A 104,300-nucleotide genomic window follows, 5' to 3' on the forward strand; every position below is an offset into this window, starting at 1 on the left:
ATTCTGATGGAACAAGTAAAAGAGTACTAAATAGTGACATGTAACATGGGTACCATGTCCTGTGTTGTTATTCTTCCAAGGTTTTATTTACTTACAAGATAGATAGAAGTTTATGAGTAGCAAATAAATGCACACACATTTAATGGCTACGGTATCTACAGATACTGAAAGGGCAGGATGTGATTATTGGAAAGAATGAGTTTTTCCATCTATGTAACATAATGAAAAGGAAATATTCATATTAGGGGAAAACAAACCATTGAAAAGCTGCTCATTAAACCTCATAAATAAATGCAAATCATCTTAATTAGTTCGAGGACCTTGGGTGCTTCTGAGCTTCTTCTGCGCCTCTCTCTTTTCTCTCACTTGTTTTTTTCCCCCTGTTGTTTGTTTTCTTGCCGTTGTTGTTTTTGAAGTCCATTCCCCCCCCTCCGTCTCCTCCTCTTCTCCATCGCTGCCATTCGTCTCCCTCCGTTCTCCTCCCCCTCTGGTTTCATCGCTGTACCGGAGTCTCATGGCTCTTTCATTGATGAGCACCCGACCTGGACTTACCCTCTCTAGATGGCCAATCCATCAGAGGGTGAGAGGGAGGTTTGGACAGAGTAACTGGGTGCGGGTAGGAGATTCAGGATACTGGTGCCACTTTTGGCATCCACTTTTTGGCGCAGATATGCTTGAGCATAAATAAAAATCACTCACAGCTGGCTTTGGGAATGTGATTAAATTCATGGGATGCATCTAAAACTTCTAAAAAAAAACATCAGGAGAAAATAATTTCACAGCATTTTTTTTGATATAAAAATCTAAGAAATGTTAGTGATTAATGACGATAAAATGTCCGTTAATCACAGGGAAATGCACAGAAACACTATTGATCTGTCAGTCAAACTATCTATGCCTTTCTACAGGTGTAGCAGTGTAGCAGTGAAGAAAGGGCCGTGGGAATTTGTTTGTCACAATTTCTTACTCTCTCACAAGCTGTTATGAGAGAAAGATGTAGACTGGATGTCCATATTGTCACTTGGTGTACCTGTTATTAGTTCAGGGACTCATAATTGGTCTCTAGTCTGTCTGTGATATCTTTATGGACCTCTAATGGGGCCTTTTGCTTAGATGGGAAGATGAGAGGAAGAGATAATTGGTCCTGAGGTGCCTACACAGGCTCATAGGTGCTGCCATGTACAATTCACAAATTACCCAAGAAGCTCACACCTATTCACTTTAACAAGGTGCTGTAAATCATGGTACTGCATACTCATCTGGGAAAACACCGGTCTTAAAAAAATGCAAAATAGAGAGGCTCTGCTGTTTTTATTCATTGTTAAAGGGCAATGTGTTGTGGTAACAAATAATGACGCTATGTGCCGTTTATTTCGTGAGAACTAGAAACAGATTCTAGATTCTATACACCTGCGAATGATCAACAATGTAAGCAGAACACTGGACGTGAAAATAAGCAGTGCCCTGGGAACAACATTCAAAGATTTATACCACATGACTTAAGCCTTCATTGCCAATGCAAAAAGTAAAAATTGGGGCTTTAGCACCCCAATTCAAATATACCTTGAGCATACAATTTGCAATGTGCAAAAGCAAGAGCAGGTCACCATCCATGTCATTGTTTATTTATTTTCTTTGAGTTTTTGGCCAGTCTGTTAGTGCTTCAAACTCCTAAAACAGGTTCTATGGGCAAAAAAGCTGATCTGCAACTGTCTTTTTTTGCTGTCTTTTTAAATCCTTGCAAGTTTTTTAGAAGCCTGTACTTTTTTTCTTCTTCTTACAAGCACTGCACATTACAAAATACTAATGCAAAGTGGCTATTCAGCATAGCCACACTGGCACTTTTTAGTCTTAATGATTCATTTTTGGGTTTAATAACTGGTTAGTGACCAAGACCAGGCGCTTTAACTGTATGCCATATGCTAATCCTAGCTACGCCTTAAGCACAAGCTTGTCTGAACGTCTCAATTTACCATTATATACCAAACACCCTCTATGATTTTGGTGATGCAAAAATCACCATCCAAGCTACCAAACTACTAAACTGCAGTTTCCCTGCAATCCATTCATGTTCTTAAATGGTTATTGACATCGACATGTTTAAAGAAACTAAGAGAATGTGACTGTTTCTGTTTTTTGTTTTCTTTTACTCCCCTCGACTTTAACATGGCGGTTTCAAATCAGCATCTTTTATTAGCCGAAGTTGTTCAATAACCTTAACTATGTTTTTCTAATCCGGAAAATTTTCAGTAGCGTTAAACTTGATTAAACCTTAAAACAGAGTGCTGCAGTGTGTGAGGCGGTCATCAGAAAACAATCCGTTTGGTTATAAACTTGGAAACAGTGAAGTAATAAGTAATAGTAGTAAAAACTGGTAATTGAAAGCATAATTTTTGCTGAATAATTTCAATAATTAAGTCCTTGTTAGCCACGAGGGTTGAAACCACAACAGCAGGAGTTTTGCAGGGATCCCAGCAGCTGGACCGGCAGGCAACACAGAGACGAGTGCTATGGGATCTTTGGAAGTCAATGTATTATGCAACAAAATAGTCGGGTGTGACCCTGGTTTCACTTACCCTGACCTACATACTGTGTACCGACCACTGACACACATCCGCACACTGACGCAAATGAGACCGAATCACGCACCAGAAAGTAGACACAGGTGTTAGAAACACATGCCCCTTGCCACACATAATGGGCTGCAGTCTGTCAACGTTACAGTAAATATGCCATCAGTGATACGGAAGGTAATAGTCTGTAATGACTGATCAAAGCACAGTAGTTCATAATTTCCAATAAGTTTAACTAAATAGTAAATCGATGCTGTTGTTGGTCACGGATCAGCTGCATCAGCTGCATCTTCAAGCAGTTATGATTATTTCAATGTTACAAAACACCCAGCGGAGGTCTAATTAGATTAAATGACCAATAAGTTGCACTTATTAAGCGCGCTCATCAGCCACACTCCTCATAGACAGACCTCTTTCCCTACATTGGCACTGAGTGCTTGTGATTTCTCATGTTGTTATTCCCTCCACGATAAATTATTCAATATTTGTTTGAATAAATGAACATGAAAAATAATCTCCAATGGCTGCAGAAGGCAATAGCTAATTGGAATTAAAGAAAAAAGTTTGAGCCTTCTTTTTTGTTGTTGTTGTGCTTCTTTCTTTTGCACTCTTGCCTTTTATACTTTCTTGCATTGTACCAACGGACTTTTTTCTTCTTTCATGTAAGTTCATTACGTTTAATTTATTAATGTCCAATATTTAATGTGCCAAAAATGTCAGATTCAAACAGACGAAAATGGGGCATTTTCTCCTGGTACGAGGGATGCACAAGCTGTTTGCTGCTTCTTGTTGTGACTCTGGGGGCCGAACGAGGGATGGGAGGGGAAGAAACAGAGAGGGAGAGAGACAGAGGGGAGGGGAAGAGAGCGAGAAAGAGTGAACTCTTCAGTCAGACCTGAAGTTTATCTTTAACCAAGCTTCGAGCTCCCAAACCACAATGCTGCTTGGTGCCAAAAGGCACAACTTTACAGAAACTAACCTCAAAACGGGGCTGGAGTCGTCGGGAGGAAGACAAGTTTACAAAAACAAACAAACAAACCTTGCAACCTTACTGTAACTCTGAAGAAGAGCAACTTTCTATGGATTAAATTTAGTGCAGCTCTGAAGAACAAATCCTTAACTTCCAACTTTTGTACAGCCGTGAAATTTATATTTGATAGATACAGCGATTTCTTATGCAGCTTCAGTGTGAATATGAAATGTTATCTTCTGTGGTAGGAAAGCTTTCAGCACGCACTTACACAAACGCACAGAGCAGCCGTGCATCCATTGATCAGTGGACAGTTTGTCCTTGATGTCTGCCCCACTGTCATTGTGATCAATGTTTTATTGACGAACTGGGGAAGAGTCAGCTGACTGACACACAGACACGCACGCACACACCTGTGATGAAGATGTGTGAGAGCGTGAGTGACGCTGCCGCCTTTTCCGTCATCATTCTAATGACAGGGATGAAGCAGGCAGACAGAAAAACAGACACGCTTTCAGCACATCTGTTTGTTTAATACTTTTATATATTCTTTATCGGGTAATCTTTAAAAATCTTTACAGGGGAAGTCTTTAAAAAACATACTAGATTTTTGTCAGAAAAATGATTTTGCAGCATTAAACCGAAGCATTTTTGGATGATTACTATGCGTGTGTGGTCTTGGAAGACGTGATTGATAATCATTTGTGACTTTTAATGTGGACATTGAACAAACTCCCACGCGTGCGCGCGCACACACACACACACACAAACGTAGACGCAAATTTAGAGTTGCTATAGCAACAGAAGGCTAGCACACAATGTTCAAGAGACAGTTTCTCGAACCATTTGCCAATTTGGTTAATTATGTCTTTGTGCCCGTGAATAGGCCTTGACTCCCCCCCTCTCTCGCTCTTCCCCACTGCCCCCTGTGCCTGTCCTGGTTCAAGCCTGAGCACAGCCTGCTGACACACACACACGCACACACACACACACACACACACACACACACACACACACACACACACACACACACACACACACACACACACACCTATTGTTTTTTTTGCGGGCTGGGTCCAGGAAACTGGGAGCAGGCGGATGGAGGTAGGACCACAGAACAGCAGCTCTAATGAGCCACTGGCTGTCAGGAACGGTTAGGCTGCTGCGCAGGGCCAGTGGAGTGGTGAGGCCTCCACACGCATACGCACATACATAAATACAAAAAGCTAGTTGGTCCAGAGACTTCTTTGGTGACTTCTCAGTTTGTTTCCTTTCCTCGTGGTTTTAAAGATTTCCTCAGCTGTGTCACTTTTTGATGCATAATAGTGGTGTATCAGTCTTTTCCCTGATATTCTCTTCATCTCGCTTTCATTTACAAAACAAAACCTACAAAAAATACAGATTATCTGCTACTCATGTTACACACAAGCCACACAACCTGCATTGCACATGCAGCTGAAATATTGCAGAGCGTGGATATAATTGATGCAATCAAAGTGTGTGTGCCGTGTGTTTTGAACGTGCATCCTTTAGTTCCAGTCAGTGAACCCTGCTGTCCACTACATATGTTTACTATGTTTCTCTGCCTCTATTATATGAATGTGCACACCGGGTCTCACACAATGACAGCCATCTGTCAATATACACACACACATACACAAACACACGCACTCATGAGTGCACACTCACAAATGCTGTGAGCTCCACCTTGAAACAAGAATAAAAGCTGAACATAAAGTTAGCAGAAAAAAAATCCACAGATTTGTGCTGACAGAGACAAAAGATCTTGCAGCAGAAGCAGCTGAACTTCTCCGTTTGTTTTCACAGTTTCCTCACTGGCAGATGTCACAGGAAAAGTTGATGAGCTTCTCGTCCCAAACGCCTGTCGAGATGAGATAGCCGGGGAACCGGCTGAGGTTAAAGCGATGTGAAACCACACCTGAGTCTTACGGACTCTGCTGTCGATTTCATTCAGTGGCTGCTTCGCATTGTGCTGTGTGAGATTATGCTTTGATTTGGGAGTCTTGACAGTTCAAAAGCTCAGGCAGGAAACAACCGGGGGAGTGATTTCCACGAGTCTTCACAGAAAACACTTCACTGGTGTAACCTCGGCATTGTCCTGTAGTAAGCATGTCTGACTGGAAATAAGTAGACTGTGGAGAATGTTTGCCCACAGCAGGACAGACCGCAGAGGAGACTTGCCCCGCAATGAAATTAAAGTACAGATGTTATCAATTATCAAGAGCCTTGGAGTCATTTACTGCACTGTGTATCCTCATCACCACTTTCTTTTGCTTAATTATGAATCTGTCTAGTCTGCAGTCACTAATTCTGTTAAAGAATTTAACAATATTTTAGGTGTTATAAAGATACTTCAATCACCTCAATTTTGTGAGGGAATACATGGGAAACAGCTGCTTCAGTTTTCCTTGTATGTAACAAGACTCATAGTGTTTTTTAATGCATTTAACTATATTTTAAAGATACACTGCTGTTAAGGGGTTTTTACTCGCTCTTGGCTAGCTACAGTAATTTCTTAGTTGCTACACAGCAGATGTCTGCCTTTAAAGAGAGACAGTCACACAAGTTAACTAGCAAATGATGGTTGTTTTGCATTTATCATGAGAGATTGATCTGGGAGCCCATTACTGATGAGTTAGCCTCTGGGGAAATGTTCAATACTTTGAAGCTTCCAGGGTAGTCAACCACTATCTGGCCAAAAACTTCTTTTTACATATATATATATATATATATATATATATATATATATATATATATATATATATATTCTGACGGCCTGATGTGGTCAGCCAAACATTACAAAAATAAATAAAATATGCGAATTGCCTAGATTTCAACACCATTCAATGTCATTTTCAATGTCATTGACATTTTTTGTATATGTCTTGCAGCATCTTCCTCTGTTTCTCTTTTTCTGCCTGTCTGTACTTGTTCCGGTGACATGAGCAACACCATTCGATGATGGACGTGTCAAAATTTTCTCTTTTTTTGCAGCTGAGGAGCCAGTCGGTTATGTAAAAAGATCACCTTTTCCTGGAGATTAAAGCCATCAGTAAATTGTCTCTGAGAAAAACCCCTGTCCACTTCCAAACAGCGCTGACCTTGACCTTTGACCTTTATCATGAATCAAAGCTTTGCTTGGACTTGTTTCACCAGTGATGTGTGTAGGAAGGAGAGTAAGAGTAGGAGCATCAGATGCAACAGTTTCCAGTGACTTAACAGAGATGTGTTTTAATAATAGTAATAATAATAATCATCATCATCATCATCATCATGGGCTGATAATGAGGCTGGCTGATGATGACACCCCTGCGAGATCGAGAAACAGTCTCACATCAGTGTGGCTTTTAAATCCTCTCTGTCACTGGGTTTGATTTGTGAACGTGACACACACATAGACTGACACACTGAATAATGAGGGAGTGGAAGAGGAGAACGAGTGACAGTGGTACAGGATGAGATGGACAAACAGGAACGCAGAGTGAGATGAAGGGATGGATGAGAGAGATGGAGGAAGGTAGTAGTAGAGGAGAGAGCTGTCACTGAGACTCTGTTAATGATGTACAGATGGCCTGTGAGTCTCCACTCCCCACACCAGTAATCTAATGAGGAGACATGGATTACCGTTAACTCAGATTAATTTTTAACATGGTGGAGGAGACGGTGATGACAGCCATGATTATTATCATTACCATAATCATTCCCACTTTGTCTGCTACTGTGTGTATGTGTGTGTGCGTGTGGTTTATTAGATATCCGTGTGTGTGTGTGTGTGTGTGTGTGTGTGTGTGTGTGTGTGTGTGTGTGTGTGTGTGTGTGTGATCACATGGGTTTGAAAATACTGTACGCAAGCTTGCAAGATTTTTTTTTAAGAACCTTGTTCATTTGCATTGAGTCTAGACATGACATCACGTCATCATCCTTTTGTTTTTCATAAACAATATGTGTTGACCCTCAGTCAGGATGGGGCAACATCTCTAAGACCACCGAAAACACAGCATAAAATAAAAGCCCTTTTGTGTTGGGTTGAGGGAGTTAGGACAGGAAATGGGATTCAGAAAACTGGATTCCCACCTCGCTAAAGAGTTTTAATGTGGAGTTTCATGAAGTTATGAATGCATGGATAATGGGAGAAGAGCGGGGAGGGAGGAAAAACAAAGAAACATTTAATGTGGAGAGAGAAATGAAAAACTAAAAGGAAGGTTTGTCCCTAATGAGGAGACTGAAATAATGCTAAATGTGATTACTGTATCGACACTTTTCAACATGGAGGCTGATTCGTTCATATTGGAGAGGAAAAAGACCGCACGTGGGGTGTTGGGAAAGGATTGCGTGAGTTGCATGAGTTTGTAGGTGAGTGTGTGTTGGGGGCAGAGTCAGACAGTGTCTAATCCTCACAGCCCTTTCTCTTATGACTACGTTAATGCGGATGAGACGAGATAAAACAATCTCAGTTATTGTTACCTTAAACAATGAATTAAACTGTTGTCTGTCGATTCAGTTGGGCTTCAGTCAAACTGAGCATGCTCAGTGAGATTTTTTTTTTTTAGTAAAACAAAACCAAAGCATATTCAGTCTATGGGAATTAAGATTTTATGATTTTATACTGAAGGTACTTATTTACACTGACATGTTTCAAAAGTTAATTAGTAGGTTGTGATTTTAAACAAATCTTTTTTTTTTAGCCTCTGAGTTGATTTTTGATATTAACTATTGCATCATGGCAAAAAACCCAAATACAATGTTCAGAAAAATGTAATTTATTTTTGGTTGGGACGTTTCATGGAGGTCTGTATTTACTGTGACCGCCACACCTTTTATGCCCTCTCATCTCCAGGCATAGGCACTGTATCACTGACACATTTAAGTACTGTTAAACATTGTTAGTGTTACAGAGATGTCACATACACACATCAGCACACACATCAGCGATCATACACTGCATCCCTGCCCGCTGATTTGGGGTCTTTGATGCAGGAATGTGGGCAAAGACACTGGATGGTGAAGCCGAGCTGTCACTTTGCTTGCCTGTCTGCCTTTGCTGAGGTGCCCGTCTGTGTGAGGGGTTTCCCTTAATAAGCAGGTCCCTAAAAGCGCGCCGATTACCCCAATTAAATTGTGTTCCCATCACAATCTCTGCGTCCTGGAACCCAAGAGCCTGTTAGCCTGTCTGAAAGAGTTGACAGTAGAGCAGGCTGACACACCCAGTCGACTATGTGCCACACATACTCGTGTACCCACATTAAACCTCAGCTATATATTCGCTGGCAGAAATCTCTAATAAACTCTTTACTGATATTTGTATTCTTTTTCTACAAAATTAGCAAGTATATGTGTTTCTGTTTTCTTTCTCAATCCCCTCTTCTCCCAAGGTTTTTTCTTTTTATGATTTCTCTCTGTTTTGTTGTTGTTGTATTTTTTTGCTGGGCTGCAAAAAGCCCTGCACAGGACTAATAAGCCACTTTTGGACAAAACAGCAGCTGGTAATGCAATGTCAACTTGTATTTTGTTTTTGTGGTTGTATACAATGACGATTAAGAGTAGCTTATAGTGTTGTAATAATGTGTTTCACCAAGCAGCATAGACTTGCAGTACAAATCTCCAAAGTCCCATTTTTTTTCCCTTCTTTTTGAAGTGGTCCTTTAGCAATAGCAGTAGTGCCACATTATGTAAACAACTCAATCCATAGAAATGTACTACTGGCAACATAATTCCTGTACTGGCCTCACGTGTGTATACAAACAGCCAGAAACAGCAGCTGGCCTCTCAGTTTGACAAGCTTCAGCCTCTGGTAATAGGACAGGGACACGCCCATGAAAATAACAGAAACTGTAGATTCCAGTGGCAAACCTGCTTCTACAGACAACTGGAGCTTTAAGATGGCACTAATTTCAAGGATTTATGCAAACAAGCAAGAAGCTTTATGACAGAACGCTGGCATGTTTTACTCGATGCCTATTTTTTGATCTCACTGGACAAGCACTGCTGCCTTGCTTCCCCTGACAGAACACTACTACTGTTTATGAACAATGGGTCAAGCTTCCAAAAAGCCGTTAGTTTTCTCACTCTGTGACTGCATTAAGCACTTTTCTGATGGAGTTTATATCTCAGCAACTTGTTTCAAGTCTAATAAAATGAAAACTGAATGTATTTTTATAAATTATACTCTCCACTGTAGTCATAAAAAAAGGATAAAGCAGGGTATGCTTGACTGACAAGTGACCCACCAGTGAAGTGCTGTGCTCCTGTTATCAAACCAGAATTTAATTCTTAGCTTGAGGTTTCACAACAGAACTAACCAGAGGATGAAGTCATGGTGGCCACAGTTATCTCTTCCAGTTTCTGTCCACCCTAAAAAGGATTCTGAGTACAGATATCTACGAAGTATGATGATATTCATTTTCTGCAGTCTGTTTTTCACCTATGAAAAACTTGGAGGTTTGGAAGCAGAGTTTTCTTTGGGATAATAATAGCATGGCTATTGACCTTTGCAACTTCAGACACCTATTACATCGTGTCATTATCGCATCTTCTTGCACTCTCTTATTCCTTAGTATTGTCACCTGGCTCGAGTATTATTTCATTAATTCTAGGGAGTTAGACAAATTATATGCATAATGACAGTAGATAGAATCACATATTAATGCACAATTTCTTTTGCAGACTTTCTGGAAACTCAACTGATATTTGCTTTGCTTTTAGTTGGAATCTTCACTGTTGTATCTACGTTACATCACAGACATCAACTGAAATTAGCTCCATGAATCTGCATCACCAAATGTTTGGCATCAGGTAGAAACTCGAAATGAAAATTACAAAGTTTATGTGACACTTTTGTCAGCAAGACTTGCAGGCATTTTGACTGCCTGTCTTACCGTTTGCTTCTCTCCCTCATCTTCTTCACATAAATATATTTTGTTTACTTTCACACTCTCACAGTCGCACACATACATACACGCAGAACAGTGGTGTCATTTCTGAGAGTTGTTGTCTGGCTGTCGCAAACCCAGTGCTGGGCCTGCTGTTTGGGAGAAAAACCTGCATTGGGCAGATCCTATTTAGACAGATTAAAAACCCCATGTCCAGCTGTCTACATCAATCCATGCACTGTCTCTCTGACGGTCCCACCAGATACACCCCTGCTCTGTTGTATACTTGCCCCTGTTTCTCTCTATCCCACATCCATCTTAATTTATCCGCGTGCATTATCTTCTCTGTTGCTCTGTCTCCACTCTTGCTTATTCTCCATATCATCTTTATTTTTGCTGCCGTTTCCCTGCAAGACTATAATTTAGTGCTTGAAGCAAGAAGCTGCTGTCACAGTGGTTCTAGCTGTTGAATTAGATTAAGGGGAGCACAACAAATGCTGGTGGGGATGAGTTGGCTTTTCTCAGCAGCGTGGCACTGTAAGCCCTTTTTCCCTGAAAGACTGCAGAGATGCACAAGTGGTGTGGCTTTCAAGGTACATGGAGATATAGGTGACTAAACTGTTTTTCTTTTGTCTTGCAGATGACACATCGAGACTTACATGAATGATAATACAAGATTAGTTTCTCCATGAAGCAACAGGAAAATGGGATGAACAGGCCTGTGCTGTGTTACTGAAGAGATTTCGATGCAAGAAAATAACATGTACGCAACAAATGGCTTTGCACCAGAATTAAGATGGAAACAGTTTGAGACCCCAGAAGGAAGCATAAATTCAGCTATTTGTTTTTTTTAACACTGTGTGAAAACCTTATTGGATTGGACATGGCGGCTCAGCTGTGAGTGTGTCTGTGTACGTAGTTGTGCACTTGGGTTTTCACATGTGTCTGCTTGTATGGCTCAAAGCACTCAAGCGTGCATGAATGCGTAACTGTACATGTAGTGTGCATTTTGAATATGATTGTTGTGTATGTGAGATTGGGGAAGATTGAGAGCATGGCAGAGAGACATTCATTAGTAGCTCTGACCCAAGGCTGAATCCCTGATGATGCCAGAGAGCCCAGTAATGGTCCTGTACCTCCCCCTCTATCCTTTAGCCTTTATTTTCTTCCTTTTTCTAATCCATGGTTCTCCACCAATCCTTCACTCTATCACTTTATTACATCCAAGTCATGTGCAGGAAATAGCAGATGCTGAAAATTGAAAAAAGATGAAGATGCAGATATTAATGTCTGCAATGAAAAAATGTTAAATGGCCTATCCTAGTTGATTAAAAATAGGCTTGGTGTTCTGTGTTATCCATCCATCCATCCATCCTCCAGCTTGTCTGGGGGAACACACTGGAGAGATTACATCTCTCGCCTGGCCAGGGGATGCTTTGGCGTTCCCCCGGACAAGCTGGAGGTGGTTTTATGGTTAATTGTGCTTAATTAAAACTTACACATATCTGACTCATGCTCTTAATTTGTCTTAATTTGTCAATGCTTCAGATTCTTAGTGGTTATATCATAAAGCAAATAGATAGAAGCATAAAATCCATTAAAAGAAAACAAGAGTTAACTGTATTTTGTGTGTCTGATTTTGCCTTGTTGCTGTTGTTCACACAATAGTGTTAATGTTGTGTCATTGCAGATAACAGGTGGAGGAAAAATAGTCAAGTGCAGCTTGTCCTGCAGTGTAAAAAGTGTAGAGTGACAAATAAAGGCGATGTTGTTGTGGATGAACAGATCAAACACAGGTTGTTCATCAAAAAGACTTGGAATTCTGTCCAATACGAGACCAAAAGGAAATGTGGAATATTATTTTAAGAATGAATGGACATTTTATCCATGCATTGTCTTCCATTTATTCAAAGTGAAGCCACAGTGGCAGCAGGCTAAGCAGGGTGTTCCACATGTCCTTCTTGCTGGTTGCACTTCCAGTTCCTCCAGAGGAGGATCCCATTGCATTCCCAGGCCAGATAAGATATCTCTCTCTCTCCCGTTCTGGGTCTACTGCAGGCTTTCATACCAGTTAGGGGTGCGTGGAAAATCTCCAAAGGGAGGTGCCCAGGAGGCATCTTAACCAGATGCCCTAACCAGCTTCTTTCATCGAGTCACGTTTTCAGGATGGGGACAAAAATTTTCAAATTTTAGCTGCTCGTTAACGTAAATAATCGAATCAGCCAATCGCATAATAATAATAACTTTCATTGTATAGGATTACTCAAAAAACACATGCTCATACATATAGACACATAATCAACCATACAGTCAGACATTCATTACAACATACACGCACACATACAGGCAAATAGTTGCAAACTATAGCCAAAAATAAAGGGCTAAAGCTAACCTGTAAAATAAGTTTTCAGCAGCAATTTAAAACAAATAACAGAATCAGCTGATATAGCTGCATCTAAATGCATTTAGGTGTGTAGACATGACAAAGATCACTTGCTGAATTTCAAACTGAGCCAAATCAGCAAAAAAGGAAGAAAGGTGAGTCAAGTGAATTTGAACATGGCATGGTTATCTCACGTATTCATTAGCTGAGTATTTTGGAAACTGCTGATCTGCTGAGATTTTCCCACACAACCATCTCTAAGGTGAAAATGCCTTGTTGATGTCACTAGTAACTCAAATTCATTACAACCAAGGTATGCAGAAGAGAATCTCTGAACACACAACACGTGAAACCTTGAAGCAGATGTGCTGCGGCAGTAGAAGACCACACCGAGTGACTCTCCTGTCAGTTAAGAATGGGAAACTGAGACTATGATTTTAACAGGCTCACCAAAGCTAGATAATAGAAGCCTGAAAAGTTTTGCCTTCAATTTTGGCTCAGTTCAACTTTACGTTTCCATCAACATAAACCCTTCTTTTAATCATATATTTAAAAAGCACTACTAGTTTGCCTTTCTGCTGAATTTATAACACTATGACATCACAAATAACTGGGCAGTTACAGTGATGCTCCTAAGCCATCACTCACCACGACATTGTAGAGACAACATTTGGATGGATGGACAGACAGACGACCTAGAAAGGCTCCATCATCAGGTCAGGAGTTAGTCTCCATGGGTTGTCCACATGTGAGGGTAGTGAGATGGTGGAGTGTACCAAAGGCGTCAGAAAATAGATGACAGAAAATGAAAGAGAAAAAGTGGGGTGTGTGCACAAGAATGAGGCTTCTCCTGTCCTGGCTCTAATGGTTCAAATGAGGCTGGGGAAGAGGATGCTGTGTATGTGTGTGTGTGTGTGGTGGGAGAGAGAGAGATAGTGAAGACGTGGAAGAGTATAGGATGAAGGGGTCTAGGCAGACCAGAGCTAAGTGACTCAGGCTAGGCACCATATGAGCTGGCAGCTTGTCACATCCCAGCCCGTCACCGAGCGACTGGATAGCAGAGGCTGTTTCGCCACAGAGCAGCTCCAATCACTTCAAACTCTCACACATGTGGTTTAGATTATTTCATTTTTAAATGTTATTTTTTCATTTATTTATTTAATTTCATTAAAAAAGAATCACGGTAAAATCAGAATAGTGTGGAGGAAATGCTACGATCACTGGATTCAACTGAGGAGAAATTATTCTGAGTCTGAGCAAATCTTTCATTTGTTAAACGTCAAAAGCTGCATTGCAGGAAATACAGCTGTGATAAAACACATGCGCATCAAACTTTGAGAAAAAAAGTTCAGATCATTCAGTGAGCTCATGCCTTTTTATACCACCCCTTTGCTGTAACATCAGTTTCCTCTGGTTGGCTGCTGCTCACCTGGCTTCCACAAACAGGACCAGATGCTTAAAACCAAGCAGGCTCCAATGGTAAATTGTCAGCCAAACTTACCAAAAGATATAATTTTTTTTATTCTTGACTGAAAATATAAACTTTTCAAATCCATCAATACATGTTTGAGTGCCAGTCTTATCAGGATCGGGAGAATGGACAGGAGGAACAAGAAGCAGGATGTGTCTGATGTCTCGATGAATACACTACGATCAGTACCTTCTTACCATAGGACATTTAGCCTTTCAGTTACCTGAAGTGTAAGACAGTGTCTCAGTTGGTTTGTATTAATAGGTGTACACGGCTATGGAAACTGTTTTTGCAGTTAATTAGCAACACTGGTCTTCTGTTGGTATGCAAACTATTAACTAGTCTAGCTATGATACTGATAATAACATGCTATGATGCTACTCACAGCTTGCTTTTCTGAATCCTCAAATATTTTTGCTTTTTAATAATGATACCTGTTCTTCTGTTCATTTGAGCTAATGAATAATAATAATCACATTGCAGCATCAACATAGATTTTGACATGCAGCTCTGATCAAGACGATTACATGAAGTTTAAACTTGGAACTAGAAAGAAAGGTGATTTAAGGGACTTTGAATGGGGCATGGTTGTTAGTATCAGACAAGATGCTCTGAGTAAACTGCTGATATACCCATACATCCATGTCTAGGGTTTACAAAGAATCTATGAATAAATGTATATATATATATATATATACACACACACATGTATATATATATATATATATATATATATATATATATATATATATATATATATATATATATATATATATATATATATATATATATGTATGTATGTATATATATATATATATATATATATATATATATATATATATATAATGTTTTTCCTCTACAGCCCCCCCCCCAATTTTTGCACATGTCGAGGAGCGTATCAGTCTACATTTCACTGTGTGTTATACTTGTATAACTATGCATGTGACAAATAAAGAACCTTGAACCTTGAACCTTGAATGATCCAGAAATACAAAATATCCAGTGAGCGGCAGTTCTCTGGGGGAAAATCCTTTATTAATGCCAGAGGTCAGAGGCTGATAGGAAACTTATAGCTAATAGGAAGGCAGGAATAACTCCAATACCCACACGTTACAACCACATATGCAGGAGAGCATCTCTGAATGCAGAACATGTCAGAGCTTGGGCTACAACAGCAGAAGACCACACCAAGTACCAGTCATGTCAGCTAAGAACAGGAAATTCAGGCTACAACTCAAACCGGCTGACCATACTTGGATAATAGAAGTTTAAATAAAAACTGCCTGATCTGATGAGTCTGAAATTCTGCCATCACATTCAGGTAGTGGGGTCAGAATTTATTGTAAACAACCCAAAGGCACGGGTCCATCCTGCCTTCTATCAAGGGTTCAAAGGCCGGTGGTGTAATGGTGTTGGGGATATTTTCTTGGGTTAACCAACCCAACTGAGTATGGGTGCGACAGACTCAAAACCCGATCAGGCTGTACTTCACCTCTCACCCTATGAGTAAGACACACTTGGTGTGTGGCTTGCTAATGTTGTCTGTGAAATTCGGTGTCTTGTGCTTTCAATGCCTGTTTACACTGCCGCCTTCAGCACGCGCTTCATTGTCTCTCATTGGAATATTCATGCCAATTAAAACCCCGCTCCTAAAAATAGACTACTATGATTATGTTGGCAGGGAGCAGAGATCCTGAATGAAAATTAGCTGTGTATTAATAATAAGATGGGAGCACAACATACAGTTTATCCCTACATTAAGTTATTCATTTAGGTTGGGCTTGTTGTTACTGCTCAGACGGCTGCTCAGAAGGTGAACTCGTAGCACTTCAGTAGCAACTAATTGAAAACTCTACTCAGGCTTTCATCAAAATGGAAAATGGCTGTTTCTCAATTAAGTTAAGGGGATTATGTGTGTGTCTATGTGCATGTGCGTGTGTGTTTTGATGAATTGCATTGAATTTCTGTTAATTCCCCCAAAAGAAAATTCTCCAAAACACGATTATGAGAAACCCTGAAATGACAGAATAAGATAGATGGTCATGTGCTGGCTGTGTTTTGCAAATTTGGTATGTGTATGAGACAAATTGTTTCAATTTTGAAAACATAAAATAATAGTTTTCAATAGAACTGAAGGAGAATTTCTGAACACAGCAAACTCAAGTTAAAGCAAAAAGGAACCCACAGTAGCACCATCTGAACGAAGATCACTGGATTCCTTTTTACCTAAATTACTAAACTCCCATTGAATATGTCTATGTGCTAAAAAAAAAAAAAAAAACCCTACCAAAATATACAATACCTATTTATTAGACAGAGTAAAGAGTAAAGATGGATCATTTGCCATTTCATAGGAAAAAGTTTTTGTTGAATGTGTGTTTTCGGCTAAGGTGATAAGGTAATATTATGCCAGCATTATCAGACTAATTTGTTGCACATTCTTAGCACTTCAGTCACTGGATATCTCATTTCAGATAATCTCTTTCTGCTCCACTTCTGCTTTTTTTTCCTATTGCCTTTCACCTGGAAGTTTGAATATTAATACTGCAACATATCTAATGTGCTTAAACCTGTAAAACCTATGAGTGTGTTAGGGTTTCTCTTTGAATTGTTGGAACGGCAGTGTTTTAGGCAAACAGAGGACATTGCATACGAGGTTGTTTTTATTATATAGTACTGAAGGTTTATTTTAAGACTACCAGTCTGTCTGGGTTTCTTACAGAAAATTTTATTGTTGTATTGTTTTTGACCAGGGAACAATAAAAATTATTGTGAACTTGTGCAATGAATTTGCAAATTTGCTTTTGAATTGGATGCGTCAAAGATGGGAAACATGGTCTTAGGTCACTAACAGTCAGTTAATGTCTTCAGGGCAGCTTTGGTGCATCAACACAGATTCTGCAATCAGTCTGCTATCAGGCAATTACATGCAATGTGGTCAACTGTCATAAATTGATAAAAATACATTGAAAATCTTTTTCCATCTTCACAGAACCTGACATTAAATAGAAATGACTACTTACATTTAGTCCAGCCAAACCTCACCGATTTAAAACTTTCCTCCCAAAATAATAGTGTAGTTGCTGTAGTTGCCTCCCATAAATTGACCTGTGCAATTGAAACTGTTGGTCTTAGTAACTTTTTGCGATCTGTCGCTGAAATGCAGAAACATTCAAAAATGACATTGAGTGAAATATTTTCATGTCATTTATCTCATAGTCTTTATAATACAACAGTGTTCAGTCTACTTCAAGTCTATACAAAATGAACTGTGGAACAGACTAAGTAAAGATATGAAGCAATGTCCGAGCATGGCGCAGTTTAAAAAGCGGTTTAAGGACATGGTTTTTACAGGGTACAGGGAAGAGGTAGAGATTTGATAGGGTGTTCTTGTCTAATATTTTTATGTGTGTGCGGGTGCACGGGTATGTTGGTATGGGTATATATATATTTGTAGATTGTGAATCCTTTGAGGTGTTAATGGGGTTATTGAAAATGTGTATATGTGCGTATGTGTATATACGTATGTATGGATAGATAGAAACATATATGTATATATATATAAAAAAGAATAAAAAAAAATACACATGACATAATGAAATTGCAAGGAAGTATTTCCGTAGTCTATTGATTACTAGATAGTGGAAAAGGGGTGGGATTAAATAAGCTTATGCTTCTTCCTGCTCCTTTTTGAACATGAAAGTTATTTGGAGTTGTGGTTGCTCGTTTTCCTTTTGTTTTGCTTTGTTTATTTGTCTCTTTTAATTCTATGTTGTTGTACTTTTTCAACATGTTCAAAATAAAGATTCAATCAATCAATCAAACTCTGTGCAATACTGAAGAACTGAAGAAAACTTGAAACCAGCAACAAAGACCATAAACTGGGAAATGTATTGTTGGTGTTAAGGTTCAAAATTGAGGAGGGAGAGTACAAACCACCCTTGGTCCAGAAGCTCTTGGTCAAACAATGATTTTTAATGAATACACACGTGTGGGAAGAAAACTCTGTACGCCGAAAGCAAGTAGTCTTCAACTTAATCAAAGCATGAACAGATATTTTATAGCATCAGGGTTTGATTTACTGACGCCCCTTCATGCGTCACAGATACATTTTATACATAGATCAGATCAACACCACAAAGACTTTTAACACAGAAGATCATCTTCTATTTTCATGGCTGGTACTTTCCGTTCTTGTCTTAAAGTGAATTGTTCCTCTTTCTTACCGAGACATGACTAATCTCTCCTCTAAATAAATCTAACTCATGTGTGTGTGTATGTTGACCTCACATGCTCTTTGTGTCACCTCTTCACCTACTAACTGTCTGTGTCTCGTCCTCAAATGCTCTTTCTCAATTCACCTGTTGCACTTCTGACCTTTCACCAGACCAGAGGCTCACTGAGACTATATGTATGTCTTCTACTAAATAAATGTTTTAACCAAGAACTTCTACTAAAACCTTAATATGAAATGACCTGATATATAAGTGTTTTGTAAGCATGTACTGCAATTCCTTCTATGGCTCCAAGTCACTTGCACAATAGATTGTCCGGACATCGCGCCGAACAAAGCTTCCAACCCCCAATTAATTGACCGAGCTCCAACTCTTTAATAAGCACAGATATGCATTGTGTATAAAATAGTCATAACTGCACCTGAAATACAAGGTCAACATAATAACTGTATGCATAACATCTTAAGGCCTTCTTAAAGCTATCTGTTACATTGTCAAAGCAATGATCATACTGCAGATTATATTATCAATGCAATGGTAATAATGATGATTATTTAACAATAGCAGTAAAATAATTTCCCTGCTCCACATTGGTGACACAAATCAAGAAGTAGGGTTGCTCTCCTGTATTCCAGTATATGGTCAGACTTCTTACTGATTGTGCATTTACTCCCTTCACATTTAGACACTTCAGACTCTTTTTAATCAGAGTGCAGCATCGAGTCAGTTAAACCTCTGGGATATTGATCTGGTCTGTTAAGTAGCAGAGTAAGCTGTTGATCAGTTTCAGATGATTTGGACATTTTTACCCACTTCACCTATTCTTACTGTTTTTCACTATTTTTGCATTTGGCTAGGGCCAGTGTCACTACTGGTAAAATGAGGCGATACTTGGACCCTACAGGGGTTGCACATGTAGTCCAACTCCTCCAGGATGGGACATCAATACAAATGATTGCCACATTTGCTGTATCTCCCAGCACAGTCTCACAAACATGGAGGACATTCCAGCAGACAGGTAGTTACTCTAGAAGAGCTGGATTTGGCCATCTGCTCCTTTATACAAGGAGAAACAGCTGCCAGAGCCTGCTAAGCACCTCAGATTGGCAAGAAGGCCTGACATATTTTAGTGGTCCCTGTGCTCGCTGCCTGACAATGTGGAGCCCGACTGGTATTTGCCATAGAATACCACAATTGGCAGGTCCACTACTGGCACCTTATGCATTTAACCGATGTAAGCAAGTCAAACCTAGCGTGTGACAGATGCCAAAGTGTCTGACGAAGCTGTCGAGAACGTTATGCTGCCTGTATCATTGTTCAGCCCTGGGTGTTGGGTCAGTGAGGATCTGGAGAGGTATGTCCATGGAGGGCCACACAGACCTCTATAGGTTAGGTAACAGCACCATGACTGCCATCAGGTATCAGGATGAAATCCTTGGACCCACTGTCAGACCCTACACTGGTGCAGTGAGCCCTGGGTTCCTCTTGGTGCACAACAATGTATGGCCTCATGTGGCGAGAATACACAGGCAGTTCCTGGGGGATGAAGGATTTGATATCACAGAATGGTCCCCTCGCTCACCTGACCTAAATCCAACAAAACACCTCCGGGACATTATGTTTTGATCCACCCAGTGCCTCCAGGTTGCACATCAGACTGTCCAGGAGTGATGATCTGGTCCGGACCTGAGAGGAGATCACCCAGGACACCATCCGTCGTCTCATTAGGGTCATGCTCAGACTTTGTTAGGCATGCATTCAAGCATGAGGGGGCATACAAACTGAGTATCATTTTGAACTGCTGCATGAAATTTCCCACATAATTTTTCACACTGATTGTTTGGGTTGATAAGTTTAATTTCCATTAGTACAGATATCCATATGATAATATGATATGTTTTTAAAGTGCTCCAACAGGACAGTAACTGGCCTTCGCATTCATAACCATTAGAATAAAAGCTTGCCTATAAATGCTTGGGGACAGAAGGCAAACATAGTATTCTGTAACACATATAATACCTTGAAGACTAATATGCTGGCATTTTGGTTATACCATCAACATTAGATGCATTTTAAATGGTCAGATGGTATTTATTTCCCTAATCTTTCTTTGGTTATTTCAGGTAACAGGAAGTGTCTGAAATCTTTGTGTATCCCATCAAAAAATGTCCTAGAGTGAAGTTAGTCGAGATGGCAGAAGAGGAATACAAAGACTAAAGACAAAGCGGTGGGAAGGAGAGATGAGCTTGGAAGTGAGAGGAGAAGGAGACAGAGAGGGAGAGAGAGGTGTCCGTGACTCTCTTTCTCCAAATAAACAAAAAGTAAACACCGGTGGAGGAAACACTGTGACACTTGATGCTGCTGATCGCTCCTCCACCTGCCCACTCAGGTTTCCCAGAAGACCATTCTGCCAACCGCAGGACAAAAGCAGCACCAAAAGCCAACACCTCTCTCCCCCCGAAGCACTCGGACACAAAAGCGAGGGAGAAAAAAGCGATACAACACCTTTGTTTGCCGAGATTAAAACATGTTGCATTCTCTGCCTCCCTCCCTCTCTCCCCAGAGGTAACTCTACCAGGCAGGAGATGTGACTGTCAGCGAACTCTCTCCGTTCTAGGCAGCGCATAAAATCCGCCTTATTATTTCCGTGTTTCCTATTGTCTCGGTGTCATTGTGGCGAGTCTTGTGACACTGTGATTAGCTGATCAGGCTTGGCACAGCGTGAATGGGGCATCTCCTTTTGCTGTGCCTCCTGTGTGATACAGGTATAAAGTTGGTGATGTGACCAGACTTGTGCCCCAACCCAATTGTTAATGAACGAAACACAATCGCAGCTGATAAAAAGCAAAGGGAAAAAAACAAAACAAAACACCCTTACCTTCCCATATAGGGAATGCATCTCTGGTGATAACAGCTCAACAAAATCCACACATGGACTAACACAAAGCACTGCTGATTCAAAGAATAGGTACAGCTCTGTGTGTGCAGCAAATGCCTGATGAATTGAGCCATCTTGTCGTCGAGTTGGCAACAGCTCTTATGCAATTCCCAGGATTTTTATTCCACAAAGTTAGGAGTTAACATGTGCACCAACACGCACATCAAAACCACCAGTCTGTCACTACAATGGGCAACTGTGGCAGGGAGGTCAGCCCTCAGATGCTCACTCTCACCACAGGGAGGTTTGTGGCAATCTGGCAACTGCAGTAGGAGGTCTCACTCTCATCAGCACTGCTGGATCAAGACCACTTCCTTACCTTTCTTTACTCTCATCTGCACAGGCTTTAAAATAGAGCTCACAAATTATTTGCCTGCAGTTGTTTCAAACCTCTTTCTTCATACGAAATCATTTACAGTGATCTCTGAGGAAAAATTAAAGGAAAGAAGGGATTGTTTTATGGAGAGAAGTGCAAACTTTGGAAAGGCTTATGGAGACCTAACTAAACAGATACATATAAGGCTCACTTGAAACTCTCCCCTTTATCCCGCAAGACAACAAAATGCCCAGATAACAACAGTGGGTGAAGAAGTGTAAAGTGGAGGTGTATTCAGGTGCCATGTAAGCTGGTTTAATCCTCCTTCATAGCATTTGTTGTGTCATTAAAGCTGTATGGGGTTGGGGATCATGTGACATGGGGCCTATTGACTTCTGTAGCCCTTAGCTAGGACACAACAGAGAGCCAGTGTGGTTTTCAGGGTTGCCACAAGTCAAAAGTGGATTTTCAAAGGCAGGTGTACCCTCAAAGACCACATAGGACCTTTTTTTTCTAGAATAAAAACGTGATAAAATTCAATAACAGGAAGACAAAAATAGACTCAACGTTTTACTCAGCAGCTTTATTTTTGTGCAAATCTCAGGCAACACAGTAGCTGAGAGACAAGAGATATGCTTTGCTTATACGTACCACAAGTCATCGGACCTGGCTACATGGATAAAAGAGTACAGATGTGCTATGGCATCCCTTTATGTGCCATGTGAGTGAAAGCAGTCTTTTTTTATTTAGATAAACGTGCTGAGGTTACTGCCTTTATTTAAAACCAGTCCATCGTTGTCCAACAATGAATTTTAAGACTTAATTTCTATTATTACATTCAGCTATGTGAAGGATTTTACTTTTATTCTCACCGAGCCTTGTAAGAAAAACATTCTACATTGCTGTTTCATTCGTATATTATAACTGGAGAAAATTATTTTCTATAGGATACAGTACCATAAAGAGTTACAGCATATAGAGCGTGTAATATTGTGCATTTGATATTTTTTTAACATGAAAAAACACAAAAAAAGTATAATGTTGTCAAGAACTGCAGTTTCCCAGTGATGTTGGTCATTCAAGTTTTCTTTAATAACAAGTTCGATTCAAAGGTGAGACGAGATGGCACCATGCAGTGTGTAAGGCTGAGGTTTCCTACAAGAAGCCAAGTGAAGGATGAATGTATTTGGTAACAAAAGAAAAGAAGTATTAAGGAGTATTGTACTCTGCAAAGAAATGAAACAGAATACAGTCAGGTCCAGTCCAGTCGGCTTGTGTTTGGACAGAGACGCCCTTTGTTGTTTGTTTGCAGTTTTACTCTAAAAGTCCACAAATGGATTTTTTTTTTTAACGAAGCAGTACAGATTTGATTTGAATTTAGACTTTCAGCTTTAATTTAACATTTTACCTTACTGTGCTATTCACAGAGCTATTCTACTTTATTTAAGCTATGTTGTGCTTAATGTTTTGGCTGCTGTGACACAGTATTTTCCCAAGTTTTAGGATAAATAAACGATAAAATATTAAGTGTTTGGGTATTACAGCCATGTAACAAACAGTTTATCCACGTTCCTGGGCTACATGAGCTGTATGGTCCTCATTATTTCCCCATAATATACGACCCTGACTGTAAATACTAAATCTGTAACTCTTAATTCTTTTTTTTTTTTAATGAGAAAGTCCCAGTAAATATGACTCTACATTGGTTAATTGTTAGATAGCATGTTGTATGTGTTGCCGCTCTACTCAGTCTGACTACTCTGTATTTGCCTCCTGTGCATCGTACCATACAGCGTTGATACGAGGTAGCAATTTTTTTTTCCATTTACAGCTGTAAACCATACAACCCAGGAGAATGATTAACAAATTTACATACAGTTCATTATGACCGAACAAGCATAACAAAGAAGCAATATTGCTTTTGGCTACAGCTCTTATTGCTGTCTTATGACAATATTAAAATAGCTCAGATGATTTTATAAAAGGCTTTGATTTTTTTTCCCTTTGATTCCAAGTGATTCTTTTAGACTCCAAACTGCCCAACATTATCCACACCTCATCATCCTCCCTTCAGAAAACTCTACACACTAATCCTTACCTACCCAGTATCTGCAAGCCTCACCGTACTCCAGTATTTTTAAGACTTTATATATGCAAAAATAAAATATCGCAAATCTGCCAGGGACATGATGTGCAATTAAGAAAACACTCAACAAGAAAAAAACTCTGTGACAGAGTACTTAAATAGCATGGCTGATTTTCCATTAAAAATGGCTGAGATAAACTTATTCAAGATCTCGTAAACTGAAATGAGTTTCTGAAGTCATGTGAGTTACATTTAACAGGATTCAAGAGCTTTTTAATGAGTCCAAATACTCAAATTATTTCACCACTGTTTCAGAACCTAAGCCAGGATGTTTCACCCTGATCTCATTTGGGCTGCTGGTGTTCCCTAAGAGCACCGGTGAAGGTAGCTGTCCACACGTGCAGGGCCGTTCCGGCAGAGAGGGTGAGGAAGAAGAGGAAGGCAACTTGGAAACCAAACCAATCCACCAAGCCTCCGGCCAGAGCGCTGAACATCAGCTTCCCCAGCACCTCGAGAGTAGCCAAGAAACTGTAGTGGGTCGCCTACAGGGAGAATTGGCAGCCGAGAGGTAGGATGAGGGGAAAAGAGATTAAAAGGGGAAGGTAAAGTAGAAGGAAAAATGGAGAGTTTGGGAAAGAAAGACACATTGTCAGTAAAAAGAGATAGCAGTATTGGGAGTAGAGTGCAACACAGTTACAAAAAAAAAACAACAACAACGTGAGACTTCATCCTATCCACCAGCACAGCTTATCACCTTCTGTCTCTTAGGCATTAACATGGTTAACACAATTAACCACTACAGGGAGAAACAGGGCGAGAGATTTGATCTGAAAACTTCTGGGAAAAACAAACTGCAAAAGAAGAGAAAAATCCGAAATGCTGGAATACTGGAAGAGAAAGCGTGAGATCATGGCCTGAGATGATGGAAAGAGGCCAAGTGAAGCAGGCTATCTGATCTCAGCCTTAGGCTTTCAAGAGCGGAGTGAGAGAGGGAGAACAAGAAGGAAAGAGATTACCTAATCTCCCCAAGCCTCCTCCCTCTGCCCAAGAGCAGCAGGTAGCTCTGACAAACATGGAACTCTAGTGACACCTAGACCATTACCTGAGCACATTAATTAAAATTAAGAAAAGCAGAATTCATTAGAACAAATGCTTCGAGTCCTATAATCAGAATACATTTACAAGAAGCCTGCACTGTTAATTGTGAATTTCCCAACTCTGGGGCTAATAAAGAAATCTTATCTTATCTGACAAAGAAATATTTTATCTACAAATTAGTTTTTGTGTTACAAGAGGAAAAAGATACCACACTTAACTTTATAGGACGTTTTTACAACTTTGTCGGGTTCAGAATTGTGCTTTTGTTTGCACACTGTCAACGAGATAAACAAGGGTAACATTACAATCCCTTAAATGTCCCGTGCTGCAAGAAATACTCGTAAGTGTTTCTTACTAAGTGACTAAGTGTTTCCTGCAAATTATTTGTATTACTGTAGGAACAGAGCCATGACAGTTAGTCCAATAATTTATCAGCAGATTAACCCTTAACTGGGATCACTTTGATTTCTGTTTTTTGTTAAAGCAAAAACATTTAATATTCTCTGCAGTAGGGCTGGGCCATATTATACCGTTCACGGTAATACCGGTATAATGTTAGGCAATGATAGGAAAATGAAATATCGCGACAGAATATGAGTAAAATGCGCATGCGCAGTGCCTTTGTTTTCATACACACATGGCAGATTGTTGAGTGAAACAGATGAACCAGAATTGGTTTGTAAAAATGGTGCAACTTCAGTGATGTGGAACTGGTTTGGTGTTTGTCCGTCAGATACACGACAAAGCACATTTTTTTGCAGAACATGCAAGCGGCCGTCGTTATTGTCGTATATGTCGGACTAAGATGCTCTTAAATCTGGGAGTAATCTGGGTCCTAAACTCCGTATGTTTCAGGTCAAACGAACACTGCAGCATCACTGAGAGTTAAAAACTGTCTAAATTCTTTCATCTTTAATAAAACGATCAGCATTGCTGCTTTACCAGGTGTAACTATGAAGTTTAACTTCCAGGCATCCATGAAAACAAAATTTATTACATTTAATGGAGTTAGAAGTTAGCAGAAGCTAGCGGAAGTTAGCTCGCTAGTTTCGCTAGTTACCTAAGCATGATATTGCATGTTCTGACTGATTTCTGAAAAAATTCAAACGTACAGCTCTGCTTTCACTTCCAACATAAATGAAGACAGGAAACTAAACAGCAGTGACGTTTGTAGGGTTACTGAAGTTGGGCTAGCTGGTATATAATGATGTGCTACGTGATCGCTAGCGACACAGCTATGTTAGCATAACATAAACAGTGAAGCTGGAGGACGAACACTAACACTTTTCCACTTATAAAAGTTAACGTTAAGGTTCCTGATAGTTAGAGACAAATGCAATCGCATGGCAGGATGCTGTAAACGGACCAAACTTCAGTCAGGAGAACAACTGAGATAATCCATCCACAATACGAGGTTAGTTATACTGCAACAACATGGGAATAGAGCGGTTGCCAAAGAATTCAACATTAATGAATCAATGGTACAGAAGTGGAGGAAGCAAGAAGAATGAGTTTAATAAAGTTTGATTTATCTGACTGCTTTGTTTCACTTAATGTGCGTTATAATCCCGTGCACCTTATGGTCCGAAAAATGCGTACTGCACACTGCAGTTTAATGTTGCAAAGCACCTCTTTTTAACTTCAGTGGATATTATACATGGTTATGCTCAGGATATGTCAGCCCATTTCTACTGGAAATGCCTTTTGGTTAAACTTTCAGCAAGGAATTTGCATTTGCACTGTTACATTTTTATAAAGCTTTAATGTACATAAAAACCAGCTTCTTGTTTAAGTGAAAATAAATGGAAGGTTGTCTTTTTGCGCTAGTAATGTTGTGGAGTTGTATTTTGTCTCGCATCAATTATATCGTCAGTTATATCGTTATCGCAAATTTTCAAATATATATCGTGATAAATATTTTTGGCCATATCGCCCTACTCTACTCTGCAGTTCACTACCGTCTTTTCTTTTCTTATTTATGACTTTTTTTTTAGATTTTGGAGAATGGACCATGCTCACTAAATCAGCTGAGGGCATTTCTCACTGGAAAAAAACAAAGACTGAAAATCATATCAGAATCTGATGAGTGGTGAGTGGGGTCTGTGGTCTGCAGGCTGAGGTAGAGCGCTCTGAGAGCCTGTGTAACCACAGTTAAGTGAAGTGCCTTTATTCTGAGCAACTTGTTTAACGGATTCGGTTTCTTTCTCCTGGGGATCGTTAACAAGCACTCACAGTATCAGTTTTCTGTTACTGGATAGCACTACCTTCAGTAACGCACACATTTACACACCAAGCGCAGGTGAGCTAATGCTCTCCTCTCATGTATGTACACACAGACCAAAATCCCACACCGACACTACAAAGAAAAACAGCCAGTCTGTGTCATGAGAATCTCTCAGATTAACCTCTGCTCTCCTTGTGAAATGCTGTACTTGTTCTCTCTCCTTTCATTAAGTTAAATTTCATAACTGGATCCTGGTGTCTGTGCTTCAGCTTGTGATTTTTTTCCCCTTCATCTTTCTTTTTCACTTTAGGACTGACAGCAATTTAAATGATAATTTGTCACCTTCAGAGATTGACTGAGTGACGTCTGAATGGCTGTGTGAAAAACGATCACCTCCAGGCAACGCTGGCCCAGATACGACGGGGACAAAAGGAGTTATGTCAAAGAGGAGAAAATGAGCAAGGAGAGGAAAAAATTCAGAGTTGGAAAAGAGAGCGTTTAAAAGACTAGAGAATGACAAAGAGACAGGCAGTAGGAGGGACAATGTCAGCAAGGGGGCCAGCAATGCAAGGAAACTGGGGCTGCTGAAACTTGACATTTTCCAGGTGGAAACAGCTGATGAAAACTGACAGGTACAGGTGACAAAAGGTATGGCACTTAATGCTGAAAGATTTCCCTCTCCAGCATCACTTTGACAACCAAAGGAAATGAGCTAACATTACATAATTTAACCTAAACAGAGGTGGTTGGGGGGGGGGGGGAGAAAGACAGAGGGTGAAAACAATGAAAAGACTGTATTGTTGGCTTGTTGAGCCACAGGAGACCTAACAGTAAAGCACAACGCAATAAACATTAAAAAAGATGATGACAACAGAGCAAAACTTGTACATGAAAGCAGCCCTGAGCTAGTTAATGAGCTTGTTGGCGGGAATGGACAGAACTCCTTTTTACCTGAATGCTTTCCTCGGCCCTCTGAGTGCAATGCATCATGGTAGTGAAGGTGAGCGTGGTGATGAGACCACCCAGGAAGTGTTGAACACTCATGCTCAAGACTGCCATACCTGAGAAAGCACACACACGCAAGTAAAATGGATCAAAACCAGCCTTGACGCATCTGAGTCTAACTACAATAAGACAACAGAAAACCCAGCAGTTCCTTTTCTGAAAGCAGGCAGAAAGCTTGCAGCTTTACACGTCGTTTTCTCTGCTACACTACTCACTTTACAATTCTATGTTAAAGTGAAAGCAGAGAGACAAAGCAGCGAGAAACAGTAATCTGCTGAAGTGCAGCTCCCCCCCCTCAGTCCCAGTCCCCAAAACACATGTAGTGTATCCTCTGAGGGGAAGTGGCAGAGCAGTGTTAGTGGGGAAACAGAGGAACCACAGAGCCTATCTGTCTCTGCTCCCACTAACACTGAATTATTCACTCAAGCCGCCAGAGTTTTTGCCGAGCAAGACTCTTCAGTCAGCGACATAAGACTGGTGGAGTCAAAAAGATACACCGACTGATCAGACTGGAAGAACGGGAAGCGGAGGGTTATCATGTAATATTGAAAAATCTGAAACTGAATGTTTTTTTTCTGTTTTGAGGGTTTTTAGTCAAGTTTTCCTGAAATCTTTGTTCTGGGTTTAAAATGGAGGCGGGAGATGCCTCTACTTTGAGTTGGAGAAGCTTGATAGGGTAAGAGACGGGCTCAGGAGGAGATGAATGGTGTGAATGTGAATCCCGACCGGCTGTTCAGCGCAATCAGATGTGTCATTCAGACATTAATAAATGAATAACTGTCTGGAGGGAGACCTCTCCTACAGACGTCCTCCACGTCATGCATTAAGACTGAACGCTTGAACTATAGGCCACTGGTTAACACAAGGTCTAACAGCATTTGAAACTGCCAGTGACATTAGTACCAGGCTTTACATCCAAAGTTTGACCTTTCAAACTTGACCCACTTTTCCTTCTAAGGGTTCTTCACTTGTCATACAGCTGACACAAAAAGTGTTCAAAATCTCAAACATTTTATATTGTAGTCATTCATGATTTCAACAACTCTCTTTTCCCCAATCTTCCTATTTTAGTTGCTCCCATTAAGGGATCCCAATAGGATTGTTCACCTCCATCTAACCCCTTGCATTCTTTTCCGTACCTCCAACACTCTGCATGTCCTCCTTGACTACATCACGAATCTTCCTCTTTTCTTCCCGCCTGGCAGCTTCATGTTCAGCATCCTTTGTCCAATAATCCCACTATCCCTCCTCTGCACATGCCAAAACCATCTCACCCTTGTCTCTCTGATATCCTCATTTCTAATCTTGTCCATCCTGGTCACTAAGCACCTGGCACCTGTCTTTCTGTCAGGGCCGCCATCTCCAAACTACACATCATAAAAGGACTCACTACCAAGTTGCAAGCCTTTCCTTTCCCTCTTGCTGCCCTCACCTGTCACAAATCACCCCTGACACTTTCCCCCATCCACTCCAACCTGCCTGCACCCTCTTGTTCACCTTTCTTCTGTACCATCTGTTGCTTTGGAGGGTTGACTTGAGATATTTAAAATCATTATACCTGTCTCTCTCTCTCATTCATACACATGTATTCTGTCTTACTTTTGCTGACTTTCACTTCTGTTCTCTTCAGAACACACTTCCACCTAACCAGGCTCTCATCCATCAGCTCTCTACTTTCACTACAGAGCACAATGTTATTTGGAGACATCACAGTCTCTCCATAGGCTCCAGCTAACTTCATCTGTTAGCCTGTCCATCACCACTGGAAACAAGAAGGGGTTCAGGGCCCATCCCTGATGTAATCGCACCCCTCACTTCAGACCCACCTGTCACTCCTACCACACACTATACAAATTGCCAGTTTAAAGAAGAAGGTTTTGGAAGCCCTACTTCTAAACGTCTCTTGTTATATATCCGACTGGAGCGATGACGTGTTAGGCCAATGACTACAGGTCAGCTTCAAGTGCACATGGAAATGCATTAAATCTGAATGAATCTACTGAAAGATTTACATCTTATCCTGTCACAACAAATGTCTAATGTAAAACCCTGCTACCGAAGTCTTACTTAACCTCAATATCAAGTTACTTTCCTGTCACTGTCACTATAAACAAACAAAGAAACAAATAAATAAATAAATATCAGCTGCTTAACCACAGAACTAACACTCATTTTACACATATCCAGAACCTAAACGCACTAGCAGAAATACCATAAAACAATAGTATTGCAGTAAACCTGGGGACTATCATTGCTTGTGTCTTGCTGAGCCTGCCATAAGCACTGAACAGCATTATTTTTGCTGACTTCATTCCCTGCTGATAAAACTGTAACTGTGGCCACTGTTAGGCTTTGTAGCTTCACTGTGTTTGGTGTGTGTGTGATATTATTCACTGCCATTCACAATTTTTAAAACAAAGAATATAAAGATTCTAGGTTAATACGGGTCAGTGAGTATTAACACTTGTTTATTTGATTACTGCATATATGCTCATTGACATGATGACCAAACATGTAGCTCTTTGTTTTCATTGCCCGCTTCTGTCATATTTACATCAGAGCACCAAACATAAACCGGACTAAATAATCCAGAATTGTAGCATTTGTTAAAATATTTTGAAATCATTTACTTTGTGACCATTGTCTTATTGTGGGTTTGCTTCTCACCTTTCATGAGCGGTGATGGTTCGAGGACAGTGAGCAGAGAACTCTGGAAGACCATGCTGATTGTTCGCAACACAAACACGCGCCGCATCAGGGCCCCGATGCTGAGGAAAACCAGCAAACAAGAAGATCATCAAAGAGCTGTTAACTAACTTTTAAGTGTATTGATGAGCAGTGTGATACCTGATGAAAGCCACTCCAAGCTAATATCATTAAATTTAGAGACACTTTGTTTGTTTCTTCGCATTTCACAGACGCGCACACAGTTACATACGTGCACGTGCATAAGTAAACAAGTCCCCAGACACTAATTGATTCCCTGTTAGTGCAAGAAAATCATCCCCCTGTGGGTCTGGTTCATGACGTAATCAATAACCTAAGGAGATCCCCAGCATGAGAAAGATAATTAATCACTGTTAACATACATAAAAACACACACACGCACTCACACTGTTGTGTGACATCAGGGATTAACAATGCCAATCACTCAGAGGATACCTGCCACTCAAGGGACTGTGTGTGTTTGTTTATGGGGTTTTTTTGCATGTAATTATTTATGTGTTTTAAAAAAAGGTTGTGAGAAAGAAAGGGACACACAAAACAGGTTATCTGATTTAGTTAGGTAAGAAAATCTGAATTTATCTTTCATATTCAGACAGACTCTTTAAACATGTCTGCCAGTATAAATGTGACCGGAAACGAGGAGAAATAATGGTTCCCAAATAGATCTGTACCAGGGCTGTCGTGATTATATTTTCCAGCGGAGCTATCGACTATATTGATAAGTTATTTGATTACATGATTAATGGATTAAAACCTGTGCGTTTCAAAACATCTCAAAACCTAAAACCCAAGTTGATGCCATAAACTCTTTTAATTTAAATGTATTTTTATTTCTGTTCAAGACCCCCCCTCTTTCTTCTTTCACTCTTCCCTGTATCTTTATCTGGCTCTCTCTTCCCCCTGCACCCAGCGTTTCCTTACCTCTCTACTGGAAAACCAATCCTGCATCATTCACATGCTAAAGACATTCTTCTCTCTGTTGCTCCTTTGCCTCCCTTCTCAATGACAGCCTTTCATATCACGCGCTCTCAAGAGATGCTGAGGGATGTGTGTGTGTGTGAGAAAAAGAAACCTCCCTGGCTGCCACCTCACACGGGCCAGGCCCAGATAAGAATAACTACGTTCTCAGGTTGCCAGGGGCAGTTGTAAAGGGGGTCACTCACTGACCACTCAGCCGTTTCTGATGGTAGTGAGGATATACCTTCCAACGGAGCTTTTAGAGGAGGAACAACAGCCCAGCCTAACTAACAGCCCTTTCTGTGTGTGCGTATGTGTGTGTACGTGCAGGTGATGAGAAGTAGTAACCAAGTGGAGGAGCTGAGTGTACGTACAATCAGAAACTAGTTTTAACACTGAATCTACTACACATTTGTCATAACAGACCCACAGGCACAAACCACTGCTGTGCAATGATGTGATTTCACTTTTTAATTCTCACAGCTTGTAAAATCAAGTTAAAACTAAGGGGTTATCTTCAGCGGTCACATGAGAAAGCATCATACCAAAAATAAAAGAAAAACAGTTCATACTTGAGAAAAGGAATTCTTGATTCTCACAAAACAGGAGATGATTATACGAAATATTCACTCCACCTGTACAGGAATGGACTGTGAGAATCCAGTAAAAACATCACTTTTGCAGAAGACACACTTTCAAGCCAGAGTGAAGCATGTCAAGGACAACCCGGAAAAAGATTATGCAGACTGGAGGCCATCCTTTGGTCGGATGAGACAAAACTAGAACCACAGTACCTGCAAAGAACCCACACAGGCACAGGGAGAATGTGCAACCCCCACGCTCAAACCCAGAGCTTTACACACAGTTCAAATAAATTACTACTATACATTTCAGGGGAAGACAGTTTGAGACTGGATGAAGCCAGTGATTTATTTCCCAATGTACAGTCTTTGAATTTTATTGTACAATGGTTTTAAACCTAAAACATCACCAAGAATACTTACTAAGTATATTTTGGGTCAGTGCAAAACCTTGCAAAATGAAAAAAAGATTGGTAATGAAATTGATGGCTTGTACAAATTTAAAGGTATAATTTCCAGGCTAAATCTGTCTATCTTGTGCAAAATAACACATTTAGAGAGTATTCTCTGTGTTGTGAGGGTGTGAAGATTTTACCGCCTTTACAAGTTACATAGGTGTGAAATGGAGAGGGAGAGTGAAAGATCAAAAGCCAAAGTATGACAATGACATCTTTTGAAAGCACTTTCCCTAAAAAAAAAAAAAAAAAAGAAATTTTTGCCTTTGGAGGCTTTCTTTGTGTTTGCTAGTGTCACCTGACAAGTGGAGAAAGCCTGGAATCCAAGTGGAAGAAAAAGGACAAACAGACTGACATAAGAGAGAGCACATGGCAACTGATACATGTCAACAAACAGGCAAGCAAACACACTCATACAGCACTGACGCAGATAACAAAACAGGGCAACAGAGACTTTGCTTATCCATTAGCTCGTCATTATACCATGTACATCTAACATATGCTAATTACTTTATGCACATAGGTGCAGAATGTTCTAATCAGCAAAGATGTGAATTAATAGCAAGAATAAGGATTTATATTAAGACTACATCACTGCATGGAGTGGGAACTAACATAATATCCTCTGTCCAGGTATTGTTGTTAGTCACAGTTCCCATCGCATCAATATGGCCATAGGCAGGGCCGTCCTACAAAGTGATTCTATAGGCAGATCGAATAATCTTACATAACTGTGGTCAGGTGCAAATGGCACAATTTTATGTCATCTGTATTTAACATGGAAAATGTTTAAAAATCATATTATTAACACAAAAGATGTTTATTCAAATACACCAGAGTCTATGGAAATTTGTCTTTTTTTATTATTGTAAGATTGACAGGTTTTGTTTTTTTTCCTGAAAAGGTTTTTGGTATAAACAGTAATTAACAAATCTCATAACTTTACGAATCTTTAAAAAGTTTTATAGATTACTTTTTTGGCTCCTCCCTTCAAGAGTCACCAGAGTGGATCATCTTCCTCCATCTCACCTGATCTCACCCCATTCCTAGCATCCTCTTCTGTCACACCAACCCTCCACATGTCCTCCTTCACCACAGCCACAAATCTTCTCTGTGGTCTTCCTCTTTTCCTCCTGCCAGGCAACTTAATCTTATCCAGTATCTGTACTCTATACATGCCTAAACCATCTTGCCCCTTTTTGTCTCCAAACTGCATCTAAGCTGTCCCTCTGATGTACTTGTTTCTAATCCTATCCATTCTGGTCACTCCCGGTGAAAAGCTGAGTATCTTCAACTCTACCACCTTTCTTTTTGTTAGTGTCACCATCTCCAATCCATACATCATAGATGGTCTTGCTAACATCTTGCAAACCTTCACTTGCCACTTTCCTTCTGTCATACATCACCACTAACACTCGTCTCCACCCACCCCACCTTTCCTGCACTCTCTTCTTTACCTCTCTTGTGAACTACTGTCCATTGCTTTGGACGGTTGATTCCAGGTATTCAAACTCCTTTACTACCCTTCTCCATTCCATAAGCATTCTGTCTTGCTTCTGACTTTCATTCTTCTTTTCTCCAGAGCATACTTTTACCTCTGAAGTCTATCTTCCACCTCTTCCCTACTCTAACTACAGATCACCATTACCATCTATAAAGACCATAGCGCACAGTCTTCCTTCCTGACTCCTCTGTTAACCTATTCATCACTATTGGAAACAAGTAAGGGCTAAGAGCAGATCCCTGATGTAATCCCACCCCTGACAATGTTTATTCATCTCAAACTGTTGTAATTTACAATTGAATGTTCTAACAGGTACCTGTCTGTCACCTGTAGCAGAAAGTCTAGCATCTTATACCTGTCTGTAAAGGTGACAATTAAAAAAACTAGGTGGATATTGTGTCAAACTTGAGGGGTCCTTGTGTGTGTGTTTGCATTGTGTCTTTGCACACATCAGTGTTTGTCTGATGGATTTGCTGCTCATGTCCACGCTCCAGAGAGAGGGTTCCCATGCTCTCAAACAAGGCAGTGTTTACTTAAATTACTGCAAACCATATAAAGAGTGATACGAGGCTTAAAACATGAGATAGAGAAGTAAAGGAGACAGTCAGTGCACACAAAATCACAGACGAAAATAATGGTGGGTAAGTAATTTCTTGACAGCCACTCTTCCACTTAGACCCTTTCTGATAAAGCTTCAGTGAACAGTAGGTGAAACAAGTGAAGTGAACTTTTTCACCAGTTTCCTCAAATTTTTAAGGACTCACTACATACACACAAAGCACAATTTTTAAGGCTAATAGCTCTTTGAGAATTGTTTGATATTTCACGTTATGAAACCACTCTGGCCTATGCAACACTGCATACTGTGAAAAGTATTACTACTGTTTATTTCACCATCCTTAGTTAATCAGTGTGTTTACTGGACTATTATTTTGTCTCAGTTTTACTGAAGTAAACACTAAAAAGTAATTAACACTGGAAATACTCAAAGTCATTATAAATTTACAATAAATACTGGAGTATTATAAAAGATTAGCACTATAGGACACTTTACTTTAGTTTCCATATAATGGCCCAGTACTGTACTCTCACAACATGCATAGTGTTCAGAGCACAAGTTAGCGACATGTTGTGCTCAAGTATCTGCACTAAAGAGGTGATTGTTTTGTGTGTGCGTTATGCTTGGACACCAGATGTGAAACCCATCCAACAAGACTAACACCTGGGCTCATCGGATGGTGATCATGAGAACACATGGCTACATCAAAAGGGAATGGGTTCTTCAAAGGGGAATGTTTTGACAAATAGTATGACGTTGAAGTCTGACCTAGCTAAAAGTAATAAACTACAAACGAGAGAGTACCATTTTATTAGAGCTGAATACCTGCTAGAATGGAGGTAGGAGGGGGAGGGCACAGTAGGCCATTCTCTATAAATTAAGACCCCCCCTCCTACCGCCCGGTGTGTCTGTCTTTAATAGGGTTTGATTTTGTTTGTCTACTGTTTGCATCCCCCAGGGCATTTTTGTCTCTTTTTTGTCTGAGCTTTGGGTTTATTGGAACTGCTTTTCAATAAACTCTTTTATGCAATTTAAACTTGAATCTACAGTGGTTTTTGTGTATTTTCTGACTACATTAGTAATAGTTTAAGATTTTTGTTTAGAGAGTAAATCAAATCTTCACCTCCAATTTTTGAAACAACAGAATAGCCTTGTTGGTGCCTATCAAACTATTATCTCTGCAGTTTATTCTTGGATTCAAAGAAAGAAATGGGTAAAAATTATGTGTTTTTGGTACAGCCTGCTTGTAACAAAGTACCTAAAGCTACAATTTAAAATTGGTTCTTTGCTACAGTTGTCTGTTATGTATAGAAAAATTACAGGTTCATCTCTTGAGTAAGGAGTCTTTTTATGTATGAATGATTCAGGGGACAGTGTTATGTGGCTTAACAAAAAACAACTAAACAAAAATAAGAAACCCCAACAACATACTCTGAAAATGGTCAGGTTCAAGGACGAGACCGAAAATGAATGACAAAGCAGTCAATGTCCCAAGAAACATTTTATAGACCTTCAGAAAACCCAAAGAACTATTGTTCAAGACCACTTTAAAAAGTGCACAGTACTATATAACAGAAATGGATAGACCTATAAGAAAGTGATTTTGCAATGTCTTCTTGGATTGATGGTGATGGACTTTTTTCAGTACTCTTTAGCACTTGATATTAAATAATCGATTAACTGAAGAAACCTACCTGCCAGGTTAGTTCATGATTAAATATCTTAGTTTCAAGCCCAGGTGACTATTACACAGTTTCATGAAGAATGTGGAGTTAGTAACATGCAATTTAAAGTTTTTCACAGGCATTTTACACATTTTTCAAGGGCAAACACCCCCCAAAGACGCCGCTTAAATTGAAGGGTTTTGCAAAGTGAGACCACTTAAAAGAGTCACAAAATATTTCTGCCACAGAAAGGCCATGGTGAAACCAGTGATAAATGATGGTGCTGATGAAGGCTACCTAAACTGAGCGAGCAGCAGGCCTCCCAGGGACGATCCGCAGATGGAGAAACCCATGGCGATGACGCCGTTCCAGAAGCCGAGCTCCCTGGCAGTCATGTGGTGATCCAACAGGAACAGAGGAAACATGGTTACTGCACCCTGCTCACCTGCATACACAGTGATAGTAGACAGAGGTGGACAAGAAGAAGACGTCCAAATGAATGATGAATTAAAATGGGTGAAGGGTCAGGGTGGTGGTTTAGGGGTTGTAGGATACAATGAGTAAAAGACGCATTATCTACCGTATACATCTGACTAAGCATTGCTATTTTCACCAACGGTAAATATAAGAGACACTTTCTGAATACACATGCCTATTCCAATCACAGTCAAATATTATGAGGGTGCTGTATCAAACTGTTTAGCCTGCAACACTGAAAAATAAAACATGGTTTTCCTGGGATGACGACTGCAGAATCAAATGCGGAACATGTGGCGCACCCAGGCCTATTCCTGGAAAGTGTCAATAATAGATGCCTGACAAGAAAAAGAATACCCTCAGTCACTTTATCAAACGGGGGCCTAGCACTTTTCCTAAAGCACAAAAAGGAAAACACAACAAAAACACAGAAACTTCCACAGATGAAACAGACCGCACAAAGACCTTTCAGTCAAAATAAAAAGTTTCTGTCAGGCAGTAAGACTTTCTCTGTGTGGTATTGAGTGTGGGGGTAATGTTCTGCTGAACATTACAGTAAAATATTCAGTGGTGCCGACTATACGCCATTATTATATTAATGGAGACTGACTTCAGAAAGACAGTGGGACCAAGGAGCTGTATGAGTGACAGCTTGGCTCCCAGACTGCTGTCAAATACGACACAACACAACCGACGACTCACTCACTCAGTCAGCCAGGAGACAAACAAAAATAGAGAACGAGGGGGGGGGAAAAAGACAGATGAAACAGACTGAAATGAAAAAAATAATAAGAGAAAGCCGAGGAGCTAGGTAGGGAGTGCAGCAGCGGAATTAGAGTGTCACTGCCGAAACAGCGGTGTGACAAGCCTGCGGAAATTCGGGGAAGGAAACGTGGATTCTCCACGTCTCCCTCCTCTGTCACTCATATTTTACTGCTGGAAATTTGCATATGGTTATCAGAGATGGGAATGACCATGTTCGAGCTTGTCCTGAAAGGTCATTTAGTCAGAAAGGATTACTTCTAAAACAAAAGTGTTTGACTGTAAAATATTTGTTGTTTAGTGCTTCAGAAAATATGCGAAACTGACCCAAGAACTGCCACTGCAGCAAATCTAAAAAGGTTTCTTACATCACACAAAGGAGGGAAACCCCATAAAATGTGCAGATTTTAATAGTGGTTGATTTATATTGCTAACTTGAAATGAATAAGTCACATGTACTAACAACACATAAAACCAGAAGTTTAAATTTCACAAAGGATATCCAGAACTTGTGCATAAATAATAATAATAATTAAGGAAAAATAATATTACACTGATGCATCACTAAAAATTAATCAATGTCTCACTATTTCAAAACTATTTTTACAATAAATCTAAAAAAGTTTGACTAATTATAGAATGGATTCAGAACAATTTTGACAATTCTTCAAGGAGCAAATTCAGATTCAGAGCAGAATGTTTTTGGGTTCCCGCCACACAAATGTAAAGACATGATGCTTTCCCTTTTTCTACATCCTGATAAAGTAAATATTTTTGAGTGCTGGTTGTAAAAAACAAAACAAAAAACCCCCCAAACAAACAAAGAAAACCCAAGCCATATTTTACTGCAGTCAAAGCAATTAAACGGTGGCGAAAAGGGAAAATCTGAGTAAATGAGTGGTAACAACGATGCTGCAGACATTAAAATCCTTGAACTTTAATGCACCTCGTGAGGAAAAAAACCAAAACACTGGAGATCATATTAGTTTTGATCATTGGTATCTTATAGAGATTACACTCATGAACAGTGACACAGGAATTTATTGTTTATTACAGTATGGCACATTTTTTTCAGCGGTCAAGTGCAACTTAAACGGTATAGCAGCAAATTTCTACAAAAAACAGTAAAATCCTTTCAGTCCACGCACTCCGTGGGTGATGTCTGTGCATTACTCACATTTTAATCTGTCATCCTCTGTGCTGAACTGTTCTGAGTTGCATCAACTGAGCAATAACCATGTTAGTCATAATAAAGTAAACACTGGCAGCAGCAGTACCCATGATGCCAGAGTTGTTTACCCATGGTTCTGCGCTCCTGTGCCTGTCTGTCTGTTGTTCAGCTCAAAGCTCAGAGCTTTCACAGTCCTGCCTTCAACTAATTATTTCTTTAAAGGGGGGAAGGGGTGGTAACATGCAGGCACGCACACACACACACACACACACACACACACACAAAACAAGGCTGATTATTCCTTTCTATAAATATTCTCAAAGCAACAATTGTCCATTTCAGCAGGGATTTCATTAAACATCCGCTAAGATTAAACAGAGTGGAGGGAAAATCAGAACGAATGGAACAAGACTGAAGGAGAGAGATGGCAAGAGAAGAAGAAAGTGAGGAGGGAGAAATAAAGAAAAGGTGAAAAACTAAGAGAAAACAGGAATACAAAAAAAAGAAAAAAAGGACGAAGAAAGAAATAGGTGAAAAGGGCAAATACATAAAATACATAAAATGATATGAGTTAAACATGACTGGAGAGATAGGACAGGGATGGAGACTGCTAGAGACAGAGGAAGAGGAGGAGGGGCAGATGAACAGAGACAATGTTAGGAGGTTAGTGAAGAGGAAACAGAGGAGGAATGGCAGGCTCAAAGAAAAGTGTTTACAGAGAGAGCAGAAAGACAGCATTATTTAACATTAAGAGTGACAGCATGAAGGAAGCTCTGTTTATTCTACTAATTTAAAAAGTGCCCTATAGTAGGGTGGTGCAGATGGACAATGATCTCTGGGATAAGCAACGATCTCTTGACAACCAAGAGAATGTTTTGTTTTCTCATCAAAGCATGAAATTATTACCATCAATATTGCATTCATATGACAGTTTATCATGTCTCCTCAACTTTTTAGCTCTTGGTGTGAGTGGCCGTGAGAGAAAAACTGTAGGTGAAGAGTACAGGACAGACAGATGAGCTACTTTAAACATACATAAAGAAGTTGGAAGAAATCAAAAAGAGCCAGGCAAATGTTATGACATAATACTGTTTTAGCTGTCCAGCTGATATCTGTCCACTTCTGTTAATTACAGCAGACAACAAAGCTCTCCTGCTGGTATACTTTGTTATTTCTCTTTGTGCTGGAAGTGGGAAATAAGCTCCCCGGTGTGTCTTTTCCTCTCTTTCATCAGGAGCAGTAACACTGTTGTTTTTTGGGGCACACAGTATGAATCAGGGTGGGTGGCTAGCAAGTGCCAGTGCACAAACGAATAACAAAAATACAAAACCTGGCATTGATCGATGACACTGATGACTCATATCATTCTGATAGATATCAAAACCATTCAGTGAACCCACGTGCCCTATGGATGGAGAACAGATGACAAAAACATGCCATCATAGGATAAAAGTGATCAGATCAAGCAGGACAAGTGGGCCCAAAATATGCATAACAGAGATTTTCTCACTGAACTGGTCAACTTTTCCTTAACTCTTTACCCCCTTAAAAGTCTACTAGGAATAACCTTTGAAGCTCTCTTCTGAACTGAGAGGTTTCTGTCAGATGTCAGGCCTGCTTATAGAAAATGACTGTGTGTCCATGAGAAGTGCATCGGCTAGCCTTGGAAAAACCTGAAAACTATTGGTCATTAAACCACGTATTTATTGAGATATACAGAAATATCAAAAAAGCGTCATTAAGGATATAGGGCAGGTCATCAAATGTCGCCTTTATGGGGGAAAGAGTTAAGCCTCTCGGTTGTCTGTATAAGCGTGTTTGCAGCAGACGGGGGATAACTGGTTATACGTATAGGGATCACAGACAGATAAGCTTGAGATGAGGGGAAAAGGTCAACGAGGACATTGGGGTGAAATGCTGACATTCATGCTGCACCTTAAACAAAAGAGCTGGCAGAGCAGGTCCAGGAGAGATCACCGAGGACACACAGTCAACATTTAGTGACCCTTTATCACTCCCTGGTGAAAGCAAGGTAAAAGGAGACAGGTTCATACATACTACATGTCTCAGCAAAGCACTACACACACTCTCTCACACACTCACACACACAAACATAGGTATAAACACACACACATACACCTTCAGCTCTTTGGGTTCCCTCAGGACAGAAGAGTAAACAGAACCCTCTCTGAACACAATTACATATAATCCTGTGTATATTAGGCTATTGACACAAACAAGTCCCTGCAGATCGATGCAGATGTTCCCCATGGCCCGTAGGTCTCACGAACACTGAACACTGAACGATACATCATCACTCCAACTCAAACCTGCTACATTACTGGGCTGCTTATGCTTGTCACTTGTGTTTATTTTCTGAGTGCAGTATTACTATGCACATCCTTTCCATCTTAAGGCAGCTGCACAGTTTCCATTTAGGTTTTTAAAGCATTTCAAGCAATCAGGGGAATATCCTCAATAGTTGTCAATTAATAAAGGCAGCTGATGTTGATTTCAGTTCATTAAGGCAAATCAATCATAAATACCTGTGGTTCATGTGGTAAAAAGGAGGATTTATATCTTTAAATGTCTAAAATGATCATGCACCCATGGATAAATGTGTTTATTTCTCTTTCCATTTTGCTCTCCGTTTCTCAGGGCACCATGTGGCGGTTGTTCATTAATTCATCCCCTCCTTCAGCCTCCCTTCCTGCAGGCCTTCCTTTTCCCTCTGGAAAATAACCCCCACTCTCTCTCCAAGTTTTTCTCTAAATCTGCTAGCTAAATCTAATGCAGCAGTGCTGCATTAAATTCTTTCCTTGCAAACCTTATATATTTTTTAAATTGCTGAGGCATTGATGCAACTTTGTGGTTATCCTGGAGGCATTAGTTGATGGTGCCAATGAGCTGTATCACAGTACACTGCTGCAGTTTCTCATATTATGTTTCCTAAATTCATATATCCTCAAAGCCATTTTTTGAGCAGGAAATGCTAAAGTTAAAAGCAGGAACAAAGCTTCACTTCTACTGTTCATCCATCCATCCTTACACCTGAGCTGTTTCCTGGAGAAAGTCACCAGGGTTCACACTTGTCAAGCATACAGGGCCTCTGTTTGACAAGTGGTGGACTGCAAATTGCTGCTCTGATGTATTTATTTAGTATTTAAAAATTCTACTTATTATAAATAAAGGTGGCACAGGCACACTTGTACAGCAAAAAGTGCTTATATGGACACACAATCAGATTTTAACTTCCTCTATATTTATCTATTCATACACACTAAAGCATCTGTATTCCAAGGATAGAAAGCTGACTTTTAGTGTCTTTAACACATTCACATACATATAGTATCTAATAAATCAGTTCGCCTTATACCCACACTGATGTCCAAACACTCTTTTGTTTAGCCACGTGCACTCGTAGTATCGTGACTTAGCTAAATGTGTTTTCCTATGGATCAAATTCCAGCTTATCCGATATTTAATGAACTGATGTAAAGGAACCTCATGGAAGTTTGCTAACAACCAAAGTGACCAAATGCACCATGGGAATATTGGATGACAGCAGGACATCAAAATGTTTGTGTCCAACACTGAGCTTATTTGGAACTCATATCCACCATTGTTTGTCTCTTTTTTTTTTTGGCTTTTTCCCCCATTTTCTCCGTCTGCTTCCCTCCCCCTCGCTCCCTCCGTCCATTGCTCTACCCAGACAGTTCTCCCATCATGCCTGTAGCCTCAGATGGCACAGGGGTCACAGTTCATACACAAGGCTGCCAATGATTGGCCACAGTGTTGGACGCAGCACAAACTCAGAGTTCATTAGGGATAGATGAGGGAGAGGGGTGTAAGTTCGTATGTGTGTGTGTGTGTGTGTGTGTGTGTGTGTGTGTGTGTGTGTGTGTGTGTGTGTGCGCGTGCGAGTGTGAGAAGTTGGGGGTTCAGACAGGCAGATTACCGGTCTCACACAAACATACCCACATAGCCCTTGAACAAAAACAATACTGTCTCACATAGGCAATTATGCTGGCACATCTAGGCCTAATCTAAAATATTACACAACCATTTATTTTTTGTAATGCAAAGAAGGGGGATGTTTAAATCAAACCAATATGAAAACCTAACAAGTGAGAAGACTTTAAATGTATATCAAAGGCATTTATTGCTGTTATCATTAGCATCAGCCAATGGCATGCACGTGTGTGTGTGTGTGTGTGTGTGTGTGTGTGTGTGTGTGTGTGTGTGTGTGTGTGTGTGTGTATGCTATGTAACGGAGAGAGTGTGGGGTGTGGAGGGGGATGCTCCCGAGACAGATTAGGGGGTCCAGCCAGCCTTCATATTTTGTCTAGTAGTATCGTCTGCTGGGGCTTATCCGATTACTGAGCCACCCTTAACACTCTCCCAAAACAGACACACACACACACACACACACACACATATATATATATGTACATATACACACACACACACACACACACACACACACACATATATATATGTACATGTATACACACACACACACACACACATATATGTACATGTATACACACACACACACACACACACACACACACCTCAAGACTATGAAAATATGAGGAGACAATTATATTCCCACCACCCACGCACAGTGTAAACACACGCACAGAACCACACATCACCAGGATGCGCCATCTTCCATTTCAGGTTCTGAATGCCACAGACACAAAGACACTCTAATCCTTACATAATCCCCTTCTGCTACCAAACACCAAACTCTGGCCACATCAACTCTCTCTCCCCCCATACACACAAGCTCAACTATTTCAAAACTACTTTAATTTTTTTCCCTTTCTTTTCTTTTTCTTTGCTTCTTGTTGGAAGAAACTTGTTCAAATTCAAAACTGTGCATTCAATTAAGAATGCATTTTCATCTCAACTTTGTATGTGTGTCACTGTGACTTTAAAAACAACTGCTTTATCTGTCTAACGTCTCCATTTCCCAATGTGCACGCAGGACATGCCTTGCAAGGATCACTTCTCTAACTTCTTCACTGCGCTTGTGAGTGCAGTACTCACAGAAACACCACCAGAGACATCTAGTGGTGATCTTTGGGCCCTACATCAACACAGCAGCGACTTCAGAAATTCAAACTGGGACGAAAAAGGGCTTGTTTCTAAAAATTCTGCATTTTATTGCCTCTGGAAAGTTAGACTGGACTGAACAGAAAAGAAATAAAAACAAATCAAGTGTTTTTATTTCTAAAATTGGTATTATAATCAAATACAGCTCTATGTTTAATACTTATTTATCCTATACCGGGACTTGGTACAGCCTCTCAATTCATCCATTCTCTTAAACAAGCCTCCCTTTAAGCTTTGCGCTTATGGGCCTCTCATCACTAACAGAAGGTTGAGCAGCAGGTGGGCGGGGTTTCTGTACTTGCACCCATCCATCCATCCATTCTCATCCTTTTTAGGTTCGGGGGTGGGGGATGACACAAAGACACAGACAACCATTCGCACTTACATTCACACCTATGGGCAATTTAGAGCTTTCAATCAAGCTAAATTGCATGTCTTTGGACTGTGGGAGGAACCCACGCAAACACAGGGAGAACATGCAAACTCCACACAGAAAGACTGGTGGAATTAAACTCAGGACCTTCTTGCTCTGAGGCAAAAGTGCTAACCACCGTGCCACCATGCCGGGTGCCACTTGCAACTTTTACCATGTTAAACCATGTTAGAGGTATTTCCTACCTTTGACATGATACAAAGGCTGAGAAAACTGCTAAACTCATACATAAACTTTTTGATATAATAATCCGACACTGCAATAGTATAGACTCGCTGGCCACTTTGTTAGATACACCTGTTCAACTGTTTACTAGCACATATCTAATCAGACAATCATATGGCAGAAACACGATAAACTTAGGCTTGTAGACATGATCGAGTCAGCCTACTGAAGTTGAAGTGAACAGAAAGAAATGAATTTAAGGGTCTTTGAATGTGTCATGGTTGTTGGTGGCAGACTGGCTGGTCTGAGTATTTCAGGAGCTGCTTATCTACAGGGATTTTTTTTCCAAACAATCATGTCTAAAGTTATGGAGAATGGTCGGAAAAGGGAAAATATCACAACGTTTCCCAACCAGAAGCCGTGGGTGGATAAAACCATCCGCGACGCTCTGAGATCCCGCACCGCTGCCTACAACACGGGACTCATGACGGGGGACATGGACCCGTACAAAGCCGCGTCATATAACGTGCGGAGGGCGGTGAAAGAGGCGAAGCAGCGCTACGGGAGGAAACTAGAGTCACAACTCCAACAGAGTGACTCTAGGAGCCTGTGGCGGGGACTAAGGACAATAACGGACTATAAAGCACCAACAACCGGTATGACGAACGCGGCCGTGACTCTGGCAGACGAGCTGAACACTTTCTATGCTCGCTTCGAGGCTGCAGCTAAGGTCTCCAACAATGCTAGTGTTAGCGGCGCTAACGGCTGCAGACAGGAAGATACTGCCAGCACCGGAAACGTGCTCGTCATCTCCGAGCATGAAGTAAGGAGAGCCTTCAAGAGAGTGAACACCAGGAAAGCAGCAGGACCAGACGGCATCCCAGGTCGTATCCTAAGAGACTGCGCATACCAGCTAGCTCCTGTGTTCACTGAGATATTCAACATCTCTTTATCTCAGTCGGTGATCCCCACATGCTTCAAAGAGTCCATCATTGTTCCTGTCCCGAAGAAACCCCACCCTGCTTCTCTCAATGACTATCGCCCTGTAGCCCTCACCTCAGTAGTGATGAAGTGCTTTGAACGCCTGGTCAGAGACTTCATCATTTCTTCACTACCAGACACACTGGACCCACTACAGTTCGCTTACCGTCCAAATCGTTCCACAGACGATGCCATCTCTCATCTCCTCCACACATCACTCACTCACTTGGACACTAGAAGGGGGAATTATGTTAAAATGCTCTTCATAGACTACAGCTCTGCATTTAACACCATAATTCCCTCCACACTCACCACCAAGCTGGAGCATCTGGGACTCAGCTCATCTATGTGTCAGTGGATCTCCAACTTCCTAACTGGCAGACCACAGGCAGTAAGGATGGGCGGACATGTCTCAGCCTCCACCACTCTCAGCACTGGAGCCCCCCAGGGGTGTGTTCTGAGCCCCCTGCTGTACTCTTTGTACACATATGACTGTGTGGCCACTACCAGCTCCACCACCATCATCAAGTTTGCTGACGACACCGTCGTGGTGGGCCTGATCTCTGATAACAACGAGACGGCCTACCTGAAGGAGATTAGGAATCTGGAGAACTGGTGCCAGAGGAACAACCTCCTTCTAAACGTCAGTAAGACAAAGGAGCTGATAGTGGACTTCAGCACTAAGCAGGAGAGGAACTACCAGACCCCCGTCATCAACGAGTGCCCAGTGGAGAGAGTGGACAGCTTCAAATACCTCGGAGTTCACATCACGCAGGACCTGTCATGGTCCTGTCACATCAACACTGTGGTGAAAAAGGCCCGACAGCGTCTCTACCACCTCAGACGCTTGAGAGACTTCCAACTGCCCTCCAAGGTGCTCAGGAACTTTTACTCGTGCACCATAGAGAGCATCCTGGCGGGAAACATCTTAACCTGGTTCGGGAACAGCACCATACAGGACAGACGAGCTCTACAGAGGGTTGTGCGGTCAGCTGAGCGCACCATCCGCTCCGAGCTCCCTGACCTGCACTCAATCTACAGCAGGCGGTGCTGGACCAAGGCCAGGAAGATCGTGAAGGACCTCAGCCATCCCAACAACAGACTGTTCTCTCTGTTGAGGTCAGGAAAGCAATTCCGCTCCCTGAAGACCAACACAGAGAGACTGAGGAGGAGCTTCTTCCCGCAGGCGATACGGTCTCTCAATCACACCACCACACAGTACTGACCCACACATATGGTTCTTACACACACACTGGACTTTCTGGACTTTGGTTTTGCACAACACTGGTCACTATATTCTTCATTTCCGGTTAATACTTGTACAGCTGCTGTTATTGTGTATATATTTATTTATATTTAGATTTCTTCATACATTCTTATATAGTTCTATATTGTGTATTTTGTTGTACAGTTATTTTATTTTCAACTTTAATTTATATATTTATCTTTATCTTATTCTTCCCAGTTAAATTTACCCTTCATTCTAATTTGTGTTGTACAGTTATTTCATTTTTAACCTTAATTTATATTTTATTCCTTCCTAGTTAAATTTACCCTTTTTAATTTTTCATATTTATTTCCTATCTTATTCATAGCCTTTTCCTTTTTTGTTCTCTTTAGGTCACGAGCAGTTGTCCAAGCATTTCACTACATATCGTACTGTGTATGACTGTGTACGTGACAAATAAAATTTGAATTTGAAATTTGAATTTGAATATCCAATGAGCAGCACTTCTCTGGGCTAAAATACCTTGACACTGACTATGTCAATACCCATATGACCATAGTGAACTCATCTTTTTGGTACACTGGTTTCTTGAAGATGACAAGGAGTTCTTTGTACTCAAGCGCCCTCCAGAGTCACCAGATTACAGTCCAAAAGAGCACCTTTGGGATGTAGTAGAACAGGAGATTCACATCATGCATGTCCAGCTGACAAATCTGCAGCAACTGTGTGATGCTACTAAGTTAATATGGTCCAAAATCTCTGAGGAATATTTCCAGCAGCTTAATGAACCAGATCAATGAAGAATTAAGACAGTTCCAAAAGGCCAAAGCAGGTCTAACTTGATACTAGCAAGTAGGGCTGCCACGACTAGTCGACTAGTAACGATTACGTTGACTATTAAAATCGTCGACGACTGATTTAATAGTCGACGCGTCGTTTGAAGCTTTGTAAGATCCCAAAAGACGCAGGAATAAGTAGTAGTATTTAAGAGTGTAATAACGGACTGAAACAGAAGATGGTAGCACTGCATGTATAAGGAGGCGAGGAATTACAAACCCCTCATCATCAGTGGCACACCAGTGGAGAGAGTGGACAGTTTCCGATACCTGGGTGTCCACATCACTCAGGACCTGTCATGGTCCTGTCACATCAACACCCTGGTTAAGAAAGCCCGTCAGCGTCTCTTCTTCCTCAGAAGACTTAGAGACTTCCATCTGCCACTGAAGGTGCTCAAGAACTTCTACTCCTGCACCATCGAGAGCGTCCTGACGGCAAACATCTGCACCTGGTTTGGGAACAGCACCAAGCCGGGGTTCAAGGCTCATTAGAGCCGGTGAGAAATAAAGTTATAGTTTTTACACAGCTGAATAAACGTCAAGCAGACAACTGATTATCAGAAGTGTGAGATGCTTGAGAATATACTCCGGTGTCCTGTTATATTTTAGATAGCAAGGAGCAGACGAGACTGAGTTTATTAAACTCCACCGAAACAATCTACAGATTTCATTAAACTTTAATAAACTATCATCTTGTCTTTATTTTTAGTTAGCATGTACCTTAAACACTTCAAGTTGGAAGCCAGGGCTCTAGAGTGCGACCAATTTGGTTGCAAATACGACCAAATTTTTCAGTGGTGCGACTAAAAAAAAACCATTTGGTTGCACCTGTGCGACCAACTGTTCGGGTAGCAAAAAAAAAAAAAAGAAATCTGCAACCTTCCCTGTGGTCAACAACAGACACATATTATGCCCCTATCGTGGACTAAACCAATCAGAGATAGTAAGGGGCGGGACCTCTCTGATTGGCCGTGGTCCAGTTGAAAGTGCAGGTGGGAGTGGGAGGTGAGTAGCTTGAATAAAGCGATATCAATTCATTAAATCCTGAATAGACTTTTAAATATAACTGTGTTTGGCCAGAAATCCCAGATTCTCAGATTAAAGCTCACAAAACCATTTCAACAACAACCAAACAGCAAATGAGAGCAGGTACACGGATTCCACACAAAGACGTAAACACAGAGCGGACCGACTCATCAGAATCAACTTTGTCTTTCTCGGGCAGCCCGTAGACGGACACGCTGATCAATGTCGTCATGAATTTTGCTGTTTTGCTTCCACGACTATTAAAATCACACTCCATGCACAGCTAGCTCTCTCTCTCTCTCTCTCTGTACTTCAAGAACAGTTTCCCGTCTCCAATCTCTGTTTTCTGTATTATTCATTCGCTTATTACCCACCAGTCTACCGTTGTTTACAGCGCTGTCGGCTGCTGTCTTTTTCTTTTCTTTTTTTCACTTAAATGACCTCGGACAAGAAAGCCTATTTTTTCTGTTGTTCAATACTGAAGAAATTTAAACTTTATATGCAGAACATTGTAGAATATTTTTAAGGTTATCTGCTATAAAAAGCCAGACCAGGAAAATCTCCTTCATGTTTTTCTGTGTTTTATTCTCAGTTACTTTCACACAAAGGCATCTGCTGTGATGTTCACAATTCTGATGAAGTCAGTACTGATAAATGATCAGAATTATAATATTTCTGACTGTCTGGGGCTAAGTTGAATCGAATCGGGACTTTGAAAACCAGAATCGAATGGATTATAGAAATCAGTGATGATACCCAGCCCTAGTGAGCAGCCTAGGCACGACAGAAGTGGATGTAGCTGTAATAGGAAAAGAACTATTGCTAACTTCTCTGTTAAGTTAAGGCCTGATCCTTCTGAAATTCATAGCCAGTGCTCTGACACGGTGTCATCAATCTTTGAATGCTGAAAAAGCACAGTGTATCCAGAAAAACACATTATATTATATAAATTATTATAAAATTTGTGTACGCCTAACTTTAAAAAGTTAGGCGTACCGGTACGCCCATGGCAAAAAGTTAGTCTAGAGCCCTGTAAGCTAATGATATTTATATAAGAGCAGATGCATGCTGGTGCAATAAGCTGTATGTTTTACGTTCAGTGGATGCATGATCTGATTAGTCGACTAATTGCAAAAATAATCGGTGACTAGTCGACTATCAAAATAATCGCTTGTGGCAGCCGTACTAGCAAGGCATTCCTAATAAAGTGGCCAGTTAAGTGTATAAGTGAAAATATCAAAAAAGGAAAATTCTGCTTTAAAAAGAAAAAAAAAACCATACACTATGAGAGAACAATTAAAAAACAAATCTATAACTACATTGACAATAAATACTGAGCATTATTGCCCTTCTGGAAAATAAGCGAACATTTATCACAACAGATCACTTTACCTAAACTTAAACCAGTGCTTGAATAATAATCAGACTTACCCAATTTGTATGTTAGCACATAGAGAACTGTCCAAGGTGTGCCAGGCACTGCCAGCAGCTTCCTCCACACCCTCCACGGCCGTACAGCGTCTGCTCCCTGCCCTCCCTTTTTGCTGCCGTCTGCCTGCTGGCCCCTCACAGTCTCATCATCCAACACAGGGGCCCCCCACACAAACAGGGCTACACCAGCATACACAAATGTCAGCAGCATAAACATCCAGCTCCATCCAGCCACGTCAATCACAGCTAGCAGCCCACCTCCGGCAAACACTGACCCAGCTTTATACCCTACAACTTGTGCTGTGTTCCCAAGGCCCAGCTCCCCACGTCCTTTTAACAACCCCACTGCAGCTCCATCTACAGCAATGTCCTGAACAGAGGCCAAGGTGTTCATTGCCAGCAGGGTTCCAGCTACACCCCAAATATGTGCCTCTGGGGCCAGGGCAGCACTGGAGAGGCATGTTAGAGCAAGGCCAGAGACTGTTCCCACCAGCCAGCGACGCTTAGTACCAACTCGGTCCACCAAAGGCGCCCAGAGGACTTTGAGTACCCAGGGGAAGTAAAGGATCTTGGTAAAACCGATGCGTGTGAGAGAGTGCCCAGCTCCTCGCAGGTATACAGGAAGCAACGATGACTGGAGACCATAGGGAATGCCCTGGACAAAGTACAGCAGGCCCAAGAACACTAGTTTGTCATTCATGATCTATCCCCAAACGTGACCCTGTGGTAGAGCAGACACTGGCTTGGTCCATTGGTCAGGTCATCGTCATTGTTTTGATTAAAGGGGACTCCCTCAAATGGACTGGTTGTTCCAGGTGCGCAGGCCTGAAATAAAAGACAGAGTGTGAAATTAAAGGTTGTTACAGTGAACGTCCACAGCTCATACAGGCAGCCTTAAAAGGCTGGGTCTTCACTGCTGCTTTATTGCTTCTCTGCCCAGCTCAGTTACCAGCAACGTTGCCCCAGCTAACGAGAGCCCCCTCAAAGTCAATGACTCGTGCTAATCATGTTCAGTACTGTTGTCATTGCATCTGGTTCATCGTTTACCCTGCATCACAACTCAAACACGACTTTGCATCGTTTACATTTCACTACAGGTGCACAATTTAAGTTTGTTGCCTGGCTACCGTTAGCAAGCTAGCTTGCTCTCAAGCTAAACGTACTCAAGCGATTAGCTTAAAACATATTTCATCAGAAGTCCAGTATTATTTTTGGAATTTTATTTTGACCCGGAAGTAACTAGAAAAATATCAGCGTCTGTTCTAAGCAAAATCTTAAAGCATACTTAAAGGAAAGTTAGTTAGCTCTGTGCCAGCTAACCGGAGAGGGTGCTCCGCTTGTTTTCAGTCGGGATGAGCTTTGAGGTTGCCAGATTCTGGCCAAACAATCCCCCTTTCTGCGATGCTAAACCAAGAATAGTTTCTTCCATCATTTAAACTTGTTTTTTTTTTTTGACGTGAAATGATATATACCGGCTTTTAACCTCCTAGGACCTGGCGTCCACATATGTGGGTTATTTAGACCAAAATACTCAATTCTGCTCTACAAGGGCCTGATATCCACTTACGAGGACATTATACTGCTACTGTTCTATCAAAATTTTAAACTAATATCCTCATATGTGGCTCTTATTTTTCATAAAAACAAAAATAAGGTAAAAAAAAAAAAATCTGGTAATTCTTTGTTTTTACATTCATCGGGCCCCAATATGCCTAAATATCAAAGAAAAATAAAAAATGCATGCCATGCAAGAGTTCGGGTCTTAGGAGGTTAAATATTTTTTATTTTTTTATTTTTATTTTTTTACAATTACCACGCAAGATATTTTCATTACTACCCATCTAGTAATCACATAACGGCTGAACACGCTTTCTGCATCTGGCTCGGTTTTCAAATCAACACCAGCATTTCTATATAGCACATGATGGGAAAACACGTTATATGGACTTAAGAGACTCATTTAAAATGTATTCATATTATACTCATACTACCAATGTGTAAATATTTGGCAACATCATATAAAATGTCATGGAAATGTATGTCATGGTAATTTGGGCTTTTAGATGAAACTTTATTAATCCCTCCGAGAAATTCAGTTTTTTGGTTTTTTTGGGGGGGGGGGGTTTAGATTAGGTGAAATTTTTAGATTAGATGAAAATTTTAATAATTTCTTTGAACTTTTCTTTTTACAAAGTGGATTTATTGCACAGAATACATATTTAATGACTTAGATCAGAGCATGATGCCACCACCACCATCATGCTCTTAGGTTTGAAATCCTCACATTTACTCCTCCAAACAGATATCTTGTAATTATGGCCTGAAAGCTCATTTCTCATCCAATCATAAAACATCTTCAAAAGACATTTGGCTCGTCCGTGTGGGAAGCTGCAAATTTCATTCGAGGTTGTCAATTCTGGAACAAGGGTTGTTGTTTTGGTGGGCACCCTTGTAGTTCATGGTGATGTAAAACTCACTTCACTTAGGAGTGTGACGCTGGCATTCCAGCAGTTTCCATTTCATGACAAGCTTGACCCTTGGTGGTTCCTAAACATCCTAACCAATTTCCTGTCATCTGTGGGTGACAGTTTGGGTCTTCTTCCAGACCTTGGTAAAGTGTTGATATATCCAAATAACTTGTACTTATGTATAATTTTCATAACAAATGATAAATTATCAGGGTTTCCCCCCCCTTTAGAAATAGCTCTAACAAATCTGGTTTATGCTGGCAAACGTAAACTACTAGTTGTCAATCACGATCAAGTCAATAGGCCTTGGCTTTGTCCAGTTAAAGACATTGTAGAACCTTCAGCACAACTCCTTCCACCCTGGAAACATAACAATTCAAAGACATTCACACCCATAATGTATGCATGTAAACCTTGACCACTTATTTGTTCTCATGTCTGATATGTGTTGTATGAATTTATAAATAATCAAGACCACTTCAGTAAAAAAAGCTTTTATTTGCAGAACATCAAATCTCCTTCAAGAGCAATGGTAACATTAAGCTATTGGCATGTGGTGATCTGGATACATGAGCTGCACTGTGATCACATCAGCTTCTCTTTGGACTTTAGTTATAGAACCTAGTAAGTGCAAGCAAAGTCTGTCTAGAACATAGATCTTCTGGCATAATGCTATGAGATCTGCGCTGAAATAAAAAGGATTTCTCAGAAAGGAAACGGCCTATCTGCTCTGCCAACTCCAGGTTAGTATTCGCTCATTGCCAATATCATCTAACTATCATGACGTCTTGCAAAGAAAGACAGTCTTGTCAGGTCTCCACAAGCACAAAAGGCACATTATGTATTTAAGAGATAACAGGCGATTTTCCACAGTTGTACACTGGCATGGATATTCTGCTGTATGAGCTTTGATCCCAGCGATAGGCTGTTAGTTTTCACCCCCACAGAGAGCGAGCAGAATCTTCTCGTAATCACCTGCGGTGTCATCCTAAATGGGGAAAAATACAAGTTTGTTTTTTTAAATCCATAAATCTTTACATGTTTTCTTTTGACATTTTTGTACCGTCATATGCACAATCCATTCAAAACTGAACATCTGGAATGGGTTTAACTTTTAGATGTTTGCTCACCAGAATGTCCTGGTAGAGTGTTTTGCCATAATTCTTCTTGTAGTCTTCCTTGATCCGCTTCATGTCAATTTCAGAGCGGCTCACCATGATGCGGGTCAAGATAGGCTTGCGGGTACCTTTACCCTGAAGGGCAGAAAAGAGCCAGTCATGAAACATTTATATTATAACATACCATTGATTATATGTGGAAAAGATAACAGAAATATGAGATTAATGGGAATTTTTAAAAGTAAAAGGTTTTAGATTTGACTATTATTTCTATTTAGCGAAGAGCTGTTTTGCTACAGAACTTCAAGAACTGGACAAATTATAGGGGATTTACTCTCTATATCTATGCAACTGACTAAATGAAAGTCAGTTTGTAACTTAAAAACCATCCACCTAGTTATCTTGTTTAGTAAAAACAGATCAAACATGTCAAAAGGAGCTCCAGTGGGCAAAGGAATACCCTTTTTCAGCATTATGATGCTACTATGTTCAGACATTCACCCAGTGATAAATGTATTAAATGCATGAAGACTCCTTTGTCCATGGCTCAAGTTTCTCATGCTGGGACACTTCTCCAGTTCATGGGAGCCTATTTCCGACACTGACTGAGTGGTTTATTATTTATGTGACTTAGCAGATTAGATCATTTATGTGAATTAGCCAAAGTTAGCAAATTCTGATCCAAAGCAGCCCAGCATTGTTCACCAACAGCTTGCCCAAGGACACGTCAATATATAGATGCAGAAACTGGGGACTGAACATCCAACCTACTAAATAGCAGACAACTGGCTCTAAAACCTGAGCCACATTGACAGCCAATCAGTTTTTTCAAATGGCAATTGGCATCATCCAAATTAAGGAGTACTTCTACATTAATCCACTTGTGAATTATTTTCCCTGTAATATTCAGTTGTTCCTGTAGCAGCACATATACTGTACCTTCATGGCCAAGTAGAGTTTCTCTGCAAAGAAGGCAGTTCTGCTTCCAGCACACTTCACTGTGAATATATATTTTTTTAAAGTTTTAATCCAGTCCATCCAGAATATACTGATTTAATGCTAAAGTAATAGAGTTTAGAGGTTTCGTAAACAGAGGTTTGACTTTACCAACTGCTGTGAGGCAATTCTCAATATCTCCCTTCAGTTCGAGGTCAAGGGCTTTGGCCACATCCACTTTGCTGTACTTTTTGTACCTATCAAACACTGAAATAGAATACAGATTAGGTGCTATTCCTAAGAAGGAGATGTTAAAGATAAGACTTAAAAAAAATATATACTTAACGGTGCATCAAACAGACCTTGACGGAGATGAATGGCACTCCTGCTGGTTAGGATGTCGATAAAGACAGCGCAGTTCGTGCCCTTCCTGGCCTCTCCCGCCTCATACAGAGCCCTGGCATCACTGTCAACCAGCTGCTCGCAAACTCCTTCAGTCCTGGCAGCCTGCGATATGAAGAAACAGATTGATTGGTGTACTGATGGAATCAAACTAGCTAATTAGCTAATTTAATAAATCATAGATATTTTTAAGAGTTGGAAAGCTGAAAAAGCACAGTAAGCACAAACAATGTTCTATTTAATGCCACTGAATTCACCAAGAAAGCTTCACATTTCTCAAAATTTAATTAAAATGTGGCTTTCAACTTTAAAATGTGAACTGAGTTTGTAAGATATCCAAATGAGAGTACACGTGACTGTATGTGTGCATGTCTAGGGAGTAAGTTTGCTTTTTATAATCAGCTCAGTGTTCCAGCTTCAGTGGGGAGTCTTATGTTGTTTCAGAACTTAGAGCATCCTGGTGCTATGACAGAATAAATGATTTTGAGATCCTGCAACAGATCAGTAAATAAAACACACTCAAGTACCTTGCAGAGTGCAATGAGGGCCGTCCTGAAGTCTCCACTAGTGTCAGACTTGATGTCCTCTTCCAGCTCTTTCTTGTATTCTTGGCAAAGTAATCGCAAAAGTGGAATTAGTTTTCCCACTGACACTTGTGTCGTTGTTCAAATTTTAGCTTCTGGAAACTGAAGATTGTTGCTTGAACTTTGGCACAAACCTTCCTTGTAGACTTTCTTTAGGTCTACGATCTGCCTGTTGGTTCGGGAAGCTAAAATCTCAATCAGAGTGTCCTCGTCTGTTCCCAGACCCTGAGGCAGAGATGCACAGATAGAAGGATTGAGACAAAGTCTCTTAATGCTTCACAAAACCAGTTAAACACCTTTTAGCCACCTCCCTTTAGAAAAACAAAGGATTAATATGTTTAAGTGGGTGGATATCATCATGTGCCAACAATAACAGATCATGGTGATACCAGAGAAAGCATTTACACAAATGTAGTCAAGTACTCTAATAGCTTTTTCTGTCAATGTGCTCATCTTAGTAATGTGTGTTTGTGTACCTTCATTGCCAGTTTTAGCTGCTGGGCATCATACTGGGCAGGAGTTTTCAACAGAGCCAACACGACTTCCTCCAGATCTCCCTTCAGAGCATTTTTCAGGGCTGTGTCCAGAGGCTATGAGGTATCAACGGATGATTAAATGTATGATCCAGAGGAAGTAATGTTTCCTGTCAGTTTTGGAACTTCTTGCTCCGATCGTGTTTGTCTAATTGTCATTACCTTGCCGTTGGCCTTCTGGTAAGCCTCTTTGATCTGCTGCCTCTGCTCGTTGCTCCTTTTGACCAGAATTTCAATAATGGTGTTCTCATCCACACCTGCACAAGCGAGTAAAACAAGCATTCCTGTCATTCTGCAGCAGTATGACTGTTCAGCATTCATTGTTTGGTGTGTGTGATCCCACAGAGAACAGAATGTAATCACATATGATGGCCAGCAGAGGGTGTTAAGATTCTTGACAAGGAAGACAAGAAAGTCTGTACTTAACACTTAGATACACATTGCAACACCAAAGCATGCTCGCACACGCTCCAAAGCGTCCCTCATGCATTTCAGCTTCACCTTTTGTCTTGATGGCCTTGTCCAAGACTGCTGCATCTCCACTAGGGTTGAAATTGAGCGCTGGCTTCACCGTTCCTTCATTCTTTAAAGCCTGAAACGTGCCAGATTATTGTGTTTGGTAAATACTTGTCTGCAGTTTAGAGGAATGTACAAGGTGGGATACAGGGGTGCATTTTTCAAATGTTTTAACTACAAAAGTGTTGAAACCCAGTGACTGTATCCTTGAAATTAAGGCAGAAAAAAAAGGAGCCCCTACGGTTCCTCCCTTATTATTTCAGATGTCAACACAAAGCTTTTAAAATGTTGGCAGATGCCCTGTTTGGACTGAAGTGAACAATGAAAGAGTCCAAACTGTTATCCTACAACTTGTGCAACTTTTTCTAAACTTACTTTAAGAAATCGGTGAAAGGAGAAGTACCATTTTGTTCTGTTTGCAGAGTTTATAAAGGGAGGAGCTCAAATTCCGGCTTCAGTGACTCATACATTCCCAAAACTCTCTCTGGTTATCATTCTCTGTGCATATAATCTTTACAGTTCAGGCCCCTTTTTACTTTAATGATGTTTCTATAATTAATCTACCACCATTTTTTTTTAGTTAATTTCCTTCCTCTCTTCAACATCTAAACTCATTCAATCTTTTTATATCGACACCTCCTACGCAGCGATTTTCTACTCTGCTGTACTGCCAGATCAGTTTTTCCACCCTAGCATACCACAGGAAGAGACGGGGAAAAAAAGAAAAACAGGGTGTTTGGCCTTAGCAACTGGAACCACAGTGTTACGTACTGAATCATCGGGCATGCCCAAGTAAACGCTCTGCTCCAAGAAGGCCTGGATGAAAGACATGGTGGGGAGTGGTCTGTCTGTAAGAGAGGAGGAGAAGGAGAAAGTCAGCAGTGTTTGATCCAAATATGAACATTTATCATAGCATTTAAAGTTTTGTTTCTCCTTGTGAGAAACAGTTGAGCATCTAAAAATAAAGTTTTTTGTAAATGTTGCTCAAAGTAGTGACTCTTTTGGCAATCTTCTAAGTTCTAAAGCATTAAACTAAAAAAAAAAAAAAAAAAAAAAAAAAAAAGGGGTTTCTTTTATCTGCTGTTGGAGAGGTCAAGTGCAAGTCCAGATATCTACTCTGATTTACAATAAGCAGTTTTCTATAATGACAAGCATCTGTAGCAAACACCCTGGCCACACCCACTCTCATCTCTGATACGGACATACATTATAATGTGGGATAGAACATATCTATTTATATCGATTGATTTTATGATAGAATTTGACTTCTCTACGTAGTTGGGACAGCCGAGCACGTCAAGACAAACGTTAACCTCACACTCCCCTCCGCCTCGTAAGTTGCACCAATCAATATACCTTGCTGCAACTTTAGATCTCATCGGGGAGAGGAGACCAAAAGCCATCAAATCTCGCTCCAAACTCAGCTGAGTTCAGAATCTACAACGCCAAAGATTTCCTGGGAGTCAAAAGACTTACCGTGTTGCCTTAAAGAGAAGAAGCTTGTCTCACCGAGTTTCCAGGGGCGTTGTAGTGACAGAAAGCGTGTATTTATACTCGAGCACAAACCACTCCTAGTGACGGGTCCAGCCCACGCCGCCCTCCGCGGCTACCATTGGGCTGAATCTCTGCTGTGTGCCCTCGGCAGCTGCAATCTAAACGCAACATCCGGATTCAGTAGAGAGCTGGCAACAGATCCTCCTGCAGATTTAAAACAGTCCCGTTGCTTACTTGAAAACATCTGCCGATCACGTGCCAGGTATAAAAAATGTTAATAAAAATTGTGATCTCGTGGACATGTAGGACATCTGGGAGTGGTGTGTTCAGGGTTGGGTTGCTGCTTGCGGCACAGGGAGGAGAAGGCTGGGCGGCAGGGGACTCTCTGGCTGGCTGGAGCACCAACCCGCAAAATAAAAAATAGAGCAAATTTCATTCATAATGTTGTAAATCCAAGCCCATTATAATTATAATTTGAATCTCGGGCTGTGCGAAAACCCAGAAATACACCCTAGACCACCGGTCCCCAACCTTTTTTGACCGGTTTATGGCCGACAATATTTTCATGGACCGGCCTTTAAGGTGTCGCGGATAAATACAACAAAATAAAACTAGTACCGGTACCGAAAAAAAGAAAATTTATTCATAACACACGTGAAAAGACCCAGGAAAACCGAGTAAACGATAAAAACGATAACAAAATTGTTAGAGTTTGTATTGTTGATTGTCATTTATGCTTAGAAATATTTAACCATAGATGCTTAGAGGTGTATAATCAATTGTGTAGTGATAAGTTGTGTGATCTTTAACAGGCTACAGAGGCTTGGTGTGTATTCCACACTAGAATGCACACCTACATCCTGGGAGCACGGGAAGAGGTCGCATCTTGTCTTAATTGTTTTGTGGTAGGATTAACGTAGCTACGTCTGTTCTAGTCTAAGTGCTTTTTTGTTTAGATGAACTGCTGGACTTCCTCACGGGGGGGTCTAGTCTACCCTCTTCCTGACCAAGGATGTTTGACCCTTTGATCAGCAACACACACACACACACACACACACACACACACACACACACACACACACACACACAGGCAAGGTACTCTTTGTTTGTATGAAGACGTCGTATGTTAATGAACCTATGCATATTCATGTAACCTCAATAAAAGGACAGTGTTACGGGAGGACGGACGAGAGCAACTGGGGTCAAGCGAAGGGACGGCGCTCTGTCCGGTCTCTCCCATGCACGAGAAACATGAAGAACTTTGCCTATTTGTGTCTTGCTTAGCAGTGTAATTATATTGTCTTCAACGTTCCAGCGGATGGGTTCAAGCTACAAACCTATCAAAAATAACGCTGAAAACCGATAAAAACCCTGAAAACTATACATTTCACGCCTGAGCCTCAACTCTCGCGGCCCGGTACCAAACGACTCACGGACCGGTACCCTAGACAAAGTGAATCCGTGAACTAAGGTGTAGGTCTGTTAGGTTATGTTGTGATCCTCTGGTTGGGGGATGTTTGTTCATACTGGAGTGCAAAATTAAAACCAATGGGAGATGGACAAGAAAAGGTCAAAGCCATCAGGTGCTCAGTTTAGAAAAAAGAGAAAAGAAGAGGAGGAGAAATGAGCAAAAGATACAGATAAGCAGATGTGTCATTGGATAATGGCAGGTCATGTATCCTGAAACAATCATAATCATAATTCTTTATTAACCCTAGAACACTATCGCTGGGTGATTTACACCCGAGAAAATACATTTACATCATTTCTCTCTCCTGCAGCTGTTTTCGTGTCGAGGAGCCTGTGCCTTCACCAGGGAAGTCTCAAATGTCCCAGGAATGGGTGGACCAAAGACCAGCTTTCCAGAGTCATTATTTTGTTTTAGGAGTTTTATTTTTCATTTTGTTAGACATGGCACAGTTGAAAGTAAAAGACGACCACTCTAATTTGTCATGTGTTGTCATATTTTGATATATTTGATTACTTTTCATTGGTTATATTATATCGGGTAAAAATCACCCGGCATTAGTGATCGTGTTACTATTTATAGCGATAGTGTTCCAGGGTTAATCCCTAAGGAAATTATGTGGGTTACAGTTGCTCCAAGAAGAAAGTGTAAAAATAGTAACAGTAACAGGCTAAACTCCAAACAATACATTATGTTACAGATTTTACACATTTAAGAAATAGTACCAATATATACAGATCACTCAATTATAAATATCAAGGATTAACAAAGGTGATTATAAATAAATATCAAGAAAATTGACAAGAACATTATAGAGTAGAAAAGAGCGTATGGATAAAGGGTGTAACTATTGCAGTGTTGACATTGTATTAGATGGAGAGGTTGTACAGGGAGATGGCCACGGGCAGGAATGATTTCCTGTGTCATTCAGTGGTGCTTTTTGGTAATCTCAGTCTCTCACTGAACGTGCTCCTGTTAGTAGCCAGCATGGCATGGAGTGGGTGGGAGGTATTATCCAAGATGGTCCTTATCTGTGTCTGAGGAGGATGTGCGGAAGTGCTTCAGGAAGGTGAACGCACGCAAAGCTACTGGTCCGGACGGGATTCCCGGCCGCGTCCTCAGGTCATGCGCGGCTCAGCTGGCTGGAGTGTTCACGCACATCTTCAACCTTTCCCTCTCTCTGTCTGTAGTCCCAGCCTGCTTCAAAATGGCCACCATCGTCCCTGTACCCAAATCCTCCACCATCTCCTCATTGAACGACTGGCGACCTGTAGCCCTGACCCCCATCGTAAGCAAATGCTTCGAGAAGCTGGTCAGGGACTTCATCTGCTCTGCACTACCCGACTCACTGGACCCTCTACAGTTTGCATACCGCCACAACAGGTCCACTGATGATGCCATAGCCCTGACACTACACACTGCCCTGTCACACCTGGAGAAGAGAGACACGTATGTGAGGATGCTGTTTGTAGATTACAGCTCAGCATTCAATACCATCGTTCCCTCGAAGCTGGACAGGAAACTGCAGGATCTAGGACTGAGCAGCTCCCTCTGCAGCTGGATCCTTAGCTTCCTGTCTGACAGACGCCAGGTGGTCAGACTGGGCAGCATCACCTCATCCCCCATCACACTGAACACTGGTGCTCCACAGGGGTGTGTACTGAGCCCTCTCCTGTACTCACTCTACACCTACGACTGCACAGCCACTAACAGCTCCAACATCATTGTGAAGTTTGCGGACGACACTACAGTGGTGGGTCTTATCACCAACAGTGATGAGACAGCTTACAGGGAGGAGGTCAGCGCCCTGACCCACTGGTGTCAAGACAACCATCTCACCCTCAACGTCGCAAAGACAAAGGAGTTGATAGTGGACTTCCGGAGGTGCAGAGAAGTACACACCCCCATCACCATCAACGGCGCTGCTGTGGAGAGAGTGAGCAGCTTCCGGTTCCTTGGAGTACATCTGGCTGAGGATCTTACGTGGTCAGTACACACAAACAAAACAGTGAAGAAGGCGCAGCAGCGCCTCTTCTTTCTCAGGAGACTGAAAAGATTCGGCATGAGCCCCCGCATCCTCAGGACCTTCTATCACTGTGCCATTGAGAGCATCCTCACTGGATGCATCACCACCTGGTATGGCAACAGCACCGCCTACAACTGCAAAGCTCTCCAGCGAGTAGTGCGGTGCTCTGAACGGATAATTGGAGGTGAGCTTCCCTCCCTCCAAGACATCTACAGGAAGCGGTGCCTGAGGAAAGCGGGGAGGATCATCAAGGACTCCAGTCACCCCAGCCATAAACTGTTCAGACTACTTCCATCAGGAAGGAGGTTCTGCAGCATCCGGTCCCGTACCAGCAGACTGAGAGACAGCTTCTTCCATCAGGCCATCAGACTGCTGAACACGTCATAGACACCTCAGCTTCACTACTGGAACTTTAACATTATGCACTCCACACTGTATATAAATGCCACTTGTTTTGCACATATTCAACTCTGTATATTTTATATATTTTATTATTATTATTATTATTATTTATTTGTTTTTTTTAATTTTTTTTTTTTTTTTTTTTTTTTTTTTTTAACTATTTAATTTGTAAAAATGTGCATACACACACACACCACACACACACACACACGTAGGAAAATATTTAGTATACACATCCAGAAATGCATACACTATTATATATTGTACATATATTTATTAGTTTCAGGTTGGCCATTCTTGTATTTTGCTCGTTTGTGTTGTTGTGTTTGCACATCTCTGTTGCTTGTGGGGCTCGCACACAAGAATTTCACTCGCATGTGCTGTGCCAGTGTGCCTGCACATGTGATGTGACAATAAAAGTGATTTGATTTGATTTGATTTGATTTTATCTTGGACAACATCTGCCTCTCAGACACCACCCTAACGGAGTCCAGCTCCATCCCTACAACATTACTGGGCTTGTGGATCAGTTTATTTAGTCTGTTGCCATCTGTGACCCTCAACCTGCTGCCCCAGCATGCAACAGCATAGAGGATAGCACTGACCACAACAGAGATACACCAAGATAACACTAATTAGTAGGGATAGTGAAAACTTCTGTTTACGTTTGTTAGCCACTTGGCTATGATAGTAAACCGCAGACACTGATGTAGCTTACTGAATCTTTTGGACTGTGTTCAGCACAATATTAATTAGTCATTGTCGGGGTGATCGTGGCTCAAGAGTTGGGAGTTCGCCTTGTAATCGGAAGGTTGCCGGTTCGAGCCCCGGCTTGGGCAGTCTCGGTCGTTGTGTCCTTGGGCAAGACACTTCACCCGTTGCCTACTGGTGGTGGTCAGAGGGCCCGGTGGCGCCAGTGTCCGGCAGCCTCGCCTCTGTCAGTGCGCCCCAGGGTGGCTGTGGCTACAATGTAGCTGCCATCACCAGTGTGTGAATGTGTGTGTGTGTGAATGGGTGGATGACTGGATATGTAAAGCGCTTTGGGGTCCTTAGGGACTAGTAAAGCGCTATATAAATATAGGCCATTTACCATTGTCAGTTGTTGATTTGTCCTATTCTCATTGTATGATGAATTATGATGGCTGTTTGTTAAGTGTATGCATACTCTCTCTCTCTCTTCATATATATGTTTGTGTGTGTGTGTGTGTGTTTCGCCAAAGGGAGTGTTCGTCCAGGGCGTCAAACATGTTAGGACCTCTACTGGTCTTACTGGTTGGTAGATCAAATATCTGTCTTTGACGTTCCTGCTGTTTTCTCTTGTCTTTGCAACAAGTGACGTTAAACAGTATGACAGCACTACTGTCATGTATTTATGTGGGAGTCCAGCATTACATTGTCTGTATGAATAACCAAGCTAACCAAGACCTCAAAATTTCTCCAAAGTCTAAGCCTTGGAGTGATGTCTGAGGTGTGTTGTGTTGTCATGACAGCAGGGTCAGGTTGTCATACTCCTTGAAGTCTGCATGTCTCAACAGAGTGTTAATGCTGTCAGTGATTACAATATTTTAACCCCGTCAGACTTTGTAATCAGACGGAACAATCGAATTCCCAGAGGCTAGTGGCGACATGCAATAAAACCTCTGTTACATATACGATATGTCCTGATATTTTCCAGTGATGAAAGACTTGTGTGATTAATTGGTTGGAGTTTCCAGACTGGAGAAAAAGGGTGAGTTTGATATCCAGGGTTAGGGTTGCGAATGTGGAGAAATAAAGGGAAACAGCAGGCAAAGCTGCATTTTCATTAAAGTGGTATCACGGGTGGATTTACCTCTAAGGAAGGTGTGTTAAACAGATGCTCAAGCTGTGGGCCAAATGTTCCAAATGAGTTTCTCAGTCTAAGAAAGAAAAAAAAGGAAACTGTAACAGAGACCCTCAGCCAAGGACAAAAGGACAACATTAGCAGCTGCAACTGATATGATTTTATTACAAAATAAATTCTATTAGCAAGAATTTCTGATTTTGTCTTCATTCTCTTCTTATTTTCTGTAGGTGGTGTGTTTTCAGTTTTATTAACTTTATTTGGGAAAGTGTAGGTTTCCAAGGAAAGAAAGAGAAAAAAACAGAGCCCAAGTGAAGAGTGTGTGTGTAACCTATATATGTGTCTGTTAGTATGAGGAAGCATCCAGTTACAATCTCTATCTCACACACGGGAAACCTGAGGACTGTTTATGGCATCTTTTTACCCTCTGGCTGTGCAGAGTTTAAGCTGGTACCCGGTGAAACTCCATCTCTGCAGGTTTAATATTTAAAGACTGTTTAGAGTTTGGTTCCCATAAGAGATCAGGATCATCTCGTTCTCCTGATCAGCACAGCAGCACCCTGGCCTGAATCACATCGAAGGGATCTGAGCTGCTCTGACAACCAGGTAGTTCTGCTTTTTTCTCTCTCTTTTTTACTTTTTTGTATTTAAATATACATTCATTTGCATATTTTTACTGTTTAGTGGATGCTGTTATAGTAAATTTGCACAAGTTTAGTAAAGGAAGCTGAAGATTTGTCCTGATACGGCACAGTGAAATGAGAGAATCTGAAAATAAAAATAGGTCCACAATGAAAGTTTGGGATTTTCAGTTTTTCCTGTTCTGAAGCTTGCAGCTTATAGTAGCTTGGAGTGGCTGACTGAAGGATTACACTCCTTGAGTGAAGCTGCTGAGCGGGCATTTAGACATCTGCACATAGTTTGAGGGCGCGATTGAAAGTTCAAGATATAGATCAAAATATTTGAGGATTTTCAGTCTATAAGTTCATTTTTTTTAGCTTTCAAAATTCAACATGATTTTTCTTTTTTGTGTGTTTCAGACGGGTCCACTCTCATGTGTCAACTTAACAGAGATCAACCTAAAGAATACACTGAAAAAAAGGGATTGTCCATCTCTTGGATTTATGTAAGCATCTTGCGTGTATTTAACACAATTGCCTCATGTTTTAAAGTTAAGTGTAACTATATAGTGTAGAAACTACATGATATGCAGAGAGGGTAGATTAAATTGTTCATATCATGTTCGAGTGAAGTAAGTCAATAATATATCAATGTTTAATCTCGCGACACTGCATGGGATTTCAGTCTCGTGTGCTTTGGATCGTGGTGTGAGGAAGGCATCCATCTCAGTCAAGTCGAGCAGCTGCCTCTACCTTTTTCGGTATACCGAAAAATATAAATTAGGTGGTTGTTAAATTAAAAAAGGCTACCTTGTAATTTGAACACAAAAATGTCATGTTTTGAGCCAACCATCCCTTTAACGTTAACTAGTAATGACTTCATGAACTTCTTCACAAATAAAATTCTTATCATTAGAGAAAATAATGCCAATAATCATCCCACAGATGTAATATCATCTACAGTTACTCTTAGTACCATTGATGTTAAGTTAGACTCTTTTTCTCCAATTGATCTTTCTGAGTTAACTTCAATAATTACTTCCTCCAAACCATCAATGTGTCTTTTAGACCCCATTCCTACAAAACTGCTCAAAGAAGTCCTGCCATTAATTAATTCTTCGACCCTAAATATGATCAACCTATCTCTAATAATCGGCTATGTACCACAGGCCTTCGAGGTGGCTGTAGTTAAACCTTCAAAAAGCCATCTCTAGACCCAGCAGTCTTAGCTAATTATAGGCCAATCTCCAACCTTCCTTTCATATCAAAAATCCTTGAAAGAGTAGTTGTCACACAGCTAACAGATCATCTGGAGTCATTTTTGACCAGGATATGTCCTTCAACGCACATATTAGACAATTATGTAAGACTGCGTTCTTCCATTTGCGCAACATCTCTAAAGTTAGAAATATCCTGTCACAGAGTGACGCTGAAAAACTAGTTCATGCTTTTATTACTTCCAGGCTGGACTAATGTAATTCATTATTATCAGGATGTCCAAAAAACTCACTGAAAAGCCTTCAGCTAATCCAAAATGCTGCAGCAAGAGTCCTGACAGGGACTAGAAAGAGAGAGCAGATTTCTCCTGTTTTGGCTTCCCTTCATTGGCTTCCTGTTAAATCCAGAATTGAATTCAAAATCCTGCTCCTCACATACAAGGTCTTAAATCATAGGTGTCAAACTCTGGCCCGCAGGCCAAATTTGGCCCGCAGCCTAATTACATTTGGCCCGCGAAGCCATACCAAATTACTATTAGAGCTGGCCTACTGGTATTATACAGCTAATATATATATATTGTTTAGTATTAAGCTTTGCTTGTTCCATATTCAGTTTTTCAGCAAAACGTGTTTGAGTCCATAAGAAAAGATTCATTCTTATATCTGGAGGAATAAATATATTTCAATAAATATTAACGTTAGCCCGCGACTTTGTTCCAGTTTTGAATTTTGGCCCACTGTGTATTTGAGTTTGACACCCCTGTCTTAAATAATCAGGCCCCATCTTATCTTAATGACCTTGTAGTACCATATCACCCTATTAGAGCACTTCTCTCTCGCTCTGCAGGGCTACTTGTTGTTCCTAGAGTATTTAAAAGTAGAATGGGAGGGAGAGCCTTCAGTTTTCAGGCCCCTCTTCTGTGGAACCAGCCTCCAGTTTGGATTCGGGAGACAGACACTATCTCTACTTTCAAGATTAGACTTAAAACTTTCCTTTTTGCTAAAGCATATAGTTAGGGCTGGACCAGGTGACCCTGAATCCTCCCTTAGTTATGCTGCAATAGATGTAGGCTGCCGGGTTTCCCATGATGCATTGAGTTTTTCCTTTCCAGTCACCTTTCTCACTCACTATGTGTTAATAGACCTCTCTGCATTGAATCATACCTGTTATTAACCTCTGTCTCTCTTCCACAGCATGTCTTTCATCCTGTTTTCCTTCTCTCACCCCAACCGGTCGCAGCAGATGGCCCCGCCCCTCCCTGAGCCTGGTTCTGCTGGAGGTTTCTTCCTGTTAAAAGGGAGTTTTTCCTTCTCACTGTCGCCAAAGTGTTTGCTCTTAAGAGTGGTTAGTTGCTGGACTCATGAAATTCACAAGATCGCACAAGATTTCAAACTGCAGGAAAATCACTGGAGTCATAAGAGGCAGACAACTACACACACACCACATGTATGCTGTTGCTATTTATTGTGGTGTAACCTGTCAAGGACAAAAACGTACAGAAAATTCTGCATCAAGCCTTGAAATCATAGCTACAACATGTAGTATTTAAGTGACCAAGTAGTATTGGGGTAAAAGTTATTGAATAGTGTTGAAATAAAATGACAAAATTGTGAAGGATTAAAATATTCCAAGAGCTCAACTTACTTCATCTGAACATGTTTCAATTATGCTTTATCAACACAAAATGCACAGGTTTATTGAATATGAATAAGTTGTGTTGTTTTAACTCAGTTGTTTCTGCCAAAGCAAAACAGTTGTGTGCAACCAATGTCCACTATTGAATGAAGTAAATCCAACATGGCCTTTTTTTTCAGTGTAGCAGTGACCTGCACCACATATTTATATACACAATGTACGTGAACTCTCCCGGAGCTGAGGGTGGATCCTATTCACTGACCTTCCTGGGAAAGAAAGTAGGAAGACATCGATCTGTAGCTCCTGCAGGCAAGCAATGTGAGTTTAAAAACAAAGTCCCATTACTAATGGCTTTTATTTGTATGCATGGTGAAAACAGCATCCTTGGGTTTTTTGTTGTTGTTGTTGTTGTTGTTGTATCTAATATCACATAAGAATAGAGCTGACAGAGGGTATTGGGGGCAGACAGATGAAGTTGGACATGGGTTAAATATTTCAGCTGCTTGGCTGCCTCCTTTGTAAAGCATTGAAGCAGCCAGTGCATTGAAAAAAACAGAACACATTGTTCCTAAAAGAACCTGGTTGAAAATCTAGATATGAGAACCTGTGGAACCAGATCGAAGCACATGCAAGCACACATACTCACTGACAAGTACACAGACTTACATGGCAGTTGCATTAATAACTGGTAGCCACTACATCTGAATAGAAATCACACCAGGTGTGTTTTTCACAATTATTTTTTATGTGCAATTGAATCCTCATGGGTTTAAAGGTCTTTATATCCCATGAAGATGTTATCAGTACCTTAAAGCTGTGTGTCCTCATGCTGCACCTCCTTTTTTGTTCTTTCACCTTTTCTCTGTCTACAGCCATCAAAAGTCTGGCAGTGGAGGGAAGGATCATACCTCATCTTTTCATTTTACTGTCTGTATTTAAAGTTCATATGTAATATGTTTCTCTCAGTTGCCTGGGAGACGACTTTCAGGTCTGCTTGCCCCGAGGACCGTGTAGTGTCTTCGAGGGTTGCTAAAGTCCCTGTGGCAGCGCAGATGCTGGAAGAGCTACCAGGCAGTGTACCAGAGCTTCAAGATGAAAGGCCATGCCCGATTATTCACAACACACAGCTTGACCAGTATGAGAAAACCACAGCAGGTCAGACCAGCTGACTTTCAGTTTTGCCCTGTTTTCTGCCTTTTACCGCTGGGCTCTTCTATAGCCTGCTTTTAGACTCATTCAACTGGATAACTGTGTTTGTATTCCAGTAACTTCCTCTCCAATTCCTGACATAATTTCTGTTTCTCTGCTGAAAGGTGTTTCTGTGAGGAAAGTTACAACACACCCACATTCCTGTACGAGGAACAAAAGAGGGGAGAGGGTGGGATGGGTTCGGCATGACACGGAGAATGATGAAGCTGTCAAACAGGGCCAACTTGTGGAATATTTTTGATTAGGCTGTGAGTGGCAAAGCTTCGAACTGAGAGAGAAAGTAAGCCAGAACTAAGTTTTTAGTTAACTAGAACATATTAATTGTGTTATAATCTACTTTTTGATTGCAGCCTTCAGAAATGTAAATAGACATTAAACTGAATACCATGAATCACTCAACATAAAAATGTAAGACATGTTTGGAATCTTAGAAATAAAATGGAAATGTTTCCAAGTGATTTATGTGTTTTCTTTTTCCCAAGAGTCCTTCCATGTAAGTGCAATAACATGATCATAAATGCGTTATAAAAAAGAGGCGCCATGAGAGTACAAACCTCAACCAGGTTAGCTCACTCTGAGCAGTATTTACTTGTAGGACAATAGTATTGTATGGGTGGACGCTCCCTTAGAGTAGAGTCACTACTCCTCCACTCGGCTGGCCTGGGAATGCCTTGGTGTTCCCTGGGATAAGCTGGAGGAGGTGGCTGGAGAACAAGAGGCCTTCATTTTTTTTCTATCTAGGCAGCTCATTCTCTTGACAATACATTGTGTAAAGATAGTTAACATGTTGGGCCCAACTTGAAAAAAAGTCAGATGTGAAATGCAAAAGTGAGGTCAGAGGTCAAATGTCACATGATATTTGGATACCAGCTGAAATGTGACAGTAAGAATCCCCATATATCAGTATCATAATCTGAATGCTCCCAATACAAACCGATGCAGTAGAATTTTAAGCATTCAAGAAAAAAATAAAATACATTTTATTGAGGTTTAACCTTATTTGACCTTGAAGAAAAGGCCCAAGGTCCAAAGTAATGTTATATTAAGAATCCCCATATATTATTCCATAAATGCATATACGCTGTCAATGCAAACAATGACAGTAAGAAACATTTTTAAATGCTCTTTATGGCATTACTGTATTATCACTTTGACCTTGAGATCAATGCATTGAGCTTGAACGAGAGGTCAGAGTTCAAATGTGACATAATATTTTAAACCTTTCTATGCTACCTTTTATATATATATGTTGACAGTACATGGGCCAGCACAAGGCCAGTTGCAGACACACTGGTGGTCCTGTGCTGGCCCATGTGTGGATTACCTCTGGCAAACCTGATCTGGGCCACCAAACGGCCGTCATTCTTTGCGGTATGTGGGCCATGTGTAAGTTGTGTGCAGCCACGAGCTGCAAGCCATGTAATAACAACATGTGCCGGAATATAATAGTGCGAAAGTAACATGATGAAACTCTGTTCAGACAGTGCCTGATGCTTTTATATGCTCCCAGATTACTCAGTGTGTTTTATACAACATGCCACATTTACACACTTTCTCTAAAACGAGTGCTTCCTAACTACATTCATACACATTCACGACATGCAGACTGGAAGAACTAGGGATCGAACCTCTAACCTTCCAATTAGTAGGTGACCTGCTCTACCTCCTGAGCTACAGCCACCTACAGGCAATGACGAGTAAACCGTCACTAGGTTTTGGATAAAGCGTACACTCACAAACCTGTCAAATCTGCATTTGAAACATTGGCTACCATAGCAGTATAGTATTGCAACATGGCATTTGGGTCTTCTAACTAAAATAGGAAAATAGGAACATAAATAGTGCCATCATTGCCAGACCTGGCCCACATCTGGTTGACATACACTCTGCCACGACACCGGTCAGTCAGAAGTGCCAGTTTGATGCTGGATCCAGGGAAGACCTGTTTTCTATGAGCCCGGCCACATAAACCAAATCACAATCGAGCCAGATATGGCATGCCATCACATCGACAGTGCCATCTATGGCAGGCCTGGCCCATATCTGGGTGACATATGTCTTATCATGCCAGAAGTCAGCCAGCAGTGCCAGCTTGATACCAGATCTGGGCCAGACCTGCTTGCTATGTGGGTCTACAAGCAAGCTGGGTAAAAAAAAAAAAGTAGACAAGCAAACAATGAAAGTATTTCACAAGCTTCCACCTGTAAAGTATCATTACTATTTAATTCTATATATACATACAATACCAGTCAAAAATCTGGACACACCTTGTCATTGAATGTTTTTCTTTATTTTTTACTACTTTGTAAAGTGTATATACTAACTAACTATAGACGTCAAATATATGAAGCAAGATCTATGAAACTACGTCGGAAAGAAATCTGATTAATAACTCTAAATATTAATCAGATTAATATTTCATATTTGTGAAAGTCACCACTCTTTGCTTTGCTGACAGCTCTGCAAACCCTTGTGAGCTTCATGATGTAGTCACCTGAAATGGTTTTCACTTCACAGGTGTGCCTTGTCAGGGTTCATTTGTGGAATTTCTTGCCCTCTTAATTTCGGCTGGGAGATCAGTTGTGTAGTGCAGAAGTCAGGTTGGTACACACCTGACAGCCCTATTTGACAACTCTTAGAATTCATATAATAACAAGAACCAATCAGCTAAGTATAGAAAAACGACAGTCCATCATTACTTTAAGAACTGAAGGTCGGTCAGTCTGGAAAATTGCTCACGCAAGGACCGCCCCTAAAAAGGAAGACCAAGGGTCACCTCTTCTGCTGAAGATAAATTCATCCGAGTTACCAGTCTCAGAAATTGCAAAACATCTCTACATCAACTGTTCAGACGAGACTGTGTGAATGAGGCCTTTATGGTCAAATAGCTGCTAAGAAACCACTACTAAGGAAAAGTGTCCTGCCATGTCTTTGTGCGAGGCAGAAAAGGTGAATGGACAGTCTCTGGTTCCCACCATGAAGCATGGAGGAGGAGGTGTGATAGTGTGGTGGTGATTTGCTGGTGACACTGTTGGGGATTTATTCAAAATTGAAGGCACACTGAACCAGCATGGCTACCACTGCATCCTGCGGAAGTTTGCATTTAGTTGGATCATCAATTATTTTTCAGCAGGACAAAGACCCCAAACACACCTCCAGGCAGTGTAAGGCCTATTTGACCAAGAAGGAGAGAGATGGAGTGCTGCACCAGATGGCTTGGCCTCCACAGTCCCCTGACCTAAACCCAGTGGAGATGGTTTGGGATGAAATGGACCATAGAGTGAATATAAAACTTAGTTTTGGGTTATTTCACATGCTTTTATTTACTACATATTTCCATATGGGTTCATTCATAGTTTTGTACCTTCAGTGAGAAATGTAACGTAAAGAGTCATGAAAATAAAGTAAAACCATTAAATGAGAAGGTGTATCCAAAGAAAATTGTATATATAAATATATAAATTATATAAATATAATTAGATAGTTGGGTGAAAATTTACAATTTTCTTCACTTAAGCGACTTAAAAAAATAGGGAAACTGTTTATGTTTACACAGGGATTACAAAAAAAGCTTCCAATAGACAATATGTGCTTACAGAACCTGTGCCTTCTGCTTTTTCATATCTATTCAGTTTTGATTGCAACTCTCCAAAAACATGTGTTTAACTGTTCAAGCTGTTGCTCATCCCCAAACTCTTTGGATGAAGAGGTGGGCCGCGTTCAGGCGCTGGATCACTGCCAGCCGAAGGAAACACAATGGACAAGAGGTCAACCAAGGTGCTGTAAAAAAAAAGAAAAAGAAAAGAAAAGTGCACTACCTACAATATCCTACAAAGGATATTGTATGAGAGGAAATGGGGGTTATAGTGTGTGTGTGTGTTTCCCCTGCAGTATGGGTGTTCAGTTTCTGCTTACACAGTAATTGCGTTGAAGTAAAAGTAAAAAATGCAACAATGTAAAACAGTCTGTGACAAATCACGAAAAAATTTAAAAAAAATACGTAAAGTAGCAATAATAAAAGTGCTGGTGAAGGTGACCGTGTTTTATAGTGCACAACATTATTAAATTTCTAAAGCATCAGTGTTAAAGCAGCATCTCACTGTTGCATTTGGATGAGGAGTAGCTAGGTTTTATAAATCCCAAACTAAGGCCAGAAAACCTCAAAAGCTAAATCATATCTGATATGCTGAGACAGGAATAATAATAAAAAAAAACAGCTAAGTACAAAAAAACAGAAATACATGCGAAAAATACAAAAAACACTTTCATTTTAAGGAATCAAAGGACAAAATGGTTGGGAACCACAGATTCAGAGCAAAAACATATATGTTAATTTAATAGTACTTTAAATTTGCAATTTAGTTTCTTTCTCTGCTGTGAGACGAGTGTGACAGTGGGTGTGGTGGAGTGTGGAAAAGTTACTTTTTATTATTGTTAGTTTTAATACAGGGAGGAGTATGAATTGTGAATCTTGCGACACACCCCTGCATTCATGTCCTAATTTGATTTGTAATTCATTCTCTAGGCAGACCTTAAATTGGCTATCTATAGAATATACATAAATGGACAAAGAGAGCACAAGTTAACATAGGAATACAAGCAGATTATTCATGGCTGCATTGTTGATCCCTTTTTAGAAACTGTTTCAGTGAAGTTTTATGTGCCACATGCTGATTGCCCAACATGAACTGGCAGACAGGTAGATCAATGCAGTCTATCTAGTTTGTGCGTTTGCTTTTACAAGCTTAGTCATCATTTTAACATGATTTCCAAGTATACATTGAGAACTTTACCTGTGTACAGATTTAAAATCATGCTCCTTGTGCATGGCACTAGAGAGATAGGTTTGCTACTAATTATCACTTTAACTAAGCCCCATTCTCTGTAATAAACAGTCATTTGCAGCGTGCTCTTTCTGCAGGCTCATCAGAATCTCAGCTGCCAGGCAGGAGTGATGCAGATCAAGTTGGGCAGTCACCAGGTGGCAAGATCTACATCCCCTATGAGTCTGCTGAACTCTGCATTGCTCAGGTAAAACAATGAGGATCATCACAGGACAGTCGTGCAGACCAGTGGAGTTTTATTTAAAGTAGAACCAGTTTTACACTAGTGGAGGTATCACGGATTAATGTGTTACAGAGACAGCTCAGGTTGGATGATTCAGGGACAAAGTAAGAAAGGATATAATTAGTTTGTTTGAACTTGCAGATGGAAACAGATGACCTGCTTGGGCAACTCCAAAGTGAAATAGCAAAAAGACGAAGAAAAACCAAAAATTAACATCCTAATCTCAATCAGCCTGTGATGCATGTTAGCATGGTCAAAAAAGACAAAGTAGCTTATTCTTCTTTCTCAGTGGATGATAAATATTTCTTCAGACCTTTTACTTAGTGCTTTGGCTGGTTGCGGGCATGCAAACACACAATGAAGACACTGTCAGACACTGTTGTTTTGCTCTCATTCACACTCACATGGCTGCCTTGATTGTGCCACTGTTGCCCTCGAAGGCATTTGATCAGGATCATGATACCAGGATGCATTTTTGTGTCTATCTGATATCTGTTAGTGACTGTGCGCTGTAAAAACAGATAGCCAAGGACATGGAAAGCATGAGTAAAAGGCATCTGGAAATGGTCCAGGAGCTGGAAGAGAACTTCCAGATGACAAAGCAGGAGAACCAGGTGATGATGTGTGTGAGTGTCTGTGTGAGGGAGTCTACTAAAACAAAACAGTACTGACAACGGTCCTCTCTCATCAGGATTGTACCGTGCAGAAGATCAGATCTCACTATCAGAACAAGTTAAACACTCTGCGAAAAATCCTGGACATCTACCAGGAGAAGGTGGAGAAGAAGAAAGCCAACTGGGAGGCTAAAGTTGAGGTCGCAGTCCTTCTCCTATTTGCCGTACATGAACACCGCTATTGTTTTAATCTTGCTCATTTTACTGCAAATTTGTTGTGGTACATTTCTACTTTTAATTTTCCAGTTCATATTCCTTGTAATCCACATCTGAAATATTGAGTGGCCGGATGCATATTTACATGCATTCGTGTTCCTGTTTCCTGCAGACCCTGAAAGCTCAAAACGAGCTGTTGCTGAAGGAGCAGAGAGCTGAGAGGAAGAGGAGCATGGAAGAGGCCCTGCAGTGGCACAGAGAAAAGGTTGCATAGCAGTCTGGCAGACTTCATGGCCTCTTACATCAATCATTGATCTTCTGAATGAGAGCACACTCTTGTGGCTATATTTGAGAAGAACATTGAGTCTATTTTAACAATATAATCACATAGATTTTCTTCTTTTCTTTCAATTAGAGCAAAATGCTGGAACTGTTCTCCAACAGACTGGATGCCCTGCACAGTCAGCAGGCCTCCAGTGAGTTTATCTGCCATGATGTTAAAGTCTGTGAAACACCAAATGTTTGTGCCTAACAAATTATTCATACCATTTTGCCTTAAGCAGCATTGCAGGAGCTACAGATGGCCCGACAAGAAATAGGAAAAGTCCAAGAAATGTTGGTGGTCTCCACACAGGAGCAGCAGGAAACCACAGGGGAAGGTGAAAACCTGGAGATTGAAGGACTGTCAGCACAGCAACAAACAAGGGTGGGTTTGAATTTGTTGTTGTGACAGCTTGTTTCTCAAATAAAGGATAAAGCATGAAAAGTACAATAAGAAGAAAAGTTTAGAGTGTTGCTTTTTCTGTTTTGTTTTGATTTATGTTTGGTGGACTAACCCACTTTTTTAATGAAGGACTGCAGTGATTCTGATAAACCACTGGAGGGCGCTAAAGCTCGTCTAGAGGAACTAAAGGAGAGCCTGTACCAGAGGGAGAGGGAGATCACCGAACTGCTGGAGGCAGAGAGAAGCCCCATTCCTCCGGTGCCTCAGCCACCCTGCGGCGTTCTGCTTTCCCTCGTCATACACAAGGTGCTGCTCACACATTAGTTAATATTAAACTATGTGGAAAATCAACTGCCAGCAACAAAATCAAAGAAAAATCATCTCTTTTCCTCCCCGATTTATTTAGGCTGTTGCATCAATTTCTCTTTCTTTAGGCTCATGAAATCTGCAGTGCAGTGCCTGAAACCAGAGCCCTGTTAGACCAGATGATTGAGGACAATCGGGTTGCTCTGGCCTCAGCCAGAAACAAACTGGACCGACTCAAGAATGTTCAAGAAGAAAGCAATGACAGAGAGGATGCCACTGACAAAGAGGGGTTAGAAATTGAAAACAAACAAACAAACAAACAAAAAAAAAAAAAAAAGAAAGAAAAGGGAAAAAATGATTTCTTAATGGTTGTAATAACTGCTTAATTTCAAAATATCAGGTTAACCTCCTGACTACCAGGAAAAAAAGTGTTGTCCAATCAATTTTTTTTAAATCCCCCAATGTTTGTAAGGCAATTAGAAGACTGAAATAATTTTTTGGGAAAAAAAAAGTTAAAATATTTTTAGATATCACATGTCCACTGCAGAGGACATTGGAAGGCCAAACATGTAAAAATGAACTTTGATGGCAAATATTTGCTCCAACTCTTCACCAAGGAGAAGTTTGAACTCAAGGAACTGTAGTGGTTTCTTCCCCCAAAACTGCAAGTCATTGCTATACTGAAGCCACGAGTTGGTGATTGCCAGATCAAAAAGTAGAGAACTGCACATACTGTCAATTTCTGAGTGCGAGAGACCATCCTGTAGAAACTCAACATTCTGCAACAAGGTCCACGTCACCTATATTGGTAGTATAGCCTACTCAGCAATTGCCAGTGGCCTTGGCACATGGACAAACCTTTTGCTTTTCTTAGACCATCTGGTGCGTCTGTCCTGAGGTTGATTGCCATAGGCAGAGGATGCCATGACAACTGTCTTGTTGTCCAACCACTTAATGACAGCAAGTTCAGGTCTGAGTACCATCCCTGATGCTCCTCCATCTTTCTTCTTCAAGGGCTTATTCCCTATGATCTTCTTCACCAGACAACTCAAGATCTGGGTTTCCCTCATCAAACTGCAATAAATTTCTTTCTGCTTCTAAAAAGGACTCCTTTTCTGGTCATTTAAAAAAACAGAACAAAATGGAGGAAATGACTACAAATGTCCACTACGGAGGCCATTTGTTAAACACTTCAATACTATACTAAAATGAAGTTAGAATTAAGCATACTATGTTTTAATGTGTTATTAAGAGACTTATTTAAAATATGTTAACAACATTTATAGCTAAAAATTGCTCAATAAGAAGTTTTATGCACTTACTTTTCTTCTTCCCATAAAATGTGCTTGCAGCGATGGCCGCCATGTTCCTTAATGAAAAAACTAAAGTTCCCAAAGCTCCACCCCTTCACATTTGGTATCATTGGAAAACCCTAAATGTCCTCTGTAGATACCAAAAGGAGGCAATTCTTTAGTATGCAGTGCATGGGTGATATTCAGGTTTAGAAAGGTGCTCTACAGAGGACAAATTTGCATTGCGGGTAGTCAGGAGGTTTAAGTTAAGTTACACACTTTACTTTAAAGGTTTTCTTATATTTTACAGGTCAGAGAAATACAACTCAAATCTGTCTCTATTGCAAGAAACAGTGAAGGAAATTGAGGTCTGTCAAATCGCTTTAGGCTGCATTAAAAATGGAGAGAGCCCTGTGATGAATGGTAAATACATCTTATATTTCCTGAATATGTTGGCTCCAGCCAGTAATAGTAAATGAATTCATATAGTCACATCACATACATTCTTCACTTCTTTTATATAACAAAAATGTACATCTCATTGTCATAATATATTAGTAACTAGTAGTAAGTAATTAGTCTTTTACATATCACTCTTTTATTTTCCATCTCCACTCAGACTGTGCAGTTTCAGAACTGGAGGATATCCTGGGTCAGGAGGCAAGCCAAACCACGGGTGGAGTTAAGAGTGCCGGTCAGCAGCTTCTATTGCTGCAGGATCAGGTTAGTTTTTTACCACATCAGGTCAGATCTGTCCACCCAAACACTACAGAAACCACAGACAGAGGCATTAATCTGTCCACAGTGAGCTTTTACAGATACATGCTACTCATTAGGTATCACTTATATTATAAATCAACAGTCCAACAGGGTACCAAAGCAGCCCCATTGTTATTCTAAACATTGATTATAGAATATTTTAGCACAAAGTGCTGTAAATACTTGATTTTATGTAAAGCATTCCTCACTATGATAACTCTTCCCTTATCATCATGGTTTTTTTTTCAAGCTGAAGCAAGAAAAAGAAGAGAAAAAGAAAATAATTGAGAACTACACTTCAGAAAGGACCCTGAGGAAAAAATATTACAATATGGTTGAAGATATGAAAGGTATGCATGTGTGTCTGTACTGCATGTAGCGCATTTTAGTTTCGACCTAAACTAAAAAGAAAAACATGTTTCTTCAGGTAAAATTAGAGTGTTTTGTCGGATTCGCCCTGCGAGCCGAGCCGAAGCTGCGCAGGGTGGCGCCATCGTTGTGGAAAAAATAGATGAATACTCTGTCACCGTAGAAACCCCTCGTGGACCAAGGGAGTTTCAGTTTGACAAGGTGTTCAGTGCTGAAGCCTCTCAGGAAGACTTGTTTCATGACACCAGCAGGTGAGGGGCCCGGCCCCGTTTATTCAATGTGACATAACAGACACAGGGAGTCCCAGATTTGTATCATAGCAACCTCTGTGAATCTAAAAAGTAGCTTCTACTATTTTAAGGTACCAGCTCAGGCTAACCAAAGCTACAGTTACCTAACATGTGCTGCATGGAGGCATTCAAGCTTGGGTTAAATTGGGATTTGTGATGAGTGGGAGCTCTTATGCGTTAGACAAAATAAAATTCCTTCATTGCCAGTACACAGACGACAGCTGATGCTGCATTTGCTCATGCTGCTGTGCCACCTCTGTAGACTGTTTCGCTCAGTTTGGGATTCTGCTGCTGTGTAATGTTATGGCTATTTAGTAGCATTGAAAGGGAGCAAATTATGTTCAAAAACAGATTTCAAGAGTTGATGGAAAAGTAGAAACAGTGAGGTAGCTCCTGAGGTAACTTGACATCAAGCCTTCCATATATTTTGATGCTTTCAGCTGAAGAAAATGTTTTTCCCACAGGCTGATCCAGTTAGCTATCGACGGTTACAACGTTTGTGTCTTTGCATATGGCCAGACGGGCTCAGGGAAGACCTTCACTATGGTTGGGGACAAGGAACAGAAGAATCCCGGGATCATCCCGAGAGCTTTCAATGCCATGTTTGATATCATGCGCGAGAACAGCTCTAAATTCAGTTTTAAGGTAGCAGACATTATTTCACCAGCATATAAACAAACCATGTTTGGGAGAGAAAAGACGTTGCTTCCCTTTGTTCCTCTCTTCCTGGTTACTGTGCTTCCTTTTAGGTTTCAGCCTATATGCTGGAGCTCTACAATGACAGGCTGCAGGACCTCTTTGCGAGCCAGGCTGGTGAGGCCCACGTACACACTCAATCCCATGGCCAGGCCAGGCGGGTGGAGATCAAGAGGAACAGAAAGGGAGTTGTGTTCGCCCAAGGAGCAGAGACAAAAGAGGCTTCCAGTGCCCAGGAGCTCTACGCTCTGTTCCAGCAGGCCTGCGCAAACCGACACATCTCTGCCACCAGTGAGTTCTTGATGCCGTGCAAAAGCCTCAAATAGGGTCCTGCTAATTGGTTTGGATTAATCGTGTTAGTTACAGTTATAGCAGTGGGGTGGCATTTAGGTACATCATTACAGATCTGGAAAGCAGCAGAGCAACAATATGCTGATGCTAAACCTTTTATATATATGTATATATATATATATATATATATATATATATATATATATATATATATATATATATAGAGAGAGAGAGAGAGAGAGGGAGAGAGAGAGAATCTGAGGACTGATTATTAATCAGCATCTTCTGAAGTCGCACTTCTTAAAATACCAGAAATATATAAAAATCCATCTTTCTTTGTCCTGTTGTATTTTTGTCATTTTTTAAGAGATGAACGTGGAGAGTTCCCGCTCTCATCTTATTGTTGGCATCATGTTGGAGAGCAGGAATCTGACAAATGGGAGTGTAAGCAGTGGGAAGCTGAGCCTTGTAGACCTGGCAGGCAGTGAGCGAGCAGCCAAAACAGGTGCCAAGGACCACCAGCTGAAGGTCTGCTCCTATCTTGTTTCATGGGTCAGTGAGTGGTTGAAAGATTTGTCATGACTTCTTTAAATTCTTCCATGTTCTCCTCTGTGCAGGAGGCAAACTCCATTAACAAGTCTTTGAGTGCACTGGGTGATGTGATCTCAGCTTTATCTGCTGAACTGCCCCATGTGCCATACAGGAATAGCAAGCTAACACAGGTAATAAATTAAAAAGGCAGTATTCTAGTTTTTCAATTCTGAACTCCAACGTAGACAAGCAGTTCAACCAAAATGTGTTTCATCTCTCTCAGGTGATGCAAGACTCTTTGGGTGGAAATGCTAAAACTCTGATGATCGTCAACACCTCTCCTACAGAATACAATCTTGACGAGACGCTCACATCTCTTATGTAACAGAGAGAGAAAAAACAGTGTTTTATTGTATTTTAGCACTAAAAAACTCAACAGAATAACACTTGAACTCTCTGAACTTTGCAGTTATGCAACAAGAGTGAAGGCCATAACCAACAACGCTCAGAGAAATGTGGAAAGCAAAGAGATTGCCCAGCTGAAAGAGGTGCATGCCACTTTCACAGTCAGCTATTCAAATATGTACATTTCTATTTAGAATTAAACCATAAAATAATGTGAATGTATTTTTTTCCAGGTGATCATGAAACTGAGATCTGGGCAGAGCGTGGAAGAGGAAGATGTTTGAACCGTTCTGCGTCGTAATAGTGAATAAAGTTATGAGTAAAGATTGTTAGAGATGTTCACATATTAATTTAGCCATAATTAGTTGGACAGACATCACAGTGCAGTTACTGACAGTTGCTGTGAGGATTGCGTGTGGTTTCTTAATGAATGTATAGAAACGGGCCCCCACAATAAAAGGCTCCATGTGTAAATGAAGATGTGAATAGAAATCAGTAGGTCATTCAGTTTGCACGTGTTTGTGTGTGGCCAGTGAGTTCAGTGGCTGTGAATAGACATGCAATAGCACGCAATGTTACACTGTTGTTGACAAGAGTTATACCGATGAGTTTGTAAAATTAAAGCTTTAGTTCAAAGGTCAGGGGAATTGTAGGAAATGTTAAAATCTGTTAATGTATCAAAGAAAATTTGTCCACTTGTACACAAAAATCTACGGAATATAAAAATACGGCACTGTGACACAGATCTCGTGACGAAAACAATATTTATTATTTAATATGTATCCTTAGTTAATATTTATTATTAAAATAATCTATTAAAAAATTAAAATAGGGTTAAAATGCTTGCATTCTACTTTACTTAATACATTTCCATAGCTTGGTTTTCTGTACTTAACATATCTATCTAGGTAGATAAGATTGTTTTTTTCGTTTTTGTGTTTTGGAGGCACCCTTCTGAGCTAGTACTCAAGGAACTGTAGTGGTTTCTTCCCCCAAAACTGCAAGTCATTGCTATACTGAAGCCACGAGTTGGTGATTGCCAGATCAAAAAGTAGAGAACTGCACATACTGTCAATTTCTGAGTGCGAGAGACCATCCTGTAGAAACTCAACATTCTGCAACAAGGTCCACGTCACCTATATTGGTAGTATAGCCTACTCAGCAATTGCCAGTGGCCTTGGCACATGGACAAACCTTTTGCTTTTCTTAGACCATCTGGTGCGTCTGTCCTGAGGTTGATTGCCATAGGCAGAGGATGCCATGACAACTGTCTTGTTGTCCAACCACTTAATGACAGCAAGTTCAGGTCTGAGTACCATCCCTGATGCTCCTCCATCTTTCTTCTTCAAGGGCTTATTCCCTATGATCTTCTTCACCAGACAACTCAAGATCTGGGTTTCCCTCATCAAACTGCAATAAATTTCTTTCTGCTTCTAAAAAGGACTCCTTTTCTGGTCATTTAGTCAGTTTTAAGGTAGCAGACATTATTTCACCAGCATATAAACAAACCATGTTTGGGAGAGAAAAGACGTTGCTTCCCTTTGTTCCTCTCTTCCTGGTTACTGTGCTTCCTTTTAGGTTTCAGCCTATATGCTGGAGCTCTACAATGACAGGCTGCAGGACCTCTTTGCGAGCCAGGCTGGTGAGGCCCACGTACACACTCAATCCCATGGCCAGGCCAGGCGGGTGGAGATCAAGAGGAACAGAAAGGGAGTTGTGTTCGCCCAAGGAGCAGAGACAAAAGAGGCTTCCAGTGCCCAGGAGCTCTACGCTCTGTTCCAGCAGGCCTGCGCAAACCGACACATCTCTGCCACCAGTGAGTTCTTGATGCCGTGCAAAAGCCTCAAATAGGGTCCTGCTAATTGGTTTGGATTAATCGTGTTAGTTACAGTTATAGCAGTGGGGTGGCATTTAGGTACATCATTACAGATCTGGAAAGCAGCAGAGCAACAATATGCTGATGCTAAACCTTTTATATATATGTATATATATATATATATATATATATATATATATATATATATATATATATAGAGAGAGAGAGAGAGAGAGAGAGAGAGGGAGAGAGAGAGAGAGAGAGAATCTGAGGACTGATTATTAATCAGCATCTTCTGAAGTCGCACTTCTTAAAATACCAGAAATATATAAAAATCCATCTTTCTTTGTCCTGTTGTATTTTTGTCATTTTTTAAGAGATGAACGTGGAGAGTTCCCGCTCTCATCTTATTGTTGGCATCATGTTGGAGAGCAGGAATCTGACAAATGGGAGTGTAAGCAGTGGGAAGCTGAGCCTTGTAGACCTGGCAGGCAGTGAGCGAGCAGCCAAAACAGGTGCCAAGGACCACCAGCTGAAGGTCTGCTCCTATCTTGTTTCATGGGTCAGTGAGTGGTTGAAAGATTTGTCATGACTTCTTTAAATTCTTCCATGTTCTCCTCTGTGCAGGAGGCAAACTCCATTAACAAGTCTTTGAGTGCACTGGGTGATGTGATCTCAGCTTTATCTGTGGAAATGTGGAAAGTAAAGAGATTGCCCAGCTGAAAGAGGTGCATGCCACTTTCACAGTCAGCTATTCAAATATGTACATTTTCTATTTAGAATTAAACCATAAAATAATGTGAATGTATTTTTTTCCAGGTGATCATGAAACTGAGATCTGGGCAGAGCGTGGAAGAGGAAGATGTTTGAACCGTTCTGCGTCGTAATAGTGAATAAAGTTATGAGTAAAGATTGTTAGAGATGTTCACATATTAATTTAGCCATAATTAGTTGGACAGACATCACAGTGCAGTTACTGACAGTTGCTGTGAGGATTGCGTGTGGTTTCTTAATGAATGTATAGAAACGGGCCCCCACAATAAAAGGCTCCATGTGTAAATGAAGATGTGAATAGAAATCAGTAGGTCATTCAGTTTGCACGTGTTTGTGTGTGGCCAGTGAGTTCAGTGGCTGTGAATAGACATGCAATAGCACGCAATGTTACACTGTTGTTGACAAGAGTTATACCGATGAGTTTGTAAAATTAAAGCTTTAGTTCAAAGGTCAGGGGAATTGTAGGAAATGTTAAAATCTGTTAATGTATCAAAGAAAATTTGTCCACTTGTACACAAAAATCTACGGAATATAAAAATACGGCACTGTGACACAGATCTCGTGACGAAAACAATATTTATTATTTAATATGTATCCTTAGTTAATATTTATTATTAAAATAATCTATTAAAAAATTAAAATAGGGTTAAAATGCTTGCATTCTACTTTACTTAATACATTTCCATAGCTTGGTTTTCTGTACTTAACATATCTATCTAGGTAGATAAGATTGTTTTTTTCGTTTTTGTGTTTTGGAGGCACCCTTCTGAGCTAGTCCTCCCCTACTCACTTCAGAGTCAGCCTCACTGCCATCATCATCCATGAGTCACTCAGAACAGTGTGAAGGTACAGACAGAAAGCCAGTAAACATTACCACACAAGCACAGGCACATTATTGTTTTCAGATTGCATGTTTTATACAAAGCCACTGTCTGCAGCTGTTTTATGTGACTCAGTTTTACTCTTTCTATAATTACTATAGAAAGAGGCTAACTGTAGGCTGTATATGCTTTAAAAAAAACCAATTTCCAACATCAGCTCTACTTTTTCTTTCAAAAATAGTCCAAAAGTTAACATTTTATGCATACATTATAAACAATAACTGCCTTAAACCTAGTGGTATTAGTGCTTTGAGATAATTTGAATATTTGTTAGTATGTTTGTAGTTTATATAGCACACTTTTTTTATGTGATATTATTTTACCTCAACATGACGTATAGAGGTCAGGTATTTACAATAAGAATAAGTTATTCAACTTGTAATATTCAGGTGAAACAGTTCATTAAGAGCTATCAGCTGAAGTCTGTCCTTCATAGTTTCCAAAAGAAGGCACTCATCAAATGTTCACAAACAAAAGTTTAACAACAGCTAAAAGTGTCTATTCTATTTCTATTTACAAAACTATTAATGAAGTCATTGTGGCTTACCCTGCTGCCAGTGACACTCATCCTCATTCCTCCGTTTTAAACTGTGACCAGTCACTTAAGATACTAATGTAGCAGGCAGATGGACTGAATGCTGTAAAATGACCTCATGTTCGCTTTGTGTATATTTATCTTTGTGTCTGTGCTTTGACCACATTTGCCAAACTGAGCACAAAATAGTAATAACTACAATTAATTTCCACTGTGACATTCCAAAACATCCGAAAGATCATCATTTGAGTTTTCAGACGGTCTAAAATCTCTGGGAAATGGTAATCCTATATGGACGTGGTTTCATAGTTAGACCAAAATCAGTGCTGAGATCCAGCTCCTGCCCTGGAACATTTTCAATACGTAGCCCATGAAGAAGCGTGGTAAGAAACACAAACATCTCCAAACGTGCAAATTCATCGCCAAGACAGCGTCTTTTTCCCATGCCGAAGATCTGGACTTTCTCTGTCAGCTCTTTGTTCAGGAGTCCACATGGATTCAAGAAACGCTGTGGACGAAATGTCTCAGGATCGCCCCAAAGATCACTGGGAAAGAATGAACATTTTAACAAATAAACAAAAATGTTAAAAAAAATCCATAGTCTTAAAAGATAAAAAGAACGAGACAAAGTAGATTTTTACTGCTTTCGGCTACTCACGTATCATGGTTGACTTGATATTGATTAATGAAGACGCATGTGTCTTTGGGAATGAAATACCCATTAAATGTGATGTCTCTCGTGGTGCTGGAGAGGAAAAATATAATCAGAGGAAAGTGATAAAAAAAACAATCTACATGCTGAAAAAACAAATTTACTGCTGTCAAAACTTTAGGTCTTACCAGTGTGGTATGGTAAAAGGGACATATGAAGCATGACGAAACACTTCATATATGAAGGCCTCTGTGAAAGGCATCTTGGCTTTGTTGGAAAACCTGGGCAGCTGGAGTTTGCCGATATGCTCATCTTAAAAAAATAATGATAAATAATAAAACATAATCTGTATCTCATCTTTTGGGTCTAAAAAAATGTGACATAAGTTGTGATAAACTTGCAATTTTGTTAACGTTATTTACATTTTTATTTTCATTTTTATTCTTGTATTCTAATAATATGTCTTTTTTTTTTTTTTTTTTTAATTTAAACTTAACATAAACTGATTTCCAGGCTGTGGTTTGCTTTCTTTCAGTTTGTAAAAACTTTATGCACATGTGCATCATAAAAAATTACAATTTAAAATATGCTGATCCTTTAGATTACTTTAAAAATATTGCTCCACTAATAAGGCTTTCGGTACTGTAAACAACAGAATTAAAGCCTCTTAATTAAATGAAATGTAAGAGATGAAAAAGGGAATAATGTCAGACTATGTCTGTTCACTGCCTTGCGTGTCAGTGCCTTTGTGTCTCCGGGGAACCCTCTAACCCCTCTCCTGTTCTGATTCATCCTGCCTCCTCTTAGTTCTCTCTGTCTCTCTCTCTCTCGCTTCATCTCGCCCTCTGTGAAAATACAACGTGCCTCAGAACAGACAGCACCAGTTCTCTGAGCCCACTTCAAAAAGCGTCAGCAAATTGGACTGATCTTTTGTGAGTTTCTCTGGTCTGATTCTGTCTCTCCAAAAAGCGTGCTCGGTTGGCCGTTGTTCAGTCTTTTTAATAAGGATTCTCCCTGATACTGCAGACATCACAGACGGCTGCATGCTCATGTATGGCCTGTGCATAGCTGCTAATGAGAGGTGCATTTCCACCCGTTTCTTGTAAACTGTGTGAATCCCATTTGTGGTGAATATTTTAATAGATAAGAACTACATTTACTACTGACTTATGCTCATCAGTGATGTGGGACTTAAAACGATTAAGGAGCAACCTCCTATTTTTGGTCTATGAGAAACAGAATGATTATGAGTCCGTCATCAGAGCAGGAACAAGAGAGGACTTTCCTATTTAGCATACCCTGAATTCTCTGTAAGCCGTGTATTTACCAGTTTCTAACAATGGGTGACTTTGGTGAAGAGCCGAGCACACTGTACAGCATATGAGTTTGTTTTATTGGAGCATAAGGCATCACCTATTTCCTGGTTTATTTTATCCTGGATGTCAGGAAACTTGATGAGGTACAACAGGCTCCACTGCAAACCAGCGATGATGGTGTCGAATCCTTTGGAAAACCACAAAAAAGGGGGAAAATTCATTATCACCATTAGGATTTATTACTGGCATAATACAAGCGTAAAAGCATCATAATGTGAAATTTGTAGTTTGCCTAACCTGCTCCAAAGATGTCTATGACAGTGTGAATGATCTGGTCGTTAGAGAGCATCGAAGTATCCTTGCTTTCTTCTCTTTCTTCACAAAGTGCAATTAGAGCGTCTGTAATGTCCCGGATACGGTTCTGCGAACACAGATAACTTTACTCCTTCCAACATCAAGCAGCTGTCACTGCTCAAATATAAAGTTATCTACTTTAACTGCCAGCTTGCTTTAAACCTTAAAAGTAATTAGGGAAGGGACAGTAATCAATTGTGGTAAGACGCGTGTCTTCCAGTAGAGTTGCTAATTCCTAATTAGAGTGCGTGCGAACATTTTAGCCATCTCTCCACAAGAACAAAAAAGGTCCATCACATGGAACTTGTTAGTTATTTTTTTGGCTACAGTTACGATCATAGCTACCAATGTATGAGTTCAATGTCATATTAAAGAGCCGGGATGCAAATTAGTGGCACAGATCTAAAGAAAACAACACCAATAGACACATTATTTACAACATAAGGCTGTGGCGACATCTATTAAAGGTCACTGTGCAAAAGATCAGTTAAAGTTAAGATAATATAAAAAAAATATAAATAAAATGCAATATTCACAAATCATTAAGAAGCCTAGTTGCTGATTATTATGAAACTGAAGTTTATGTCAGTAAGTCATGTGCAAAAATGAAATAAATAGAACTTAAGCAAACAGTGATTATATGGCATAGATTGTACTGTCATTTTCCCCCATTTAAACTAAATTCTTGCCTACATGTAAGTCTGCATACTTAATTACCTTATCAAAGGTGTCAATGTGTTCCTCAATGTTCCGCTCCATGAATCTGTTCATCCTGCGAACGTACTGGACTATCTTTCTCAGAGATGGACTCGGAAAGTAGCGAAACACAGGGAAAAAATCAGCCAGGTTCCCCGCTGCAAAGAGCTTCAGGACCTCGTTGTTGACATCAACAATAGTGAGAAACTCCTTATCACTGTAGTCATACCGTTTCCCAAAACAAAGCGCACAAATGACATTTGCCACTGAGGTTACCAAGGTCGTTGCTGGGTCTATACCCTCTGTTTCTTCTTTTGCAGCTTTTTCTCGAATCACCTGCACCATCCCTGCAGCCTCTGCACATATGTGCTCCTCTAAGAGGCAGGTGGCACCAAAACCCCTTGGCTCAGCCTGGGAGAAAGACCTGAGGGCATTCTTACACAGCTTCTTATGGAGCAGCCACACAGGTCCGTAGTTCTCATTGAAAGTCATGCTGGTCCCATTGGCTATAGCAGAGAAGATGAAAAGGTTAGGTCGCCCCGCAAAAGCTTCCCCGTGTCGAACCAGAGCCTGCCTGATGGTGTTGTACCCACTCAGAACGACAACAGTCAAAGAGCCAAGGCGGAGCTGGATTCATGACACAAACAAATAAATTAACTCATGCTCACTCTGTTGATCTGAAACTAATAATACAAAAACTATATATAACTATATGTACCTTGAAGATGTCTCCATACTGAAGCCTCAACCCAGTTAGAGAGAGATGAATCTGATCCCCGACCTGGAGCAGATTCCCGACAAGGGGCCACGGTTTGGGGCCAGGAGGTGGGGGATATTTTGTGTGGTCCAGCTGGGAGTCAAGATGGAAGTGGAAGAAGGATCTCTTACTCTTTTGACCCCAGATAACCATCAGGAGGAGGGTTAAAAGACAGAGTGCAACAGTTACACTAGATAGAGAGCCAAAAGAGTTCTCCTTGATTGGCAGAATCCCAAACAGCAGCGGCCTCATGTTGCAAGTAGAAATACTGAGAGATAAGAGAGAGAAAGTTGAAAGTGAAGAAACAAAAAAAACAGATTTATCCTTGAAAGGGAGAAAACAGATCAGATCCTCGTTAAAAGAAAAGAAAATGTGCCTCATACTGTGTCCTGTAAAAACCAAACAAGGAAAGAATATTAAAAAATAAAGAAATGATAAGAAAGCCATACAGTAAGATAAACTCACCATACAGGGCCCTCGGAAACTTGGCGGAGAAAAAAATTTCCAACTCAATTTAGACAGCAAAGAGCAGACACCAAAATATTAGGTAGTCAGAGGTTTGAGGGCTGACCCTTGGGAACTTGTGATGAGAGTGGCTTGCATTACGGGATGTCCCATGCAGCAACAGCAGCCAGGCCCCCTGCAGAGGGAGCTGCCGCCCATTCACAAAAGAGAGGCACACATAGTGAGAAACTTGGCTCAGGGTTTTGGATGAGTCCGACTGAGCCAGCCAGAGGACTGCATCAGCCAATTTAACTACAGACTGGAATCTTACACAGCACGGGCTCCTCCTCGCCAGTTCTTACCTTGACTAGCAAAGGTAAATTGTAAATGGTTTTTATATAGCGCATTTCCTACTCCACTGGAGCAACCAAAGCACTTCATACATGGAGACTGTGTGATGCAGTGCAAAGGCTAAAAATGTTTTTCAAACTCATTATGTGGTATCATTACCAGCTTCCTGGCCCTGACCACCAGAGATGTTTTTAAATAAAGACTTAACACTTATACAAACAATGTTAGTTGTTAGTTGGATGATTTGTTTATAATTTAATACTGCACTGCCTCTTCAGCTAAAATCTGACTACTTATGTCTTCACTGTGCATGATTCAGTTCTCTCTTGATGTTTTAGGCTGTAGACTGGAAAATAAACTGCCAGACTGCCCCACTGCATGTGGACCGATTATCTAGACATAACAGGATTTCATCATCACCAAGGAGCCACCAGGTTGAGGATCACTGCTCTTCAGAACCAGTAGTATCAGAGTGAAATGAAATGTATGGAGTGTATTAGGAAATCCATGTGCAACTGCATGTATTCCAATCCTCTGTCGAAGAAACAAGACGCGGTGTAATGGGTGATTGCCCTGAAAGCAAAGAGATGGATTTCAACCCTGCCAAAAGGATCTGATACCTGACCCACGCCAACAGTTCTTCATTCACTTATAAGTGGAGAAAATGTGAGATTTAGGCTACCCTGCATGTTCCTGTCTGATAGGCAGGAAATGAAGACTGCAACACAGCAGCATTGAGCGAAACAGCTTAACAATGGGAAATGACTGTGTCCCACCCTGCCTGTTTATGTGCTGCCTGGTCAGAACATGCTGGACCACCCAAAAAAAAAAAACTATTTTGAGCTAGGAAAGTATTTAGCAACTCCAAATGGCTTCCAGAAGTCTAGCCCTCCCCACTCACTGCCACACCATCATACAGGCGCTTCAGCCTTCAATCCAGTCAGTCCCCATACAGTCCAGTGTAAAAATGTTAACTTTATATCATTAAAAAGCTTGTTTACAGTCTAGTGCAAAAAAATGGTTTGGCCCTCTATGGATAGTTTCCCCCTTCATAATAATTATCCACTGTGTACTCAAGCCATAGTGGATACGCTATGGCTTAACGTTATAGACATAAGTGACAGATTTCCCAACACAGGAAGCTGCAGCTAGTCGCTACATGCCAGTCCTAATCTCTGCTAATTTGAATCACTGAAATGGACCACATGTTTGAGCTGCCAGTTTCTTTTCAACGATTTTGATTTAAAGTAGTCCATAGCACACAATAAATACCGGATATGTGGGTCTCTGTATTTATTCAGCCTGCTAAGTTTGCTGATAACACCAATTCCTGGTTAAATTCCCTCTAAATGTTGAGGAAAGCCACTTCAGTGTTCCCTTTATCACTTTCTCTCACATAGGATACACTGGACCATCATTTCTTGTCTCACGATATAAAGAAAAAAAGCAGCCGACCATTAACAAAAACAAATGACGAACACAACTGACGACAAGTGACGTCAGTCATCAGAAACTACTGCTTTTCCATCTTTGCCATAATTTTGTATGTTTTAACCTTTTAAAATGCGTTAAACTAATGGCTGATGCCTAAACACAACACTGCTTTATTCAAATATACTTTTTATGAAGCTGTAAAACAATTTGCAACTTTGGGAAAGCGCCTTAGAAAAGGGTGTTCATATTTAAGTAGATTTCGTAATTCAGTTCAAAACAATTTCTTTTTTTTAATATATATATATTAGGGGTGCAACGATACACAAAATTCACGGTTCGGTTCGGTTTGATACTTTGGTGTCACGGTTCGATATTTTTTCGATACAAAAAATGTTCATGCATTTTTAATTTGTCATTTATTAAAATTATAAATATATATTTTAACTCAAAAGTACAGTTTTTAAATTTAACCCTCACCCTTGTGCGTGTTTTTTTATTTTGACAGCGAATGCGCACCTGCGGACCACTTATGTGCAGCCCTGGTTATTTAGCTCATCATATTGCAGCCACAGAAATTCTTTTGTCCATGAAACCATAAAGCTGCACTTTCTTTTTGCCTTATAGTCTGATTTGTCATAACTTCTCCGTTTTGTGGTAAGCTTTTCTTTGGCTGTCACTTCTTCACCCTGACCTGTCTTATTTGGCTCAGCAGAACTGAAATGCTTTTACACACGGACTCACATAAGCTCAGCGATTCTCTGCGCGATCAACCTCTCACATGTTTAAGCTTGCTGCGGGAGATTTCACTTGTCATGTTTGCATAGTAAGCTAACGATTAATAAGACGATGTCAGAGGAATTGGTGCACAAATTATCATCACTCACAGATCAGTGCTGTCGCTCTCTATACACAGTTCGCACGATTGCAAAGTGAAAGCAAAAAAACAAGCGCAAATTCAAACGCGATTTCAATATGTCACATATTGACAGTGGCTCACCGATGCCAATGACATAATTACCCAGCTACATTTCCGAAAGAATGCAAAAGCATTGACATATATTTTTCCTTCCTACAATAGCCCGACGGGCAGGGAAGAGATAGATTTTGGTAGCCCGACTGAAAAAAATCGCTAGCTCCGGGACGTCGGGCTAGCGATATTGCGAGCCCTGTATCTGATTGAGGAATCACTCATCTTTGGAAAAGAGAGTTTATTACAGAGAAATGGCTCTTTCCAAAATAAAAGCGATACTATCCGCTTCTTCTGGGCTATATTCTCAGCAGCATAAGGAGAATCATGTGCTAACAGCTGTCTAAATGACTCGGCTAAAGTTAGTAGCATGCTTGCTTTTTTTTTTCTGCTTCCACTTGTCTTTGCACTAGGATGATGTCGGCGTAAATGTGCAGTCATATTCGTTGTGTTCCCACTAGTGCTTTCAGGTTAATCTCGTTGAAATGACCTTAACGCCACAACACGGCAAATCTCCATTAACGAGCTACCGCCGATCGCTCCGTGCATGGGGCTAGACGGCCAACACGTTAACGAGCTAACTGCGCTAACACACTAGTTCACACCAATGTAATTGAGCATTGCATGGCACATCCAACATACTGTTTTACTTTAGTCCATGACTCGCTTACCTTCAAGGTCATACGTCACATGAAAACCAAAATAATTCCAAACGCCAGATCTGAATGAGGGTGGGGGAGGTCCATCTTGCAAGGAGAGCTTAACTTCTGTCTCGCTAGCTTGCCCTGCGCTCTTCCTTCTGACGATGCTGTCTGTGTTGAGCGCTCAGTGGATCTGCGCTCGACAGTGCAGCCTAGGCGGAGTAGTCGAACACAGATTCACTGAGCGCTCAACACAGACAGCATCGTCAGAAGAAAAATTGATAAAATAAATTACAAATTTTGTATTGTTCGATACATATGCGTACCGAACCGAAAGCACTGTATCGAACGGTTCAATATCGATACGAATATCGTTGCACCCCTAATATATATATAGCACCAAAATCCCAAAATCTCAAAGCAGTTTATTATTTAAAGTTAAAGACCCCACAATAATGGAGAGAAACCCCAAACCTGAACATAGAACAACACAGTGGCAAAGAATCTAAAACAAGCTTCTTCTTTTTTTTTCTTTCTTTTTCTTTTTTTTTTAAAATTACTATTGTTTCCATAAGGAATGAGTGACAGCACAGTGGCTACGTCCATGTTTTATATAGAGTCAGTGGAGCCACTAATAATTGCCATCCACTTCTTGAAAGGACAAGAAGCACTGTGTCGGTGAGAGCAGACTGCTGGAGGCCACTGTGGGGATAGTTTAGGCTCTCGTAAATTAAATTAGCTCCTCGTTGAAATTGAGAAACTCAGTGACGAACAGCGACCAACCTCTGCTGGGAGTTATTCATTTATTTATTTACTTATTCCTGAAAATTCACTCAGAAGCCCGGGGCTTGATTATGTGACATCAGTACTTCTATCAAAGCCGGAGCGTCCTGATAGGCTACAGAGTGGACGCCCCTCTCTGGGAGGGGAGCTTTGGAGCACTCGGTGAAGGTGCTTGTTGGTGGTCACAGGGCGGAAAATACGTACAGGCTACCCTCAAATGTAAGCTTGACTGTGGTGCGCATACGCATATATAGCTAACGACCTTGCGCATCTTTGAGAGCGGTTGCTATTAACCGGTCTGTGCGTTCAGAAGCTGCAAGAGTGTTTGAGCATTTTGAATCTATACGTTCACCTTTCTTTTATATCCTCAGGTCCAAAATTGGACAAGGCCCACCCCTCTCCCCCCTGTACTTCTTGGAAGCAACGGCTGTACCAACCTTTATTTGTCTCCGATGCACGGGCCACCGGGACTGCTCTCGCTCTGCAGTTTATTTACAGTGTTTCCTCAAGCAGCTGCTGCAGATTTACTCAGAGAAGCGTCCCCCTCCTCATCTCTCAGTTTGTACATCCTACTTTCTTTTGCGTTTTAATCCCTCCCACAATAGATACAGGCCGAGGAGCAGACGAAGAGGCTTGCAGTGAAAGGAGTGTGTGTGTGTGTGTGTGTGTGTGGGGGGGGGGCGGTAACAGATATTTTTGCTTAAAGTATAAGAATTATGGTTTGCTACAACCGCCTGCTACTGAATTTGATGACCTCAGATGTCAGATAAATATAACAGTTTGATGAAATACAAAACTGATATGATCAGACAGCTGAACATTGAACACAGCTGAACTAAAATAATCTACAAACATAAAGGATCTTAAGACTTGTTGATCCTGTTAATCTTTTCTGCAAAGTATGCATTACAGCTCCCCTACCTCCACTCTCCCCCTCCACTGTCCTCCAGATACATTTTAGTAACGGACCTGCTGGTGCACTTAGATTGATTTCCAGGTTACAGGCAGGAGGATGGATGGCACAAAATTGTAAAATTACACTAATAAGATGGATAAGCTGCATCACTCATCAGTTATACTCATTTATTTTTCTCTTTCCCTTTCACAAAGGATAGTCCAGTTCTGTTGCTGAAGGAAGTAATAAAGGAGGTGCTGGAGCAGCTTTTTGAGAATTTGAACAGCTGCAGAAGCTTCCAGGTTACTACGCAAAGGTGACTGAACACAAGCAAGAGAGAAGTGAGTCCAAAGTTCTGCTAAAAGGAAATGACCTTGTTTGACCTGGAACCACAACTGATGGGAATGCCCCTTGTCTTTCCTGTTCTCTTTGATTTTATTATATACCATTTCTTGACGCAACACTCCCAGGGATGCGTGTCTCTACCCAAGGTCTCAGATCTGTTTTGAGTTAGGCAAATGCAGGATGCTTTCTTTAATGTATGCAAGTTGCATACATTAAAGAATGTTAATGTTGCATAATGCAACATTAACATTTACCCAGTGACCATGAACCACCTTTGTTTGGGCACTGAAGTGACAAAACCTGAACAGTTGCTGCAGTTACCTAAGAAATATTTAACACACATTCTCTCCAGAGGCCTGGAGGTGAGTGAGCCAACTAGTTTCTCTGACTGAGAGATTGGTTCCTGTCTCACAAGAGAGCAGTGTCATCTCCCCACATCTCCCCAGTGGCAGATGACACTGCCCTCTTGAGGGAAAATAATGTTACTCCAGGCCAACAAAAAGTTTTTTTCAGTGGCAGAAGCAAGCTTCAATAAAACATACAGTGCTGTGCACACCTTGTGCTAGATAAGCTACCATGGATGGCTCCAGAGTCAGTAAATTACTCAAGCCAGACTTTTCAGTGGTGTCAGGTCCAAGTACTATCCACCATCCAGAAAGCTTATAAACTGTAACAAAAAAAACAAAAAAACTCAAAATTTGGGCCTCACAGACAGCATATTCATCACCTACAGTCTTATAACTGACAACAACAGGGTCATATAAGCTAACTTTAAGCTGGTAGACAACAAAGCTAACTAGCAACAGCTCACAAGCCCGACTTAGCTGAGGTGTTCTTGATGAGGGGAAGACCTTAAAACATGGGAGCAGATTGTGAAGGTCATGTGCTGACGTGGACTCACATGTAAGAACGTATTTGCATAGCACATTTTTACACAAAAACTACAGAATTCTTTATAACAAAATACCAGAGAATAGAAATAAAGGTTAACCAAATGCAAGTGTGAAAACATGAGGTTTTAGCTGTTTTATGAAGGCGATCACAGAGTCCACAGATTTCAAGTTCAGTAATTCATTGTTCACTTGCTCTGACAAGCAAACACTGAATTACAATATTTTATACATGATGAAATAAATGCATGAATAACAGTTTCCAGTTCAGAGTGTGACACAATGAGACTTTACTTGGAAATATTTCTTAAGTAACACAAGCAAGCGATTTGACATGAACGTCCAACATGCAAAGGTTACGCCAAGGTTATCATGGCCCTGAGTCTGTGGACTCAGTGGTTTTGATTATTATCTTATGTTTCAGGTTAATTCTTGTTAAGATTTTCTTGTTCTTATGGTTTGGTTTCTGTTTTGTATTCTTAGCTCCTCCTGTTCTGTGTCTCTGTGCCTGCCCTGGTCCTACGTCTCTGTGTTCCCTCCCTGTTGCCATGTCCGTGTCATATCACGTGTCATCCCATGTTTCGCACTGTGTGTTATCCTGCATATCATTCTGCGTGACTTTCTGCATTTTCTTCTGCGAGTCATGGTTTCAGGTTTGTTTAGTAAGTTTTTCCCAGTTTAGGTTTATCTTAGTTTCTGTTGTTCCCATGTCCACTCAGTCTGTATTCTCACCATTTTGAAAATAAAGTTCACTCACATCAAAGCCAGTGCCTGGCTTTTGGGTCTCTCGTTCACGACTCCACATGGCTGCCGCTGCAACCGTGACAAAAGTTCCAGAGAGAAGATTTAGCAAATGTGGCACAAGGACCGAGTTTCCATTATCTTAGACTTAAATCTGTCAGGGGACAAATAAGGACTTCTGCTTTTTCTTTATTAAGTCAGAGCACCTACAGTGGGGCAAAAAAGTATTTAGTCAGCCACCGATTGTGCAAGTTCCCCCACTTAAAATGATGACAGAGGTCAGTAATTTGCACCAGAGGTACACTTCAACTGTGAGAGACAGAATGTGAAAAAAAATCCATGAATACACATGGTAGGATTTGTAAAGAATTTATTCGTAAATTAGGGTGGAAAATAAGTATTTGGTCACCTCAAACATGGAAAATCTCTGGCTCTCACAGACCTGTAACGTCTTCTGTAAGAAGCTTTTCTGTCCCCCACTCGTTACCTGTATGAATGGCACCTGTTTGAACTCATCATCTGTATAAAAGACACCTGTCCACAGCCTCAAACAGTCAGACTCCAAACTCCGCCATGGCCAAGACCAAAGAGCTTTCGAAGGACACCAGGAAAAGTATTGTAGACCTGCACCAGACTGGGAAGAGTGAATCTACAATAGGCAAGCAGCTTGGTGTGAAAAAATCAACTGTGGGAGCAATCATCAGAAAATGGAAGACATACAAGACCACTGATAATCTCCCTCGATCTGGGGCTCCACGCAAGATCTCATCCCGTGGGGTCAAAATGATCATGAGAACGGTGAGCAAAGATCCCAGAACCACACGGGGGGACCTGGTGAATGACCTGCAGAGAGCTGGGACCAAAGTAACAAAGGTCACCATCAGTAACACACTACAACGGCAGGGAATCAAATCCCGCAGTGCCAGACGTGTTCCGCTGCTGAAGCCAGTGCATGTCCAGGCCCGTCTGAAGTTTGCCAGAGAGCACATGGATGATACAGCAGAGGATTGGGAGAATGTCATGTGGTCAGATGAAACCAAATTAGAACTTTTTGGTATAAACTCAACTCGTCGTGTTTGGAGGAAGAAGAATACTGAGTTGCATCCCAAGAACACCATACCTACTGTGAAGCATGGGGGTGGAAACATCATGCTATGGGGCTGTTTTTCTGCCAAGGGGACAGGACGACTGATCCGTGTTAAGGACAGAATGAATGGGGCCATGTATCGTGAGATTTTGAGCCAAAACCTCCTTCCATCAGTGAGAACTTTGAAGATGAAACGAGGCTGGGTCTTCCAACATGACAATGATCCAAAACACACCGCCCGGGCAACAAAGGAGTGGCTCCGTAAGAAGCATTTGAAAATCCTGGAGTGGCCTAGCCAGTCTCCAGACCTCAACCCCATAGAAAATCTGTGGCGGGAGTTGAAAGTCTGTGTTGCTCGGCGACAGCCCCAAAACATCACTGCTCTCGAGAAGATCTGCATGGAGGAATGGGCCAAAATACCAGCTACTGTGTGTGCAAACCTGGTAAAGACCTATAGTAAACGTTTGACCTCTGTTATTGCCAACAAAGGTTATGTTACAAAGTAGCCTATTGAGTTGTATTTGTGTTATTGACCAAATACTTATTTTCCACCCTAATTTACGAATAAATTCTTTACAAATCCTACCATGTGTTTTCATGGATTTTTTTTCACATTCTGTCTCTCACAGTTGAAGTGTACCTCTGGTGCAAATTACTGACCTCTGTCATCATTTTAAGTGGGGGAACTTGCACAATCGGTGGCTGACTAAATACTTTTTTGCCCCACTGTATGTAGGATCTGTAGCTAAGAATTATCTTGGGACTAAAAAGAGATATATAACTGAATGTCATCTGAATGTAGCAGTGATTAAAAAAATGTTCAAAACGTGCTGAAGAGCCATCAGATATAACAGAAAGGGCCCTAAAACAGAACCTTGTGGCACGCCATAGGTAATAGAAATAGAAGAGGACATGTACTTCACTGTGTTTATGTCATCACTGGTCATCTGCATTATTAAAGGAGTGAGAAGTGTCTTCACCTAGGCCATGTGGGGGTTGCAATATCCCATACGACATGTGTTGTTTTTATACACTGACGTGAGCAGTAAAACCTTTGAAGTGCAAATTCCTGAGAATTTTACTGAGAATGAATTATGACACCTTGTGATCTGCCTGTACTGGACCCCTGGTATGAACAATGTAATTTCTGTAATGTGTCACAAGGGAGTGCTCTTCATCTGATTGTCCACTGACATGCATTCCCAAATCATTGCTGCTTACTACATGTAGCTGCATATATTTAGGCTGTGAATTAAATCATTAGTGCTTCATGTTGGGAATATTTACTAATCCTAAGAGAATGACATATTCACCTAATTTCAGAACAATGCAGTAAATTACAAACACAAGTCTTTGCATTCCTCTACCTCTCATTTTTTTCATTTCTACTCCTTTTTCTAATAAATTCGACTAATAAATAGCCCTAACTAATTCCAGTGTCTGCTGTTAAGGTTCACAATTGAGGAGGGAGAGTACAAACCACTCTTGGTCCAGAAGCTCTTGGTCCAACAATGATTTTAATGAACACACGTGTGGGAAGACACTCTGTACGCAGACAGCCAGTAGTCCTCGACTTAATCAAAGCATGAACAGATATTTTATAGCATCAGGGTTTGTTTACTGATGCCCCTTCATGCGTCACCGATACATTTTATACATAGATCAGATCAACATCACCATGACTTTTCACCCAGAAAATCATCTTCTATTTTTATGGCTGGTACTTTCCGTTCTTGTCTCAAAGTGAATTGTTCCTCTTTCTTGTCGAGACATAACTAATCTCTCCTCTAAATAAGTCTAACTAATGTGTGTGTATGTGTTGACCTCACATGCTCTTTGTGTCACCTCTTCACCTCCTACTGTCTGTGTCTCGTCCTCAAATGCTCTTTCCCAATTCACCTGTTGCACTTCTGACCTTTCACTAGACCAGAAGCTCACTGAGACTATGTGTATGTCTTCTACTAAATAAATGTTTTAACCAAGAACCTCTACTAAAACCTTAATATAAAATGACCTGATATAAGTGTTTTGTAAGCATGTATTGCAATTCCTTCTATGTTCTAGTTTTCCCTCAGCATGTATCACCTGAACAGTCACGTCAGTGAAGCTTAAGACCTTTAAAGAACCTGAACATCAACTCAAATAAGCACAGATATGCAATATGTATAAAATAGTTATAACTGCACCTGGAATACAAGGTCAACATAATAACTGTATGCATAACATCTTAAGGCCATCTTAAAGCTATCTGTTACATGGTTAAAGCAATGATCATACTGCAGATTATATTATGCTGGTCAAATACTTTTTGTTCATCCCCACAATCCCCCTTTCGACCTCTGGCACACCAGAGGTCGATACATAGGTTGTTGTTCACTCCTCAGTCCACTCGGCTACCTCCAGATCCATCATCGGCATCATGGACATAGGGGCCACCGCCCCAGGGTCCACTGCCTTTACAATCACTTTCTCTACCAACCTTCGGGCACAAGGAATGAGACAACAACCACAGGTCACCAAAATACCCACCAATACAGATAGAGACAACATAATTGACAGAGCAAGCCCCTTCCACTTTCCCTTTTTTACTCTTTTTATTTAAACCACCCCTTTTCAAACTCTCAATTTGTTACCACTCCTTTCTGTAGGCGCGGCGATCTCCTCCTAGGCTGCTCTTCTTTCTTCGGCCTTCCAGGTGGACTACTGGTCGGCCCGTTGCACAGGTGAAGAGGTTTATTCTGCCTCTGTTCCTTGACACCTGCGTTCTTTGAAGACGAATTTTCCTCCACCAAGCTCTCGTGTGCGGGTGCACACTGCGACCAGTGGTACCAGGTGTCGCCTTTCCCTTTCAGCTGGACTGCTGTAGCCGTCCGGGCGGTCACCTCATACGGACCAGTCCAGCGGGGCTCCTTCCACTTTCGCTTAATGACCTTTAGCCATACAGCCTTTGCGTCCGGTACCTCTCCGTTCCCCGTGGGTCTCTCACAAGTGACCTGTTTTGTAAAGCTGGACACAAGAGCTTTCAACTCATTAAAATATTCTGCATGAGACCTGTTGCTTGTCCTGGGCTGCTCCACCGGGACCACTGTCCAGGGTGCTGGAAACTGTCTCCCAGTCAGCAGCTCATAAGGGGTGAAACCTGTGGATTGGTTAACAGAACATCTTATGGTCATCAAAGCAATGGGCAGGGCTGCGACCCAATTTAGCCCTGTCTGGGCACAGATTTTAGCCAACTTGTTTTTCAAATTTAGGTTCATCCTCTCTACCTCTTGCAAATCTTTGTTCTTGAAGTGAGTACCATTGTCTGATCTAATTCTCTTGGGAAACCCATGCCTTGGAATGTAATGATTGATTAAGCACTTAATCACGCTTTTCGCGTCTTCACATTTGGTCGCCCATGCTTCGGGCCATCCAGTCAGAACATCCACACACACCAACAAATACCTCACCCCACCTGGCCCTGTATCAACCATGTCGGTATAATCAATCACGACCTCTTCTCCTGGCCTTTCTGGCATGAGAAACTTACCAGCTTCAGGTTTTACTGCTGGCTTTGGGTTGTGTGCCCCACAAATTAGGCACGTTCTGGCCTTTTCCAGTATCATCCTTCTCAAATCAGGACGCCACCATCGGCACAAATTTCTCTCCATCTGTTTCACTCCCACGTGACCAAGCCCATGAGCCTCATTCACCTTCTGTTCCGCCATTTTGGCCGTTAAAGCGGGACGCCCATCTGGCCCCCTCCACAAACCGCCATCTTGCCAGGCTCCTTTGTTTTCCCACACCCCCTTTTCCTCTGGGGATGTCTCCTCCTGAGCCTGTCTAACTTCTTCCATGCTGTTAGTGCTAACCTCCTCTTCTGGGGTTACCTGCACCATTTGTCTCTGTCCTTTGTAGCCCGCTGCTTCCTTTGCGGCTTCATCAGCTTTCTGATTTCCCTTTGCCACCATACTGTCTGCTTGTGAGTGGCCTTTGCATTTTATAATACTTACCTCGTCTGGGTCCTCCAGGGCCTTTTTGTGACAGATGGGTGCATTAGTGGCCGTTCTGAACCCGGCTCTCTTCCACTGAGCCAGTTCCACATGAGCTGCTCCAAACGCATATGCTGAGTCAGTGTAGATGTTCACTCTCATGTTTTTAGCCAACCTCAGGGCTCGAGTTAGGGCTATCACTTCAGCTCTCTGGGCCGACTGTTGTCCCTCAATTTTTCCTGCTTCTTTCACCTGAAACTCAGTTCCTACTCTACAGACTACTGCATAGCCGGCTTTTAATCCTTCTTCATCTCTGTGGCAGCATCCATCTGTGAACCAATCCTCAGCTCCATATATGGGCTCTGCCTTCAGGTCTTCCCTGATTTTTCCTTCAACTTGGGCTTTCTTAATACAGTCATGTGGTTCTCCTGACCCCATTAGGTCTGCCATATTTATTCCTTCATGTGTGAATATCAAATTTGGCACCTCTAAAATTTTGCTCAACCTTTGTTGCGTCAGTGGAGTCATTGTGAATACCTGTGAGTTCACATAGGCCACTACACTGTGTGTGGTAAGCACTTTCAGTGGGTGTTCCCTCACTATGTGTGCTGTTTTCTGAATTATCTTTGCTACTCCTGCTGCGTGTTGTGTGCATGTGGGATGCCTTGCTTCTGTTGAATTTAATCTTATGCTGACATACATAAGTACATCCCTACCTCCCCCTTTTTTCTGAAACAACACACCATTCACAACTCCCTTTGTTTCTGAAACATCAAGATAAAATGCCTCATCATAGTTAGGTGTGGCCAGATCTGTGGCTCTTGACAAATCCTGTTTTAGCTAAATGAACGCTGTCTCTGTGTCCGGCGGCCAAGGCAATTCAGCCTTCAGATTTCGAACACCAACTTTCTTGATCAGGTCCCTTAAAGGGGCAGTTTTACCCGCATAGTTCGGAATGAACTGCCTGCTGTAACCTGTCAAGCCAAGAAAGGAAAGCAACTCCTTCACAGTTCTTGGTTTTGGATGTGTCAGAATTTGGTCTCTGTGTGTGTTCATTAACCCCACTGATCTGTGTGCGATCACCCGGCCCAGGAATGTTACCTCTGGCCGGACCAACTGCAGTTTTTCTTTACTCACTTTGAAGCCACACTCCGCCAATCTGTTCAACACCACGAGCGATGCTGCCGTACAGGCCGCTGCTGACGGGGCTGCAATAAGAAGATCATCAACATACTGTATTAATGTACAGCCCTCTGGCAGTTGACATGGGGACAATGCCTCTTTCAACACCTGATTGAAAATTCCTGGTGAGAGTGCAAAGCCTTGTGGTAGGCGTGTGTACCTAAATTTCCGGCCTCTGTATGTGAAAGAGAAAATGTCTCTGTGTGACTCGTGCAGTGGGAGACAAAAAATGCATTCGCTAGGTCAATACATGTGAACCACTTTTGGTCCCCAGTAATTTCGGTCAGAGCTGTGTAGGGATTTGGTACAGGCACAGTGTCAGTCCTCAGTATGGCATTTATTGCTCTCAAATCATGTGCCATACGGTACTTCCCTGTCCCATGTTTTTCCACTGGCAAAATAGGTGTGTTCCAAAATGACCATGAGGGCTCAAGCACTCCTGCCTTCCACAGTTCTTCAATGGTTTCAGCTATACCTTCCTCTGCTTCAGTTTTGTGCTTATATTGTGGTCTGTTAATTGGTATGTCAGACTTCAGCTGGAACAGGACAGGCGAACAGTTAGCTAAACCTACATCTGTGGGCCCTGCGGACCACAAAGTATCAGGCAATTTTGAGAGCTCAGCTACTGCATCAGGATGATCCATTCTTTCCCTGCCATGTATTCTGGAGATTTCTTTATGTTCTAAGATCACTGCATCGTTGGACAAACAAGTTATGCGATATATTTTACATTTTGGTGCATACCAGACATTTGGAATTTGGGTGCTTTGCCAGCATGCGTTGTCCAGCGCCCGCTTGACCATTGGTCCCAGATCTCTTGGCCCATGACCCTCGTGGACCGCCAATGTAATGTGAGGGGCTTAATCCTCTCCCACATTGTACCAAGGCACTTGTTCATCAGTAAATTTCACAGCCGCGGCCACACCTTCTGGTCCAACATAAATGTTATGTGTTCGCACATTCCACGTCTGTCCCTCAAGATCAGACTGGAACTGTTCCCGATAGATATCGTTATCTTCCCTATCATAAAAGAGTGTAACGTGGAAAGGATCTCGCGGGGGAATAGACGGCCAGACTCATTATCCAGGGTTTCCACAGCTGATAATGTCTGATAAGTTCTGGACTAGATATTGAGTCTTTGAAGGTGATCCCAGGCACGGGAATTCTTTTCCTCCAGGCAGAGTAACCATCAGTCCATCTGGTGAGCACATGATTGTGGCTCCCAGTTTCACAAGCAGGTCCCTGCCCATCAGATTTGCAGCCACCTGTCAGGACACCACATAGTTGTCTCTCAAAGTCTGTTTTCCCAGCTTTGTCAATGCTGGATCTGTCAATGGCAGTGTCATTGGAATCCCGGAAAAGCCTACCACATTAACTGTGTGACAGGAGAGTGTCGCACTGTCTGGTGTGTCTTTCAGTGTTGAGTATGTTGCTCCAGTATCCACCAGGAAGGGCAATTCAGTGCCTTCCACGGTCATTGACAGCATGGGTTCTGCCGTCCCCACGCTGTTCGGTCTCTCCGGGCTCCGTCAGTATTGCTCCCCCTCCCAGCCCCAGTCAGCTACTGGGTACTGGGCGACTGGTGCTGCATTCGGGTTTGGAGCTTCATGTGCTCCCCTGTAAGCAGCTCTTTGTCTTGGGCCTCCTCGTGCCTGGGGTTGATAGCCTCGCCTCTGATAATTTCGCTGCGATACAGGGCATTCTCGGGACCAATGTCCTTCTGCTCCACAGCTGTAACAGCCAGTCCAAGACACATTGTTAGGATTCCCTGGATTCCGAGCCCTTTGTCCTCCCCTCACGGATCCACCACGCCCTCTCTGCGGTCCACCGGTCCCCCAATTCCCTACTGGTTGACGCTGCCCTGGTGCATTGGCGGGCCAACGGTCATCAGGGTAGAGACCCGGATCCTGATCTGGCCAGTCAGGCACAGGATCGGGCTGAGGCCTTGCCACCATTATTTTCCTTGCGCTCTCTTTATCCTCTTTCTTTCTGTCTCCTGCTTTGTTTTTTGCTTCTGCCAGCTGCAACTTGACCAGCCACGCCTGGGCTTCCTCCAACTCTTTCTTTTGTTTGTTTGCCAAATCCTGTTCCCGCTGAAGTCTGTGGGTCACATGTCTGTCCCACTGCACCGAGTCTACAACGGCAAAATCTGGGTTCTTTTCCAAGTCAACTGCAACCTGGTTGGGCAGCCCTGCCAGCACTGCCGAACGAAACCACGCTCTACTTTCACCCTCCTTCCCCGGATGTATTCCTGTTTCTAACAACCATTGTTCCTTTGCTTTAGCTAAACACTCTCTGGGTGTGTTTTTAGGATCCCAAATAATTTTTGGAATGGCTCCAGAGTTAGGAGTTGGGTACTTCTCCCGGACTGCATCTGCTAAGTCATTCTGCACCTCATGGTATGGCAGGTCATTTGCATATCTGGTTGTTTGAGCTATCTGCTCTACATCTGCTAACCCACCACCCAGCATACAACGTCCGGCCAAAGCGCGAAAATCGCCCAGCGCTAA

At 41.1% G+C, this 104,300-nt stretch overlaps 5 protein-coding genes across 6 annotated transcripts; 2 read left to right on the forward strand and 3 right to left on the reverse strand.

The window, feature by feature from the left end:
* Nucleotides 1–23,431: 23,431 nt before the first annotated feature.
* On the reverse strand, nt 23,432–51,693 carry mfsd3 (major facilitator superfamily domain containing 3). Of its 2 annotated transcripts, none has more exons than XM_080894437.1 (6): nt 51,588–51,693; nt 50,268–51,092; nt 36,934–37,081; nt 30,857–30,957; nt 28,136–28,245; nt 23,432–24,404 (listed from the first exon to the last, which is right to left on the reverse strand). In XM_080894437.1, exons 2-6 carry the CDS (start codon nt 50,965–50,967, stop codon nt 24,207–24,209), a joined length of 1,257 nt encoding a protein of 418 aa, XP_080750563.1. In that variant the 5' UTR covers nt 50,968–51,092; nt 51,588–51,693; the 3' UTR covers nt 23,432–24,206. The 2 variants fall into 2 exon arrangements, with proteins under 2 accessions (XP_080750563.1, XP_080750562.1); XM_080894436.1 differs by having other exon boundaries at nt 51,553–51,689.
* A 1,520-nt stretch (nt 51,694–53,213) lies between these two features.
* On the reverse strand, nt 53,214–58,364 carry anxa1a (annexin A1a). Its single transcript, XM_080894438.1, has 12 exons — nt 58,301–58,364; nt 57,596–57,672; nt 56,810–56,900; nt 56,471–56,565; nt 56,252–56,365; nt 55,910–56,000; nt 55,719–55,798; nt 55,152–55,296; nt 54,961–55,056; nt 54,793–54,851; nt 53,866–53,988; nt 53,214–53,723 (listed from the first exon to the last, which is right to left on the reverse strand). The coding sequence occupies exons 2-12, from the start codon at nt 57,653–57,655 to the stop codon at nt 53,664–53,666; spliced, it is 1,014 nt and encodes a 337-aa protein (XP_080750564.1). The 5' UTR covers nt 57,656–57,672; nt 58,301–58,364; the 3' UTR covers nt 53,214–53,663.
* A 6,177-nt stretch (nt 58,365–64,541) lies between these two features.
* LOC308404410 (uncharacterized protein) lies at nt 64,542–69,130 on the forward strand. Its single transcript, XM_080894441.1, has 6 exons — nt 64,542–64,642; nt 65,077–65,162; nt 67,068–67,218; nt 67,689–67,827; nt 68,476–68,664; nt 68,823–69,130. The coding sequence occupies exons 3-6, from the start codon at nt 67,069–67,071 to the stop codon at nt 68,957–68,959; spliced, it is 615 nt and encodes a 204-aa protein (XP_080750567.1). The 5' UTR covers nt 64,542–64,642; nt 65,077–65,162; nt 67,068; the 3' UTR covers nt 68,960–69,130.
* A 2,513-nt stretch (nt 69,131–71,643) lies between these two features.
* On the forward strand, nt 71,644–83,293 carry kifl (kinesin family-like; the record flags this gene model as incomplete). The annotated part of the gene is made up of 21 exons (XM_080893713.1): nt 71,644–71,713; nt 72,394–72,495; nt 73,640–73,749; nt 74,307–74,399; nt 74,477–74,599; nt 74,788–74,880; nt 75,031–75,091; nt 75,176–75,321; nt 75,469–75,645; nt 75,774–75,934; nt 78,161–78,316; nt 78,820–79,000; nt 79,105–79,342; nt 79,710–79,870; nt 79,960–80,064; nt 80,157–80,254; nt 80,343–80,421; nt 80,512–82,094; nt 82,472–82,632; nt 82,722–82,822; nt 82,914–83,293. The coding sequence occupies 18 exons, from the start codon at nt 71,644–71,646 to the stop codon at nt 80,560–80,562; spliced, it is 2,205 nt and encodes a 734-aa protein (XP_080749839.1). The 3' UTR covers nt 80,563–82,094; nt 82,472–82,632; nt 82,722–82,822; nt 82,914–83,293.
* A 134-nt stretch (nt 83,294–83,427) lies between these two features.
* On the reverse strand, nt 83,428–88,718 carry cyp1d1 (cytochrome P450, family 1, subfamily D, polypeptide 1). Its single transcript, XM_080894435.1, has 8 exons — nt 88,525–88,718; nt 88,021–88,327; nt 87,324–87,929; nt 86,550–86,673; nt 86,350–86,439; nt 85,125–85,248; nt 84,943–85,029; nt 83,428–84,829 (listed from the first exon to the last, which is right to left on the reverse strand). The coding sequence occupies exons 2-8, from the start codon at nt 88,309–88,311 to the stop codon at nt 84,547–84,549; spliced, it is 1,605 nt and encodes a 534-aa protein (XP_080750561.1). The 5' UTR covers nt 88,312–88,327; nt 88,525–88,718; the 3' UTR covers nt 83,428–84,546.
* Nucleotides 88,719–104,300: the final 15,582 nt, after the last annotated feature.

Source organism: Rhamphochromis sp. 'chilingali', assembly GCF_963969265.1.
Source record: "Rhamphochromis sp. 'chilingali' genome assembly, chromosome: 10".
Classification (NCBI taxonomy): Eukaryota; Metazoa; Chordata; class Actinopteri; order Cichliformes; family Cichlidae; genus Rhamphochromis; species Rhamphochromis sp. 'chilingali'.

Excerpts from the sequence above, each read along its gene's own strand:
- mfsd3 (XM_080894437.1), bottom strand. The coding sequence starts at position 50,967 with ATGAATGACAAACTAGTGTTCTTGGGCCTGCTGTACTTTGTCCAGGGC. Across the intron at positions 37,082-50,267 it reads TGTGCTAACATACAAATTGG|GTGAGCAGGGTGCAGTAACC; the intron begins GTAAGTCTGATT and ends CTGTGTATGCAG. Across the intron at positions 24,405-28,135 it reads GGGCCGAGGAAAGCATTCAG|GCGACCCACTACAGTTTCTT; the intron begins GTAAAAAGGAGT and ends TTCTCCCTGTAG.
- anxa1a (XM_080894438.1), bottom strand. The coding sequence starts at position 57,655 with ATGTCTTTCATCCAGGCCTTCTTGGAGCAGAGCGTTTACTTGGGCATG. Across the intron at positions 55,057-55,151 it reads TGCCATTCATCTCCGTCAAG|TGTTTGATAGGTACAAAAAG; the intron begins GTCTGTTTGATG and ends ATTCTATTTCAG. Across the intron at positions 54,852-54,960 it reads GAATTGCCTCACAGCAGTTG|TGAAGTGTGCTGGAAGCAGA; the intron begins GTAAAGTCAAAC and ends ATATATTCACAG.
- LOC308404410 (XM_080894441.1), top strand. The coding sequence starts at position 67,069 with ATGTCTTTCATCCTGTTTTCCTTCTCTCACCCCAACCGGTCGCAGCAG. Across the intron at positions 67,219-67,688 it reads AGTGTTTGCTCTTAAGAGTG|TGTAGCAGTGACCTGCACCA; the intron begins GTTAGTTGCTGG and ends CTTTTTTTTCAG. Across the intron at positions 68,665-68,822 it reads GTATGAGAAAACCACAGCAG|GTGTTTCTGTGAGGAAAGTT; the intron begins GTCAGACCAGCT and ends CTCTGCTGAAAG.
- cyp1d1 (XM_080894435.1), bottom strand. The coding sequence starts at position 88,311 with ATGAGGCCGCTGCTGTTTGGGATTCTGCCAATCAAGGAGAACTCTTTT. Across the intron at positions 87,930-88,020 it reads AGTATGGAGACATCTTCAAG|CTCCGCCTTGGCTCTTTGAC; the intron begins GTACATATAGTT and ends TCATGAATCCAG. Across the intron at positions 86,440-86,549 it reads CATAGACATCTTTGGAGCAG|GATTCGACACCATCATCGCT; the intron begins GTTAGGCAAACT and ends GGTTTTCCAAAG.